General features: G+C 49.1%; 3 protein-coding genes across 6 annotated transcripts; all 3 read left to right on the forward strand.

Annotated features, from left to right (window-relative positions):
• The first annotated feature begins 1,028 nt into the window (after positions 1-1,028).
• Positions 1,029-28,384, forward strand: LOC133353506 (glycerol kinase-like). Of its 2 annotated transcripts, XM_061569805.1 has the most exons (20): positions 1,029-1,277; positions 6,631-6,704; positions 7,370-7,476; positions 9,006-9,083; positions 10,384-10,463; positions 10,602-10,739; positions 11,644-11,753; positions 14,616-14,682; positions 15,502-15,537; positions 16,600-16,667; positions 17,990-18,032; positions 18,597-18,677; positions 19,502-19,580; positions 20,213-20,309; positions 21,162-21,246; positions 21,610-21,730; positions 22,166-22,309; positions 23,294-23,380; positions 25,182-25,268; positions 27,727-28,384. In XM_061569805.1, exons 1-20 carry the CDS (start codon positions 1,200-1,202, stop codon positions 27,738-27,740), a joined length of 1,674 nt encoding a protein of 557 aa, XP_061425789.1. In that variant the 5' UTR covers positions 1,029-1,199; the 3' UTR covers positions 27,741-28,384. The 2 variants fall into 2 exon arrangements, with proteins under 2 accessions (XP_061425789.1, XP_061425798.1); XM_061569814.1 differs by lacking the exon at positions 25,182-25,268.
• Positions 28,385-32,741: 4,357 nt separating this feature from the next.
• Positions 32,742-37,859, forward strand: SOD2 (superoxide dismutase 2). Its single transcript, XM_061569823.1, has 6 exons — positions 32,742-32,900; positions 34,260-34,486; positions 34,797-34,913; positions 35,195-35,280; positions 35,430-35,523; positions 36,650-37,859. The coding sequence occupies exons 1-6, from the start codon at positions 32,872-32,874 to the stop codon at positions 36,793-36,795; spliced, it is 699 nt and encodes a 232-aa protein (XP_061425807.1). The 5' UTR covers positions 32,742-32,871; the 3' UTR covers positions 36,796-37,859.
• A 7,216-nt stretch (positions 37,860-45,075) lies between these two features.
• On the forward strand, positions 45,076-89,050 carry LOC133353525 (rho GTPase-activating protein 20-like). 3 transcript variants are annotated; one of them, XM_061569834.1, is made up of 15 exons: positions 45,076-45,533; positions 50,099-50,169; positions 55,136-55,387; positions 57,513-57,659; positions 65,718-65,759; positions 67,504-67,588; positions 72,163-72,240; positions 73,314-73,380; positions 76,716-76,937; positions 77,679-77,866; positions 79,332-79,493; positions 81,866-81,975; positions 84,045-84,234; positions 84,555-84,678; positions 85,991-89,050. In XM_061569834.1, the coding sequence occupies exons 1-15, from the start codon at positions 45,462-45,464 to the stop codon at positions 87,529-87,531; spliced, it is 3,351 nt and encodes a 1,116-aa protein (XP_061425818.1). In that variant the 5' UTR covers positions 45,076-45,461; the 3' UTR covers positions 87,532-89,050. The 3 variants fall into 3 exon arrangements, with proteins under 3 accessions (XP_061425818.1, XP_061425827.1, XP_061425836.1); XM_061569843.1 differs by lacking the exon at positions 50,099-50,169 and having other exon boundaries at positions 45,093-45,533; XM_061569852.1 differs by lacking the exons at positions 45,076-45,533; positions 50,099-50,169 and adding an exon at positions 53,215-53,364.
• The last annotated feature ends 19,050 nt before the right edge of the window (positions 89,051-108,100 follow it).

Consider the following 108,100-nt stretch of genomic DNA (forward strand, 5'->3'; position numbering starts at 1 on the left):
ATTGACGAATGCGTCGCGTTTTTTTGGAACTTATACACCACTGTCAAAGCAGGACTGAAACAAACATGCGCATCTTAAATTTTGATTTAAAGCTTTCGTGACTGCAGGGATTCATATTCTTGGTTTTTTTCGGTCACGTAGAAGGGAAATAATAAAATAAAACATATTTAAAACAATAAAATTCTCACGACGTTTCGACTGCAACACACGCAATCGTCATCAGGTGTGAAATCCACAGCAAAAACATTTTCCTACAGCAAGAAAATTTTATTGCTGTGGATTTCACACCTGATGATCATTGCTTGTGTTGCAGTCGAAACGTCGTGCGAATGTTATTGCTTGATATTTTTATTATTTTATTATTTCCCTTCTACGTGACTTTACCGAAAGAACCAAGAATGAGCATGTTAATTCAACGTTCTTTGGAGAAATAAATAAAAACACTGGCTAGATATGTCTTTATTGCAGAGCTGTTTATTACGGCTGTAATCATTCACTGGTCGCCTCATCGCGATTCAGTTCATCAGCAGCAGCGGCCAGTTTCAATCCTCTCGCGTCGTGTCGCTCATTGCGGTTCTTTGACCAAAGTGCACCGAGCATGGCACAAGCGGCGAACGGCGTTTGCCGTTGACCATACTTCACCACGCTGGTCATTACGAGTTGAAGCAGGTGGGTGAGTGCGGGGGGGGGGCAGGATCTGACATTAACCGTGGCCTGCGATCGGACCCAACGGGTCATCGGGTTCATATCGCAACCATTGCACCACCGCTCCCCGCCCCACCGTCGTCACAAATATTCACAACACGGGCAATTTCCGCCCCGGTGCCTTTCAAACACGTGGCGACGTTTTTCCCGCGAGTTTTCCCACCAATCACATCGCTACGTTCGGGCGACGCCCCCAAGCGAGCCAATCACCGCCCGCCGCTCTCAACCCCCACCTTCAACTCTAGCCACGCCCACCACCGAGGGGGGCGCACGCGCTCGGTGACGTCACGCCTCATTGCCCCCTCCCCCTCCTTCTCCACGTGGCCACTGTCTAGTGCTGATGTCACCCCGCGCCCTGCGCTATTAAGCGGCTGCCTGAGACCCGGGCGACCTCCACTTTGCTCGCTCTTCGCCGCCGGTGTCGAGGGGGTTGCTGGGTGGTCGCCGAGCGGGCAGCTTACGGGAACTGCCTACAGCTCCGCAGATTGATTACAATGGCAGCGACGGACAGACTGCAGCTGGGTCCGCTGGTGGGAGCCGTGGATCAAGGAACGAGTTCGACTCGATTTCTGGTAATTGCGATTGTTTTGTTGCAGGCCACGTTGGCCTGCTGATGAGACGGCAGAAGTGACGACCACCAAGCCGCAAGCTCCCCCAGCTACCGGTTATTATCACGAAGTGTTGTTTTATGAAAGCATTGCACCAAGGGGTTTTGCTGATATGACGGAAGGGTGATGGAGCCCTCTGGTCGCCACGTGTTGTGTGCGCGCGATGTGCACACACATTGATGTGGACACGGCTCGGGGAGGAGGCCCTCGTCCCAGCAGTGGATTGACCCTGCCCGGGTGCGCGGTCGGGGCATGCTGCGAGGGTGGCGGCCTCCGTTGTGCTTCCGATTAAAACGCGGCCTAATGACCTTAGCACTGTACACAGGGCAGCGGCGGCGGCAAGCCGCACGTTACGCGCGTCGTGGGATCGGGCGTGGGGCAATGGATTGACGGCCAAACCGGTTGCTCTATCCTGCTAATGTTGGGGGTGTGTATGTGTGTGGGGGGAGCGGTGGCGTAGTGGTTGGCGCGCTGCGTGGGCAAACCCGGTGGGATCGATACGGTTCCCGCTCACGGCCAACATCTGAATCGGTGCCGGGGCTCTGGGAGGTTGTTAGCTCCGCCTTGGTTGAGTGCCCGGTGCGGCGCCGTGTGTAAAACATCCGCACTGGGGAGACAAAGGCGGCTGGGCGTCGTGTTGGCCACCAAAACCCCGTCCGTGCGCCGTTGCCGGCCTACATAAGCACTTGCCCCAATGGTCTGTTAGAGGCTACACGGGGGATCTTTGTCTTTGTGTGCGTATGCATGTGTGGTATGTCTCGGTTCATGTGTCCGCCAATGCGTTATTCCGTTGGTACCGCGTCGACTGGACAGCGACGGATGATGGTTGTCCACACGTGGGCTAGAGAGGGCATTTCATTGACACAACCCCAGAGAGAGAGAGGGTGGTGGTGGTGGAGCGGTGGCGCAGCGGTTAGGGCGCTGGGCTCTGAACCCACGCCGCCTGCTCCCGCATTGATTTCCAGGACACATCCTGACTTGAGTGGCCGAGTTGACGATCTGTACCGGGTCCAGAGCAACGCATGCCTTGCCAGAGCAACGCATTCCTTCCTGCGGTGAAGCATGGTCTGATCTATAACCCCGCCTTCCCCGCTACCAAGACGGCGTGGGGAGACGTTCATCCAGCAGTGGATTGACAAAGATTCGTAAAAGAAAGCAAGCAAAACAGGGGCATGGTAGTCGCGAGTGGAGAGGAGCGATTGCGCACGACGCAGTTGCTGTCAGATGAGCGCAGTAATTGAGCTCGCTTATTAACGTGAATTCAGAATCGGATCAATGTCTTGATTTTTCCTGGAGAAATCCGATGAGCTATGAAGCTCTTTCACGGATGTCCACGTAGGGGCGGGTAAAGACCGTTACCACAACAAAGCCATACAAACGAACGAGTGCAAAGTATAAGAAGTGTAATACAATCACTAAAATACATTTCCCCGAGCCTCTACCGTGTGTGCATGTCAATTGAATTGAAGACGCGTGATTTTCTTATTTTGAACAGAACCATCAATCTGATCGGCAAATCTCTTGTGCCCAGTCAGTAGCGTGGGAAAACAAATGTAGTAAAAGCCAGGCCAAGGTGACTGTGTGCTCGTGTATGACGAACGTGCCACGCGTGTGTGTCCAACACGATTCGTTTGCACATCCACGCATGTCAACCCACACGGGTTCTACCTCGTAATATTGTACAGGGAACGTGAGTTTGCAGGTCCAGACGGTGCACGGCCGTTTCAATAGGGGCACAAAACATGTGTTTAGTCTGTGTGTGTTTCTTCTGCCTTGTGATGGGACTTTGTAGGACTAACGTTGAGGTTTATAAGGGGCACGGGGTGACCAGTAAGGTCTGAATTGGTCTGTAATAATCAAGGGCACTGATAAGGGGTTTAGAGGTATGCACACTTATTTATCTCCCTCCCCCGTGTCAATGTTGCTGATCGTTAACCACTGCAGCACGAACACAAATGTATGTTGCGTGAATTTGTGTGGCTGTCGTTAACTTATTGGGACTTTGATGAGCCAACGACGCATTGGCATGATTTGTTTGTTGAAAAATACTGCCAGCCAGTTGCCAATCACCTGTGTATGCAACAGCGAGTATATTGCACAAACTTTGTATTGTACATGCAAGTAGTGCGTTGCACAATTTGTATTGTGCATGCAAATACTGCATTGCTCACTTTATTGCGCGTGCAAGTATTGCATTGCGCATCATTTGTGCGACTCTGTATTCATCCAAATAGATGTAGAAGTTTGCCAAGCGCAGCCTGTGCAGTGGAATTGTCGCGTGTGGTTTATTTTTTGCTCCTGTGTCGTGCACAGTGAAGTCTGTTCACCACCTCTGACGTACAATTAGCAGCAACAAACACGCGCACAAAGAACAACCCTGGGATGGCACAATTGTGTCATTGGAATGGATTGACAAGAGTTATTTTCTTCCTTCTACAGTCCAGACTGGTCCCATTTATTAGCCATCATCCCACTGTTCTATAATGAGCTCATCTCATGCACTAACTGATTGGTGATAGAGACGGGCACGAGGCATTGATTCAGGCCGAGATGAAGTCACTGGACTCATGGCAATAGATTTGAGAGCGTACCACTCATCATGCAGCAGGGGATTGCCCATGGCTGATGATGATGATGACATGGACAGCCTGGACCCTTGTCTATTCTGCATTGTTTTGTGTTGTTTCGACCGCGTTTTTGGACTCCACACAACAATAATTATAAAGGGCTTTATAAAAAAGTTGTTGTGTAATACTGTGCATAAAAAAAGACGACTCATCTCAAACTTGTTGAGCGAGGCTTTGAAAGTGCTCATTCGATTAGGCAACTGCAGACTTTGCCACAGCAATTTAGGCAGGGTCGGCTTACCCATTACATGTTAAAGATGTGTGTAATGTTTTACCCACGCTGTGCAAACAGTGTATTTTGTTCGAACTTTCCCCTTAATCTTGACGTTAATGTGTCATCCCAAAAGCACGTGTGCTTGTGTAACATAAATGACTTATTCCTGACTGTGTCCAGTTTATTTTTGTAAGCATTCACAATACGAACATTCAGTTAATAACGCCGAGCTAAATAGAACAATATATAATAGATGACGTTTTAGGCAATGCCCCTTCATATCAGAGACCGAGAGAGGCCAGTGAGGTAGAATTAATCATAGTTGGAGACTGCACAGTACAGTGGGGCCATGATAACATTGTGATTTTAAGAGTTTTTTTCGGAAAAAAATTAATATTCCATCGTTGTGCTCCCCCCCCCCCACATGGTATATTGTAGTGCAGTCCTTCCCGCTATCATTTACTCGTCTCTCCAGCCTCTACCTCGCTGCTAGGAAGAAAGGGGGCACCCTATACTTATTCTTTTATGGGCAGTGTTCTCGATAAATGCGTGGAGCTTTTGTTATTTGTGCCGGTGCGCACGCATGCCAACGGATCATCGGCACATTTTCACGGATTATACCACTCGCACCGTTCGTGTTTGCAAGAAGTACTTAATAGAGGAAAAAAACACACACAAGCCTCAGTAGATGATTGTGAAATCCCTTTGCAGGTTGTACAGGCCATGTTTACAGTAACACAAAGGGACCTTGATGAAGGCAGTTTTCACTTGCAGAAAAATGCTGCCATGGGTATAATGATTAGCAAACGCCGCACTTGCAACAGAGATTTCCACTGGTTCGATCTCCTGGCGCGGCAGTTGAAGCAATGGTAACAAAATGCTTTAATGCCCCAGCCTCTTGTCGTCCACCCAGCTGCACAAGTCGGGTGTGGGGGGATAAAGTGCGGGTACTGCCACTGCTTCCAACACGTCTGGTCAGCGCGGAGGAGTAGGCAGAAACTGGCTTTTTAAAGGGGGCTCGCAAGATTCGCTCTGTGTTGGAGGCCCTTCCTTCACCGGAGGTGCGAGCGAGCAGTCTCGGGGCTGCGCCGTTACGGGAGCCGCACAGCCAAGGTGTAAAAATAAGCAAAGTGCCGTGGTAAAACAAAAACAATTCCTGTCGTGTTTTTGTCTTGGTTGTACCTGTTACTTTCTGACCTTCCCCGATCTGTGGACAACCTTTGAAAAAAAGAGCTTTAAAGCTCCTCGAATTCCTCCAGTATAAATAAAGATTCCGATTGTGGATACGAGGTAGAGCTTTATCGTTCGGCGCGCGTCTGCGCGTCTGCCAAGTCCATAGCCGAGGTCACATTTAGAATTGGAGCATCTACACCGAGTGGGCATGCTCTGTGGAAAGCGAGGGTCACGTGAATGTCGCGGGGTCGTTGCGAACATCGACATCGTCCATCCTTTTGCAAGCTCGCTTCTTCAGAACTACTTTTTGTATTTAGTTTGTCCTTCCTCCGCACCTCCGATTTTAGCACGGTTGGCTACGTACTGCGGTGCGAAAGAAGTTAAACGTACGTACGCACTTGCCAGCTCGTCCCATTTATTATTATGAACTGACTTTGGCCGGATTGTTGTTTGACCCCTGCAAGGGTTCACCCTGTTTGGACTTTGTCCTCGCCGTTTGGGTTCATGCCAGATGTGTCAAATGCTGTGTGTAAACGTAGTGTTGTTAAGAGCAGCAGACTGTTGTTTGTAATGCTGCGCAGGGCAGGGCAGGCGAAGGTTGTGAAATTGGCTCGCGTGTTCATTTGCACGCGCGCACACTGATATAGATGATGGATTTATTTGCATAGTTATTCCCCAGAGGCAGAAGCATTCCTGGAATAATTAGGTCACGGAATAATAATTAACATTTACATTTGCCTTTTATAGTGGGCAAAAGTTGTTTCTCAGATTGAAAGCATAAAAGCACTCCCAAACATTTAATGTGCCCCACCTCCTTACTGACCGATACTGGCCATGTGGTCAATTAACCCCCCCACCCCTCCGAACGGCGTGGGCATGGCCTCATCCAGCAGTGCGTTGTTTTAGCTCGAGTGGAAAACATCGATGTTTTTGTCTGGTTTGTTGGGTTTTATGTTTCAATGCCAATATATATCCAATTTCCCTCCATGAAGAATACTTGCAACATCCTCTGTCAAAAGACGCTTTGTCTATACATACACACACACACACTATCTTGGTTATTGAAGGCAGTAATGGATGGATTAACATTTGGAATTTCATCCAGAGGCTGCATTAGCAAGACCGTGCAACTTGCAGCCAGAAGGGTTTCAAATATCAATCCACGCTGGGAGTCTACTTGACCCATCAACTCCATCGAGTAACATTTTTGTACCATTTAGTCAGTCCATCGCCGAGGTCCCAATTTGAACTGGAGGATCCACTTTGAATGTCGATGCACTCGTGTTCTCTCCGGTCTCTGCAGGTTTTCAATGCGAAGACTGCTGAGCTTTTGAGCCACCACCAAGTGGAGATAACGCAGATCTTCCCGAAAGAGGGGTGAGTGAGCAACGCATAGGCCGTGCACGCGAGCTGTTTGTCCCCCTCCCTCTATACCCCTTGTGTGTATATGTAGTGTAACGTTGGGGGTAATCATCGGCTTGCCAAGGATAATGTCAGCATTAAATAGGATCGTGCATGGTTTTTTTGCCTAAAGCCCTTTTTGAATGTGTATCTTTGCAAGTACGAAACCGAAGCTCCTCGCAGAGAATACAAACAATTGCCCGTGGGATGAAGCCGCTGTTTCTTTTGATACGTGGACCACATGGCCAGAAACGCGTTTACATCTTGCGTGGGGGTTTTGTTTTTTGCGATGCCCTCTTAACAACTCCCGTGTGCTTTCGGGTTTGGCACTGTACGTAGCCAACCATTCCAACGTTGGGCGATCCGAGTTCGATTCCCGCTCACGACCAACACCGGTGACGATTATCTGAAATCAGTCCTGGGTCTCGCCTAGGTTGACTCCGCTTCAAATGAGCACCCGGTGCGGTGTGTAAACATCGCTACTGGGGATGCAAAAGTGGCCGGGCGTGGTGCTGGCCACCAACCCCCTCGTGTGCCGTGCCGGCCTTCATAGGTGTTGCTCGCTAGCAGCACTTGCCCCAACAGTCTGTGTAAGGCTACACGGGGGGGGATCTTTGTCTTTGTGCGCCCGTGCGTGACAGGTGGGTGGAGCAGGACCCTCACCAGCTCCTCTCCTCGGTCCACGAGTGCATCGAGCAGACGTGCAGAAAGCTGGGACAGCTCGACATCGACATCTCCCTGCTCAAAGGTTCGCCTCCGTGATGCGGCGGGGGGACCCATTCGTGATGAGTCGGGTTTGAATGCCGCCCGTCATACGTTAGAGACTGCCCCCCCCCCCCGCTGGGCCTGGTGTTGCCAGGATGCTCACCTTGATAATCGCGTGGGGTCAACTCAGCCCCAGCCAGAATCAGAACCCCAGGGTCTTTATTTGGACTGGAGGAGGAATCCGATGAGCTGCTGTGAAGCTCTTTTTCACAGATGTCTCCAATAGGGGCACGGAGTCAGAACGTGAGAACAAACGGTGCAAAAACACAATAGAAGTGCCAAGTGTAGGAAAGGTACACAAATCACTTTTAAAAAATACGGGCAAAGCCCACTGAGGTATTAACTTATTGTTTTTAGAAGCCACCTGGCCACAAATTATAGCAGCTTATCACGTGAAAATGTATCGTAGCCAAATAATCTAAATGCACGTGGCAGAGCTCTTAGCCCTCTCCACTCTGCCTTCTATTTTCCCAACCCTTGCGGGCAAGCTCAGCCAACGCTGTCACATCCCGACAATGAACTCTGTAAATAAGAACGCGTGTGTCCTGTACCGCGGGGCCCGTGTGTGTGTGTGTGTTGTCGTTTGGACGTACAACGCGTCAGAAATGTGAATGAATAAAAGTTTTGGCTTAGGTGTCTACGCGTCCCATCCATGTCATCGCTGTTTCAATAACCGTAAATCCCAATTGTGATCGTTCCCCCCATTTTTCTCTTGGACAGCTGTTCACGGATCTGGGCCGGTTGACGTTGCGGTTAGATTACAAAACCCGCGATTAGAAAGTTACGAGTTCATTTTACGCCCGTCGCCCATCGGGGATTGATATAAATGAGAAACAGCTCTGTGGTACTGTGTTATAGAGAGACTGACTGGCGCCTTTAGTAGAAACTTTTGAAATTCCACTGCTGTTTTGGAGGCACCAATGGAGATATGAGTGCCGTCAAATGCTCGTTTGTGCACAGCACATGCAAACAACTTGCTTGGTGTTTTAGGGCAATTCTACAGCAATGCAAATCTGAAATTGATTAAAAGCCATTCGTTAAAATGCTGGCCCCCTTTTTAAAAGTTCTGGCCCCATTACTGTGCGTGCAGCAGAGGTCATTTTGAAGGGGATTTCACAGTGGGTGCCGTATTCTTCGCTTTGGTGTGCCGTTCTTCAACACGAAAGGTCAACAAGTGCTGTGCGGGAGATCCCCGAGCGGCTTTCCCGTCTGCTGACAAACGGTTGCCGATAGCACGACCGGCTTGACGTTTTGGGTGAAAAAGAAATAAAACCCGGGCGTAATCGCTCGAGCCAAAGAGTGTGACGTTGTCATGTCGCAGAACGCGTTTGTCGCCGACGCCGATACCACAACGAGGATAGAATCGGGGGGCGGTGAGGGGGGTGGAAATCCAGGAATTAAATCGGTTACACAAGCACAGTTGAGTGTGGAATAAAAAACGATAACGTTGCTTCGGAGAGGTGTTGGCAACGCTTTGGGGGTTGTGAAACTCCGTGTTTGTGAATTGTGCAGCGATCGGGATCTGCAACCAGCGGGAGACGACCATCGTGTGGGACCGCCTCTCGGGAGAGCCGCTGCACAACGCCATCGGTACGGCCGCTGCACCCCTCCCCCACACGCGTCCCCCACCGCTCCTCCGGCATCGTATTTAGAACAAGTTCAAATAAAATATTTTTTATAATACACTCTATTCGGTGTCTGAACAAGTTCACATACGACTCTTAACCGGCCAAACTCGAGAATTCAACTCGGAACAAATTTGAAGGCGTGTTTTAAATCGTCTGAAGATCAAATGTAATTTGACTCTATAACAGTAATAGAAGACTGACAATCGTGTGTGCCTGAAGCCAAATGGGTCACACAATTTAATAAAATATACTGCTCCGCAATTGGAACAATCAGTTTACTTTCACTCTGATACATTCTAATATTCCAACTTCATATAAAGCTCTCACAACCCAGCCAACTCCTCCGTCACCATCTCCATCGTAGCCCATCGTAACACGTGGCGTAACACGTGGCGTAACACCTGGCGCACTATTCCATCATGGAGGTCGACGGACCTTTATACGTGGTCTATTCACTGCTGGATGAAGGCCTCCCCAAGCCGTCACCATCTCTCACGCTCCTGCAGTGTAGCCACCTGTGTTGCGCACGAGTTGATTTCGTGGGTCCATCTCCGCGGCGGACGTGTTCTCTTGGGCTCGTTTCCATCCTATCGCTGCCACTCGATGGTTTTATTTTGGCCACCGGCCATCGTCCCCGCTAGCGATGGGCCCGCTTACTTTCCCCCCGTCAATTTGTCTCAAGCTCGCGTCTGTCACGGGGGGGGGGGGGGGGTTTGTTTGACCGTACATCGCCCGACTATTCGCTGTGGCGTAGTGAACGACAGGCCAAAGGGCCAGGTTCGGATCTCACTCACCCACTGATGTTACCCTCGGCCCTGCACGTGAACTCGGGTCATGGGATTTTGCAGAACATTGTGCGAACCGGTGCGCCACCACCGAGGTTGGTACAGACTCGTAGCCCTTACGATGTCGGTACATATTTTTATATTTTTTACCCAATCTACTGATTTGTTAAGATACAATTCTGCATGCCGGTCAGTCTGGCAGAACAACTCCTATGGGCTATCGGGAGGGGATCATGAATTCCTCGCATTCCCGTTTTGCATTTACCTGCATTTGTCTTGCAATTGGAAGCATTAAGCCTCGGTGAAACCTGGACAAAATATATTAATGGCCACATCATGCCTGTTAGGTTTAGGAGAAATCTGTTTATCTGTGCCTCAGGTTATAGAGAGTTCGGCCTTGTTTATTTTGTGTTGCCGCTGCCTAATCTGCCAGCGGCCTTGTGTTAATTGTCCCTTTACGATCCGTCGCACGCACAGTATGGCTGGACCTTCGCACTCAGACCACAGTGGAGAGGCTCATCAAATGCACGCCCGGCCAAAACAAAAACTTTTACAAGGTGAGGGCGCACGCACGCACGCACTCGCGCACATACACACACGTGTGCTGGACTTCTTTGCGCACTGTACGTCGTCAGCCGTGCTAATGGAGAGGTTCGCACGTGCCCCCACGCCCCCACGCCTCCTGTGTCGTGCAGAAAAAAACAGGCCTCCCGATCAGCACCTACTTCAGCGCGGTGAAGATGCGCTGGCTGCTCGACAACTCGGATGCCGTGAAGCTGGCCGTAGCGGAGGGGCGAGCACTTTTCGGCACCGTTGATTCGTGGCTCATTTGGGTACGTCGATGCGGTGCGGAGGTTTGCGCTTCGAGCACGGTGCAAATCATCCATCGTTATATACTGCGCACACACATACGTATGTCTGGTGAACTTCTTTCGTACAGTATGTAGCTAGCTGTGCTCACCGGAGGTGCGGGGAAGGACAACAAACTAAATACAAAAAGCACTTATAAATACATAAATGTTTAATCTAGATTTAAGAGTGCATAACTTCAGTTGCTTGCTCGTATAGGAAAGAAGAACGTTCCAGATGGCCGCAGAAGTGCATCTGAAAGCGCGCGATGCAGCGACAGCCATTCTTCGATGGCTAATCCTATAAGCTGCTGCGAGGATGCCTAGGGTTCGCGTGATATGCATTGCATGTTTATTCCCCACGAGATGTCACCGTGTATTCAAGTCTGATGGTTGGCTACCTGGGCACGGTGGTGACGAGATGTTAACTACCTCGACTGGTATGCAGGAGGTCGTGGGTTCTATACCGACCCTGAAGCATGTAAATTTGTAGTTTGCATGGCTCTCTCCCAATGGTCGCGTGACATTTTCTCCGGTTTTTCCCCTCCACATTTAGAATTAAAATTACGTGTATTTGACTGCTATTTCCACGTGATGATAAGCTATCATTGGTGGCCAGGTCACTTCTGATGAAGAGCTATACAGCTCCGGTGGGCCTTACCTGGTAAAATAAAAAAAAAGTTTAGTTCACAATTTAGAGTACAGATGCGGTTCACCACCAGCAGATTGGGGACCCGCGTCGCAAGCGAGTGTGAGACGCGACTAACCGCCGAGTACGCAGCCCACACGGCGCGGTGGGCCCCGTATCCCCGCGGCGCCTTGTGGCCGTGTCTCTGTCGACGGCGAGCGACGCCCCGACCTGCCGCTGACCTCTCTTCAACTTGGGCAGAATCTGACGGGAGGCAAGCACGGCGGGGTGCACTGCACCGACGTGACCAACGCCAGCCGCACGATGCTCTTCAACATCCACACGCAGGAGTGGGACCCCGAGCTGTGCAGGTGAGCTGCTGCTCTTGGAGCCGCTTTCTGCTTGTGCCCGTGGTGCTGCTGGTGCTAGTGGTGCCGCTAGGCCTGGTGCCGCTACTTGTGCTGCTGGTGCTAGTGCTGCCGCTACTTGTGCTGTTGGTCCTAGTGCTGCCGCTAGGCCTAGTGCTGCTACTTGTGCTGTTGGTGCTCGTGGTGCCGCTAGGCCGAGTGCCGCTACTTGTGCTGTTGGTTCTAGTGCCGCCGCTAGGCCTAGTTCTGCGACTTGTGCTGCTACTTGTGCTACTGGTGCTACTGTTGGTGTTGCAAGTGCTGTTGGTCATGCTGCTGCTCGTGCTCCTACTGATAGTGCTGCTGCTTGTACTAGTGCTGCTTGTACTAGTGCTGCTTGTACTAGTGCTGCTTGTGCTGGTGCTGCTGCTAGTGCTGATGCTGTTCGTGATATTGATACTGATGCAAGTGCTGGTGCTGCTGCTAGTGTTCATGCTCGTGCTGATGCTGTTCGTGATATTGATAGTGCAGGTGCTGCTCGTGCTGCTGCTCCTAGTGCTGCCGACATCAGTCTTTAGAGTCTTAATAAACTGTAAGTTTGTACCTCAGCAAAGCGTAGGTCTCTTCTTCCCTTTCAGCCTCTTTACGAAGGCCGCTGGGTCCACAAACATCTGGCAGCAGCAGCAGCAACAGCTGCCAATTGTCGCTTCCCGTCTGTTGCGGATGTTTAATAATAATAATGATCATCGTAATAATTAAATGTTATATCGCATCATTCGTGCAAAACTTCATTCAGCAACCCTGTACAAGACCATAGAACAAAACTAATGTATTGTCCCTCGCAATGAAACAAACATAGCAAGGTCGATTTAATTGAAGGCCGTAGTAGGCAACCCGGTTTGTAAATGGGACTTGACTGGAGGAAGGGACTTAATTTGACGAATACGGAGGAGGAGTGTGGTCCACACCATCGTTCCATGTCATTGCTCTCCGTCAGTGCCTCCTCCATCTCGGCTCCATCAATCCACTCATTCCTCTCCTTCACAGTGCCTCCTATCTCAGCTCCGTCAATCCACTTATTTCTCGGCGTCCATAACCTCTAACTTTCCACTCGCGTTGCCATTGCTTTTGCTGCATTGCTGTTTGGCGGCGTTCTTCTGACGGCGCCTCCTTTCCTGTACTTGACATCGGTAAAAAAAGGAGCTTTATAGCTAATCGGATTCCCCCAGTATAGATACATACTCTTAATCTGATAACCATACCAGGGCGGTCCATTTTTCTCAGTTTTTTTTCTCGTCGTGTTCATTCTTCCAACTTCTTTACAAGGTCTACCTAGGCATGTGTAGGTAACCATCCACAAAATAAAACAAAACAAATGTGGGTTTGTGTCCTCCTCCAAATGATGTGGCGGGTTGTTTTGTACGTTGGGCGCGCGTCGTGACTGCGACTCGCCGTTAGTTTAGACGTGAAGGGATGTGCGGGGGAGCCCCGCTGGGCAGTTAGCCAGGGGTACTTAAGAGCCTACATCTTGAATCCCTCCCTCACTTGATGCAGCTAATCTGGCTGTGACGGTCCCACCTGATGACGGAGACTTGTGTTGCCTCCGATACGTCGTGATTTTCAGTTGTTTTATTTTATTATTTTTTATTTCATTTTTTTGCCTACGTGACTTTACCGAAAGAACTAAGAGTAGGATGACAATCTTCTCGTCAGCCCCGTGCACCCCAGTGCCCTGCTCCTCACACACTCACCTTTGTTCACCCTTCACCCACGCACTTGTGTGCAGTGGAAGGGATGTAGGTCATAGGCTGAATGGATGATGATGATGATGATGATGATTCTGTTAATGCTTTAACTTTTTAATTGTTATATTTTTTTTTACTGCCAAACTCTTTTTTTTCTTTTTTACGTGAGAAACGAAGAAGTCAAAGTGCATCCCTTAAGTGAAATGCGCGTTGTGCAGATTTCCATTTCGCAGCGGTATCAATAAAATCCACGTTTCTGAGACGAAGTCCATTCTCGTTATGTCCCACTGTTGGTCCCACAAAGTCGTAGCGAGCTCTTCGTACAGATCACGATTCGTAGGCCACGACAAGGGCCATTGACCGAAACGTCGTCTCTTATATTTTCATTTTAAGGCCAGAGCATAATCGGTGGGTATTGAAATTGACGGGTGTTAAAATCTTGTTCTCGATGGTCCTCCCAACCCCACCATCCTTCTGGGTGCAGAAATGCCACTTGGTGAGTCATCCACAGCAGTTGTTCGGTGTGGAGAGATTTGGCGGATGCGGAATTTCCACCCCTGGCGCAAATCTGTCGGTGGACGTGTGACTGTGTGTGTGTGCGAGGGGAGAGGTGGTGTAGCGGTTAGCGCACTGCGCTACAAACCTGGCGACCCGAGTTCGATTCCCGCTCACGGTCGCACACCAGTGATGATTATCTGAACCGGTTCTGGGCCTCCCCTAGGTCGACTCGGCCTAAAATAAGTACCTGGTGCAGTGTGTAAACATCGGTACTGGAGAGGTGAAGGCGGTCGGGCGTAGTGCTGGTCACCCACCCCCTCGTGTACCGTTCCGGCCTTCGTAGGTGTTCGCTAACAGCACTTGGCCCAACAGTCTGTTAAGGCTATACGGGGGAGCTTCGTCTTTTTTCTGTCACAGCACTCATCTCGGCAAGCAAGATGTTTTCACTCGAGTCGCGTACAACTGCAGCCTGTTTACAAATCCACTTCCGGAGGATGGAGGTTGCTGCTCTCTTCTCTATTGAGTTGCGTATACACGATGGTGTGTTGGACATCACCGGCTGCTATCGATCTGGCCAGTGTGCGTGTGTGTGTCGCTTCACTGGCTGGGTGTCTTCCTCTCCGCCCCTCCGTCCGTGTCACAGGTTCTTTGAAATTCCCAGCGACATCCTGCCCAAGGTTCGCAGCTCCTCCGAAATCTACGGCCTCCTGGTACGAACGCTGCCACCGGTCTCGGTCTCCCTTTCCTCCCCTTGCCCCCTCCTCAACGGAGCGCTTTTGTTTTGCGACCCTTTAATGGCTTTTGAGGGCGATAAACGCAGTTATTTTTTTTTACGTTTACAACTTTTGGTTACGGCGCTGGTGTGAAGTCTTTAAAGGTCGTCGGGTTAACTGGTTCTGAAGCCCCCATTTTCTTGGCCCAATAATATTTCTGGCACCGTGTCAAAACATTCACTGTGTGCGTGTGTGCGCGCCAGCAAATGGGAAAACGCTATTAAATTTTCATGGATATATACACAAACACAGTAATGCATATTACTTTGTTTTGCGTGTCAGCGTTATGTGGTGTGGCCCAGTGTTTTCAAAGGTGCCTTGCACTGTGAACAAACTCGGCCATGAGTGGCGACGTTTCACCAAACCAATGAAGCTTGCTCAGTAAAACCGTCGCGACCAATTGCGATTTGAGTTATTGGCTGAAGTTAGCAAAACACGGGGGGAGCTTTTCGGATAGTTTTGAAAATGCAGCTACGTTGATGAGAGGTGATGCCGGTTCGTGATGATGATGCCGATGATGATGATGATCTCTTGGATAAGCTTTTTTTTGTCCATTTATTTCCCTCTGCGGCACGCATGCACAAATTTGGCTCTAGAAACTCGATCCGACCACAGTAAGTTTGCATTTGTAAAAGTGCTGTTGCTCCGTGATTTGTGTTTCACAATCATATTTGTGCACCGCATCCGTTGGCTTTTGCTGGACGCCAAATCGATTGTTAAATCGTTCCCTAATGCGGCGGTTAATCTGTGTTCCAGAAATCTGGTCCTCTCAGCGGACTGCCCATATCTGGGGTGAGTATCCTGCACTGGAACGGCGTTGTGTAAGCCTCGTGATCTCGTCCAACGTCCTTCGGCGCGACACAATTGCGTGGCGGTGCCGCGTCGGCAGTAGGTGCCGATGCGGCATCGTTCGTAGCATGGTTTGCGACGTACGGCGTGGAACAAGTTCGACTTGCGTATGTAGAAATAGCAAAAAAGACTCCACACGCTCATTGGGAACACTGCCTTAATATATCCACGTGTATACAATCGGCAACGTTTCAGGCAATGGTCTTTAGATTATTTTTTGTTAAGGCAGTGTTGTTGACGAGCGTGAGACCTCTTCAGCTTAAATGCGAACACTGGTGGCTCAGAGTTGAAGAGTGTTGAGCTGGCAATGCTGAGAATCCTTGGTTTTAATTCAAGCAGTCACCACAAGTATTTACATTTCCTGTATTTTTGTTGTTATAACTTTCTGACCTCGTGCCCCTACTGGACATCTGTGAAATAAGAGCTTCACAGTTCATCGGATTCCTCCACGATAAATAAAGATTTAGATTGATTAAATTATGTGATTCTGATTTAAACTGAGTTCTCATGTGCAAACAGTTGGTGGTCTCAACCCGGTCTCCAATGGCTGCATTTCTCAGAGGTAGCCAACAGTCGAGCTCTGAGAATGAAACATTTTAGTTTAACGAACATTACTCTGAGAGGGCGGGCTGAGCGAGCAAGTGCTGCAGCCTTGGCGAGTGAATCTGAGATCACTTGGCGAGTGAATCTGAGATCACTTGAAAGGAACTCGGAAGTAGTTCTGCGATTTCCGCTTCCGCCAGCTGTTTTCTGACGAGGGCGGTTGGCGGAGTTTGGCTGCTCCGTGAGCGTTCCGATTGGACTCTCCGTCTTGTCGCAGCCAGACAAAGATTCCCCATGTAGCCCTTGAACAGACTGTTGGAGCAAGTTCTGTAAGCGAGCACCTATTGAAGGCCGGCACGGCACAGGAGCGGGGTGGGTGGCCACCACCACGCCCGGTGGCCTTCGTTTTAAATTGGGCAATTGAATATTTTTCTGCGTTTTTTTTTTTTTTTGCGTGGGCAGTGCCTGGGTGACCAATCCGCAGCGCTGGTTGGACAGATGTGCCTGAGCGATGGACAAGCCAAAAACACGTGAGCGAGTGTGTGTGCGTGCGTGCGCTGCTCCGTCGCGGACGACGCGCGTGCGGCGAGCGCTCGTCCGTCAGAGGTCTCCGCGGTCGCCTCCTGAATTGCCCCTCCCTTGGGGCGCGGGGGGGGGACTGAAGCGGATGAGCCATGATGGTCAGTGATTGTGGAAAACTACTCTCACTTAGACTGCTGCCCCATTAGATCATATTGTTGCGAATAAATATTTTTAAAACCAAACTTATATACTGATTAAACAGAAGCAGAAATGTACTTCTGTATATGTGCGGTTAGCCATGGTTGGCCACGTATGGTGTAAAATAATTTCTACCTATGTACAATATGTAGGAGCGATGGTGCAGCGGTTCATGCCCTGTCCTACAAACCCAGGTGACATGAGTTTGATTCCCACTCACAGCCACCAACACCAGTGACGATTATCTGAACTGGTCCTGGGCCTCCCCTAGGTCGACTCGGCCTCAAATGAGTACCTGGTGCGGTGTGTAAAACATCGCCACTGTGGAGACAGGCGGCCGGGCGTGTTGCTGGCCACCCACCCCCTCGTGTGCCGTGCTGACCTTCAATAGGTGCTCGCTTACAGAACTTGCCCCAACAGTCTGTTAAAGGCTACATGGGGAATCGTTTTCTAAATATATATTAAACGGGCGATTAATCTTTTTGGTTCTTTCGGTAAAGTCACGTAAAGGGAAATAATAAAATAATAAAAATAAAACATTATTAAATATAATTCTCACGACGTTTCGGCCACAACGCAAGCAGCCGTCCTCGGGTGAAGAACAGGTCTGTCGGAAAGACAGCTGCTTGCGTTGTGGCCGAACGTCGTGAGAATTGGATTTTATTGTGTTTTATTTGTGTTCTTTTATTATTTCCCTTCTACGTGACTTTAGCGAAAGAACCAAGAAGATGAATCTCTGCAGTCACGAAAGCTTTAAAACGGGCTATTAATTTTTCAAATTTGCAATGCCTTTGTGCTCTTTTTCCTTTTGACATTCTCTGGTCTAATACCGTTGAGACAAGGCCATTAAGGAGGCTGTCTCTGTTGTAGGCCAATCACATCAATCAATTTGGTGGAAGGGGTTAAGCCTATTCTCTTTGAACACGTTCAAATACGATTCTTGCAGCCAAACTCGAGAATTAAACTCGGTACAAATTCAAAGGCGTGTTTCACAGTGCCTGGAGATTATCACGAGCCCACTCGTGTTTATCTCAATGCATCTTCAGTGTCGCTGTGATAAAAGGAAGAATGTTATGAATGATGAGGGCATTCTACTGATGTACGTAATGGATGATTGTTGTTTTGCCTTTAGGTACGGAACGGGCTGTTTCCTTTTGCATAACACGGGGACAAAGGTGAGATGCGCACACTCTGCTTTGGGCTTTTATTTTTGTTTTAAAATTCCGCCGGCAGCGACGTCGCCTAAAGCGTGCCGTGAATGAAAGAGAATGGAGGGATACTCTTAGGTTTTTTCGGTAAAGTCACGTAGGTAAAAAACTTTAAAAAACTTTACCGAAAAAACCTAAGCGTATGAATCCTTCTAATCTAGAAAGAATGGAGGGAGGACGATATATAGAGAAGAGCTATAAGAGATGGGCATCTAATCAGAAGAGCAGAGAGATGTACAGTAAAGTGATATAGCACATGCCTGAGACTACCCTTGATTGTTTCGTACACCTTAAACTAAAATAAATGAACCTTTATTAAAATCTATGATTGGCCACGTTTAAATGTAAGTTTGCTCGTTGCTGCGAGCCAAATGAAACGACACTCCGCTTAAAAAATCCTATGCAGACCTTATGATTGAGGCAAGGAAACACAACTGCAAAGGACTGAAAAAGGAACGTATCAGCCTTGCGTTATTGCGACAATGTCACTGCGGAAAGCTCACCGCGTTGTCTGCGATTCCCCTTGGCCAGCCGGTGCTCTCGGAACACGGCCTGTTGACGACCGTGGCCTACAAGCTGGGGCGGGACAAGCCCACGTACTACGCTCTGGAGGTAACGCACGCAGTTCCACCCCCCCTCGCACGGCTCTCTGTCATCTGGCGGCCCCCGACGCACCCCGGCGTGCCGTCAAACCCCGACGCTTTCAAAATGTGTGGCGGCCCTCGCACAGATGATGTCTTGTCGTCGAAAGTGGCCCCCCCCCCCCCCCCTCTGAAATAAGTGAAGAACACTGCTTTCGAGCATTTGGCTGCCATCTATTTTCCACGTGCTAAGCCACGTGGTTGGGCTGTCATTTGTGGTGGCCAGGTCGCTTCTGAGCTGTATATAGCTTGATGGCCCTTACTTGGTCATGAAAAAATCCGCACTTTCTCCCTCGGCAACCTCAGTTTTTCCGTGTCCTCAGGAATAGAAAAATAAACAGGAAACTTATCAGGGGGAAGAAGGATTGCGCGCAGTTACAGAGAGGGGATAACTGCTGTAAAGGCATCGTCTTCTGAGTCGAAGTAAAAGCTACAAATATACCAAGGCAATGGGCGTCAGCCGTCAGAATTATATTTTTTATGAAATAGAGATTTGAAAAGAAAGTGTATTTGTGCTAAACACCGACATTCGTGACGATTCGGCGGCCAAGACGGATTACCGCCGCAGTCCGGTCGAGAAGCAGGGAGCTCTCCGCCCGTACCATGGCTGCAATTGCCACGAGTGGCGTGTTTTGTTATTACGCAACTGACAAACTAAATCGATACCTTTTGAATTTATTTCCGGAAGACTTGAAGATTTCCCAGGAACGGCTCGCCAGGATAAGGTGGCGGCAACCCTGTGTGAGACTGTGATGCACAGTGCCTTGACGCGCGCGTGCGTTTATTTCCACCCAGGGATCGGTGGCGATCGCAGGAGCGATGGTCTCGTGGCTGCGAGACAACCTGGGCATCATACAGACCGCCGCAGACATCGGTGAGGGACTGAACCCTGAACCTTTGACCTCTGACCTGCCGTAACTGTAAAAGAAAGGATTTATGGGGGGCGGGGTTAAAAATAGAAATAATATAATCTCGTCAAGGTTGTGGTTGATGTCCCAAGCACAAGGCTTGGCCATTGGAAAGGTCGGGAGGTCAAATATTTATTGGAGGATTGGATCGGCCAATCCAACCCTCCTGAGGCCAGTAAAATGAAACCCAATAAACTTAAATGATGAAAGAGATAATGAGCAGTTGTCCCATGAAATGAACACCAATAAAAAAAAAAGATATATAACGGTTACCGATCGTAGTGCAAATTTTTATGTACGTATATAAAATTTGTCGTGTCTCTGTTTGTTATGCCTGTCCCTGTCATAGGAATGTGGAATTTCCACTGTTGTCTCATAGCCACCTTTGGAGACGAGTGTCGCCCCGCGTGCTCGTAATGAGGCAGTTTGACTTGATTTCAACTTTTGATCGACTGATAAACGAGCACAGTTTGTACGCAACAACAACAACAACTTGAAAACCATTGGCGCTTAACCAAGGCGATGATGCGCTGTGTGCGTGGTTTGGCGACGGCTCTCACCGCGCCCTGCCGCTCCTCTTGTCTCTCGCCCCAAACAGAGAAGATGGCGCAGCTCGCGGGGACGTCGTACGGATGCTATTTTGTTCCGGCGTTCTCTGGGCTGTACGCGCCCTACTGGGAACCCAGCGCTCGCGGGTGAGCGCTGCTCACGTCACTCTGCACCCCCCACCCCGGCCTCGCCCCCACTCGCCCCCCCTCGCCCCCCAGTCCACCACGCCCCACCGATTCGGTGAACGTACCACGATTTAGCGCGCTAATTTATTCAAGATGTAGCTTTTTGTAAGATTGTTTTTAACTCGGCTGTTTTTTTCTTCGGTTTCGTTGGTCCCATTTTGGTCGCTCAGTTGGCCATGTAAAATTCAACATTAGTAATGTGTCATTTGCATCCATTAACCATAGTTATACACCCACCTCTGGCTCGGTACCTCTTAACAGATAGGAGTAGCGACAGGAGAGTCGTCACGATCCATGGGCAGATAGCCCCTAGTAGGTGTCTACTGCACATTGTATCTACTGCACATTTCGTCATTTGTTTCCACTTTCCTCTGTTGCACCTATATGGCTCAAGTAGTGGTCACATCGCTCCGGCACCAATCTCTTACGATGTCGTCAGCAAGCCATTCTCTTTTAGGTCTTCCTCTCTTTCCGGTTCCTTCCTTTTTTCCCCGAACAACAACAACAACAACACACTTTAAATTTCGCTGTTGTCCATCCTATTTCACATGTGTCCAAATAGTGCCAGTTTCCTTCTCATCACTGCCTGCGTCATCATCATCGTTGGTCACTCGTCATAATTTACAGTCCTTTGTCAATCCACTGACCATGCTTCCGCAATGCTGGTCGCCGCGTGACCCCGTCGTGACCCCGTCGTGACCCCGTCGTGACCCCGTCGTGACCCCGTCGTGACCCCGTCGTGACCCCGTCGTGACCCAGTCGTGACCCCGTCGTGACCCCGTCATGGATCCCTTGCTGCCATTGTCTTCGCAGAATCATCTGCGGCCTCACGCAGTTCACGAACAAGTCCCACATCGCCTTCGCCGCCCTCGAGGCCATCTGCTTCCAGACGCGAGAGGTGAGAGAGCGCAGCGACAGTCGATGAAACATAGTCGAGTGTAAATAATGTCGTGAGGAATAGTCCTACCCACGGATCGTTTCTCCAGCGAGGTCTGTGCGGTTCAACAACGAGGACTGCATATGTAGTTGTGTGTATGTTGAACTTGTTTTGCACCGTACATCGCCAACCGTGCTCATAATCTGAGGTGTGGGAGAAGGACAATAAATTAATCTCAGTGAGCTCCTAAAGAAATGAGTTTTCAATCGAGATGTAAGAAAATATTCAACATACGTACGTACAGACAACACGGCCGCTCGTGCCGTACGGTCGCGACGCCGTCTCACCACCCCCCGCCCTCTTGCCCCCCCCCCCCCCCCGCAGCTCATAGACGCCATGAACCAGGACAGCGGCTACGTTCTGACGGCGCTGCAGGTGGACGGTGGGATGACGGTGAACCGTGTGCTCATGCAGCTGCAGGCCGACATCCTGAGCATCCCTGTCGGTGCGGTTACGCAACTCCACCCCCTCCCCACAACCCCACAACCCCTCGACTCAACATGCATAGAGAGCCACTTTCCCGAGCCCCATTGTCTCACGGCGGCGTGCGGACATCCCGCTCGCTGCACGGCCGGCGCAAGTGCCGCCGGTGTCGTCGCTAATTTAGGACTTCCGAGGAGAAATGCCTGTTGGAGGGCGCTTTCCAGAACGCAGACGTGCACGTAATTTTTTGTTATTGTTATTTTTCTTATCATTATCATCTTGTGGTTATGTACGTTGACCTTCCTTCGCACCGTACGTAGCCAACTGCAATAATCGGACATGCGGGGGAAGGACAACAAACTAAACACGATGAACAGTTCTAAAGAAATTAGTTTTCAATCTGGATTTCAAAGTGCATAGCTCCAGTGGCGTCCTCCTATTATCATCACCGGTGCAGTTCGCCCGACGATGCCGGAGACGACGGCGCTGGGCGCGGCGATGGCGGCCGGCTCAGCGGAGGGCGTGGGGGTGTGGAGCCTGGAGGCCGATGACCTCACGGCCGTCACTGTGGAGCGCTTCGAGCCGCAGATCAACACCGAGGGTGAGCGTGTGAGCGAGCGTGTGAGCGAGCGTGTGAGCGAGCGTGTGAGCGAGCGTGTGAGCGAGCGTGTGAGCGAGCGTGTGAGCGAGCGTGTGAGCGAGCGTGTGAGCGAGCGTGTGAGCGAGCGCGTCTAGGGGGGAGCGGTGGTGTAGCGAGTTGGCACGCTGCGCTACGAACCCGGCGACCCGAGTGCGATCTCCGCTCGCGGCCAACATCAAATATTTGAAGTGGTCCTGGGCCCTCCCCTAGGTCGACTCGGCCTGAAATGAGCACCTGGTGCGTTGTGTAAACATCGCCACTGGGGAGACAAAGTTCTTCAGGCGTGGTGCTGGCCACCCACACCCTCGTCAGCTGTGCGGGCCTTAAAAGGCTCTTGCAAACAGTACTTGCCCCAACAGTCTGTTAACGGCTATATTGGAGATCTTTGCCTCTCTGTGCGGGCGGAGCGGTAGTGTAGTGGTTGGTGGCCGATGCTACTAATTCGGCAACCCGAGTTTCATTCCTGTTAATGGCCAACGTCGGTGATAATAACTGAACTGGTCTTGGACCTCCCCTAGTTTGACTCGGCCTTAAATAAATACCTGGTGTGGTGTGCAAACATCAGCACTGGGGAGACAAAGAAACCCCATGTCACTTTGTTGATTCATGTCTGTTATTTAAAAGTAGGTGAGGGCACATTGAGATGCCAGGTTTCTTTTGCCAAGGGTGCCAAGTCAAAGTGTGTTCCCAAAAAAGTAGAAATTTTCTTTACAAAACCCATTGGCCCCGCGGCCTTCTGGGCCGCGGGGTTTCAGTACAGGAAAATTCTGGACCCAGGACCGGTTTCTACATTAATTGTCTCATCAGCGGAGTCAGGTTTCGCTTGAATTAATGCTTTGCCGAACTGCCGGATTTTAAAGGCCAAGGACGCTGTCTTCACAACATGGATCCGCTGGCGTGAATGTGTTTGTGATATGTAGTCATGAGCTTTTGCACCTCTCGCAGAGAGCCAAGTGCGATACATGCGCTGGAAGAAAGCGGTGCAGTGCTCCATGGGTTGGGAGATCGGGGATCCTCCGATGAACAGCAACGGTGAGGCTGACATCCCTGCCCTTCTCGAGCCGCGACGCGTGTCTCTCCGTCCGTGTGTGTGTGTAACGCCTACGCACTGAGCACACGAGTGTTTCTGGAGGGGGGGGGGGCGGTGTGTGGAGGGGTGGCCCGGATACAGCACAACATATGGGATAGGAACAAAAAATGTATTTATTGATTTAGCGACGTAGAAAGGGCGTGTGAACGTGTAGAATGCGTCGTCCGTTTTCATCGTTGGTTAAAGGAATCGGTCGCGAGTGAGGAGCGGCTTGGCCAAGACCAGCACGCCGCGCACAGGGCGCCGATGATCGTGGAACAACACCACGTTTTTTATTCCTTAATGTTCACACGTACGGTTAATCTGCCCACGATAGCAGAGAGTTGACTCTACAAGTTTACGCGTTTGTGAATGCAGGTATATATGCAGTGTATAGGCGTGTGCCCGAATGCGATATCAGAGTCTTGGGTTAAACTGATTGCCTAAAATTGGAGTTTGCTCGGTCATTTAAAGTCGCAGTGTTGAGCTGCTGCCACTAAGGCCCAGGATTCGAATCCAGGTGATGGGAACTTTTGATTTGAACCGGGTTTCCAAGTATGAAGAGTTGATGGTCTTGCCCTGGTCACTAATGCCTAAACAAAACAACAGACTTGGTGGTTCACTTACATTTGCAAAAATTACAGCTCTGAACAAAATTTAAATTTCATATTGGCTGTCATGTGATGTACACCTATCCACAAGGGAAAATAGAAAAAACAATTGTTTTTGTGTTTTGTATAAGAGGTCACACTTGGCAGTGCTCTCAGAACTAGTTGTACGTGATTACCTTCCCAGGCGGCGCACCGGTTTTCTGTGAGCACATCTGGTCTCATCACATGGCACCATTACCACAATGCGGAGTGAAATTGGAGACGACGCTAATTTTATTGAGAGAGTGGCGTAGCACTGTTGACATTGTACTCGCCGCAGAGAACCGTAGTGACACGACCGCACTCTATGATAGGCTGGCGCCAGACTGTGCCACACGCCCTCCGGGGGAGGCTCGGTACCGATAAAGTTACGTACACGTATGTCATCGGGACAGAATCGGAATCGGGTTAATCAGGCGGATGTTAACCAATGAGCATCGGAATCGCTACTAACCTCGCGTAAAGGCGTATTGCACCTGTGGGTGGCAGGCGATGGCCAACTACTCCGCATGTGCTTTCCCGCTCTGATTGAACGCGATTGGCTGAAGCACCGTGGCCAGCCGAGTCCCCTCCCCCGAGGCCTTGTCAAGGTTGGCGACCTTCGCCGGCGTTGGCGGCCGTGCTTGCGGCCGTGCTTGCGGCGGCTCTCTTCGATGCGTTGCCCGGTTCTAACCGCGCGTGTAGTTCGGCACGGCGCGTTTCGCTGCACGTGCAGGGAAGCCGGGAGGCTACTTGAATAAAAGCACGCGGCAAACGGGAGCGACGAGCGGGCACATCGCGCCCACCGACATCCGGGCGTGACCCGAGAGCACGTTGGAGAGCTCCGGCCGTAAACGTTGCCGTCGCGCTGACCCTGCAAATACGGCCGGGGGGGGCGGGGTGGGAACCTCAAATCTCAATCTGGCGGATTTCACCGAATCCCACGCGCGCCTGCGAAGGGGCCACCTCCCGTGCGGCGCACGACGGGACGGCGCTAGCGTGCCGTCGATGAGCTTGATTTTGCTAACACGTCGATTTCCTGACGTTGATCCGCGCAATTTCCCCCCCCCCTCCTCCCCCTCCCTCTCTCTGTCGTACCAACCCCTGCTCCCAATACGCCGGCTCGGCCACACAGAAGAGCTTAACATGTTTACGAGCATCCCCCTGGGGTCTTATATTCTGGGCAGTATGATAATGCTTATTGGAGCACGCTACATCTCAGGTTAGTTTTCTCCCGGGCTTGCCGCAGCGTGCTGCTTCGAACGGAGGGAGGGGGGGGGGTGTCTTCATTAACCCAATCCCCTTTGCATGAGCCACCCCTAACCTTGCTCGTCTTGTGTTGCGTGATGATGCCGAGGTCTGCATTCTCTTGCACCCAGAAGGAAGGATGTGTGCATTGACCCCACCTGGGAGTGTGAAGATGTGCGGGGCCTACCTGATAAATAAATACGACCAAACAAAGACTTGACGCCCGTACAGTGGGAAAATTGTTCTAATCTAGAGAATACGGTTATTAGATTTCTAACGTATTAGTAGAAAAATAATCTACATTATTCTGCAGTGAGATAGTGCATTACAGTATCTCACTGAAGGGATGCAGTGTCAGGTCCCTGCGTGGACGTGAGGAGTCCTTTATAGTGCTCTAGTGGTAGATATTTTAGTAACTGTTTGAAAATGTAAATTCCTTTACCCAAGAAAGCCTCACTTTCTTGGGAGGGTCCTGCGTTCGGTCGATTGCCCGGCCCCTTCGTATTTTCCCAATTGGAACGATTTGCGGGAGATATTAACTTTTTTATTATTGCCGTGCATTGTGGGTGCGCTTTGGGCACAGTACAACTCGTGCCCTGTCCACGACGGCATGGCGGGGTGGAACAGACTGCAGCGGCGAAAGGGCAGCAGCCCGTGTGATAAATAGAGCAGGCCAATGGTGGATTTAGCACAATAAACACTTCCTATAAAACATTTCCTTCCCCTTCGTTCAATATATGTGCACGCACCTCTATATGTCTGTGTGATATGAGCATTGTATGCGGACATGCACGCACGCGTACAATATGCACATGCGCAAATGGACATACAGGACGTCCGTACGGTTATCATCCGCTGTTAAAGATTTACGGTTGGGCTGCAGTTTGAACTGCATGTTTGATTGGTAGGGTGTGCCAAAAAACTGAATTAAAAAAATTTTCAGCGATTTATTTTAGTTGAATTTTAACAGCGCGGCAATAGAAGCGTTTGAATTAATTTTGCCAGAGTTGTCGGAGGACACGTAGGACTCTGGCATCTCGATGCGTGTCGCCAACCCCCTGGAGGGCACGTGGAGGTTTAACGTGATCGCACGACCGAGCGTGTGTAGTGTAATAGTGGGCAGCTGCGCTAAGAAGCCCAGCGGCGTGGCGAGTGATATCAGAACCCGGCCTGGGTTTTTTCTATGTCAGCTCGGCCATAAATGAGCAGTACCGACGGCAGTGAGTAAACATCGCTACATGGGCGTGGTGCTGGCCACGCACCACCCAATCGAGCCACGTGCCGGCCTCCATAGGCGCTCGCTAACTGCACTTGTCCCAACAGTCTACAGAGCAGCTATGAGGGCGGTATTGATCTCGTTTTATTGATCAATCCGAAAGTGATTAAAACCGGCGTATATGCAGCACAACATTGATTGTCCCCGAAACAACTACAGGCCGCAAATTGCAGTGAATTGCCAGCTCGGTTCCTCATTGAAGATGTCGCTTATGAAAACCGTCCCAGAGTGGTGTCTCATTAATATTCTTTCATTGTGGATGATACATGTATGGATGATGACCCTGTCTGCGATGTTTGTATAAATACAAATAAGGAAACGGTCGCCCGCTGGCTTGGCCTCCGGCTGCTATCGCTTGCTGCGAGCGTGCGTTCTCTCCCGCTCTTGCCTCTAACCCCTACGCCCCTTACCACTGCTGCGTCCGCTTGGCCAGCAAACTTGCAACGTTGACTCAACGGTGCACGTTTGCTGGGTAACATGCCTTGTACTGGGTACAAAGTGTCGCCCTCTCTTCCAAAGCCTTGTCTGGGTATGTGTCACGCACGGGGGAAATGATTTACACACACAACGCAACACACAACAACACCCCCTTACGACTGTCGTCTTCACTCCTCTGTCTCTGCTGTGTGTTGTCTCCTCTGTTACTCACTTTAGGCAGACACATTTCCTTGTAACCATTGACTGTCCCGGGCCACGGCAAAGAGGAACTTGGGTTTTTGAGTTGCTTAACGTTTTCGCGACACCGTGCGTCATGAGCTGCACACTGGCGTCTTGAATCGACGGTGCTCCACTAAGGGTTACATTTTGAGTAATTGGCCACAATTGCGCCGGTGATGTGAAAAGTGTGGGATTGTGCCGGTGTTCCGATACTTTGTTAAGTAATATATTTAAACCCATATACATCTTGGAAATGTTACTGCCGTTACGAACGGAATGCAGTTCTGAAACACGAGTTCCTCTTGTGCAATTGGTACGCACTTGTATGTTGAAATAATCATTTCCTACACGTGTGGTGATGTCTCTCTGAGCCTTGTCAGAAAATGTAACTTCCTAAAACACTAAGCGCCATGACACAAGATGGCTCCGCCGTGACGGCAACGGCTGAATCGTGTGCGTGTGTGTGTGTGCGTGTGTGTGTTTGTGTGTGTTTGTACAGGCTTACGCAACTGAGGAAAGAAGATTGTGAAGTCTAATGGCTGGTAACGACAAGAAAATTTGAATTAATAAAGATATAACCAATTATATTGATCATGTTAGCAATCCTGGAGTCTTGAAAATGCTACTTTAAGTACTGTACTGTACACCTTACTTTCTGAGGTGGCGGTGTTGCAGTCACAGTATCGATCACATTTCACCAACTGTCAAATACTACCGATGCACTCCTATCATGTGGAACTGAACTGCATTGTTTTAATTGAAAATTCAGTCTCGGGAGACGAATGCATGTTGAACGTCTTTCTCACCGTACGTAGCCAACCGTGCTAATCGGAGTTGCGGGGAAAGGACAACAAACTAAACACAACAATGTGTAAACTTGCATTGTGGGCCTCGGAGCGAAATTGGAATTGGCCGTGAAAGTGTCAAATGTTTTCACAAAAAATTCAGTATTTTTTTGACACGTCATTTAAAAACTAGCTCATTGACACGGTTTGTCTTGCTTAAAAAAAGTTATTTTATTTTAGCTCTTGTTATGTAAACGTTGTGTAAAGTCTACAATTACTTTGGCAGCCCATTAATTTATACCGAAGTTGTGACCCTCCATCATCGCTGTCGATCTGAGGCGAAGACTGCTTGTGGACATGACAGCATCGCTGTCGATCTGAGGCGAAGACTGCTTGTGGACATGACAGCATCGCTGAAAAAATCCGTAATTTCTCTCATTCCACAAAGTTGTCCGAGAATCGGTTTTCTGCCAAAGTTGCGCAATTGCCACGGTTTAGGCACGGTGCCCACACACTTTATATTGCAAATGGAGTCCGCTTTGAACTTTTAAATCGGCACGCTTGCTTTTCACTGTGACTCCAACATTTCCTTGCTGCGAGCGGTAATTTTTTTTCACAGACCTTTGCACAACCCGTTACACACGGGTGTGATTAAATGGATGGACGTCTGTTCTGAAATGGAAGGTAGATGAGACTGTTGTGTGATTTGAAATATGTTTGCCGAGGTCAGGGGTCGGCAACTTGCGGCGCCGTAGCCGCATGCGGTGGCTCTTGAATGACTGCTGCTTCGTGACATTATTCACTCGTTTTGAGGCTCTTGAAATATTTGCGTTTTTTTTACCGAATTCTTAAAATAAAATGGCTCCTGTTATGTCGATTGCCGACCCCCTACCCTCGGTGATTGATGTAAATATAGACGGGCGTGGCTTTGACGCCGGGTGTTCCAGCCATCGTTGCCCTTTTGCGCCATCCAGATAATCGCGTTCCAAACAAGTGTCTCTAGAACAAATATATAAAGGGGGTAAAAGTGTGGTGCTGTTTTCTGTGGCGGCGAAATAAGCACATCTCTTGAAAGCGGACTGAAGTATTCCTTAAGAGGGGTGCCATCGAAATGTATGGATAATTAATTGTTGCCATTCGTTGTACCACCTTGGTCTGCATCAATTGTACTACAGTTCCTTAATCCACCACCGCAAATGTTACGCTTATGCGCCAAGCCTTGTGCAGCTCGGTACAGCGGTGTGCGGTCGTGTATGTACGTTGAACTTCTTTCGTACCGTGCGTGTCAGCTAATCACAGTCCTGTTTTTGTCATAGCTCAATGATCTGGCAATGTCTCTAATCCAGTGTTTTTGCACAATGCACATTGCGTCTTGCTGCCAGTAACCGTGTGTTGCTCCTGCTTAAGGAGTCTCGATTTACCACGATGCGAGGGTATTGTACGTATGTTGGAGAAGGGTGCCTATTTGACTTGCATTCACTGGACTCCAGATCAGGGCTTCTATTCTCATGGAATATTTTCCATGGGGAGGGAAGTGATGGTGGTGGGGGCAAGCCCCGACTTAAATTTAGCCCTGGTTCAGATGCAAGGTTGCGTGCACCGGTTGCTTGTGTTTTTGTTCACTCCCAATATGCGCCCCGATGGCTAAGCTGGGGTTTCTCGCTGATTCCATATCCGGTGTGGCCGAAGCAACCCAGTGCAATTCACGCTCGAGGTGTATTTCCCTATTCTTTCAATTAAATTATTCATCGTATTGGCCACACCTGACAGCGGTAAGCTACAACACCTGCAAGTGGAGTCTGCGCTTGAACGTCGTTTAGGAAAAGGTACAGCCCTGCAATTGTTTATCACGCCACTGCTGGCATAAGGGCCCTCCACTCGAGTTTACTGGGGCCCTTTGAAGAGGTGGAATTACCCACACTTCACCCCACTGTGTGCAGCTTGCCGATCGACTGTGGTATAACCATCGATCGACTGCTGGATGGATAGAGGCGGTAGGGGTGGAATTTAATAAACTCGTGTAGCTTCCAGTGCCGTGCTGGTATATCGAACCGATGGAGTCTGGATTTGCAAGACCATTGTACTAACTATTGCAACAACGGCAACATCCCTCTTGAGTTATGGTACACACTGCCGGTGGCTGAAAGGGGATGATAGATACCATTGGGATGTTTCGGTCTGAAATCCATTTAAATGTGACTAGATTCTGTTGTGCCGTCTCGTGAGTAAGTATGAGGCAGGTGATATGATATTCCCGCGATTGATCCCTGTCCCATGTCACTGTCAACAGCGACACAACCAGTAATTTAAACTTTGGAGCTCCCAAGTGCTGCGTTTGTGTATCCCATAAGCAAACAATGTGCCGATTCGTAGATTTTATTCGATGATTGTGCTCTTGATACATGCAATCTATATACCGATATTGCATGTATGGTAATGTATGCAATATAGTCGTACACGTTGGACAATTAAAACAAGGAAATAATACGTGCGACATGGTAACAATGAGATTTAAAAAAGTTTGTTTTCTTTCGTCACGACCACATCACGACTTGAATCACCGGGGATTGTGGTGGATGTGTTGCGTTCGTTAATTAACAAATGTGTACGGTGTTTAAAACTGGTGGCATGTATCGTGTATGGCATTGAGTCCACAGATGTCAGAGTACTCTTCCAGAATTAAAGTCCCACTGTATGGTTGTGACAGCATTATTTCCAATTAAGCATCAAGGCAGCGATGCTTCAGTGCAGTGCCAAATTTTATTATTTCACAAACGTATCTCTCTATGAAAACGCACGTCCGATATTGATATTAGTATTGAAAATTATTTAAAATTAACTCGCTTCAGATTGCTGTAAAGGTAAATATACACGTTTTTAGAAGCGCTCTTGATTCAATTAGATATTGATGTGTGTGTGTGTGTGCCATAATTGTACATATAAAAGAAATGGCACTGAAGAATCACTTGAATAGCATCAGCGTGATATGTCAATGATGCTGAAGGATTAATGAATGCTGTATTTGTAGGGTATTTTGTAGGGAAACTTAGAAATATGTGATGCTAATGTAAGTGTTAATAAATGATGCAATTAAATGAAATTATTTGTCTTTGTGGTACATTTATACACTTACTTACCGTTCCCCCCAATTGATGTCTACGATAGTTCTGAATGGACATTAGTCTGGAAAAGCACTTCACAGAACTACTTCTGATATTTCTTAAAATGGCCTCGTGATTATCACGAGGCTCCACGATTTCCCTACCGACCTTGCAACCATCATGTGACGGTCAGACCAATGTGTTTAGTTATAATTATCAGAGCCGGAATTGCACCAAATTGCTAAAATAATTGGTGTGATTATTTCTATGCAATCATCATGGCTGACCAGAATGACCCGGCGAAAACTCGGTGCACTTGAGAACCAACCCAGCTTTGTGGGCAGCTGTCCTCGGTCTCAAAACACCCAAGAAAGCCTCCGAGTCTCAAGACTTTTTTCAGGATCCGTGTTCTTCATTGCAAGGCCCCGCGGGCCGCTGGTAGCCACTGGTGGCCTTTAGTGTGGCCCCTGACGTGCGGGCCCCCGACAATCCATAAATGTGGAGACCCTCCCCTCCCCCCATCATCGCGCTGATGTCAACCCCAATGGTTTCAAATGTGTGGCGGCCCTCACAATGATGATGTCTTCTCGGCGAAAGTGGCACCCCTCTGAATATTTGTGAGCAAAAAAACACTTCAGGGAGGATCATGCTATGAAAGGCGTGGTGGCCATTACTGTGACTATCTGTGACTAATTTTGCTACGTGGGTGAAAACAGGCGTGCTCAAAGAAAACGCCAGATATATCCAGTAATAATGGTGCGTGTGGTCCCAAGTAGGGTGCAGCAGTGGCTTGCACGCTTCAACTTGGAACTTGGCCACCTGAAGTTCGATTCTGGGCAAGGCTCGCGTCCGTGGCGAGTGAAGAGTGAAGTGTTCTGGGCCCTCGTTTGTCACCAAGCTGCACTCGGCAGCCTGGTGAGGTGTGGACAAACAACTTGGCGTGGAGAGAGGCCTTCATCCAGCAGTGGATTTACAGGGCCGTGTAAACTATTCATGACCATACTCTTAGGTTTTTTCGGTAAAGTCACGTAGGTGAAAATAATAGTAAAATAAAATAATAATAAATTAAAATAACTAAATTCAATCACGACGTTTCGGAAGCAACACAAGCCCTCCGTCATCAGGTGTAACTGCTCCAGTAATTTATTTATATAAAAAAACACGTGTCTTGAATAGATCTCTTCACACGCTGCAGTAATTTTACTGGAGCAGTTACACCTGATGACGGAGCCTTGTGTTGCTTCCGAAACGTCGTGATTTAATTTAGTTATTTTCATTTATTATTATTTTTTACCTACGTGACTTGACCGAAAAAAACTAAGAGTATGAATCCTTGCAGTCACAAAAGCTTCAAATCTAGAACCAGAATAGAACCAAATGTGAAGGATCCAAATCTCCACTCCACCCCCCAGACGAGCGTCAACTTGGAACATTCCTAAAACGTGCGTAACTCCACCAGAGCCAATTATTAAAACTTATTTACTCGTCAAACGTTAGTCGAGGTACAACTTGCTGGCAAATTTCACGAATAGCGATTAGTTATTGAGAACAAATCGCACGCTTTCAATTGTAATGTAGATGTTATAATATTGTTGCAAGAGTATAAATAAATTACCTTCCCCCCCATCCAGCGTGCAGCGTTGGACTCGTCTAACTCAAGGGCGTTTGACGCTGCGTGTTTGTGTTTGCGTAGCAGCGTTAATTTTCGCTTAAAACTTAAACATTTGTGCAGGTTTCGCGTCGTAAATCCCGAGGAACATGTTCGTGAGGGTTCTGTCCGTGTGCAGGTTGGTCATTTCCTTGCAAAGTCGCTCGGTTTTGGCGTCGTCACAGGAGAAAGTTATCTTGCTGCGCGCTGTGGTGGTGATAGTCACAGGCCGCTATTGGGACTAATGGCACAAACACAAACTTTTAGAGTACATTGAGCGCGATTAGGTTTTTAATTTCTCGTCGTTAGGAAAGACAGTGCCTTGTTTGCGTGTGTTTTAAAATTGCGATTCATGGCGTTTAGACCTTTAAATCAAAATGACATTGTAATGTAGGCGATGGCTAAGAGATCAAATCCAGCGCTCTGATGCTAAGCAGATGTTGCGCCAGTATACAGTAGTTGTCATTGGGTGGTACATAGTTGAACAGCGGAAAGGCAAGTGCATCAACATCGGTTGTTGTAGTGTGCGTGCTGTGCTCCCACGTCAATGATTGCCTTCATTGGACCAGCGAGGTGAAGTATGGTTGACTGCCACGGCTCGCCCCAACGTAGTCAAGATGTGGATTGACGACAGCATTGTACGTGGGCAGTGGCGCTAGTTGCCTAAGTGCCGTGTGTGTGTGTCATGTGTGTGTGCCATGTGTCTGTGAAGGGTATGTGTTGTTGGTGCACTGGTTATTATTGATATCATTCTCCTGTCCTAGCCGCTTGCGCGGGCTCTCCGCACTGCGCTGCCAGAAATCGGAATGATGATTTGTCTCATGACGGCCACATGGGTCTTCGGCACTTCACATGGCCTCAAAGCTGCACCTGGCCTCGTGCAAATGCCATGGGGATGTCGCCTGAACTCTTCATGAAATGGCGGCTCTTGTTTGTGTGCGGTCGGCGAGGAGTGGATAGCCGGCGCAGTGCTTGGATTGGTATTGCAAGTTGAAATGGAATTGGTATTGCAAGTTGATAGGGAATTGGTATTGCAAGTTGATAGGGAATTGGTATTGCAAGTTGAAGTGGAATTGGTATTGCAATTTGAAGTGGAATTGGTATTGCAAGTTGAAGTGGAATTGGTATTGCAAGTTGAAGTGGAATTGGTATTGCAAGTTGAAGTGGAATTGGTATTGCAAGTTGAAGTGGAATTGGTATTGCAAGTTGAAGTGGAATTGGTATTGCAAGTTGAAGTGGAATTGCACACGGGTGGTGGTGGTGGTGGCCTTTAGCCACCGTTGTTGTTGCCAGCAACCTGTCCATGCCAAGCAGCAGGGTTACCCATTGGAGAGACATTTTAATTAGAATAAAGCTATTCATTTAATTTTAATAATTCGGTTATTTTCTCGTATTATGAAAACCATAGTGAGTGATAACAGTGGTGTAAAATACTTTGAGCTGTGATGTTGCACCACCACCAGCGCATTCACTGAAATGCCACTCATTGCGAATGCAGGTCAGAGGGCCTTAGGGTTGCCCTCAGGCCTGCGCTTCTGGCCCCGGTGGCCACCCACAAGAGCCGAGCTGCCCTGCACACGCTGCCGGATCTCCCCTATGACTACGGGGCGCTGGAGCCCCACATCAACGCCAACATAATGCAGCTGCATCACAGCAAGCATCACGCCACGTACGTCAACAACCTCAACGTGGCCGAACAGAAGCTAGCAGAGGCCGCGGCAAAAGGTATCCGCAGCTTGTTGCACGTCCGATTGTAGCAAACCGTATTACCTCTAAAATATTGACTACAGTGGTGAAGGTGTAGTCCTGCAATTGCTAGCTCACTCCACTGTTGGTGGAAGGTTCTCCACTCAAGAGGTAATTTTGACCCACTTTTCTACCCTGGCTATATGTCTAAGAAGTGGTAGGACTTCCCACACTTTACCTCGCCCCATGTGACCTGCTGATTGTCTAATTGTTGCATATTGGGATGCTTGGTTGGTTGGTTGTGTTGGGTTGCTCTGAAAACAGACATTTTGTGGGTCTCTGGCTCCAGGTGATGTCACTGCAGAGATTGCACTCCAGCCTGCCATCAAGTTCAATGGTGGTGGCCACATTAACCACTCCATCTTCTGGACCAACCTCTCGCCCAATGGTGGTGGAGCACCCACTGGTATGGTACTTGTTTCAGTTACTTCATTTTATCTTCGTTGAAAAGAATAATCTTTATCCACATCGCAACTAACTGGTGCTTTAGTCATACATTGAGCAGACACGTAGTCTTGTCTGCTATATTGCAGCATTGTTGATCTCCAGAAAGCATTTTGAAAGTAAAGTTATGTGCAGATGGTCCATGCTGTGTTTAAGGTAGGTAATTTAAAGGGTAATTTTGAAATTATGACGAGACGCTCACATCTGCGAGCCTACTCTTGTAATAACCTGCTTTTTTCTCAGGTGATTTGCAGAAGGCAATTGAGGCGGATTTTGGGTCATTCACGAAACTTCAGGAGAAGATGAGCGCGGCGTCTGTCGCAGTGCAGGTGGGCCAGGGAGTCGCTGCACGAGCATCTACGCAAAACCATAAACTAAAACCCACAATCATCTTTGCATCATAACATTAAGTGAGCATAGTAGGTGGCTCTCAACGTAGGTTTTTAGGGAGCAGCTTGATTTCCTTCGTCTCGCGCAGGGCTCTGGATGGGGCTGGCTGGGCTACGATAAGGAAACCGGGAGGCTTCGAATCGCTGCGTGTGCCAACCAAGACCCTCTGCAGGCCACAACAGGTATTGATGTGCTTGTTCACGCTGAAGATTGGCAGGAAGCGCATTGTCAACTATGAATTGATACTGGTAGGAACCTCCTGGTTACACCAGCCCACAGGGTATTATTGTGTCCGTCTGTCCGTCGTGCATCCAAAAAATGGGAGGGGCTGGGTGGAGAGGGGAGGGTGGGGAGGGGCTGGGTGGGGAGGGGCTGGGTGGGGAGGGGCTGGGTGGGGAGGGGCTGGGTGGGGAGGGGCTGGGTGGGGAGGGGCTGGGTGGGGAGGGGCTGGGTGGGGAGGGGCTGGGTGGGGAGGGGCTGGGTGGGGAGGGGCTGGGTGGGGAGGGGCTGGGTGGGGAGGGGCTGGGTGGGGAGGGGCTGGGTGGGGAGGGGCTGGGTGGGGAGGGGCTGGGTGGGGAGGGGCTGGGTGGGGAGGGGCTGGGTGGGGAGGGGCTGGGTGGGGAGGGGCTGGGTGGGGAGGGGCTGGGTGGGGAGGGGCAGGTCACCCCGTGGTGCCCTTATACAACTCAACGTTTAACCTACTCACGCCGGCTTGTGCCCGCCCTCACAGTCGGGCATATTTGCGGAATACACCACGCCGCCGTTGACCCTGGCCATTGACCGAGCAACCCAACGTTCCTACCAGCTCCCTCCGCACGAATGTGTTTAGTGCCTCCCCATTTCGTCTCCAGCTCTTGGACTTACAATCCAAGAAATCATCTGGCTCCAGCCCACGAACTGAACTCATCACTCCGTCTTGGCATTGAACTTGTAATCATGAGTTGCAAATTGGTATTCAAGCAAAATGAATATCTTAATTAATTTTGGTTTTTCCACTAGATTTTGATTATTCTACCTTCAGGGATAGCACATTCAGGTTGAACACATGGGACGAACACTCTATGCAGGTAATATAAAAGGCGCCTTTCGCGTGTGGATTGACAGACCTACTCAAATGACCAATATATTAGCTCTCTGACGATAGCTTCCAAGGGAGTCCTTTGATACGGTGGTGCACTGCTTGCTCGAAGGATTCCAAATGTCAATTTCTTTGTTTCATGACATTGCACTGGGCAGTCGAAGAATATAATCAGGGCAAAAACATGTACCTTTTTGAAAACTATTCCTCGTTTCATCTTTCTTGTGCAGGTTTAATCCCACTGCTGGGCATTGATGTGTGGGAGCATGCCTACTACCTGCAGTATAAGAATGTACGGCCCGACTACCTCAAGGCCATCTGGAACGTGGTCAACTGGACAAATGTGGCCGAGAGGCTGGCCGCAGCTAAAAAATGAGCACAGCACAACTGTGGCTGCACCCTTTCCTTACCCCTCGGCTGCAAAGTAGGATGGTAGCAAGGCCAGAATTCATCTCAAAAGCTGTGGTGCAATCGTGTTGCCCACGCATTGAGATATGGATTTTCCAAATGGTGTCGTTTTGGCATTAGATAATTAATCAGTCCGTTCTTTGGCTTACAACCAAATATTATTAGCTCATGTTTAGGGCATCTTGGCTTGTTTGACTGAAAGTTATCTGTAAGTACAGAAAATCTTGGATTTGGCTGTCGATTTCATTGGACTTATGAATTACACATGTATCCTTATGTGTTGTGCTCATTGTGATTTGGAATTTTGATGTATAATGGGATTCTTGCTTTGCTACTCATTCTGACTAGATCCCTTGAGCCACATGCAAACAGATGTCGTAGCCAGATAGAGTGGCATGCATATTAATTATTTATCTGACAGATTTGTTGTTCGTATTTGATTTTTGGGTTGGGCCACAATGCTGGCCACATTTGTCATTAACACCCTCCACCACCCGTCACAGCCAAACAAAGGAGGATCCCCTAATGACACATGGTTTGGCCAGATCGTTGTGCCATCACCCAATATATCAATTGTGAGTCATAATAAAAGATATAATAGTGTGCATAGTTTGCGCACTCTAAAACAGCTTGGACATTGAAATAAAGTATCTGAACATGCTCATGTAAACGAATGTAGCACTTGGCTGAACTGAAAAGGCACTTATATTTAGCGCGTTAAAGAGGTGGTTGCATAATGCACCGAAAGATATAGTTCTTGTTCTCATCTGTAGTTGATCGAATCGCCATTGGCAAACCACCAATGTTGGCATTTACAACTTAATTTGTGAAGGGTAGGGTGTCAATTTTTGAATTGTGATATGAAAGTGTGCCAGTGTTGGATGTTGGTGGGGAACTATAGCATTTCCTCTCTCGCCCTGCATTGTGCCATTCGGGGTTGGTCTGCTGTTTTGCTTTGTCGAAGAGTGTTTTATTTTCACAAAGAGGTTTTGTTGGGTTGATTTACAATAAAATCAAATCCGTTACAAATTATTTTGCTTTCACACGGTGTACTTTTGATACAAATATATTAAAACAAACATTTCCTTGTTTTAAATGTAAGTTCGTTCTGACAACAGAAACACTGTTGTGAAATGGGAAACGGCCAAGAAAATCCTTGGCAGAGATCTTCAACCGACGTAGTAAGGCGGCTGGAAATGTCGAAGTTGTTTTATGCAGTATCAGGGAAACCCCATTGTCAAATGCTTATGGTAAGTGCATTGAATGGAATCACTGATTTCAACATTAGGAGGAAGTCATAACTGGCTTCACATCACTCGTGTTTAGTGCGAGTGCTTTTTATACAGCATATGCTCTGCAAGTCAACCTGTAGCGCCACATAAAAAATATGATTTAGTCTTAATACTTTGGGCCTTTCGCACGTGTTAAGCAGCTTTTATTTAATTGTGTAAACGATGGATCAGTTTTTCCCTCTAGGGCTCATCAGCAGAGTCTGGCATGCAAAATACACACTGATGGTTTATCCGATTTCGATTTAAAGCTTTCGTGACTGCAGGGATTCATCTTCTTGGTTCTTTCGGTAAAGTCACGTAGAAGGGAAGTAATACAATTATAAAACATAAAACAATTCTCACGACGTTTCGGCCACAACGCAAGCAGCCGTCCTCGGGTGAAAACCAGGTCTGTCGAGGCGACAGACGTCCTCAGGTGAAAACCAGGTCTGTCGAGGCGACAGACGCTGTCGCCTCGACAGACCTGGTTTTCACCTGAGGACGGCTGCTTGCGTTGTGGCCGAAACGTGAGAATTGTTTTATTATGTTTTATTTTTATTATTTTATTACTTCCCTTCTACGTGACTTTACCGAAAGAACCAAGAAGAGGTTTATCCGATGTTAATTGTCATATACACCATGGTCCATCTGCATGATAATATAACGTGTGTAAAACCACCAGCGCACTGCAGTTGATTGTTCTGGGTAATAACCTTCATTTCCATGTGCACATCAAAAATAATATACAGCAGGCAATCAGCCTGTCGGCCTTCCAGACTGGTCTAAACAAATGGTGCTGGTTGACAAATCGGCACGCCCACGAGGACACGAGACCAGAGGGGTATTTTTTTTATTATCAAGTTACAGATGCAGAAGAAGACTTTCGATCTGCTTCGCTGCAGTGGTCGGGGGTAAGCTTTTATACAAGCTCCACTTTATTGAAACACGATTGCAGTGTTATCGAGAGTTATAGTTTTAAATGTGAATGTGCAATTCCTTAAGTTGCCAAACTGTATCAACGCACGCATGCCCACCGACTTGTGGACTGCAAGATTGATAAAGGCTTGCACAACGGCCTGACTGCTCATCATCGCTGTGTCACTCGGTTCACCGCAGAAGGTTTGCACAACACGTCCCCTCCTGGCGGGCCTGAACACACTGCTGATGTTGTTTGTGATCGACTTTGATGCCAAAGACAACGCTCAGTCCTCTTGACGATACACCATTGATGGTGCGTGTTGGCGTTAAGGTCGGAATGGTAAAAGTGGCAACGTGGGTGTCGTGCATGAAGTGACACTGAAACATTCGGCCGCAGACGAATTTTCGGAGTGGTCAAACGTGGCACGCTCATGGCTGGTGGCGAGGTATAACCTGCAGTCTTGCGATGCATGCAGAAGGGTTTGACATGAGCTTCCTTGTGTAATGCCAATAGAGCCTGCATGCGGTGTGAGTGGACTAGTGGCCACGAGAGGTAATGACGGGAGTCAGCCTGCAGTGCGAATGCACTAGTGGCCACGGGAGGTAATGTCAGGGGAGTCAGCTGTGAGTGCGAAGGGACTGGTGGCTACGGGAATGTTCGAGAAGGGAGCGTGGTCAGGCGACGGATAGGGACGGTGGAGTCTGTCGGTGGAACGAACGTCCAGAGTCAGGGAGAAGGTTCGAGAAGGGGGGCGTGGCCTGGTGTTGGTATAAAATGGGGAGACGCGCGGGAGACTCGGGGCTGTCGCAGTGGGGGTCTCCGCCTGATGTGAAGTGAACGTGACTGCAATAAAATGCCATCTCAAGAGAAGTGTGTCAAGTCGTCATTACATCTTGTATACAGTGTTCATTTCAGTCAGCATTTTTATTTGAGTATTTTTTGTTTAGCCAATACATACGACTCTGGATTTAATGTTGGCATTCTTAGTCTACCCGACTAAAGCAGTGAAACACCTCGTCCACGCTGAGTTATTGTTGGCGTGGGGGGCACGCAATCCCGCAGCCCCCAAAATATAAGTGAACAGTAATTATTTTATACGCAAATAGCTCATTCCTATCGTCTTCCTCGGTGCACTGACGAATCACAGCAAATGCTGTAAATAAATGAACACATTCATCAATAACATGTCCGCCCAAAAATAAAAAAACCCACGAGATTTCAATGATAAATGTTCATGTCCTCGCCTATTATATATTATTCCCTTTAGGAGGGCAGTGTTAGTGTGGTGCTGAGTTGTTTTGTTAGTTATCGTTGTGCATCACTGTATGTATTATGTATGTTGAACTTCGTTCGCACCGTACGTAGCCAACCTTGCCAACGCGGCGTCACCAACTTAATGTTGTGTTCCAAGTTCGGGCATTGACTGTTGCCACACTGAGCTGTAGATGGCAGCATTGTTAAACTCGGTTATTTAAAAGTATGGAGAGTCGTTGGCTTTCGTTTTATGGCCACTGCGTTCAAGCGTGTGCCAAGTACTAGACTCGATGCATGATATTCTTGGTTCTTTGGGTAAAATCATCACATAGAAGGGAAATAATTAAATAATAATCCAACATCATAAAATACAATTCTCACGACGTTTCGGCCACAACGCAAGCAGCCGTCCTCAGGTGAAGAACAGGCCTGTTGGAAAGACAACGTCTGAATGACGCTGTCTTTCCGACAGCCCCAACGCAAGCAGCCGTCCTCAGGTGAAGAACAGGCCTGTTGGAAAGACAACGTCTGAATGACGCTGTCTTTCCGACAGCCCTGTTCTTCACCTGAGGACGGCTGCTTGCGTTGTAGCCGAAACGTCGTGAGAATGTATTTTATTATGTTTTATTATTATTTTATTATTTCCCTTCTACGTGATGACTTTACCGAAAGAACCAAGAAGATGAATCCCTGCAGTCACGAAAGCTTTAAATAGAAAAATTCGATGCATGATATTCCCGTTTTTAAGGATTCATCTTTAATTGATCCTTCTATCAAAGCCTTCAGGCTGGACACACGCTATGAAGTCGATCAGTTTGCTTAGCCCAATGCTGGATAAATAAAGGGCTTAATTTGGAATGCATTTTGTGAAATAAGCGATCAGAGCCAGAGAAATGTGGCGTTCAGTTGGAAGCTAACTTCATGACTTGATTCATTAATTTCTGATGACCAAATAAGCAGAAATACACCCCGTCTGGTCAAATCTCGAGAGCTAAGCAGTGCTGAGTCTGGTTAGAGCTTGAATGGGGTCAGTAGCAGATGGCCGTGCGACAAAATCCATGTTTGTACTCTACTTTACTTACACGTCTGTGATCTCCGCCTTCACCGACTTACACTGACCAGGGTAGTGAAGTATTGACAAACAACCCTTACCATCCAGCATTAGATTTCTACCTGGGAGTCCTACGCTACAGTAGCTACATTCTATGCCTTGGTTTCATTTGAGGTTGCGTCACCGGTTGAAACCCAGATTTTCAGTCGTGTTGCCCTGAGGCTCTGACATGGCCAGTGGGAGTCCTCTTAACCATCTTGGTCACAGCATTACACCGCTAGACATTGACTACATCGCCTGGTGTACAGGAGGTCGTGGTTTCGATCCCAGCCCTGACGCCTGCTGTGTATTTGGAGTTTGCGTGTTTTCTCTCCTCGTGGTTAGCGTGGATTTTTCTCCGGGTCCTTCGCTTTTCCCTCCACATGTTTAATCAACATCACGCGGTTAGATTATTCGGCTGCTGTCAATTTCCGCACGATACGCCACTTTGTTCGGCTATCATTTGTAGCTAGGTCGCATTTGAAAAACAGCAATATGGCTCAGTGGGCATTACCTGGTCAAAAGTTGCCAGTGCTTTCGCAACCGGGGGGTGAGTCGCGCAACAGTTCCAGGTGCGCTGCGATATTTTCGGAATCGCGGAGAGGAAATAACCTGAAGACTCCATAATACAGGGTCTTTTTGGCGTTAGATCGCGATCTAACCCCCCCCCCCCCAAAAAAAAAAATCTGTGTTATGAATGATATTGGTCGCGAAAGCCTACGTGTTGAACTAAGCTGAAGCCTCTCCACACCGCACTAACCGTCAGCCCCCGGCGCTCACAAGTTATTCGGTCGGGAAAGCGGCGATTGGGCAAACAAACGGAGAGACGTGCAGAGGCACAGACAGAGACAACAAAAAGACAAAGATCCACCCGATAGTCTTAACAGACTGTTGGGGCAAGTGCTGTTGGCGAGCAACTATGAAGTCCGGCACGGCGCGCGAGGGGGTGAGTGGCCAGCACCACGCCCGGCCGCCTTTGTCTCCCCAGTGGCGATGTTTACACACCGCACCAGTCACTCATTTGAGGCTGAGTAGACCTAGGGGATGCCCCGAACCGGTTCAGATAATCGTCACCGGTGTTGGCCCTGAGCGGGAATCTAACTCGGGTGGCCAGGTTCGTATCACAATGCGCTAACAGCCACACAATCGCTCCCCACACACAGCGGCATGCAAAGACACACACACAGACACGGACAAACACAGAGACACACGTACACAGTGACATAGAGAGACAGACACGAATACACACAGACGCACTCACGGACACGGAGACACACACGGAGACGAATATACTTACACGCAGACTGAGAGGTACAGAGACACATGGAGACACATGGAGACACTCAGGCACGAACACGATTACACATTTGGACAAATTCTTGTCACGAATTTTGGCAGCGCGCCAATTTAGTTCCCTGTTGTCCATAAGATGAGCATCAGCAAGGGGTCGTGGATTCTCTCTCGGCCACAACGCAATCCCACCCGCTCACTCACCCACAGCGAGGTTAGGGTTCGGTGTGGCCGCGCAGATGGAGCAAGGTCGAAAGTGATCCGTGGATTGAAAGAGGTTAAGGAAGCACTTGCCCTCTGATCCACTTCTTCAAGTGGAAAGTCACCAAAAGAATCATCAAAAGTGTGGCTGGATATTGAGTAGACGGACTTTTGGAAAGTCGTAAGCAAATCTTCTGGGTTCTTTCGGTAAAGTCACGTAGAAGGGAAGTAATAAAATAATAAAAATAAAGGATAATAAAATAATTCAGTGAGAATTATTTTATAATGTTTTATTTTTATTATTTTTTAAATTATTTTATTACTTCCCTTCTAATAAAATAATAAAAATAAAACATAATAAAATTATTCACTGAGAATTATTTTATTATGTTTTTTTTTACTTCCCTTCTACGTGACTTTACCGAAAGAACCAAGACGATGAATCCCTGCGGTCACGAAAGCTTTCAATCGAAATCGTAAGCAAATGTCACAATGCAAGTCAGCGAGTAATTGCGCATATTAGTCAGAGACATGTGGGGAGTGGTCGTGTAGTGGTTTAGCGCGCTGCGCGACAAACCCGGGCCACCCTCGTACGGTGCTGAAAATCTGAAGCCGTCCTGGCCCTCCCCTCGGTAGATTCAGCCTCAAATAAATAGTGCTGTGTTTAAAGCTGAGCGCTGGGGAGTCAAAGTCGGCTGGGTGTGTGCCGTCTCGGCCTTCACAGGTGCTCACAAACAGCACTTGACTCAGCAGTCGTGTTAAGGCTATAGAGGGGATATGCCAGCACATGCTCCTCAATGCACATGCAAACGCTCTCCCAAATCTGCATCATTTTCTCCTGCAGTGAAGTTCGCCGGAATGAATCGAAAATATCGTGTTTTATACGTTGGAAACACTGATTTGTGAGGGTCACCGCGATATCGTTTTGACGATACGATATCAGATGTCACGATATGATGATTATCGCAAAACTGCATCGCTTTCCCACGACTTTATAATTGTATTTCTCAGTTTTATTGCGCCCTTTTGTGCTTTTGTTATTCTACTTCAAGGGCCGAATATGGATTGCTTTAAACGTTATTCAACTGCCTTTCACTCAACATAAACCTCCCATAAGCATTGTTAATCATTAACATCAATAACTCTTATCACGCCCATCATCCTGTCAGTTGCACGAAGGTAATTATAATCAAATACATTGACGTACTAAACTGATGAAAGTCATACAATGCCCTTGCTTATTACTCCAGCACAATATTTTACAACGCATTAATTTCACGGATCTATCAGAATATGTGCAACTTTATTTTCAGAGTAATTACATTAACGTAAATATTTTTTTCAGGAAATTAAACATTAAAATAGAGGAACGAGCAACGCTGACATTAGTAACAATATTAAGCGAAACAGATGATTAGATTATTTATTGATGGCCCTCATATCCTAGGATAATACATCATTTGTACGGCATACATTACGTATTTCTGCGACAACACGAGTTCCAATTCGGGGAGCAGTGCTCTTGAGTCGGAAGCGGTCAACCACACTGCCATCTCTGGCCAGATCGCCTTCATGAATGTAAAAAATAAAGATTCCAGCCACGGCAGTGCGATTGTGGACATGCAACCCAAACCGAGGACCATTTAGTAAACCCACTGTAGCCTATGCTCCTTCAAGATTACACAAACTCTCTTCTTAAGCCATCTCGTGGCTAGCAGACCACGCCATTTCTGTCGAGCTCCTAAACATGTTGTCATACGCAAGAATAAGAAGACTCTCTGGACAATGTTAGTCTGTGTGCAACGTAGGTCTATGGGCCACATGGTCACATAGAGGAATTAGCAACACAAAACTACAGGAGAAATAAACTCCTGAAAGCCCTCTCGTCGTGGCGAGCAGACCTCGAACTTGGCATCTGACCCCCCCCCCCCGCCGGACTTACTACGCCTGCCAATTCGCAAGCATAGAAACCTCTGGGCGTGGATAACGTTTATAGCAGCCAGCTGGTAGCATGAGCAGCTGGTGGCTGGGTATGTAGGTAGGCAGGCAGGCGGGAGGATGTTGTTGTTGTTTCACTCGTCCAGTCGTTTCTCTCCCATTGGGGAGGGGTGTGGGTTGCGACTCTGCTTGTGGTTGGGGACTTTATGGGCGTGAGGGTCTGCGAGCGAGAGGAGGCAAGGCACAGAGAGAGAGTGGCGATATCTGCAGTGGGCAGCAGGGTGGACCGCACAATGTGCGGGGCGAGATAAAAGTCGGCGGGCTTCCACGCGGACTGGCGGGGTGCTGCTCGGCTCGAGGCGTTCCAGAGTTGCCAGCGAAGGGGTCGTGCGTTGTTCGCGCGACGTTTCCCGGATTCGTTGTGCTTGGTTCAAGTGTGTCACAGTGCCCCCGGGGATGTGATTGTGCGTCGTTAGTCATCGTTTTTGTGTGTCCCAAGCGATTTGGTGCGGTGTGGTCAACGCTGTGCCGTGTGTGCGTTTCCACCACCACCACAGTTTTGTCATCCGTGTGGATGTTTAAGCATAGTACAGTACTGGAGTAATAGTCGTACAGAAATGCCCCAGAGTGTACGTGTGGATACTTTGTAAACAAAAGACGTTGATGTCCATATGGAGGTGCTGGTGCCTCTGGATATGCATACGTTAAGCAGATCTACACATGGACACAAGATTACAAGCAAGGTGAGAGTGTTCATTATTACTGATATTATGCATCGCTTATACAATGTTCTTGGGTCTTTCGGTAAAGTCGCGGAGATAGATTCAACGAAAATAACAAAATATAACAAAAAATCTACGGCGCTTGCGATCGAAACGTAGTTTTTTGTTATTTTTTGTTCTTTTCTTAGAACCTATCTACGTGACTTTACCGAAAGACCCAAGAATTTGAATTCTTGCAGTCACGAAAGCTTTAAGTTAACACTTTCCAATGTCCGCAACTTATCATATTTAACGCTTATTCAAAATTCCAGAAAGGCATGTTGTACAAATGCAGCATTTACCGACTACCACTTAATGGACCACGGCTGGTGATAATGATGATGGGTAATCATTGCTGCCAAATGGCATCTTGCTTACTGTATTATGACTTTAAATCGGGTCAGATTTTGTGAGTTTCTTGACAGCGTCCATTGCCAATCCACTACTGAATTGTTACTTGGAACCTGATGTTGTTTAAGCATAACGCCAGCCTCGACTATATCGCCATGTGGCGTAACAATGCCACCACATTATCGTTGTCTATATTATCTACGTTGTTAAATCGCTAGGGAACAAAATTGTTTGGAGTGGGACCATAGCCGACGAGCCAAACAAATTTGTGCTTTATAGGCAAAAAAGTTTGCACGGCGGTAACTTCACGTACACACACACAAGTGTCACGCGAAGCGTGTTTATGTAATCGTCGCGTGAATATTCTGTCACTCCCGAATGCGGCTGAACAAATTTAGTTTTGTGTGTTCGTCTGCCAAGTTCTAACTGTGATGTACGTTCTAGGAAGAGAAGCGTAGTAGCGACGCGACCTATACCCATCACGACAAGCGTGTTCTTGCTGTGTGAGCTCTTATCCACGGGATGCCTTTTCCAGATAACGACAACAAACAGCTCGCTGGCAAGGGTCGTGACATAAAAAAAAAATTCCGTTTGTGTGAAAGTAGAAAACCAAGAACCCCGATGGTTAATGGGCTTAGGAGACATAATTATAGAGCACATATCAACACAAGCAGCGTAGTTGTCATCTGCATCATCGAATGCCAGATGAGATCGGGTTACCCATATTGACAACTTGAGTGGTTTCCAATTAAGTGGGCGAGCTTGGAGCGCTGTCACAAGCTAACAACGCCACTTAACCCGGTACAACTGTAGACTACACGTGTGTGCCATTGTGGCCTGCGTAGGTGCTCGCTAACAGCACTTGCCGCAACAGTGTGTTAAGGCTATACGGGGGATCTTTGTCCTTGTCATTGTCAGGTGGTTAGCGCACTGCGCTACAAACCCGGCGACCCGTTGTACATATCAACAAGTGTGCACCAATACATTACATTATAATGATCAAACAGCTCGGTCGGTAGAGTGAGTGGCTGTTACCCCCCCCCTCGCATTGGCAGAGTTGACCTGGCTCCATCATCACCACCACCATCACCACCCCTTCAGGGTTGCCACGTTGAGTAACCGCACGGTGAGACACTGAGAAGGCGCCTGCAGTGAAGGATGCTGCAGAGCGACGTCTCGCGACGTGGAGCCACAGCCACACGTGGAACACACAGTAAACACGTCGACCGTATACCATATACCTGTCAACACCTTATCAGTGGCCTACCTTATTACAGACCAAGTCAGACCTTATTGCTCACCCCGTGCCTCTTATAAATCTCAAGGTTCATCCTGCAAAGCCCCATCACAAACAAATAAACCTGAAAACTCACTTTCCCCGTACAAAAAAACACGGGCTACACCGCGTGGGTTGACAGCTCTATGTGTGTGTGTGTAAACTCGCCGTGGGCTTTCGCGTGTTCGGCCTCCATGCGCGTTCGGCACGAGCACACGCGCGCCTGGAGAGAGGACGCCACCATCGCGGAGATGAAGCGATGGGGTCGGCTGCGGGAGCGAGACGGACGGTCGTGTCCCGAGACCGCGAAGCTCGTCCAAGAGGCAGGGGGGGGGCACCACCCGGGAGATGGAGCTGTGAAATCGGGATCATGTTCGCGAGTTTAGTTTTGTTGTCCTGTGCTGAGTGCGTTGGTCCTTCCCCCGCACCTCCGGTCAGCACGGTTGGCTACGTGCGGTGCGAAAGAAGTTCAACGTGCACCAGGTGTTGGGTGGGTGGATCGTTACATTGCGGAAATGTATTTAAAGATGTGTCGACCGCATGGGGGAGGCCTTCATCCAGCAGTGGATTGATCATGGCTGCTGGTGGCGATGGTGGATGGGCACCCCTGTATTTATGAACACGTTGTATACGATCAATTGTAATGTTAACTCGCCGATAATTATATAATCTGGCTGTCCGCCTGATGGTGCTAGTTGTAAATACTGGCGAAACGTCGTACTCGGATTGTAGATGTGGATTTGCTCTCCAACACACCGGTGTGCTGTACTAATAACGAATTGGCATGTTCTGTGAACGTGACAAACCTTACAAATTGGCTATGTCGGGTGGTGGCGGGTTTAACGACACATTTATATTTACGCGATCTAACCCCAACAAAAACTATATGATGGAATATAATTTCCCTTTATTTTAATTATGAATTATTGTGCAAGGCATGCATTTGCATTGACGTCATTAAGTGTTGCACTAAATAAGCTGTCGTATGGAAAACCATCTGCGTTGATACAATTTGTGGGACTGCAGTTTCTATGTTATTTTATTATTTGCCCATTCCACATCTGATCACGTGACCGGGAACGCATCCGACCTCGTCAGATCTCCGAAGGCTAAATCCTGGATAGTGCTGGGATGGGTGATGACCATGTACAACGGGGCATCATAGCTTTTGAGACTATATTGTGAGCAGCATAAATGAGTGCGGCAAAATGCCATTGTTGTCATGTACGGTACATTTATGCTCTTCATGTCTATGCTGCCCGGTTTTGCCAACCCGCCAGTAACCAGCGTGGTGAAGTATAGTCACACCATCATGGCGTGGGGGAGGCCTTCATCCAGCAGTGGATTAACAACAGGACTGTACATGGAGAGTACTGTTAATTCAAGTGTTCTCTTAGTATTGTGTCAAGAGACATTAATGTTGGCTGCAAGCAACAATCTGTCACCCCATGTCAGGGTTACGGGCCTGAGAAGGTGATGTTACAGAACTACTTCTGAGGGCACGTCAAAGGCACTTTTTAATCCACGACCTTTTAAACACTCGCCTTTTGCCCGTCCAAGGACGAGTGTGTTTCAGTAAATCTGAAACTTGCAAGCGAAAAGCAGAGCGCGACGTGATATATTCATTGCATCAATTCGCGTGCAATTTGTAAGGCCGCGGTGACACAGACTTATTTCATTTAAAGGTATAAATCCCTTGTTCATCATGACGTCCTATTTACTTTGATGTCTCAACAGCGCTACGGAGACCACATGATGACGTGAGGGTTCGGCCTTTGTAGTGAGGGTTGTGAGTTGACGCCGAGGAGGGGGGAGGAGGGAGCGCCTCGCCACCCCCCCATGTGGAGTGACGTCACCCGCTAATTAATATTAATGGCGGGGGGTGTCCATTTGGAAGACGTCACCTGCTCATGATTATTAATGAGGGGTGCTACATGTGGAGTGACGTCACCTGGTCACCTGCTCATGATTATTAATGAGGGGGGGGGGTCCATGTGGAGGACGTAACCTGTTCATGATTATTAATGAGGGGGGCTGGTCGACGTGGAGTGACGTCACGCGCGGGACACACAGACATTCTTGGCTCATAGTAGTAAATTCCTTGCAAATATTGATTGCCCCGTGAAGATGAGTGCTAACAAACCAGTGAGTAGTTCATATTCTTAGGTTTTTTCGGTTAAGTCACGTAAGTAAAACATCAAAATAAAAATAAAATAATTTTTTTTTTATTATTTTGATGTTTTACTTACGTGACTTAACCGAAAAAACCTAAGAATATGAATCTTTGCAGTCACGAAAGCTTCAAATCTAGAATCAGTGAGTAGTTTTCTGTCGGTCACTATCTACACCGGAAAATGCCCCATAATTCATTCCCAGTGATATGCCATACAGAACCATTTGCTACACACTACTATGCACGTGTGCATATTAAAGGTGCAGCCCTTCAACTGCTTTCCCGCGCCTCTGCTGAAGGAAAGGCCCCCACTTAGAGAGGCAGCTCTAGAGAGCCCCTGTAGACTCTCTAGGGTGCCTTGGTCTTCTCTTCCATGCTGCCCAGACAACTTGGAGGATATCGGAGTAACCGCACTTTACCCTACCAAAGGCAACCTGCCAATGGACTAACTGTGGTGGTACTCGAACCGGCGACCTGACGATTTCAAGTCCAGTGCACTGACCACTGCACCGCAGCAGCATCCCAAGAATACAGGACATGCTCCTCAAGCCTCCTCTCTGAACATTTGCACTTGTCATAATGCTACCGGCGGCTTGTACGTACGTACATTGAGCTTCTTTCGCAGCATGCGTAGCCAGCCGTGCGAATCGCAGGTGCGGGGGGAGAAGGATGACAAACTGCGTTGGCTCCTGTGGTGTTGGTGGTGATGCGCTGCCGTGCCGGTGTTGTCTGCGTTTGTTTCACAAGACGAGGAAGATGCTGCTGCAGCGCCGGAAATCGGCACCCGCGCTCAACGACAAGCGCTGCGCTGGCTTCAGGCAAGCCTCTCCACGCCGTCACGCACAGCACACAGCGACCCGGCTGGCCACCCCCAATTTAGTTTCGATAATTTGCTAAGTCTCCATCTCGTCTGGGGACGATTAGTCTTATTGAGCCGATTGATTGGGCGGAAAGATGAATAATGTATTACTTTTTTTTCATTCAAGAAAAAATGCGTGGCCACTAGCTTGGCAGTGGTGCAGAAGCGCAGGTCGCAAACGCTTAACACTGTCGTCACTAACTCTGCCCTAAATAGGAAAATATATTTAATTAACAATATATATATAATTGGTGCTGTTTTTATTCTTGGTTCTTTCGGTAAAGTCACGTAGAATGGAAATAATAAAATAATAAAAATAAAACATAATAAAATTATTCTCACGACGTTTCGGCCACAACGCAAGCAGCCGTCCTCAGGTGAAGAACAGGCCTGTCGGGAAGACAGAGTCTGTCTTCCCGACAGACCTGTTAAATTTTTATTATTTTATTATTTCCATTGTACATGACTTTACCGAAAGAACCAAGAAGATGAATCCCTGCAGTCACGAAAGCTTTAAATCGAAAAATTGTGCTGTTTTGTTTCTTTAAATGACACGTGTCATGGTTGATTACTCGGGGAACACTTTAAAAATGGCGGCTTCCCTTGGAAGCCACGCTCGGCGTGGCGTGTGTCCGATGATGCCAGTGACGTGATCAAACCCCCACCCATCACCTCCCGTCCAGCGGCACACATGGGAACGGACGGACGTGAGAATTTTTGTTCCCAAATATTTTCGTGTTATCCGAATCAATAATCAGTAGAGTAATCGATTAGGTAAATAATCTGGAGCACCCAACTCTGCTTTCCGTTGACAGCCAACTTGGGTTCAGTTAAGTGCACTTGAGTTGACTCGACTCGAGTGGCCTTTTCGTGGTGGTTACTTGAGTTCGTAGTCGGGTTCGTAGGCTCGCGGAAATATACGGTATGAGAACGCGCAAAACTACCGCAAGAACATGTTTAATTGTAACCGCCTTTCCGTTCGTTATCTCCACGTAATGGTGAAACAACTGAATGTCTTGTCGGCCATTGGGCCTTTAGGACTTAGGTTAAACAGCAGCATGTGTTTGAGCAAGAACTTCCTGCTGGGACTCCCGATGATAAAGCGCCCTTAAAGTGCATAATTTGTATGGGTTGGCATTGTCGACGAGTGCTGGTAGAAACGGGAGGTTATGAGTTGAAGTCTCGGTCAAGGTCAACCCAGCCCAGTATCTCATCCCTGTGGTCAGTAAATGAGTCATATGAATAGACTGGCCACTGCCATAGGTACGTGGAGTTCACACAATCATGGCCACAAATCAAATCAGTCGGCATTCTTTCATACAAATAGCTCGTGAAGATCATTTGGAACAGAATAATGAACAAGGCTAACCGACCAGTTGAACAAGCCAGATCCATACTATTAATCAAATGCAGGAAAAGACCAAATCAATGTAAATCAAATAACATTATTCATAGCCACTGCAGACTATAACATGGCATTTTACTCTGTAGAAAATGATGGAGTCGTCCAAGCTCTCAAAACCAAGGCTTAAATAAGTAAATAAAGTGTTGGGAAGTTATGAAACAAAAAACATTTTGTCTCAAGCCAATTGCATATCAGGGGGGAAGTCAGGCAAGGAGATACGCTGCTGCCTCAAAGTTCTTCACGGCAACATTATAAGATGTTTTGTGAAGAATTAATTTAGAGCTACGAGGGCAAAAACAAACGTGGAGCATTATAAACCATCTCATTTGCTGATAACAAAAAATCGTCAATCTGGCAACCTTTTGGGAAAACATATCTGGGGATTGATTGAAGAACTCGGTTATGAAGGCCGTCCAGTTGGGCTCAAGATGGAACCGCTTCATGGAACAAATGAAGGTCATTGTTGGAGCACACCTCGTGGCTGAGCCTTCAAGGCATTCCCGGATCAAATTAGCGAAGTAAAGGGGCGGGATGGGAACACAACACTCGTTTATTATTTTATATTTTACCATGGAAGGGCCACTGAGCGATAGAGCTCTTTTTCAGAAGCGAACCGGTCACAGATTATAGCTCTACGAAGTTGCTTATCACGTGGAAATTTATAGCTGCCAAATTCTCTAAACGCGTGTTTCTAAATGTGGAGGGAAAACTGGAGGACCCGGATACAAATCCACCCGATGGGGGGTGGGGGGCGAGAACGACGCAAACTCCAAATACACAGCAGGCATCTGGGTTGAGATGGAACCCATGACCTCCCGTATACCAGGCGAGGTCGTTAACTTCTCGCCACCTTGGCGACATGTTAACAGGTTGGGCAGTTTCTTAAAAAAAAAACTTGAATGGTAACCATGAATGTGTATGGCTGAAGCAGAGTTACTTTTAAACTGGCTTCTTAATTGACCAACACGCGACGTTTCCTTCTTCCTCAAAGAACAGCCTCGACCGGGTTTTGGGTAAGAGTGAGTTGATAGGGTTGCAATTAATCATATTATTGTCAGCGCAGCAGCAGCTCGGTTCAAATATGAGGCCATTTCAGCTTAATTAGGATGGTGGCAGCGGTTAAGTTGAAACACGTAGAGAAATAATTAGAATTGTTGCGCTTGATTGGCGGATTGGATGAACAAAAACCTCTTATTGCAGCCTAATTATCCGCTTGCCTAGAATTAATAAAGTACTGCAGGCAGAGCCATTAGTCAAGTTAATGGTATATTTAAACCACGACAAGCATTTTCATCACTAGTATCAAGACGACTACATCGCCTTGTGCGTTTTTACACAGGGTTATTAAAGGGTGATTTAAAGGCGGGCGAGTGGCTTATAATTCTTCAAATGTGTCTTTTGTTGCACAGTTTGCGCCTTGATGTGTGGCGAGCTCGTTATCCTTTTTTTTTAGTTTTTATAAATCCTGTGGCTCTTGGGGGCGGTTAGAAGGCGGTTTTACAGAGAGGCGTTGTACCCTGCCGATAACCGGCCTCGCACAAGGAAGTCACGTTCCTGCAGGCCCCGACAGAAACGCAATCGTGAACGTTTGCCCGTCGCTCCCACATCTGCGCGTGCCTGCCGTCGTTTTGAGACGTTCCCGGAGCCGTTTGCCGACATGTGTGGCTCCTCGCGCTAAACGTTGCTTTTCCCTCACTGGATTTCTTCTCGATCAATCGATCGATCGAGAGTTGCCTTCGTTACGATGAGGTACGTCTGAAAGATTGTGGGGGGGGGGGGGGGGGTTATTCCTCGCTCATTATCGTGCTTTTTTTAAGGCACAGGGCTGTTTGTTAAATGGATTTGATCAAAACATTATGTAAAAAGCAAAGGTGCAGCCCTGCAATTGCTCGTCACTGCTGGCCGAAGGGCCCCTCTACAGGGTTTTCTGGCCTAATCCACACTACCCAGATGTAGGAGTTACCCACACTATCCCATCTAACTTGTCCTGCCAAAGCACAATGGGCTGAAGTGGCCAAGACAAATGAGTGGTGTGTCGTTTTCATTACTCCCGAGGAAGCACAGCTATTTAACACTGCAGTCAGCCAATACAAATGTTGCATATTGGAAACACAGGTGTCTGTGTCAGTGTGGCTTTCCTTGCATTACCCACATACACAGAGTCTTTGCTAACCTGGCGCCTTTCCCAACCAAACCTTGTTACTCAACGCGATCATAACAAATAAAATGATGCAATATTTAAAAGGAAATATTGACACTTGTTTAAACAAATGTCAACATTTTTTTGAATGCCAAATTAAATGAACACAAAGCAGATATATGTGTATATGTCATAGTTTTTTTAATAAAGCTAAACTCTGTAGCGGTTGCGCAGTCGTTTAAAAATATTGTTGTGCAAGACTTTAATATACCTTGTCTGAGTGTACACATGGATATATAATGTGTTAGTTTGCCAGTGGATTAGCACAATAGATTGTGGGAAATTACAATGAAATCCCACGCTTTTCCGTCTGCCGCTGAGTAAAATAAGATGTTGATGTTTTGACTGATTCCTTGCTGAGAAAAAAAAAGATCTTCCTTTCTGCTGCTTTGTGACAAAATCCTGTTTTCATTTTACTTCACCTCTTACTTATTCCATACGCGTTATATGTAGACATGAAATATTCATGCAATTCTCATTTCTTTAGCATAATACTTCTGGGTTTAAATTATCACCGAATATTTTGCGGGTTCCTGGTCGACTGGAGGAGGCTGCATAGTACGAGCAGCCTCAGCCGCCTCTGGGTAGTATACTGGATGTGGTGTGCAGGGTGCTGAACGTGTTTTTCTCTCTCAGGCAACCAACCCAGGCAGGCCCAGCTGAAATTAAACCCCGATCACACTTGCAAAGCATTTTGCGTAAATCTGTACATTTGAAACGGCTACACTAAAATAAAATAAACAACATTTGTTTGCGATGCACCCTTAACGTTACAAACATCTCAGGATTTAAAATTACACCCAAAGCGTGACAGGGAGTGGGAGCGGGAGAGCAAGGTAGCAATGAGCGGAGTCCAAAGGCACCGTTGACGAGGTAGGTTCTGTGGAGAGGCTTGAAAGCAGAGAGAGAGAGGGGGACCACATGGAGTTAACTAAGGAGGGTGCTGCGGTGATGAGAAGTTAACTACCTCGCCTGGTATACAGGAGGTCATGGCTTCGATCGCAACCCAGACGCCTGTATATTTGTAGTTTGCGTGTCTCTCTCCCCCCGGTCGCTTGGATCTTTCTCCGGGTCCTCCGGGTTTTCCCTCCACATTTAGAATCAACGTCACCACGTGTTTAGAGTATTTGGCTGCTACACAATTCCATGTGATAAGCCACTTAATTGAGCTATAATTTGTGGTCAGATCGCTTCTAAGAAGTAGTTATACAGCTCCGTGGGCCTTACTTGGTAAATAAAAAGGTAATTCCAGAGGGTGGCCACGAGCATCATGATTTGCTAATCTTAACTTCTTTGACCTTCTGATTAATTCGCTTGCAGCGACGGCGTCCTGTCGCCGAGCTCGCCGCTCCAGTTGGGCCCGTGGAGGCTTGGGGAGGCCGGGACCACGGCCTCGCCTAGCAGCCCTCTCCCCAACAGCGTGAAACCGCGCTGGACGGACCTCCTGGCGCCGGTGCAGCCAGGGGTGGACGGAGTGCAGCTAGTCAGTCACGTGACGCTGCACGTGGGCCTGCAGTCCCAGGAGCGGTGCCTTATCCTCTTCCCCAGCACCTTGATCGTCGCAAAATACAAGTAAGCCAAGCTGATTTCGATTTAAAGCTTTCGTGATTGCAGAGATTCATCTTCTTGGTTCTTTCGGTAAAGTCACGTAGAAGGGAAGTAATAAAATAATAAAAATAAAACATAATAAAATAATTCTCACGACGTTTTGGCCACAACGCAAGCAGCCGTCCTCAGGTGACAGACCTGGTTTTCACCTGAGGACGGCTGCTTGCGTTGTGGCCGAAACGTCGTGAGAATAATTTTATTATGTTTTATCTTTATTATTTTATTACTTCCCTTCTACGTGACTTTACCGAAAGAACCAAGAAGATAAGCCAATCTGGTCATTTCGGATTATGGTGAATGTGTTTGTTGTTGTAGCCTCTAGAAGCATCCAGCAGCATCCCGCCTCGTGTGATGTTACACCGAGGCAGCCCAACAACCGCTTATTTATACTGGCGTGATGTAGTTCTGTTAATTTAATCGTGTTATATCTAATTCGCATCCGCGTTATAAAAAATGTGTTCCCCAATAAATCCATCGCGTTGTGTTAAATTTGCATCATGAAAACGTGGCGTCATAGGGGAAGTGACTGTATGTATGTTGAACTTCTTTCGCAACGTATGTAGCCAACCATGCTAATCTGAGGTGCGTGGGAAGGACTACAAACTAAATGCAAAAAATCACTTGTAAGGAAACGAGTTGTCAATCCGAGTTAATTTTAAAGTGCATAGCTCCCTGTGGCTTCCTTTATATCGGAAGGAAGAGCGTTCCAGACGGCCGCAGAAGCGCACCTCAAAGCGCCGCGTGACGCGGTGCCCGCCATCTTGCTGCTCCATTGTTCGTCTTGACCAATCATTTGACCCTCGTAGCTATCACGTGTCCCACCGAAGCTCGCTTACATTTGAACGATGACGTGTTCGTTCCTGTGCTGTCTCTCAATGCAATTCGAAGCTTGCAATCTCGCCATTGAATTTGGCTTCTGAGCACCATCCTTTTCAAGTGGGATGGTATAGTGGCAAGGCCTTTTCAAGTGGGATGATATAGTGGCAAGGTCAGTTAATTCGAAAATATTACATTATTCTGAATAATTAATACTCTGATCATGTCCATCAGGGAGTCGGTGAAGTCCTTTGCGAAATGCTGATCATGCAGTAGAGATGATTAGGCTGCACGAAAAAACTGGCTGTGTAAGGAACGCAAGTCACCGCATCGACCTTTCGTAACGATGACGATGATTAAATAAAATTGGGGCATTAATCATTGGCTCATGTTAAGAGCATTGTTGCAGGCTAAGATGTTCAGGAATTGTGCTCAGCACTGTACCACCGGGACGACAAAACAAATGATAGTGTGACCCTGAAATCTCTGCCAACTCTGCCAATTTAAATCCTTTTATAATGGCGTACCAGTTTCTCAATGCTAAAATTAGAAGAAAAAATAAATTTTATTATTTTTATATATACTGCGTATATAAAGCACTCTGATTATCCTTGAAAATCGGTGTGCACGAAAAGGGTTTAAAAATCTGCAGCTTTTTGCTTCAATTGTGTTGGTTCACAGCAAAAGGTTAAAGCCGCAGCCATGCAACTGCTTGCTCGTTACACTGCTGGCAGAAGGGCATCCACCAGAGGGAGCTCTTGAGAGCCCCTGCCAGCACCCTGCTAATCGCACCTCCGATTAGCACGGTTGGCTCCATACGGTGCGAAAGAAGTTCTACGTACATACATACTGAAGGAGGGTGTTTTTCCATAGTCTTCCACACTGGTCCAACATCTTTCACCCCACCACACGACTCACTCTGGCGATCGACTCACTCCGGTGGACACATTTATACTGCTCGGTGGACAGAGGCGGGGGATTTAAAACAAAAAAATTCCTGCTGGGGGATCCAACCGGCCAACCTCTGGATTGCGATTCCATTGCGGGAGACCACTACACCTCCACGGCTGTCGTAACTCGCTGATCCACCCATACTGGACGTCTGTGTAAAAAAAGAGCTTCTTGGCTCATCGGATTCCTCCGGCCTAAATAATCATCTCTGATCCTGAGGTCACGGTAATGGCGCTAACAAGGGTTTCCAAAAACAAACAACAACAACAACAACAACAACTGGATCCCGTGCGTTGCCGGTGTTGGGGGACGATCTCTGCAGGTCGGGCGGTGTGAAGCCCAAGACTGCCGTGCGTCTCTGCGAGATGTGGACGGCCTCCTGCCTGGGCGACGTGTGCGAGGCCACCGTGCCGCCGCTCTGCTCCTTCGTCATGGGGTGGCCCACCACCAACCACGTCGTCACCTTCAGGTTTGGCGACGCTTGCGGAGAAACCCGCCGCGTCCCTGGGGATCTCATCCGGGACGCGCGTTGAGCTGTCGGCTCCCTCACATCGTCTTGGTTGTTTTTTTTTCAAGGTTTTTATTATCTGGTTTTTACGGCTTTTTTTAGGGCTTCTAAGAAATATAACGTGAACGCCATTGTGTACTGCTACTGCTGCGTTCACATACACAACAACACAAACACCCTCAAATACCCATCCCCTGCGGCAGCCCCATCACACATGAGAGCACCCTCTGTGGCCCAACGCGTCAAAAAGAATGGAACGCCCCCCCCCCACCGTCCCCCCCCACCATCCCCCCCCACCATCCCCCCCCACCATCCCCCCCCCCACCATCCCCCCCCCCCCCACCATCCCCCCCCACCTTCTTGCCACCTCCCGTCAACTGAGCGTGGCGAAATTCCAGCCAAATTATAGCAGAAACTAAGGCCCACTCCCTCCCCGTCCTTCCATCTCCCCGCCCACATTTACACTCAATCACGAGCACCGCGCACACAGTGAGCGGCGGCTTCACTCTCTCTGATGTTTGCTACTCCAATAGGCCCCCCCCCCCCACCTACGCCTCTGCCATCCCCCCCCCCTACTCGGGCAGGCCCTCCCTTGGCCCGTAGCACGAGTCGAGCACTAGGCCAGAATTGTCAAACCGGGGTAAATTTCCGCTCGTGAAACTGGGACTGCCAAAGCCGGGATATACCTTGCCACGCTTTAGCTCACACCGCGTGAGACCAGAAGTCTAGTTGACGGATGACTCTGGGTTTCTTAGCGGCTACAGTGGGTTGTCCTGTTGACTTACCCCTGTCCATAGGAATGTGGAGTTTTCACTGCCCGGCTCGGGGTTGTAAACAGGAGATGAGATGCCCTGCCTGTGTTCACTTGATTAGGATATCACTTCGTATTTTCACTCTCGAATACGTAGTTCCAGTTTTCAGCGTTTGATTGTGAATAGCTAAGGAGAAGTTTGGTTAACCGCAGTCACCCCTCGCAGTGAGGTGACGCACTGAGAGAGCCAAATTACGAAGAATCGCGTGTGAATGTTCACGTCTGTAGTAATAAAAACAACACACTCACAAAGTGGTGGGAAAAAACTGTCAGGGGCCGTCAACGTTTGCCGGACACTTCGTGGCTCTGTTCACCAAGTTTACCGAACACAGGCCCCATATGCCAAGCGGCCGGCAACACCAAACAGCACTCTCCAAGACGATTTATTGAATAACGGATGATCATTTGCTTACATTTGAGCCAGGTTTATTAAAAGAATTTGAGGAATAAGAGGCGCTGGGGTGGGAGTGGATCGGTGTGCGGAAAGCAGGAGAGGTGTTGCTGCCGACAGCGGGCATGGTGGTTCGAGGCAGTCGGTCTGGTAGACCGTGTTCTCAACTCGGGTGGAAGAATCGATGAGCGAAGCTGATGGGAACAGGAACCATGATCGTAGTGATAGCAGAGTGATGAGGAGGCGAATGACCGCCCGGTTGAGTGGGTGACCGCAGGGAATTGGAGTGAACAGTCTCGTTTCTGTATATGCATTGCATGTGACCAAATCATCACCTCCGATTAGCGCGGCTGGCTATGTACTGTGCGAAAGAAGTTCAACATACATACATCCATACTCCAGGACGCGTTCCATCTTGGTGACACGTTAATATCAAATTGGAGTGTAACAACGCGGACGCCCAGACAAACACATCATTCAAGACCCAAACATCTCACCTCCTGGCTTTCACTTCGTTCCTCAGAGTCGCCGGTGGTGGAACCATCAAGGGCATCAGAACATCAACAGCCCACTGCGCACATCTCATTCACGAATAGAACATTAAAGATACGAGCTGCAGTAATTTAATTGTGGCCATGCAATCAAAACTATGGACCGCAGAGTAAACCACTGTAGTCTGTGCTCCTTTACAATCAGAATATTTATTTTATACCGGAGGAATCCAATAAGCTATGAAGCTTTTTTCACAGATGTCCAGTAGGGGCATGGGGTAAGAACGTTGTTACAACAACAAACAACACAAACACACGATGTTAGTGCAAAGTACAAGAAAGGTAAACAAATCACCCAAACACATTCAACGGAGGAGGAAGAGCAAAACTACACATTCTCTTGATGCAGGCCTCTCGTGGCTGGCAGATCTCGACATTGGCATTGAGCTCTTGAACATATTGCCATTGTACGCAGGAACAGAATCGTAATATCTAATTCAATCTCAAAGCAAGTCTCCTTCTCCACAAGCTGTTCTTTAGCGCTTGGGATATTCCCTACCCCACTGCGCCGCTCAGTGCAGATCCGCTGTTAAACCATGGAAATACTTCGCCTTGGGTCAGTTTGCGGTTAATTAAATTGTGTTCTCGCCATCTGTGACGAATCGCATCCTGCAGTGGGCACACTGTGGTATGGAGAACGTTGATATCTTCGTTACGGATCAAAAAGTTGTTTTGACAAACTCTCACGCTATTTTTCGCTGAAGCTAAACCATCTTTTTCTTAATTTATTGGTCAGGAACAAAATAAAAAAGCAAGCCATAACAAGCATTCGTCTTTGACGGATAAGTTAGCCTGACCTTTTTACGTATGATATTTGAGTCTGCGGTAAATATTTTGGATGCGTTCTCACTTGTATGGCACACGCCCTCCAGCGTAAAATGCGCTTGCCAAGTGGACCGGGTGTGCTCATAACGTATCACTTATCACGGTTTACTTTCACGTTTCTCTCTCGGAGCGCCGATCCACCAGAAATCCATGTCATGCGACTTAATTACACTGCCGCGTTTCTCTCAACCGTGAAGGGGATGGCGTTGGCACGTCTCTGCCCTTGTAAACGTGTCCGTCTGTCACAGCGGGCGGTTGCTCTCTGCCCAGGAGGGTGTCGGGATTGGCGATGCGGTCATGGAGAAAATAAATGTTGGAAAGAAGCAGTGATAGAGACGCACGCTTGAAATGACATTGAGAAAGAGAGAGAAAGAGACAGAGGGGCACTCGGAGATGAGAGACCATACGCCGGTTGCCTTTGTTTATTCAGAATCAGAATCTTTATTTAGACTCCGGGAGGAAATCCGATGAGCCATGAAGTTCTTTTTCACAGATGTCCAGTGTGGGACAGGTCAGCGAGTTACAACAACAATCAATACAACAAAAACGATAGAAGTGAAAAATAGAGAGAAAGTTTAGATCACTAAATATAAATACATAATAAATAAATTGATGTTTGCCACGCTTTGGCAAAGCAGCAAAAACAACAAAAAAACATTTGCAGACCACACCAAGATACCGCCACATAGCAGTAGCAGTCCCTCAATCAAGTGGCACATTCACATTGCACTGTCCATATTACACAGGTCGGGATCAAAGTTATCAATCACTTGCGCAAATGTGACGCCGTTCAAAGCTTGGGCAGGGCACACATCGCGAGAAGGGATTGATGGCAGGCGCTTTACGCGGGAGAACGCGCCCGAGAGAATGCGGCGCTGCGAGGATGCAGCGATGGAACGAGGTCCTGTGCAGGCGTTGCATCGCAGGATTCGTGAGAGATGGTGGCAGCCTTGGGGGCGAGCCTTCATCCAGCAGTGGATTGACCATGGCCAACGAGAATAATGTGTGCGCAACTACAGGCACCGAGTGGCTTTCTCTTGTTTTTGCCGTCAACATTTGTCCACCTGCGTTGGCACTGCTGGCTTTTAGCGCCCGTTCATGTATGTATGTTGAACTTCTTTCGCACCGTACGTAGCCAACCGTGCTCATCGTTGAGAGGACCGCCATATATCAATGGAAGTAGCCGCAGTGTAGCGGTGACAATTTTGAAGAGATTTTGGAAAGGCAGGCTCTCAGTTTGGTAAACTTTTTTTTTTTTGGCGATAGCCGGTGCAAAGTATACAGCGTCACATGGCCCACATTTCGTTTTCATGGCCCTTAGTTGAGTAAACAGCGTTGCCTTCTGGGTCACAATCAGAATGTCTGCGGAAAATTATCGGTCGTGTGGGGCGTTTTTTTTTTTCTCGGGACCTACTCGGGGTCCGAGAGTCTGCGGCTTGTGACGTCAAAACTTTACCGAAATCTGATCCAAACAAAGCGAGGCGAGGCGGGGTGGGTTGGGCTGTCGTAAAAAAGAATCGCACGTCAAAGAGAAATATCCGGCGGGCCTGTAAACAGAGCCCCGGGGGAATGGAAGGGTTCAGCTGTAAAGAAGATGAACTTGCAGAGAAGGATCAGCGCTGGGGGTGGCGGCAGCGGCGGCGGCGCTAAGCGAGTAAAAGCAGCTCGATGGACTGCGGGCTTCACGAAAATAGATTGAAGGTGAATTAAATACCAGGGTCGTATTCAAACATTCGCATCAACGTACTCAACACATGCATCGATAGTGCTGCTTTAAAAGGAATACTAAACATATCATAGATGTCACTTCAGGCATTGGCCCCCCAGCAGAGAAATATTATTGGCTAGTTTGCCTAATTTATATATGTGGTATATGTGTACTTTTTTCACTTTTAGTTGTTAGCGCATGTGCTGAGTTGTGCTTCTTTTTTGGGTGTTATGCGCCACTGCCAATGCATTGTTTGTCCCATACCAGTAACGAGGTAATCAACTTGAAAAGAAAACGAATCGCCCTCATCTCGAATCTTGTCCTGCGTCTATCTCCTCTCACCTCACCTCATCGCCACCTCTTGCCGATAGCTCTTCTGTCTTCTCACTAAGATTTTATGATTTTTAAGGGGAGTGGGGCTGGGGGGGGGCTAGCCCCCCAAAAATAATCTCTGCCTTAGGGCCCCCGATGGGCAACGCGCAAACACCGCGTATGTCAGCTGCTGCCCGCCCCAAACGGTGTTTTTGCGAAATCCTCCTCCTCCTGACTCGTTTTTTTTTCTCTTCCCTCCAAAAGCAGTGCTACTTTAGAAATGTGGACGTGAAACGGGGCTTCCTAAGTAAACAGCAGCAGCTGACTTTTTTTGTTATTTTTGATGAGAGCCCATGGAACAAATTGAGCCCACCCCCCCCACCTCCATCGCCACCGCCGTCTCCATAATAGGAAGAGAAAGTGAACCGACTCCAAGAGCAACATCGCCGGGCTCCGGCATTCCGCAGGCGTCCACGGATCCAGCGGCGTTGCGACTGTCGTCTGGTTTCCTGCGATAACGGCGGGACTAAAAAAAAGTCCCCCTGGGAAAGGGTGGGGGGGGGGTGGGGGTGCGAGGCAGGGGGGCACAGGGGGGGGGGGGCACGAGGTGGAAGAAGAGTCGGGGGGGGGTAGCAGCAGAGAAAGGGCTTCAGGGTTCAACAGGACAGGTTTCTGCAGCTGCCTGAATTTCCCTTGAGAAGTGCGATTGCAAGTATGGCCATGGTGCTCTCTCGCTCGCTCGCACGCTCTCGCTCGCACTCTCTCACTCGCTCTCTCAATCTCTCGCACGCACTCTCTCACTCACACACTCTCGCTCTCATTCGCTCGCACTCTCTCACTTTCTCTCACGTGCTCTCTCTCATTCGCTCACTCGCACTCTCTCGCTCGCACGCTAGCTCATTCGCTCGCTCTCTCTGTCTCTCGCTCTCTCTCTCTCGCCTTCTCTCTCTCTCTCACGCTCGCACGCTCTCTCTCATTCGCTCGCTCTCTCTCGCCTTCTCTCTCTCTCACGCTCTCATGATGACGGTGCTGTCGGTCCGAATTGCAATTCCAATGGGCGGAAGGATTCCGTGGCCCGTGGGAACAGTTTGTGGAATGAAGCGAACCAGGCTCGGAGCGAGGCACGCAATCTGCCGCGTCAGCGACAAGCGCACATCCTGGCCACCCTGGCAACCAATTCAGTCATCGTTAATAATAATAAATCGTTATTAACAATAATAGAGGCACTGGGAAATTGAACGCGAGCGTTATGCAATCGCACGGCAATGTTTTTGTTGTTGGTGATGAAGCAATGCTCATAAATTAAATCAATTGAAGCGAATCAATCTCTGCATAAGATTGAATTCCATTCCCTGGGGCCAGTCCAAAAGAAGCATTGCGGTTATTTATGTTTTAGAGGTTTCATTATTTACTCATGTTGTGCATGCTGACGTGGTGCGGTGGTGAGCGCGCTGGACTTGGACTCGATGTTGTTTGTTCGATTTCCTGGCGCGGCAGTTGAAAGAGCAGTAGTAGCGGTGGCTAGGAGATGTCAACTCCCTCGGCTGGTATGCAGGAGGTCGTGGGTTCGATCTTGATCCAGACAATGACGCCTGTACATTTGGAGTTTGCGTGTCTCTCTCACCGTGGTCGTGTGGATTTTTTTCCGGGTCCTTCGTTTTTTCCTTCCACATTTGGAAATATGCGTTTGGAGCATTTGACTGCTAAAAATTTCCACGTGATAAGCCACTTTGTTGAGCTATCATTTGTGATAGCCATGCCACTTCTGAAAAAGAGCGATATAGCTCAATGGGCTGTTACCTGGTAAAATAATAAACACAAAGTTTCATATTCTTGGTTATTTTATTTTGGTAAAGTCACGTAGAAGGGAAATAATAAAATAAAACATAATAAAATACAATTCTCACGACGTTTCGGCCACAACGCAAGCAGCTGTCCTCAGGTGAAGAACAGGGCTGTCGGAAAGACAGCGTTTAAATCGAAAAAGTTTCATAGTTTTGTGTTTTAAAGGTAATTAACGCATTCACCGCAGCGAGTCGATCGGTAGGTCGCGCATGTGGTGGGGTAAAGCGTGGGTGCTCCCCACTTTCTCCACGATGTGTGTCCCTGCGTGGAAGAGTAGGCCACAGATACCCTCCAGAGCGGCTCTCGTGAGCTCCCTCCCTCTCGAGTCGATCACGTTTTGTCAGCAGTCGCTGGCATCGCTCTACCTTTCATGTTAAAGTGATTCCGTCACATTTTAACAAACAGGGAATACAGGTTATGTCCCTAATCAAAGGTTTCTCATGATTTGCCTAATCAAGGTTTCTTATTTTGTATATACGTATGTGGGGAGCGGTAGTGTAGCGGTTAGTGCGCTGCGCTACGAACCTGGCGACCCGGCTTCGATTCCCGCTCACGGCTAACACCAGTGACGATTATCTGAACCGGTCCTGGGCCTCCCCTAGGTCGACTAACCCTTAAATGAGTACCTGGTGCGGTGTGTAAACATCACCACTGGGGAGACAAAGGCGGTCGGGCGTGGTGCTGGCCACCCACCCCCTCGTGTACCGTTCCGGCCTTCATAGGTGCTCACTAACAGCACTTGCCCCTTCAGTCTGTTAAGGCTATATGGGGGATCTTTATCTTTATATACGTATGCGCGCGGGCATGTTTACCTTCTGGCACATGTTTGTTGCTGATGCATGCGAATGGTCTTCTTGCACCGATCACCTATTTATGAATACTCCAGTAAGTTTGTACGTGCCTATGCATATTTGCATCTGTGCTCGTGGATGCATGTGTAAATTGACCAAGGATTTTGGTTCACAAGAATATTCGCAGACAAATGTCATTTCCACTCAATATCACGGACACGTGTTTTTTTTTTTTCCGGCGGAAGTGATGATGTGGGAGCTTTCAACGCTTCGGCTGTGACATAGAAACCGGACATTAATCAGCTGTTTTCACAGGTATTGAAGCATTTTGGCGGAGGATATTGTGGTTCATACCATTGCACAGTGCTTTTGCCCTTGGGAAAAGATATGTTGCCAGTGCTGATTCAGTCAACATTTTATTTGTATTCTAGTTTTAGCCTGAGTCGAGTCGAGGACAACCTATTGATTTTTAGCCAAGTCTGCGCTTTAAATTGAGTCATTCTCTTAGTCCGTGTACGAAGCGCTTGACTTAAATGACTCTGAACCAGGCAAACTGAGTTTGATTCCCTGCCAAGGCGAACATCAGTGGTGAGTGTTATCTGAACCGGCACTGATCAACAGGATGACGTATCATCACATGACCCCCGTGACTGAACACGGATTGGGGAGATTTTCTTGCAACAGCAGCAGCAGATTGATAAAGGGCTGCAGTTTATGACGACGGTGATGATGAGGATGACGACGACGGTGATGATGCATGCTCCTCTGTGTCGCCTACCCGATAGGTCTGAAGAGGACAGAGACGTATGGTTCGCCGAGCTCACCAGGTACGGCAGCTCTCACCGTTCATGCCTCATACCCCCCCCCCTCCCCCATCGGCAAGGGGAGCAACCCAGAACTTCATCCGCACGCTTCGGTGCGTGAAGCTCGGGCAAGGCTCGGTCGTCCGCCAGAAGCCCGAGGCTGCGCACGTGATCGACACCACGTGATCGACACCACGTGATCGACACCGCACGCGATCGACACCACGTGATCGACTCCGCACGTGCAAGGATAGATTGTCGTCTGGCCGACTGCGCCACCAAGCCATGTCACCTTTACCTCTGCCCGTGCCCCCCACTTCACGTCGCCAACTGTGTACTCGGCTGCCCCGTTTCTCCGACTCGTGAACGCGGGTGGAAACGTTTCCTTTGCCGTTGCCACTGCCGCGAGCGTGGACCGAACAAACGGAACGGCCGCCACAACGTTTTCCATCTCTCTTCTCCGCGCCGTAGCTGCGCGGTGAGGTAGCCGTGACCCCGCTAATTGGCGAGCTCGTTAGCTCCCCGGCGTGAGTTATGGCCGTGAGAATTTGAGCCGACTCGCTCGCGTCGCGTTGCTTATCGCCGCTCGGTGTTAGTTTCAAACCAAAGCGTGCGTTGCACCGATTTGGTCAACTAAAATTTTATCCGCGAAAACACTTTGGATGCGTACAATATACAACGATCGTTAGATTAGCTTTTATTTTTATTTTACAACTTGCTGTGGGTATTTGGAGTTTTTATTTTTTTAAATGTGGGTTAAACAAAAAAATCTCGCATTGGCCTTTCGCCGTCGGTATCCTGTTTGCCCAGACTAACGTTATCTAATATCCCCCTATACATTTACTGTAGATGAAAAAACAATGACCCTCCCATATATCCGTACGAGACTGGAGGGGCTGAGTGCTGTTCTGGAAGCCCGCTGCTAGGACCACTCCGCCCCTGGAGGTGGTACTCACACCGCTGATTATCACGGTTCGCTATATACAGTGTGAAAGACGTTAAACAAACACGATGGGATTGCTCGGTCAGCACAGTACTCATTTTAGTCTGAAATTGACATGGAGAGAGGTCCAGGACGTGAATCGACGGTGGTCGCTGATGCGTGCGGCTCGAGATGGAACTCTTGATCGCCGGGACCGGAGCGCAGCATGCCAATCATCGTAACGAGTGCGACAGCTCTGTGAGAAAAAGACGAAAGTTTCCCCCCTCTGTCTCTACAGACTGTTGGGGCAAGCGTTGTTATCGATTATATAGACGAGGTACTCATTTAAGGCTGAGTTGACCTTGAGAAGGCCCCTGACCGGTTCAGGTATCCGCCGCTGATTTTAGCCGTGGCCTGGAATCGAACTCGGGATGTTAGCAACCGTGCACTAATCGCTACGCCACCACTCCCCACAACACATATATGCACACGCACACACACGCTTATCAACCGCTCTTACAAGACGTCCGGCTAGCGTTTCGGAGTCGGCCATATACCCTTCAGAGGGGCTCTCTGAAGCTCTGTCGAGTGGAAGTTGCACCGCCAGCATTGGCGTAGGCGAGCAAGCGCACACCTGCACCCTCTACATTTCTATCCACTACTATTTTACTTTTTTTTTTTTCCAGGTAAGGCTCACCGAGCTATAAAGCCCCTTTTTCAGAAGCGACCTGACCACGAGTGATAGCTGAACGAAAGTGGCTCATCACGTGGACATGTGGGCAGGGCAGGTATTGAACACATCCAACCCACGTGTGCTCGCATGCGAACGTCATTTGTTGCCCGCAGGAGAATTGAAGCGGAGAAAGCCAAAGAGGAGCCGAAATCCATCCCGCTGAAGATCCTGGTGCAGGACATCCCGACGCCGGCTTTTGTGAGTCGCCCAGCGTCTCTGTGCGCGATCGCGTGGCACAGCGTAGGATGGCTGCTGCTGCCGCTGCTGCCGCCTTCGCTTCGCTGGACACGCTCTGCCTGGGTATCTGGGGACTCCCTCGAGCTCGAAGACTTCGTGGTTTCGCATAACAGGCTGCGGCCTACACATACGGAAAGATTACGGATAGCTTGTGCACATATAAACTTAACTTACACTAAGGCCCCGTTGAGCTGTTATAGCTCTTTTTCAGAAGCGACCTGGCCACAAATGATGGGTTACCATTACGTGGACATTTACGGCAGCCAAATACTCGTGTTGATTCTAAACGTGGAGGGAATGCAAACGGAGGACCCGGATATAAATCCACGCGACCACAAGCAGAATATGCAAACTCCAAATATCAAGGCGTCAGGGTTGGAATGAAACCCACGACCTCCTGCACAGCAGGCGAGGTAGTTGACATCTCGCCACTGCGGTGCCCCCGGAGGCTCAAGGACCCTCCACGGTAGTGCGGTTGATGCGGCGAACAACTTCGCACGGTGGAACACCGAGCGAGCAACTCTGCACTGTCGCTCATTCCCCAGAAGCGTCGGTGACGATCGCTCACTATGTGCCTCCTGAAGCTCTTGGCTGGATGTCAAAACGTGTTGCGTAAAATGTTGTTATTCCTTCAAACGATGTCATCGCCTAAGTGAAAATATGATGGCACTGGCTGGCAATTCAGTCTTAGTGCTGTGAATAGTTGTTTTTTGTCTTTTACCACATTTACAAAGTTGTTTGGGGAGTGGTGGTGCAGTGGAAATTGCATTGCGCCGTGAACACGACGACCCGACTTTTATTCCCGTCCGTGGCTGACACGAGTGGCGATTAATGTCTGAACCAGTCCTGGGTGCCCCCCCCCCCAACACTTAACCAACCTGCACTGACCAGAGTGGTGAAGTATGTCCAAACAACCCCCATGACCAACAGTGCATGGGGAGACCTTGCATCCAGCGGTGGAATAACAATGGCTGTGGAGAAATATTAAAGGGAAAAAAATAATACACATCAGCTCTGTTGGCACCTTGTCATTTGGAACTCTGGCAGAAAGCAGTGGGAAGTACGGTCTCTGAAAGGTGATGTCACACGACTACTTCCGAATTCCTCGCAATTGCTTTTACTATTGGGGACATCCGTCGCACGGCGATGAAACTTTAAAATTTTTCGTCGAGTGACGTCATAGACGACGGTTTGACTCGAACCGTTTTTTGTGCCGTCCTTGGTGGCCGGGCTGAGACCACCATCAGCTCGTCGTCTTTACCGATCACCGTGATCATATTGCCATCATCCTCCTCCGTCTACGAATCATCAGTGTCATCTTTGTTGTCCATGTGACCATCCCTCCATTGTGGTGTTCAGCGTATTAACGTTAGAAAAGTCATTTCCTGCCCTAATGAGCATTCAGGCGTTGCTCATCTCCGGTTTGCAGCCCTGAGCCCAGTGGTGGAAATCCCACATTCCTATGGCAGGGCCGGGGGGGGGGGGGAGAGTCTACGGGGAAAGTTTATATAACCAAGAACCTCATGGAAAAGTTTCCAACTTACTAACCTGGCATGTTCACGGGGAGCAGAAATCCGGATTCCACTCCGAATGCCGATCCAGGTTTTCCAGCTTTGCTGGCGCGGTGTTCTCACGCAGCAGATTAGCCATCCGAGGCACGTGGCTGCCACCTCCATTGCAGATGTTACATTTGTAACGACTGCTGGCCATCGTTCAGGAGTCTGCAGGTGCCTCACGGCATTCACGGCAGCTCGATGAGAGCCACAGGGCAAGCTGAGCCAGCCAGAGGCACCGTCGGTGTGAACAATGGCAACGTCTCTTGACAAACGCGAACATATTTCCCATTGTGGTTTGAAGATATGAGAAAGGTAAACTGTAAATAAAGCACCCATTTTCTTTGAGCTCGTAAGTACAATTAAGGATAAACTTTTGCATTTCTTATGCCAATGTGAAATTACAGTTGTGATAGATCGCCAGATTTATTTCGGTCGTTTCTTTATTTCGCACCCCCCCCCCCGTCCGTCCGTCCGCCCCCTACCAATGGCTTTTACGGCGCCTTAGTGCTCGAAGGCTGCCATTACCCCGCGGTCTGCGTAAACACCCTCGCGCGATAACACCGCGTCGGCTCGGCGCGGGGGGCCAGTGGCGGCAGGGGGCGGCTCGTCCTCAACCTCGTTTCCCTGCCACCGCTCCCCCCTGCTCTGTTGTGGCCGTGGCCGTGAGTGCGAGACGTTCAAGTCCGCCGTGAAAAACACTGCGGAGCCGGAACCCACTTCCTGCCGGCCACAAAGGGGGGAATGAGCGGCGGTGAATGGACGCTGACTCGCGTCAATTCGCCTTCCCTCCGTTTCCCTCTTTGTTGGCGTTCGTTTGCAAAACCTTCGGCCCCATGGCTGCCGGCGTGGGTCGCGTGGAGTCGCCCACGCCGACACGCCGACCCGCAAGTAGGCAGCGAGATGCCTGCAGGAGGCGGTGCAAAGCCGTCGGTGGCCGCCCTGTTGTCGTAACGGGGAGCTTTTGATTCCTCGTCATGAGAATGGGATGTTACCTTACTTGCGCACGTGTGGGTGTTCTTCTGGAACTCGAGTTTCACGCCATTCCTGAAAATGTACTCGAGGTGGCACAGTTGCATTTTGGATGCTTGGACAATCCAAATTGTAGCGTTGCTGTAATGAGGTATTGGACGGACATCTCGTGAAGAAAATACTTGGCAGCCATTGAGGCCTTCCTGGATGAAGGACAATTGCATATGGGGGGGGGGGGGGAGAGACACAGCGGGGGGGGCAGTGGTGGCACAGCGGTTCGCACACTGCTCTATGAACCCCGGCAGTCTTGGGTTGCGTGCATGGCTGACATCAGTGGCGAGTGATAGCCGAATTGGTCCTGGGGTTCCCCCTTGATCAACCTGGGCTGACCAGCATGGTGAAGTATGGTCAAACAAACCTCGAAAGCATGGCCTAACAAGATGTGATTACCGATACGACATTGGGAGGTCTTCATACAGCAGCGGATTGATGAAGGGGCAGTAAATGATAATACAGAATGTGCCAAACATCCAATAGCAGAAACTCTCTGAAAAATAGTCTTCAGACCCAGTTTTTTCTGGGTGAAGTACTATTTGTATATATGTACTGTTAACCGACAGACCCATGCAGCATACGGATTGCCATCCTCATTGACAGCCATTCTCTACCCGCTGATAGATGGAGGCCACACCAGGTTGCTGCAGTGGCGAGATGTTAACTCCCTCGCCTGGTATGCAGGAGGTTGTAGGTTCGATCCCGACCACGATGCTTGTATATTTGGAGTTTGCATGTCCTCCCCATGGTCACGTGGATTGTCCTCCAGGTCCTCCGGTTTTTCCTCCACATTTAGAAACAAGCGTTTAGAGCATTTGGCTGCTATAAATTTCCACGTGATAAGCCACATTGAGCTGTCATCTGTGGCCAGGTCGCTTCTAGAAAAGAGCTGTGTCGCTCATTGGGCTTTACCTGGTAAATAACATTAACATTATTTAGTTTAAAGCAGTGTTTAGCGCTGAGCGCGTGCAAACCCTCACATTCCCTGCCCATTTACGCTCTGCTTGTTTTCATTCCTGCTCGAAGGTTGTCCCCTTGACCCTCTTTCGGCTGCCGCTTTGTCATTGTAATTTGTCCGTGGTGTTTGGTTGTTGACGGTCCCTCCGTCTGGACAAAACGGGAAACTCCTCGCTACCGCCCCGCATGGCTCATTTACGCCGTCATTAAAGAGGGTGTGAATGTGAGGCACGGCATGACGACCACGTGTTCGGTAGGGGCCGATGCCTGTTGAAATAACACTAAAACTATTTGTTATTCTACCAGGTAAGCCCCACTGAGCTACACAGCTCTTTTTCAGAAGAGACCTGGCTGGAAGTGATAGCTCAACGAAGTGGCTCAGCATCACCTGGAAATGTAAAGCAGCGGCCAAATAGTGTAAACGCGCGTTTATAAATGTGGAGGGGTAACACGGAGGAGCGGATATAAATCTACGCGACCATGGGGAGAGAGACTTGCACACTCCAAATATACAGCAGGCGTCAAGGTCGGGATCGGGATTAAACTCACGACCTCCTGCATACCAGGCGAGGTAGTTGACATCTCGCCACTGTGGCGCCCCCTTACAAGTGTATAGGCGTTAAAATGTACCCTGAAGCTGGACAGACAGACACACATGCAAACAGCTGTACGATAAAATCTTGATTTGAAGCTTTCGTGACTGCAGGAATCCATACTCTGTGGTTCTTTCGGTAAAGTCACGTAGGTAGAAAAAAAGCAGCACGAGAACCGGATTTCTGAATGTGCATTTTGAAACCGTACATTTACTTGGCTTCTGTATTTCTTTTCGCTTTATTGTTGCGCTGGACTTGTGTTTATGTTGTTGCCTGTGTCCTATTTGTGACCCAGGTCACTCTTGCAAATGCGAGACCCATCCTGGTCTCGTGAGTTCTCACCTGGTTCAGCGAAATCAACTTGAAACCTGAAACCTTTGCGATCATCGTCCTCCGTTGTGCGCAGGCTAAGACCCTGTGCGTTGGCAACACGGACACAGCACAGGAGGTGATCGCCATGGCTCTCAAGCAGTTCTCGATCACGGTGAGCGACGCGCACGCATTACGCACTTGGAATGGGCAGACGAACGCCATGGTACGATGGGCTATATTAATGTCCTGTCTTGAAAACTTGCCTCTTTCAACTGGCCTTTACCCACAAGTTCTGAGCGTGAGCCCTGCAGGTTCTGTTCATTTTCTGCTTTCCATGCACGGCACATTGGGATCTGTGGATGAAATGCGCCACTTTACAAATGTAAATTATTATAATCATTGTTACGATTTGGCCAAATCACTTGGAATGCGCCCCTGATCTCGTCAGATTTTGGAAGCTAAGCCGGTTTGAGCCTGGATAGCGCTTTCAAAGGGCGACCACTGTGTATACAGGGTTGGTGTAGGCTGCTGTGGAATTATGCGGAGCGCAGGAGAGGGTAGTGCAGAAACATCCGTTGTCGCACCATACTTCTGTGCTCCCCACCTTCGCCAACTCGCACTGACCCAGAGTGGTGAAGGATGGTCGAATAACCGCTCCGATCCGCACATTTTCCGGGACCTGGAGTCAACTAACACAATCCTGCGGAGGGAGCTGGTAGGAACGTTGGGTTGCTCGGTCAATGGCCAGGGTCAACGGCGGCGTGGTGTATTCCGCAAATATGCCCGACTGTGAGGGCGGGCACAACCCGGCATGAGTAGGTTAAACGTTGAGTTCTATAAGGGCACCACGGGGTGACCAGCCCCTCCCCACCCAGCCCCACCCCTGCCACTCCCCACCGAGCCCCACCCTCCCCACCCAGCCCCTCCCCACCCTCCCCTCCCCACTCAGCCCCTCCCCACCCTCCCCACCCAGCCCCTCCCCACCCCACCCTCTTCACCCAGCCCTACCCCTCCCATTTTTGGATGCACGACGGACGGACACAATAATCTCTTGTGGGCTGGTGGAACCAGGTGGTTCCTACCAGTATAATTACTATTACAGCAGCTGGATTATCTAATATTGCCCTCATGTTGTAATTGCAATCTCATTACGAATGGCACAGTTAGGATGGTAATTGAGCTGTCAGCGTCTGCTGGGGCCTGGATGTGATGGAACGTGCTGACGTGTGTGAATATTCTTTTCAGGGCCAATCCAGCGATTTCAAGCTGTGGGTTTACTCTGGCAAAGATGGGACTCCTTATCCACTCATAGGTAACGTTTGTTCTTTTCTATTTATAGCACCTGTTTAAAATATCGGACAGTATGACATGATTGCGATTGTTTTTATTCTATTTGAAGTTTGTGTACAAGGGTAATTCGAGGTTAAACTCTCCCTATTTGTCCTAGATAATCGTAGGAGGGTGACGTCTTGATCATGTCGGCTGAGCGCTAGTGGCAATTTATTTATTAGCAACCTCTGTGTGAAATGATGCCACAGCTGCTGTGCAAAGCAGTTTGGGTATTTCCGAGATGACATTGTAGCGAAATTGTGATTCTACTAAGAGTACAATTTGGAATAAAAAAAATGAAAATTTTTAAACATTTTTTTTATCATGTTTGCGAAACACTTTAGTATGTAAATTCATATAAATGTAACTTGTTGACAATGTTGTTATCAGCGTTTTTGAGTGTTTACCCCTGGTGCCGTGGCTCACCCTGCAAGGGGGCAGGGGGGACGCCACTGCCACTTGTCGCAGGGGCGGTGGGGGGGGGTTCTTAGTTCGAGCCCATGGGCTGCCCCGGTAAATACTGCCGGGTGCACGAACCAAAAAACACTCGTCATCCTGCTTCACAGTGAATGTGAGCGAATCCCGTGAAGTTATTTGGAAAAGACGAGGCCGCTGCGTGCCAGCTTCACCGTCCATATTTGACAAATTTGCAAATTACCCACAGATCACCTGCTTGGGTAAAAGCCACGTGACAACATATAAACTAAACTACTTTAATACGATTTTTATTTTAGCAGGTAAGGCCCACTGAGCTCTACAGCTCTCTTTCAGAAGCGACCTGGCCGCAAATGATAGCTCAACAAAGTGGCTCGTCACGTGGAGATGTCTTGCAGTCAAATACTCAAAACGCGTTGTTCTAAATGTGGAGGGAAAATCAGGAGGATCCGGAGAAAATCCACGTGACCACGGGGATAACATGGAAAAGCCAAATATACAGTAGGCGTCAGGGTCGGGATTGAACCCACCACCTCCTGTATACCGGGAAAGGTAGTAAACATCTCACCACTGCGGCACCCCTACTGGCAGACTGTCCATCTGTTAAACATTGTGCCTTCGTGATTGCCTCTGCGCCACAGGACTGTTTACATGCTCCTGAACAAGTGGCTTTTACTCTCTGGCATGCGCTAAATTCTCATTCAGAGTTCAGCCCAACATCCCAACGCAGTGTCCCTCAGCAAGAGAGCCTTGAAATCCATTATAATATTTGCTGGATAAATTAGAACCCCGTGGAGTGTTTCTGAATAAATAATGCGTTTGTGTATTCTCAAATTTTCCCAACACTGCACTATAACTGCACTCCCGCTCTCAGGCACGGACAGGATATGTTTTGCATTGTTAATCTTGGAGTCATTTTTCAATTCCGTATTCATTCTCTCCTCCCTGTAGGCATTGAACCACTCGCAGCCTTCTCTTGCAATGGTTTATATTTAGCATTAATCTAACGTTTTATCGCTTCGAAAAAAAAAAACATTGCAAGCTGCTGCAACAGAGCGGCAGTAGAGATGCGCGTGTAATTTAGTCGATGTAACTAAAGTTGGGCAGCATGGGCGATGGCGCAACGTGCCGCGCGCAAGACACCACGGCCACCGCAATCTCCGTCCGCATTCGATCGCAACATTGAACTTCTTTCACACCGTACGTAGCCAACTGTGCTAAATTACTAGATAATAATTATTTTTTTAACCAGGTAAGGCCCATTGAGCTTTTTCTATATCCAGAAGCGAGCTGGCCACAGATGATGATAGCGCGGCGATGACGATGGCGACAACGATGGCACCCTCGTCTTTGTTGCGCAACCCCTGGTGGGGGCCGTGGAGAGACCCGGGGGGGGGGCGGGGGGGGGGGGGCAGGATGTGTGCTCTCACTTCTTGTTCCTCTTTTATTTATTTTTTTGCTTTGCTTTGCTTATCAAAAACAATGCACGCTTGCGTCGTCGTATCGGGGTATGTATGTATATTTTTTAAACGACCAAGAAATGGGGGGGGGGGGGGGGGGTAGAGGGGCAGGGGGGGGAAGGGATGGGGAAGAGTAAAGGGGGCACGTAACAAGTAGACGCACAAACGGAAAAGAAATATAGGGCAAGTGTGATGTGATTAAGGAATCAACATCTGTTACAACACAAAACTCAGAGGCTCCAAGACCCTCTAGACTAACCAAATTTCCTTTTTTTATTCAGTAAGGCACACTGAGCTACACGGATCTTTTTACAGAAACAACGTGGCCACAAGTGATGGCTCGGCGAAGTGGCTTATCACGTGGAAATTTATAGCGGCCAAATACTTGATTCTAACGGTGGAGGTAAAAAATGGACCACGGGGAGAACGTGCAAACTCCAGATATACAGCAGGCGTCAGGGTTGGGATCGAACACACGACCTCCTGCATACCAGGCGAGGTAGTTAACATCTCGCCACCGCGGTGCCTACAAACATTCTATCCGGATGTTTTTCGGGTTGTGCCGTTGTTGCGCGTCATTGTTCGCCGGTGACTTCTGACCATTTCACTCCCAAGTGCTGGCGGCTTCTTTCAGAACCGAATTTAAAAGCCTTGCAGGGGGTGGGGTGGAAGCGAAACGTCGGGACGGCGCGCCGAGCGGTAAAATGCCATGGGTCAAAACTGTAGCGAAAACCTCTATGCAAGTGGTTCTCGAACTGTGGTACACGAAGCCCTGGTGGTCCCCTCATGGGCCCCTGGTGGTCCCCTGGTGGTCCCCTAGTGGGCCCCTGGTGGGCCCCTCGTGGTCCCCTAGTGGGCCCCTCGTGGTCCCCTGGTGGTCCCCTAGTGGTCCCCTGGTGGGCCCCTGGTGGTTCCCTGGTGGGCCCCTGGTGGGCCCCTAGTGGTCCCCTCATGGGCCCCTGGTGGTTCCCTGGTGGGCCCCTGGTGGGCCCCTCGTGGGCCCCTCGTGGTCCCCTGGTGGTCCCCTAGTGGTCCCCTGGTGGGCCCCTTGTGGTCCCCTGGTGGGCACCTGGTGGTCCCCTAGTGGGCCCCTCGTGGGCCCCTGGTGGGCCCCTGGTGGGCACCTGGTGGTCCGCGGGGCTACTACCGGGGCAGGGGGGGCCCACTGAAAAGAAGACAAACACCGTACTATGATCCTCACCAGGGAAATGTACAACTTGAAACAACTAGTCGGACGCGGTGGTCCACAACATTGTTGGAGGTTGAAGAGGCGGTCCGTGTACTCCACGAGTCTGGGAACTGCTGCTCTGCGCGGTCGCGTTCGTTGAGTAGACACAACGCCCACAGACCTCCAGTTCCCCTAAACGCGTTTCCGCGTGCACCTTCCCCCCCCCACCCCCCTCCCCCTGCTGTGCCCCACCAGGGCACGAGCAGCCGTACAGCGTGCGCATGCGGCACGTCCGCGACGCCGTGCAGTGCCTGGGCTCGGACGTCCGCGTGGGCGGCAGCTCCTTCCCCGTGGACGCTCGCTTCCCGGACGAGAGCCTGCCCCCCGACCTCCGCTGCCACTTCGTGCTCCGGGCGACGCAGCGGCGGCCGTCGCAGCCGCCGCCAGCCGCGACCTACGTTCGAGACGAGCCCGTCGGTGAGGGGAACGTGCGACTACTCTTGTGTGTGCGTGCGTGCTTGTGTGCGTGTCGACTTGGCGTTGGTCGAATCGGCCTCAATTGAGTACCTGTGAACATCGCCACCGGTGAGGCAAGGGCGGCCGGGCGTGGTGCTGGCCACCCACTCCCTTGTGTGCCGTGCCGGACTTCATAGGTGCTCGCTAACAGCACTTGCCCCAGCAGTCTGTTAAGGCTATACGGGGAGGATCTTTGTATTTGCGGTGGCATAGAGGTTAGCGCGTTGCACTACGAATCCTGCAACCCGAGTTCTATTCCCGATCACGGCCAACACCAGCGACGATTATCATAGGCACCGACACCCGTTCCATCACTGTCTGGCCAGCATGCCAGAGGAGGCTAAAATTCCCTCGACGGACGGGGGTGAGGGCTCTCTGGAGCTTCGTCTCGTCTAGACCAGGGGTCGGCAACCTACGGCTCCGGAGCCGCATGCGGCTCTTTACGGGCTGCTTCTTGACGATGAGTACGTATGTACCCAGATGCATTGCGGCTCTTGAAATACTGAATTTTGTACCGAATTGGAAAGAAATGGCTCTTCTTGTTATTTTGGTTGCCGACCCCTGGTCTAGACCCTTCCGCTAGCAGTGCAAGTGCAGGGCTGCCCCTTTGGGCCTCGTACGTACGTGGAACCCCTTGCACGCCGTACGTAGCCCAACCGTGCTAAACGGAGGCGCGGTGGCGGCCTGCGTGTGTGCGCGCAGACTCGAGTGGCGGCAAGCTGAGGAGGAAGCGGTCGCTGATGTCGTGGACGCTGCGACGGAGCTCCTCGCGCTCCGACTCGGACGCCCCCCTCTCGCCCCTCTCCCCCGCCGCCCCCTCCGCCGGCGGCGTCTTCGGGGTTCCCTTGTCCCTGCTGTGCCCGGATGGGGCGCCCCCCAGATCAATTATGGTACAGTCCACGTTTCAGTTAAACCAATGCCACGAATGCACGTGCTTGTTAAATAGAGTTGGGAAAAAAATGTCAAAAAAGATGAAAAGAAATCCAGGTAAAATATTTTGTTTGTAATGGCTTTAATGAAAAAATGACACTTCAGGCATCCCACTGTTCAGCTATTGCTCTTCTCGGGAATGTTTTGTCTATCCAATCCACCTGTCCGTCCTGCCTCACATGGGTTCACGAAAAACCCCAAGACGAAACGCTCTCCACATTACTGCAAAGCTCACCAATAATAATAATAATAATGCCCACGTCGGTTTATGTTTTTTTTTCGGACAAGATTAGCAATTAACTACCGTAAAAAAAACTGCATTTCTTTGTAAAGAACTGTCAGGCTGCCGTAGCAACACGGATACAACTCGGGTACATTTATCACTGCAGTGGCAAGGACGCGGCCTTGTCCACGGGAGTGATAAACTTCTCTCTCGGATTCGATTTTAAAATAAAGAGATGGGAATGTAACCCGGACAGATTTCATCTGTTGTAAGAAAATGAAGCAAAGTGGGGACTCAAGATAAATACGAGTAAAACAAGTCGCGTACAAATTTTTTTTTCGTGAAACATTGGGAGGTATCTCTCCAAGATACACGACAACAATGAGGAAACACACCAGACTTTACATTATATACACGTTACGTGAGGTGGAAACATGATGGGGTTATTTGTTAAGGCTGGTGGCATTTGCCCATAACCCTGACCCTCTTACTGTTTCGCCAAGCATTGAAGGAACAAAGCAGTTTAATTTGACCGTGTGAAGTTCTACAACAAAGCGATGACGCGTAGAAACGTGTACACAATAGCACTCGCCCCTTGTGCATTCTGCAAAGAGCATGGGAAGTTTCTAAAGAACTGCATTGTGGTTCTTCTTGTCTGAGGTCACCCTCGAAGAACGCTGAGCAAATGTGACCGACTTACAGGTGGAAGTTAGATGGAGACACAACTGTCGACCGGTTTCGTCCTTTTTAGGACTCATCAGCTCAGTACCGTCACCAGTGCTCGCTGATGCAAAGTCTGCCTCTGGGAACCATATATGTTGCAGCACCCACTTCTACAGACTTGGGTCCATAGCTTGGCTAATGGCAACCAACATAACATGTGTACATGACGAGAAAGCCCATCATAATTGCGTTGCGATGGGTTTTCGTGTCATCTACGGACACGCTCAATCGCGACGACACTGGTCTCTGTGCCGCAGCTAGATGGAGAGTGGCATTGCAGTACTGTGAGAGACGGCTATTGCATGGGGAGGCATTCATCCAGCAGTTGATAGAGCATGACTGATGATAATATGAATGAAGACGGAAAATTAAATTGATCGAACGTTTCGTTTTTTCTTATCCTATGTAGCGCTGCCACGTCACGAGACCCTTTTAACGATGGCTTTAATAATCCCCCCCCCCCCCCACCCGAAACGTAGGCCTTGCTGTCGGCAATATTTCGGGAGGGCCCCTTCACCCGGGGGATTTTCCGGAAGTCTGCGAACATGCGGCACTGCCGGACGCTGAGGGAGAGGCTGGCCTCTGGGGAGCACGTGGATTGGACGCAAGAGACACCGCACGTCGCTGCGGCTGTCTTCACGGTAACTGGGAGAGAGCCAATCAAACACTGGCCTGGAAGGACGCCGAGAGGTCGATGGACTAAAATTTGCAATTACCGGAAGTCGTACCCCACCCCCCCAACCCCCGATTTAGGAACGGGTTCCGTTTCCCCGAGAGCCGTTCGTAAGTCGGAACGGTCCGTTAGTCGCAACAAAACCACGTGCCGTATTTAAACGCACGTGCGGTCGGTGTCGTAAAATGTGTTACGGTTCAACAGACAAAGTGAAGGATTGTTAAACTCATAAATAAGGAGAAATATTTAACAATTGCACGTTTTCCGAACCAAATAGTTCCGCGGTTCGGATCGCAAGTGTGAGTTCACGTTCGCAAGTCGGATGGTTAAAAATAAGTGTCTCATGGTAGCTCGTTCGCAAGTGTGGATATTTGTAAGTTAGGCGTTTGAAATTCGGGGACTGCCTGTAATACATCGGTATACAAAGTAGATGCGTTCCCAGAGCTTTGTTCGTATTTTGAAACCTCGTAGATAGAATAAATTATAGCATTAGTACTATGAGGATGCGTTCCCAGCCTTGGAGACTTACCATGTAATACTGTAACACTTCGTAAATTACCATTCATATTGTAAACAAAGAAAATTAATATGGAAAATAATATAATATACCGTATAGTATTTTATATTGAGATGTTTTTCACAAAGAGTGCAGATTTGATGGTAGTTCCTTCATAGTTGCTTCCAGGTAACAGGGGTTAGTTTAGAAATTAATATTTTTTTATGTCGTATTTGTTAAATTCAATATTATTGAGCCCTGTTGCCTTATTCATATCAGGTGCTTTTGGCTTCATTACACAGGAGGCATAGTTAACCTAGGCGCCTGGCAATAATTAGCTCTGTGATTAATAATTGCACAGCTGCGTAAACAGACGTTGATTCATGAGGGAATGTCGGTATTTTTATGCCTCGTCACCTGTAAACACCTCCGCTGATTCAATTTGGTCACCACATCTCGAGGTAGGCTGCTTATTGCGGTGATATTGTGGAAATCATTTCGGATAAATATCGGCCATAAGAAGTGAGTGTGGGAGACAGAAAGAAGGACACGTGGATTGGAGAACATACACCGGTGACATCTTGCTGACCGTTCAGAAAATATTCATCAGCTTGGGTAGGGCCCGTTGTGGGCTGGGACGATGACCGGTGATGGTCAAGACTCATAATCAACGTTTTTGGGTTTAGATCGCGTTATTTATAAATGTGTCGTAACCCTCCACCACCCGACACGGCCAATCAGTAAAAAAGTGTCACGTTGACAAAAGACAAATTAGTTCACTGCTTTAGCCCACCGGTGTGTTGAAGCGCGAAACCACAACATTTACAATTTGAGTACGACGTTTCGCTGGTAACGACACATTTATAAATAACGCGATCTAAACCCAAAAACGTTGATTATGAATAATATTGGTCGCGAAAGCCTACGTGTTAAACTGGTCAAGACTGACGACAGTGGCATCCAAAGGAGGGAACGTCACAGAGATGGAGCAATAAGATCAGCTTGTGCGTGCAGTTGCTCAGAAGATTTTTACATCCTGGCAACGTGACAGATGGCAGTAGCTTGGAGAGGACTTCCCCCTGCAGTGGCGAAATGTTAACTCCCTCGCCTGGTATGAGCCAGGGAGGGGTTCAGTAGTGGAGCGTGGGTTCGATCCCGACCCTGATGCCTGTATATTTGGAGTTGCATTTTCTCGCCGTAGTCATGTGGATTTTTCTCCCGGTTCTCCGGTTTTTCCCTCCACATTTAGAAACGTGTGTTCAGAGTATTTTGGCTGCAATAAATTTCCACGTGATGAGCCACTTTGTTGTATTTGTTGCCAAGTCCCTTCTGAAAAAGAGCAACATAGCTCAGTGGGCCTTGCCTGGTAAAATATAAATAGATGGTGGCCGACAATGATGATGAAAGGCCACAAATTGCAAACAATGAATAACACTCAGGGTTAAGATAATGTTGCAGGAGGATTATGCTTCGGATGTTTGAACCAAGTTTTTATTCATTCATTTTTGCTTGTGCGAGTGCCTGGAGAAAAGCCATGCACAGGAGGCGATGACGCCACTCAAAACCTGCGCATTAATCGCGAGGTACCTGCTCTACTGCCTCCTACAGGAAGATGCTGTCCGTGGTGGAACGTCCAGCCCTGTGTTGACTCGACGCTGGTTCCCCGTGTCGTGTGTCGCGTGTCGCGTGTCGCGTGTTCGTGTGTCGTGTGCCGTGTGCCGTGTGCCGTGTGTCGTGTGCCGTGTGTCGCGTGTCGTGTGCCGTGTGCCGTGTGCCGTGTGTCGTGTGCCGCGTGTCGCGTGTCGTGTGTCGCGTGTCGCGTGTCGTGTGCGCGACCGCCGCAGGACTTCCTGCGCAATGTGCCCGGGAGTCTCCTCTGCTCGGAGCTGTACCACGGCTGGCTCGATGGCATTTCAGAGGAGCACCCTCAGGAGAGACTGCAGAGCGTACGAAGGTCAATAATGATTACAACGCTGGCCAAGTGGCTCAGGGGTTCAGAGCACTGAGGATGCCACTGCTGAAACCCGGGTTCGAATCCGTGAAGCCGCCTGTCGTTTAACCGGGTTTTTAAGTGTATCGGGTTGACGGACTTTGCCTGGTCACAATTTATTACGGATGATGGCGATATGTTTAGGAGCGAAATGCCACAGTCAGGGTTTGCTGGCCACGATGAGGGGGTTTCAGGAGAGAGTTCCTGTAGTTTTGCTATTCTTCCGTTGAACGAGCGCAGACTGCAGTGGGTTTACAACATGGTTCGTAGTTTGGGTTGCATGGCCACATTCCCACTGCTATTGTTTGTCTTTCATTTTCCATTCATGAAGAAGCGCGCATCGGCCTGTTCTGATGGGGGTTGATGGTTACGCCACCAGAGTGTTCGAGAAGCAATGTCAAAGCCAGGAGGTGCGGTGTTTGGGTCTCGAATGACGTGTTTATTCTGGTCAATGACCGTACAATAAAAACATCCATCAGGTAATCTACAATGTTTGCTTTAACTGCCATGTGACATATCTCCATAATGGGCCATATTTGTGAAAGTGCAGTGCCCCGAGTGTGGACGAGGCAAAGGAATTGACCTCAGAAGTAGTTCTGCGTTATGGCTTTTTTCAGGTTGTTCTTTGACACAGGGCGATGCACCATTGTCTGCAGTCGTTCCAAATGGATGTGTTGCATCTCATGACGTAATGCCGATGAGCGTAATTGGAATGTAATTCGGATAAAGTGGAATTAAATTGGCTACCCCTAAATCCATTATTCAAAGTGTCAATGTCAAAGTGTTTCCACTCGTAAATGAGCAATGGACAGCGTATATCTCCAACATCGGTTCTGAGGCAGTTATACAAATTCCACGTAACTGTGGCAAGGGCCAGTCTCTCTCCGTATGCAATACCCGCTGCTGTATACCCACCAAATGTTGGCTCAACGTGCCGAGACCTCCAAAATGATTTCCTAGCAACATCTGAAGGCGTGTTTATGGAAATGGCAGTTTGCTATCGCTGCGATCTGCTGGCTCACAATACATTTTATAAACAAAACATGAACAGATTAAATACCATTATTTTTTTTCTACTCCAGATCATTTGCTACCCACGACCTGTTTGAGACGTTTTGCCGACCCATTATTCGGCTTGCCCTGCCGGGGTTGCCGCGACACCGTTTTTCACGACGCCCACCGCCGCCGCCGCCCCCCCGCAGTCGGTCTATCAGCAGGTCACGTGCGGTGGGGCAAAGTGTGGGTACTCCCACCTCTTCCAAGACGTCTGGCCAGCGTGGAAGAGTAGGCCAAGTTACACTCCAGAGCGGCTGTCTAGAGCTTCCGCCAGCGTCGCCGTGAGCAGGCAATGCAGGGCTGAAATGGGGTGCCCCTGTGGCCAGATGTTAACTCCCTCGCCTGGTATGCAGGAGGTCGTGGGTTCAATCCCGACCCTGATGCCTGTATATTTGGAGTTTGCACGTTCTCCCTGTGGTCACGTGGTTATTTTATCTGGGTCCTCTGATTTTCCCCTCCACATTTAGAATCAACATCGCGTTCAGAGTATTTCGCTGCTATAAATATCCACGTGATAAGCGACTTCGTTGAGCTATCGGTTGTTGCCAGGGTGCTTCTGAAAAAGAGCTATATAGCTCATTGGACCTTACCTTGAAAAATGAAAATTAGTTTAGTTTCGAGGGTTTTGGAGCCTCTCAGAGTTTCGTTTTGTTACAGATGTAGTATCCTTAATCGTTGACCTTTTATTTCTCCAATTAGCACGGTTGGCTACGTTTAGTTTTATTTTAGTTCACGTTGAGCTGAAATGTGGCCTGTACACTGTCCGATTCGGGGTTGGTGGCTGTGCAGGAGGGGGGTAGAGGGGTGGGGATGTGCTCACGTGGAACCGTAGTACCACGATCGATTAGTTGAGATTCATCTTTTTATTCATCGCTTTCTTCCGCGAAGTATTCGCCACCGTTGTCGTGCAAATCAACCCGGAGTGAGTTCGACCCCTCCCTCCCTACCCCCCCTCCCCCTCACCGCCCCCGGCGCAGGCTGCTGCGCCGCGTGCCGCCGTGCCACCACCTTCTGCTGCGTGCGCTGCTCTGCGTGCTGCACCACGTCGCGGCGCTGGCGCGGCACAACCACATGACGGCGGCGAACCTGGCGCGGTGCGTCGCGCCCAGCCTGCTGTGGCCGAGCCGCGGGGGGGAGCAGCAGCAGCAGCGCAGCGACACGCTGCAGGTAACGACGACGACGGCGGCGGCGGCGGCGGTGGCGACTAGGAACGACGTCGACGACAACATCGACAGCTCTCTCCGCGTGCTCGCATCGTCGCGTTGGCTCCCCCCGTGTTCCCTCCAGACGAGTGGAATTCAAGATCGTGCTGCTTGTCCTCGTAGGCCTTACGGAGGCTGTGGCTCCACGTTGTGTTGAGGAGCTCCTTGTCAAGTGGCTTCACACAAAAACGAGGGACTACTTTTCAGTTTCGTGCCTTCGGTTTTTACTCGCCGCCGTCGCCGCCGCCGTCACCACCGAGCGTGTTCCGTGTGCCGTGTTGCCAGGTGGTGGAGCTGGTGGAGTTCCTGATCTGCCACTGCCAGGAGCTGTTCGGAGAGGACGTGACGACGATCTTCGGTCCTTTGCCCGAGCCGAGCCAAACGGACACCGACAATTCCGACTCATCAGGTTTGGGGAGAGCACGAGTAATTAGACATTTTCAACTATAGAACAGAGTCGGCCATACACCTTTCAGAGGGGCTCTCTGGAGCTCCATGTGTAGTGGAGGTGCTTGCGTCAGCAGTGGCGTTAGGTGAGCAAGCAAACGCTTGCTCCCTCTACACTTCTATCCACTACTATCAGGGAAGGCCACGCTGAGCTACACAGCTCTTTTTCAGAAGCGAACTGGCCACAAATGATAGCTCAACGAAGTGGCTTATCGTCATGTGGAAATTTGTTGCAGTCAAATTCTCTAAACGCGTGATGTTGATTCTAAATGTGGAAGGAAAACCGGAGGAGGACCCGGAGGAAAGTCCACGCCACCACGGAGAGAGAGAGAGAGAGACATGAAAATTCCAAATAGACAGCAGGCGTCAGGGTTGGGATCGAACCACGACTTCCTGTATACCAGGCGAGGTAGTTAACATCTCACCACCATGGCACCAACTGAAGGGACAGTTTCACGTCTTGATGAATGCAAACACACGGCCTTGGCTATTTGCGCCATCATTGCTAAGGGACTGAAAATGAGACGAAATAAAACATTCACCTAACGCCTGAATTGGGCCTTGTTGTTTCTGCAGGGTTCGTAGTCTGGGCATTGACGGCCTATGTCTTGTAATGCACGGGCCTTGAAAACATCAGATCTGGACATTGCATTTCAATGAGTTATAATGAAGTATTCTTAGGTTTTTTCGGTAAAGTCACGTAGGTAAAACATTAAAATTATTTTACTTTTATTAATTTTAATGTTTTACCTACGTGACTTTACCGAAAAAACCTAAGAATATGAATCCTTGCAGTCACGAAAGCTTCAAATCTAGAATTATAATGAAGTGTTAAATGTATACGTGTGTGTGTGTCATTCAGTGGGGAGCGGTAGTGGAGGGGTTAGCGTGCCACTACGAACCCAGCAAAGCGAGTTCGATTCCCACTCAACGATTATTTGAACTGGTCCTGGGCCTCCCCTAGGTCGACTCGGCCTCAAATGGGTACCTGGTGCAGTTTGCAGTTAAAAATCGCCACTGAGGAAACAAAGGCGGCCGGGCGTGGTGCTGGCCACCCACCCCCACGTGTGCCGTGCCGGCTTTCACGGCCGCTGCTCACTAACAGCGCTTGCCCCAACAGTCTGCTACAGGCTACACGGGGGTGGACCTTTGTAACATTCAGTAAGCCCGCCTCTCGTCAGATGTTCCGAACGACGTGAATTAATTGTAAGTGGCACGCTCTCGCTGACGCCACCGGCACGCCGTCTTCTCCGTGTCCCCCGTGTCCTCGCTAGACGCCTCCTCGTCCTTGCGCCAACGCGACTCGTTGTGCGACGGAGCGCCCGCGGGCCTTCACGACGACGGCCGCGGCGACGACGACTCCCAGCTGCTGTCCGAGTGCCTGCGGGCGCTCAGCTTCAGCCGCACGGCGCAGGCCCTCTTCCCCGACATGCTCTGCCACCTCGGCGTCAACCGGCGGCCAAACGCCGGCGGCTCGCGGCTCGACGCCTCCCCGGTCGGCAGCGACGACGGCGGCGATGACGGCGCTCGCGGCCGTAGCCACGACAACCCTGACGGCGGCGACAGCCCCGAGAAGAGCGGGCGCCGGCGCGTCGTCGGCAACGACCGCAACGGCAACGTGGAGTACGGCGACGACGACGACGACGTGTTTCGCGCCAACGGCATTGGGGGTCGTCCCCCGGCGAGCGCGGACACCCCCGCGAGCCGGGCGGCCAGGAGCCGCGTGCCGTTGTCCAGGCCGGCGTCGCTGAGGCTGAACTTCCCCTCCTACGGGCCGGGCTCGTCCTCCAACCTGTCGATGGGCGGAATGTCGACGTCCTCGCAGAGCTCGGCGGAGAGCCTCCTCTGCCTCTCGACGTCTCCCGACTCGCCGTCCGCGCCCAAGCTCGCCGACGGCCGGACCCGGGGTCGCGACGCCGCCGCCGTCACCGAGCCGCTGAAGCGCTCGCTGTCCGCCAGCGGCCCCGGGCTCAACCTGTCGTTCGACTCCGCGTCGACGTTCTACCGAACCGAGAAGGCGGCCGCGTGGCCCGTGACGAGCGAAATGCGGAGGCGGCTGTTGAAGTCGTCGCAGAGCCTGAGCCCGGGGCCGCACGAGCCCACGCAGTCGGCCATCTTTTACCGGAACCGCTGCACCGCGCCCCCCTCCTCCTCCTGCTCCGTCGATTCGCTGCACTCCGACCACCCCGCCGCCGACCGCCCCCGCCCAGGAGCGAGCGTCGCCGGAGAGAGACGGCACGCGTGGTCCGCGGGGGCCTTGAACTCTCCCGAGCGGCGGAGGACGCCCGGGCAGGATGGCTCGATGCAGGGCGTGGTGGAGTCGCTGCTCAGCCCGCTGGTGAACCGCTCCTGGTTCCGCACGGGCTCTTACACGTTCAAGAGGATGCCGAGCGGAGACGGGCGGCGGGGCACGGTGGTGCCGCGACGGGGGGAGGAGTCGCCGCTCTTCAGGGGCGACTGCGGGATCCTGGAGGCCGGAGCGGCCGGTCGCAGCGCCGGGACGCGCCCCCTCCCCTCGCCCTCGGATTCTCCCCGCAGGGGGGCCGCCCGTGGATTTGCCCCAGAAGGGTTGTTCTTTAGTGGACAGCGCTCGCCTGACGAGGGCGGTGGTGGCGGTGGTGGCGGTGATGTCGGTGATGGTTGCAGTGGTGGCGGTGGTGGCGGTGGTGGCGGCCGTGGCTGCTGTGCTCGGTGTCAGGACGGCGGATTGCCGGCCTGCCGCGGGTCGCCAGCGTGCGCCGGTTGTGGCCAAACGTGGACGGACGGCCCGGGCGACGGTGCAGTGGAGAGCCACGATTTGGAACGCAGAGCTTAACCCCCCCGCCGCAGGTGCATTGAACATGCGGTGCATTCCTAGGCGTGTATACAACACGCGTGCTCTCACACGTGTGTTCTCACACGTGTGTGTGTATACATACACACGTGTGTGTGTATACATACACACGTGTGTGTGTATACATACACACGTGTGTGTGTATACATACACACGTGTGTGTGTATACATACACACGTGTGTGTGTATACATACACACGTGTGTGTGTATACATACACACGTGTGTGTGTATACATACACACGTGTGTGTGTATACATACACACGTGTGTGTGTATACATACACACGTGTGTTCTCACACGTGTGTATGTATACACACGTGTGTATGTGTATACATACACACGTCCAGTGAAAGGTGAAGGCACAGCCCTGCAGTGTCTTGCTGAGGCCACCGCTGGCTCAAAGGCCTCCGCTTGAGGGAGCTCTGACGAGCCGTCTGGAAGGTAGTTTGGGCTGATCTATCGCTCTGACCAGACTTCTCAGTGGGGGCGAGAGTACCCACACTTTACGCCACCTGCGGACCGACTGTGACGTACCTGTTTCATGCCGCAGAACGACACACGGTGATGTGTATGTCTCGCGTGGTTTTTCAAGAGTGACACGGCGCTGGGTGCACGGCTAGCTTGTGCACTCACGCTTGTGCCTTCCAAGCCAAATCAGATCGTTGGCGCGCTTGGCATCGGCGCATTCCTTAGAGCGCAGTGCTCACGCGAGCGCAATCTATTTCGCAGATGTGTGGCGTCTGCGGTAGTTTAAAAGGGACGGAGCGATGTTGCTAAGTGACTTTACCAAATTAGGTAACTTGTGAGGTTTTTTTGTCTCACAAATCTGGCAAATGTGGGCTGTGGCACCAGCATACATGGTCTACGCGCATGTACCTCTGAGTGAAAATCGCTCGCTTGGGGCCAATGTTCCGCTGTCTTTGCAAGATCCTAGCCCTTTTAATTTAACAATTTGGCGGCATTGTACATTTTTGTCAGGATTTTATGAACCATTGTATTTTCATTTCAAGCTTAGCCTGAATCCAGTATCGTTGTTCTAAGTGTTTGTAATTATTTTTCTTTATAAAAAAAAAAGAGCAAATATCTTCACAACGTCGTGCGAGACTCGAGCATCGCACCTCCTGGCTTTGACATTTCTCCTCGAAGACTCTGGTGGCACGAATTGACCGCATCACAACGTCAACAGGCCGATGCACACAACTCCTTCGTGAATGGAAGATTAAAGACAAGCCACAGCAGTGCGGCTGTGGCCACGCAACCCAAACTGTGGACCATGTCAGCCCAATGTCGTCTGCGCTCCTCCAATGTAGGAAGAGCAGCAGAACGACACAAACTCTCTCCTGAAGCCTTCTCACTGCTGGCAGACCTCAACATTGGCATTTATCTCCTGAACATATTGCCAAATGCAAGAAGAAAATAACGACAATTTATCGGAGGCACGTAACAACAGTCTTTAAAACTTGGCAAATGTCATGTCAAGTTAATTAACGTCTTGGAATTTAAAAAAGGCATTTACCATATTTCAGTTATTTTGTAATTGCCACAGCTGCGCTTGACGATTTAAATGTAACACACTTCGGATGGTATTAAAAAGAAAATAACTTAAGTAACTAAAAAAGAACGTGAACTGACTGTGTGAATCCACTGCTGGATGAAAGCCATCCCCTGCTGGGTGGATGAAGGAGATTGTTTGAAGGGGGAATGCCTGGGACCAGTGGTTATGATATCACTTGCCACTCACTTGACCCACGGCCACAAATAAAATTTCTGGTCACCAGGTTTGGAGCGCAGCGCACAAAACCACCGCACCACAAAATTGCAACTGCAAGATTTGTATAACTTTTTTAATCATGATTTGCTTTGAATAGTTTTAAATATGGTACTGTACATTTGCGTGTTTTACAAAAATTTAAAATTGTAATCTATGCGGTTTTGAAAAAAGCACGCTTGGCTTGAATGTTTAAGTATCTTTTTTTACTTAGTCATGGTTGGCTGGTCCAAGAACATTTATATTCACGATATTTACATTTAAATGCTTGTGTTAATGTTCATATTTCGAGAACATGTAATTTGCATAAATATATTTTCTTACGTAACTGTAAGTCATATTTGTTCTACTTTAAAGCCAATAAATCCTTGTTTGAACTTTTGAAATTAGAATGTATTTTAAATGTGAATTTGCATTGCGCGCCATTCCACCACTACGAAGATCCGGGCCGGCGTTTGCAGCACGCTCTCGTATTCGGTAAATCCTGGAATGGATACTGTTCTTTACAGAGTGGAGTTGTGCTTGCCAGACACGTGTGCGTCTTTCCTCGGGTTTGAAGTTGCTGTGTAGTGCTCTGCGTTGTCAGAGGAGGGAGCCATAGCATTGTCAGCCTGTGTACGTTCGCACAGGTCACACCAACGCCCGACCGTAACCAGTCAAGTTGAAGGCATGAAGACTGAAAGTAGTCCCTCGATTAAAAAACACGTGTTTTAGGAGACGGTTTCAATCAGATAAAGTCGCCATCATCAGTCATGGATGAAGGCCTGCCGCTTTTCCCTTGCGAAATGGAGTCATTGTCATGTCATGCCCATCAATAGGAACTACTTGCTATTTCCCCCACTGCTGCTGTTACAACTCTGTGTAGTCATGTTGCTTATTGTTCACCCGGGTGTCTTGAAGCATCTCCGTTGCTCTGTTTGGACATTCCGAGTGCCGTTTCTTCCTCTCATCTCTTTCATTGCCCTCTTTACCCTTGCGACGGTAATAACCTCTGCCGTGTTTTACCATCTTCGTGCATGCGATGATCTGTGCCTTGTAAATATCGCAAACTTGTGTCCGTTTGCCATGGTTCCACCTGGGCTTGAACTCGGGTGGCTGCTGGTTTTAAATATTTGAGTTTGAAATGGGTATTTATTTTTTCATATTTAAGTTTAAATCCCGGGTAGTTTCCTGGTTTCAAACTCAGGATCTCATCGGAACTTGTCAAGCCACCCGGCCGACCCTGACGTGGATTGTTTCAAACAAGGGAGTGTTCCGCCTCTTGTTGTCGATGGCTGTCAACACACGCGATTTAAATGCGTGCCTTTTAAAGCCACCGGTTTACCGTCAATGTCGCCATGTCTGGGGACACGTTGTGAACCCCATCGCCCTCGTAAACAGGGTGGAACCGCCACCTAAAGTTGACTGTTTAGGGCCGAGTTGCTTAACAAGTGTTTACAAAAAAAACAATATTGAATGTAGGTGTTTACACAAAGAGGTAAATTGTGTTTTACGTCTTGGGGTGGAGCGGTGACGCCGTGGTTATTTTCACATCATCGCTGTCAAGATGAACGTGGCAACCCCACCAAGGCAGTGCCGGATTATCCTCGTAGCACAAGTAGCGACATGTGTAGTAGCTACATGCTTTCAATCTATCAATTCCGGTTCAGTGATTCTGCACTTGCTCTTACTATAGTACTATACCGCCTTCAACTTTGATGAACGACTGGGTGTTTAATGTTAGCGATTTGTCATATTATATGGCTGTATAGCAAATGAAAAACCACAATTACTATGCAAGTGAAAAATTGTGTTTTAATATTTGTGTTTTTTTAATTTAGGGCCCCATTAACACATTGTCCTGCGAAGGGAGCTGGTAGGAACGTTGGGTTGCTCGGTCAATGGCCAGGGTCAACGGCGGCGTGGTGTATTCCGCAAATATGCCCGACTGTGAGGGCGGGCACAAGCCGGCGTGAGTAGGTTAAACGTTGAGTTTTATAAGGGCACCACCCAGCCCCACCCCTCCCACCCCCCACCCAGCCCCACCCTCCCCACTCAGCCCACCCAGCCCCTCCCCACCCTCCCCACCCAGCCCCTCCCTGCACGACCGACGGACGGACACAATCATCCCCTGTGGACTGGTGTAACCAGGAGGTTCCTACCCGTATAACAAACTCGCCTATAGCCCGTCCAAGCACGGGTGGACAGTGCAGTTAATCTGAAATATTCAATCGACAATAGTGACTCGCTCATGATTATGAATGAGGTGCTGCCCCATGTGGTTTGACGTCACCCGCTCATGATTATTAATGAGGGGTGGGGCATGTGGAGTGACGTCACGCGCGGGACACATTCTTGGCTTATTACCGACTACACCCAGAAATGTCTCTTCGTCCTGCGCGTGACGTCACTCCACATGAGCCCCCCCCTCCCCTCATTAATAATCATGGTATGGTGACGTCACTCCACATGCCGCACCCCTCCCCAATAACCATTAGCGGGTGACGTCACTCCACATGGGGCAACACCACCCCCCCCCCCTCATTAATAATCATGAGCTGAACAATTTTTCTATTGAATATTTCAGATTGACTGCAATCTCCACCCGAACGCTCGTGTTAGTAATGCTCTAGGCCCCGCACGAGATGAATCCGGTGCTGCACCAAGTGGCGAGTGATGTCTGGACTGGTCTTACCTCCATCCCCCCTTCTTTTCGCCCCCCCCCCCCACTCGCAAGCTCATCATTGCTTCCAAAATGCACGCTGTTGACAACGCACAAAGGACGTGTAACTGTAAAAACGTTTAACTATTGTTTATTTTACCAGGTAAGGCCCACTGAGCTATTGCTCTTTGTCAGAAGCGGCGACCTGGCTATCGCAAATGATAGCTCAACGAAGTGGCTTATCACGTGGACATTTCAAGCAGCCGAATACTCTAAACGCGTGGCGTTTATTCTAAATGTGGAGGGAAATACCGGGAGGTCCCGGAGAAAAATCCACGGGGAAAACATACAAACTCCAAATTTACAGCAGCAGGCATCAAAGGTCGGGATCGAACCCACGACCTCCTGCATACCAGGCGAGGGAGTAAACATCTTGCACGCGATCAAGGACGTCCACTAATTGTGAAGGGGAAAACCTCCGTTGATCGCAGAGATTGAGCGATGAGATCGACTCTCACTGGAGCGAGATGAAATTAATAATCGTAACTGAAATGTATACAGCGTCTTTTTAAAACACACCGTGGACATTTCCAAGGTGCTGTCCCAGGCAATACGACAGCACGCACATCACGTTCAGATTCAAGAGGTGAAACGATTCAAAACGAAAACAGGAGCTGGGCAGATGGACCAGTGGCACAACTCCCCTGTGGCACAAGCCCTCTCAACCACCAGATTGTAAATGTTGTGGGTTTACTCCCAAACACACCGGTGGTGCTGTACTCGTAACGAATTTGCATGTTTTGTTCACGCGACAAACCTTACTAATTGGCGGTGCCGGGTGGTGGCGGGTTTAACGACACATTTATTTTTAAGCGACCTAACCCTAAACAACTTCTTATCAACCACAATAGCTCGAAACGAAACTTTTCTTTAACCAGGTAAAGCCACCCAATTATTAGAAGCTCACTGCGCTGTGACCCTGGCGACCCGAGTTCGATACCTGGCCCACGTCTCGCATCAGGTGGGGAGTGAAACCTGTACCGGTGCTGGCAGGGCCCTGCCATCGAATTCCCTCTCCACCGGCCGCCACTTGCCGGCCAGGTGATGTAATGATCAAACAAACATCGCTCATCCAGCAGTGAATTCACAAAGGGGCTGAAAATAGTCAACTTATATTATGAATATGCCACTGGTAGAAACAACAATTCATTCAAGAGGACACAATTTTTTGATAAATTGTGTTTATGCCCGAATAAGTTGTCTACTCTCCCAAGTTGCGGACAACAATCCTGGGCCTGGGCTCCAGTCAACTACTTTTATATGGGTGCAGTGATTAGCAGAAAAAAAGTCTGAATTTCTGTGGGGCGAGCTGAACTGCACTCTGGCGAACAATCCTATTAGGCCGGTCACGATAAAGCCACCCCCCACCCCGTGACCGAAGAAACCCCAGGGTTCGCGATTCAATTCATGAGTCAATTACTTTGTGAACAGCGTGGTGCATAGTATCCTTACGTTTACGCACTGCAGGATCGCAATGACACAGTGGACCTTCGTGAAGTGGTGGATAGATGGTGGATGATGAAGATGACAGGTTTATTCTGTTTGTGAGTAGGATGCCTTGTGTGGCGATACTCTCAACTCTTCCAAAATGCATGAGCCAGCATGGAAGAGTAGGCCAAATCTCCTCTGGAAGGGCTCTCCAGAGCTCCCTCTGCTCGTGGAGAGGCCCTGATGGCAACAGTGGGGTGAGCGAGTAATTTAAGGGCTGCACCATATACATTTGTATTTGTCCTATCAATTTCGAAAGCAATGTATCTATGCATGAACGGAACTTCCTCCAATAAGAAGGTGAAATGGAAATCCGGCCGTGCTATTTATTCAGCGTTGAAATTATTCACCTACGAGTAGAGTGAGTGCACTTGCACTCAGTCGAGTGACGGTGTAGGTGAATATCTTTCACTTCTAACCAACCTGGGCAGAATTGCAGGCAAATTATTCACACCACGCCTTGAAATCCAAACTGGTGTCCCTCGATTTGACGAACGTTCGGTTGAAGAAATTTCGCGTTCACGCAGTTTAACGAAATCGAGTTTCCGCGTGAACGAAATTTCCCCACGGGAAGCTGCGGCGCCAATCCCTCCACGGCAGCGTCACGGTGTCCCTGTGGTGCAACAGGGAACAACATCTCCACATCGCCTTGCCAGTCAACCCAACATGCAGCCGATCGTTTGGTGACTTCCCTGAAAAAAGCTTCAAACTATTTTTGTTTTAAACCTTAAAATGGATATAGGTGTACAGGAATATGTATATGCTTATAGGAGAATAGTTGGAATGTAAGTCCGAAACACATTCCTAACGTTTAGTGTCACATGAATAGGACATTTCGTTTTCCACGTGTTTTTTTTATGAACGCATGCCTTTCGTAAATCGGGATATGCCTGTATACTCTACATGCTCTAAAATATCTTAATTGCCATATATTTTTTAATTGACACATTAATTATGTGAACGGCTATGTTGCTATGTTTCTCATCGAAAACTTACGCAACTGACCGATCTAGCAGTTGTGCTTTAATATTACACGTTCAAATTTCATCCTTTGTGTCAATCCACTGCTGGATGATGGCCTCCCCACGCCGGATCGGTCATGGGGGTTGTTTGACCCTACTTCACCACGCTTGTCCGTGTGGGTTGATGATGGGAGGTGAGAAGGCCGAGACCAATTCAGATATCACCTGCCACTGATGCTAGCCGTGGCCAGGAATTGAATTCAGGTACCAGGGGTTCGTAACAGCGTCCTAACGCGGTCCCATTAGTATACTATTAGGCTTGTAAAAGCAAAACAGATACTGTGCAAAAACGGAATTAAGTTTCTATCCAAATCTAGAATTACGTCTGTGCCACATGAACTCCAATGGATAGGAATCAATTGCCATTTCAAGGGGGAAAACATAGTTTTGGTTATGTTGAAACGTATACTACAACCATTTGATGGAAACATTTTAGAACTCCAAGGTACAGCGAAATATTGCTGCCGGAGGGAACTTTGCATTTTCAAAGTGCATACGAGATGGCATGTGGTCACATGTCGAAACGTCCCAGTGCTAACCAGGTGGGTGCCCTTTGATATACAAATTGTTCTTCCAAAAGGCATGTGGGGGTCTTCCAAGCACAATCAATAGATTGATTTCTTTATTCAAAAAGCAAGTTGCGGCTCTCTTTGGATAGAACATCTCATTTTGCAAGAGAGATACCTGAATCTTTTATATAGACTCGATCGATTGTGTATTTTATTCACAGAGAGGCATGTGTGTGCTTTGCAATCGAGATAAAAGGGGGTGGGGGTGGGGAGAATAAATATATATAAAAACCTTTCAAATCAAGGAAACTCGGATGACCCGGCAGTATGAACTCACTCTCACCTGGTCTAACCCGCTCGAGGCAGTCATTGCCCGTGTCACGTTTGCACGATCGTCTCCCGATTGTGCTGTCGGCATCGCGCCGCGAGACGCGGAATTCATCGCGATCTCTCGCCGAGAGGTGCTCGCTGGCACGGTAAGGGAACGGCCCGTGGAAGTGGACATCAAAGAGCCACCTTTCAGATATCTTCACGTCACCGGCTGGTCTCTCGCTGCCCTTCATATGAGTAAGGATTGTCACGTGACAAGTCAACCCGATATTCAACGTACCACAATTAATGTTCGATGCTTATATGTTTGATACAGTCGTTGGTGACCTGGCCGAGACCAACAGCTCGCTGACACTTGAGAACCCGGCTTAATCACGGGCGGCTGAAGCCTGGAATCGAACACCAGTTTATCAGCGGTGCTGGCTGAGCGTCTCCCACCTCTCACAGCCGCACAGCCACATTGCGGGAGACATTCATCCACGTTTCTCTCGCCGATTGAGAGACAACGCGGTTGTTCACCGTCGCCGTCTCGCCCCAGTGAATGCGATCTGTCGAAATTAATCTGGGACCTTCAGTGGCACATCAGCAGCAAGGGGAGGTAGGGGGCGTCATCTCACGACGTGATAGGTTTTTTTTCTTCACTCACTCGTTTAGCTCGCAGTGCAAAAGAAGCAAATTGTCTAGACGAGAAATTCGAAAACATAAATATAGATTTTTTATGGGGTATTTTTTTATTATCTCTGTTATTTGTGCGGGTTGTACCGTGGTGTCGTTCGGCATGATGTCACGAGTATCATTTCACATGTCTGATTAGCGCTGGGATGTTGAACGGTGACCACATCACGGCACCTTATATAAACTAAACAAAAATAACTATTTAAATGTTTACCAAGTAGGGCCCACTGAACTATACAGCTCTTTTCATAAGCCACCTGGCCACAAATGATAGCTCAACGAAGTGGCTTATCATCGTGTGGAAATTTATAGCAACCAAATACTCTAAATGTGCAGGGGGAAAAAACGGAGGACCCGGAGAAAATTCCACGCGCCCACAGGGAGAGAGATGGACACGCAAACTCCAAATATACAGCAGCTGGTGTCAGGGTTGGGAGCGAACCCACAACTTCCCGCATACCAGGCGAGGCCAGCATGGCGTCCCTATATGCCCCTTGAAGAAACAATTTCCCTCCAGCAGGATTGTTTTTCAGTTCCCTGGAGTTATAATTTGTTTCGGGTTTTTTCTAAACGGTTGTGGCATACTTTTCAAAAGAACAAAAAACATTTTTTTTTAAGAATGCCGTCATGCCACTGGATCCCTAACCATTGCGGTTAATGTGCCACAGATGCAATTATATATTTGCATAGAAACGTAAAACCGTTTTCGCATCGTAATTGTTTGTTTTGCTTATTGCGTGATAATGCAACATGCACACACACGCACACAAAAACACGTGGTAAATAAAACCTTCTCACGGTCGATTCGTTCGCACGTTCCAACGGATGCAGACCTTTCACGGCACCACTTTGCCGACGCGGAGGTGAGGATGTTAGCAGCTTAGGACCGACACATCACCGACACACAAAACACGCACCGCGGAATAGCGCAGTGGGCCACGTACGGTGGGAAATAAATTCAACATGCGTACAGCGCAAATGTCCCACACACTGCCGCGTGCCTCGAGCCGTCGAATCGACGCCTAGATCCTAAAACGTTCGAGTGACTGAGGTATCCGGACGGACGCCAAAACTGGGGGCGTTGATTGGTTGACCATGTGGATAAGTCGAGGAACGGGCAGCGAGGGGTCCGCTGGAGTCGGTGTCAGGGGCGAGCGCTGAGCGCGAGTGCCACGTGCGGGAAGAGGAATGGACGCGGGGGTTTTGTGTTGAGGTGAAATTGAGAAGTAAAGTGCGCGCAACACACAGAAGATACGGAGAGCGACTCAGCATCATTTAGTACAATACCAAGGCGGGAAATTTTGTAGAATTAATTCAATAAAGAGGGAGGGGGTGAACAGTAGGGACCCAGGAACGGCAACCCTCTTTTCCCCATAAGGTCTATAATTCTCTTTGTTTTTTTTCGGTAAAGTCACGTGACTTTACCGAAAAAAAAATATAAATCCTTGCAGTCACGAAAGCTTCAAATCTAGGTCTATCATTATTTGTCGAACGCGGTTTCGCCAAACGCGGCGTTTTACAGGAACGTAACCCCCCGCGCGATCGGCGAGGTTTCATATCCAGGACCTCAAAGGTCGCTGAGTGCAACATTAACTGTGCCACGTGATCCCTGGAGCTGATTCTGCATTTAGAACAATCATGGCGCGCACACAATCAAACAACAAAGATCCCCCATATAGCTTGAACAGACTACTGGGGCAAGTGCTGTTCGCGAGCACCTATGAAGGCTGGCACGCGACACGAGGGGGTGGGTGGCCAACACCACACCCGTCCGCCTTTGTCTCCCGATGTTTACACACCGCACCAGGTACTTATTTGAGGCTGAGTCGACCTAGGGGAGGCCCATGACTGGTTCAGATAATCGTCACTGGTGTTGGCCGTGAGTGGGAATTGAACCCTGTTCGCCGGGTTCATAGCGCAGCGTAGCGCTCACCGCTACACCGCCGCTCCCCCACACACATACAACCACACACACACAGACAACCACACACACACGCTAAATGTTAAATGACACCGTCCATATTCACCACGCCAACATCTGTCGGGCAACGCGCGAGGCGTCTCGACGACACGGCGAGCTGTGGCCGCGAGGACTGCGTTGTGCGTGGGGAGGGTCCTCCTGTCGGGTCCAACCACGCCCGCGCATCATCGTCTTCCATCTGCCTACGGAGGGCCCCGCGGGATCGACACGATATGCGGGTTTGTGTCACCTTCCTGCAGATGCTGGAAATTCCTTGAGCTTTCGTTAAAACGCCGGAGCCCCTTTGGGGAGCTGAGGTCATCGTTAAGTTCCCTGCCTGCTATGTGACCGGCCGCACCCCCCGTCCCACCTCTGCGCAAAGCGGTACCGGAGCGACGGCGTGTCGAGAGAATCGCGCAGCCCGGAGCGGAGCGTGCCCGTGGGTCCCGCTGTGACCTACGAGCCGGTCACGGAGCGACTCTGCACGTCTGCTCCTTCGACTGCTGCTGCTGCTCCTTCGACTGCTGCTGCTGCTCCTTCGACTGCTGCTGCTGCTGCGAGGGCATCTGCTCGAGCGGTGTCTCTCAAACTTTTGAGTTTGGGATGCCGGCCGCTCGGCCGATGCAAAAGATTTCCCCGGACCACCCAGCCAGCCCCACACCCCTGGTGACAAAACGCATTCAACTTCTCTCTCTAAATACCACTCATGCTAAATTATTCATATAGCCAAACACGGATATTTTTAAACACAGAGATACTTTTTTTGTTAGGGGTGGCATGTAGATCTTATGGTTAGGGTAGTTTAATCAGGGTAGTTTACGCCGTTTGAGACTAGGCTCGAAAGAAGTCTGTCTCTGGTGTGGACCAATCAGTTTAAAAAACAATGCATATACTGTCAGAGTATGTTTTTTGTTTGCATTCTGGCCACATGCATTGTGGTTAATGCAGACATGATTCCTTGTAAAAGGTTTCAGTTTGGTGTTTTAACATCTTAACACCTGTTTTGTTGCCAGAAAAAATTGGAAAACCTCATAGTTTACCTAACTTCATTTTTTTTATATCATAAATTTATATTAAATAATGTCCGAAACAATGGGGGGTTTTAACACGTAGGCTTTCGCGACCAATATTATTCATAATAAACGTTTTTGGGTTAGATCGCGTTATTTATAAATGTGTCGTAACCCTCCACCACCCGACACGGCCAATCAGCAAAGAAAGTGGTACGTTGACAAAAGACAAATACAGTAAAGCCTTGGATTGCGAGCATAATTCGTTCCGGAAACATGTTTGTAATCCAAAGCACTCGTATATCAAAGCACTCGTACATCAAAGCACCCGTATATCAGTTGTAATCACGTGACGCTCGGCAGACAAAGCGTATACACGTACTACTCGTATTGCAAGACCTCGCTCGTTTATCAAATTAATATTTATTTAAAACATTTGCTCGTCTTACAAAACACTCGCAAACCAAGTTACTCGCAATCCAAGGTTTTACTGTAGTTCACTACTCTCGCCCACCAGGTGTGTTGAAGAGTGAAACCACTGTTGTCTTTTGTCAACGTGCCACTTTTTTGCTGATTGGTCGTGTCGGGTGGTGTAGGGTTACGACACATTTATAAATAACGCGATCTAACCCAAAAACGTTTATTATGAAAGGGGGTATAATAATAATATAATCGTTGCCGCTGTTGTCGAGATCAAACTGCGTTCGCATCACAGCCCCGCGGCCCACCTGGAGGAGGCGTCCACGTGGCCCGCCACCTGCCCACTCTGTCGGCCACGGGCGTTGTGTGAACATTCTTCACGCGGCCCAGCGCAGGAGACCCCTCTGGGTTTGCTCTTCCACGAAGCTCATGGTCCACGCTAAACCGCATCCACTGCACAAACCGTGACGGTAGATGCGGATACCTGATGATGCACAAATGGAAAATTAAAAACTCTCCAGGAGCAGTCTGCGACTTTAAACATCCAGACGAGACCGTAACAACTTATAATGACGCAATGCTCCGATCAACAAAGACAAAGAAGATACTCTTAGGCATTTTCGGTAAAGTCACGTAAGTAAAAAATAAATAATAAAAGATAAATAATAAAAATAATAGAAGAAATAATAGAAATAAAATAAAATAATTTCTATTATTTATATTAGAATTAATAGAAATAAAATAATTTATATTATTTCTATGATTTTTCTTTCATTATTTCTTTTTTACCAACGTGACTTTACCGAAAAAACCTAAGAGTATGAATCCTTGCAGTCACGAAAGCTTCAAATCTAGAACAAAGGAGACATCAAAGCGATTATGATACACTCCGCTACTGCTCCTGACGCTGTGGTTATCTGGGGCTTGACCACCCGAATGTGAATCACTGTAGTGGCTGCTCTGCGTGTACGTCAGCAGCCGTACGACAGAAGGAGACGCTCGCCAGTGTGGGCTAGTGCGGGGATTGTTCCACAACTGCTCTGTGACACCACCCATGTTTGACCGTGGCTGGGAATCAAACCTGGGCCAGACGCGTGTTCCTGGCGCGATGCGCTAAACACTGTGCCACCACTCCACCGCCTTCCAAATTAGCAAATCGAGATGGAATTTCGGTCATGGATGGGGAAGGGGGGGGATTGTGTCAGCCAATCATCCCTCAAGGGTCGATAAAACGCATACCATCGTGGGGAGTCAACGGCGGTCATCCTATACATAGACTTGGCTCCTATTAATAGACAAGAATGTGGAACGCTCACGAACGGCTCAGAGACGCCAGTGACTGAGTGCCTCCCTCTTGGCTGCCTTTCAACCGGGGAGCCACTCTGCCACTTTCATGAACTTTTCAACACCAATCGATCTGCAGCGATCAACTCTCTAATTAGCCGGTTCACCTAATCAGCTGTCGCTATACCAACGAAACTCGGCATGATACAATACGCACATCGCGCTATCTATATAAATATAAAGACCTTAATCTGTGTGTACGTCTCTACAACCTCGGAGATACTTGCCGACAAGGTAGCAAGCTGAAATTGTGCACATAGGTAGCTGTTAGGACACAAACAACGGTAGGGGAAACACATACTAATTGACTGATTACTAACGTAGTATACAATCACAATAACCCTCCCCTCCGCCACCTCTGATTTCTGCACCTGATTGGGTTTAGTGATTGGGTTCACTAATTAAATAATACACATTACAATTAATTACTAATCTACAACTGATTACTAATCATACCAATTAACCGATTAATAATCTATTATATAATTACAATACCCCCCCCCTCTCCACCTCTTATCTCTGCGCCTGATTGGGTTAAACGATGACGTCACCCTGCTGCTGCTCTATTTAAGACCGGGAGCAAGTGGAGGGCTTCACTATTCTGGCAAATCGCCCGATGATGCTGGATGTAATTACCAGCGAAACGTCGTACTCAAAAATTGCAAATGTTGTGGATTCACTCTTCAAAACACCGGTGGGCTAAACTAGTGAACTATTTGTCTTTTGTCAACGTGACACTTTTTTACTGATTGGCCGTGTCGGGTGGTGGAGGGCTACGACACATTTATAAATAACGCGATTTAAACTAAAAACCTTTATTATGAATAATATTGGTCGCGAAATCTCTATTTTGTGCCCCATAAACAGGTTTGTGCGTGGTGTCATTCAGAAATCGTTCCAAATATAAGATTGCGTGTTTTGTTTCGTTTTATAGAGCCTTAAACAGCAAATAAAGTGACAAACATTGTTCTATCTTTTTTGAACAAAAAAATACGCATTTTATGATATTCAAATCTAAATAATTCGAAAACGGTAAAAAGATAGGAGCCTCCCCTCACAGATTATTAAATTGATAACTTTTTGTTCTTTATAATAAAAAAAGAACGGAATCTTTAAATTGAGCGGTTTCCAATGGGTACGTCGTTAAATATAACAAGTTGAATCAAGTCGTCAAAAATGTGTTTTTTCGTGTAAAAATACACATTTTTGGAGTAGTTGTCAGTGTTTGATTGCAGATAAAAATAGTAAAGAAAAATCACAAGGTTGCTTATTACATTAAAACGTTTTCGTGTCGAAGACAGGCTTCGTGAACTCGTATATTATTTTATATATGATAATAAATATATAATATAATATCGTTCTTCCCACACGCAAGGCTGACCACCGTGACTCGGGGTGCAGGTGGGCTGGGATCGGTGAGGTCACCATCACCTTGCCACGTGGTGAGGTCACCTTGCCACGTGGTGACGTCACCACCACCTTGCCACGTGGTGAGGTCACCTTGCCACGTGGTGAGGTCACCTTGCCACGTGGTGAGGTCACCTTGCCACGTGGTGACGTCACCACCACCTTGCCACGTGGTGAGGTCACCTTGCCACGTGGTGAGGTCACCTTGCCACGTGGTGACGTCACCACCACCTTGCCACGCGGTGAGGTCCCCATCACCTTGCCACGTGGTGAGTCTCCCGAAAGTTTGGAGGCCGGTTTCGGTCCCCAGGACGCGACGTTTCATTCGTTGGCTTACGTCGGGGAGGGGGGGGCAGGTTTAACGTTGCTTGAACGTTCCTTGAACGTTGGCCCGATATCAACCCAATGTTGGAACCGACAACGCTTGGCGCGTTCACTTGAATCGTCGCTGCTGCAGGGTGCTCTGTTCGTTTCGCGCGCGTCGTGGCGACGAGACGCGTGCAGGTGAGACTCATCCGGCCCGCTCGAGTTCCCGCCCGGCTCGGCCGAGATGAGCGTGAGACCGCGCCGACTTTGTCCCGGTGGGAGGACGGCGATAGGACACTTCTGGTGACATCCACAGCTCGCCCTTGCTACCAAGGTGTGTGCGGATATTCAGTTTCTACCGGCATAAAACACACACACACACACTTTATTGCAATACATATAAATCGATTGTTCGATTTAACCGATTGTTTGTTTCAGCCCTACTCAACAGATGGCAATCAATTCATCTTGAACACATTCCTGCGGAGGGAGCTGGTAGGAACGTTGGGTTGCTCGGTCAATGTTCAGGGTCAACGGTGGCGTGGTGTATTCCGCAAATATGGCCGACTGTGAGGGCGGGCACAAGCCGGCGTGAGTAGGTGAAACGTTGAGTTTTATAAGGGCACCACGGAGTGACCAGCCCCACCCAGCCCCACCCCTCCCACCCCTCACCCAGCCCTCCCCACCCTCCCCTCCCCACCCAGCCCCTCCCCACCCTCCCTCTCCACCCAGCCCCACCCTTCCCATTTTTGGATGCACGACGGACGGACGGACACAATAATCCCCTGTGGGCTGGTGAAACCAGGAGGTTCCTACCGGTATTAAGTTCATGAAATAAATCACGCGGGGTTGTTTCTGCTCTTTGCTGCTGCTACAGCGACCTCCGCCTGTGGGTGGCGCTGTAGCCCCAATTGTCTAACACCGTGCACGGGGCGATCCATTCGTAGACACCCCACTAAAATAATAATTACCATGCAGATCTTGCAGACAATGTGACTTTTCACGACAAATATCTCACGCGTCTACCACAATTCCCAATACAACCGATTCATCGTTTGACGCTCAGCTCACGCGGCTTTATCGATAGTAAATCACAATGTCCAATCATCCGTTGACAAGGAAGCCAAGGGGGGGGGGGGGGGGTCGTTGACATCAGTGGGACGTCTATAAATGGATCACCCTATATATGTCACTGCGTACATATTACTCATTTACATATTCCTCGGCAACTCGTGCCTTCTAGGAAAAGATAATATGGCCATGACTTTGTGTTCTGATGAAGGTCCCATCGCCCGATATAGACGATTACCGAGTTATGAATTTGTTCTAAAAGGGCTTAATTATGATAGGAATGAGCCTTTAATTTGCACGTGTTTTTCAACCAGCTAGACTGAGAATCAAACCTAACATGTCTCGACTGCAGGTCCAGCTTGATTGTGGCCACGCACGTACGCATGTTGAACTTCTTTCACACCGTACGTTTGCCCAGCGCGCTAATCGGAGTTGCGACACCACGGTAGCCCTGGCTGCAGGCACGAGAATTGGCTGCAGGAATAACCCGCATTTGTAGACAGATGCCGCGAGTGCGAAAGAGTGGAAGCATCGCAGAAGGTTCGTGGCATGGTCGTCGCAAGATCTCGCAGCTTTCTGCATCGACTGGGACCGCAGCTGCGCTAAGCAGCCTGGGTATTTTCAAGAGGGCAGCACGCGTGATGTCATGTGCTGTGTTTGCGGGGGGGGGGGGGGGGGCAGCAGCGTTGTGTAAACACAGTGTCATTGGTGAAGAAGAATCTCACTGCAGAGCCGACGACTGTGGGGACCGCTGTCAACCACGTCCCAACAACAACAACATCCACGTCCCAACAACAACAATCACGTCCCAACAACAACAACATCCATGTCCCAACAACAACAACAACCACTTCCCAACAACAACAACTACGTCCCAACAACAACTACGTCCCAACAACAACAACATCCACGTCCCAACAACAACAACATCCACGTCCCAACAACAACCACGTCCCAACAACATCCACGTCCCAACAACATCCACATCCCAACAACAACCGTGCCCCAACAGCAACCACCAGGTCCCAACAAAAAACAACGTCCCAACAACAACAACAACCATGTCCCAACAACAACAACAACATCCATATCCCAACAACAACCACGTCCCAACAACAAGAACCCTGACACAACCACGCGTACTGTGGTGGAACAAGCGGGCTGCTCCACTCCGCTATCACCACGGATGCCGTCGAATGGCTCACAACACCAAACACACAATTGTGGCCTTGCTGTTGCCTTTTGTTCAAACCTCGTGTAAAGAGAAGAATTGGTGAAGGATAAATGTCAAATCAGCTGAAATTACAGAAGGTTAGGGTTGGGTTGTCAGGCAGGGTTAGGGGGCTGTATGTTTGTAGGATTGAGTGGAATGTGTGTGTCTCTTGTGAACGTGTTTTGCGCAGATTTACAGCGGGGTAGTGGTAAAAATGCGATGATGTTTAAAAAAAACCGTCCTGAAATGGCTGCGTACGCGGCGCTAAATGACCTCAATAATTCTCTTGCCTTGTTGGCATTGAGGCGTCGCAACACCGATGGAACGCGTGTGCATGGGAATACTCATCCGCGACAACGCAACACAACTGGAGGGGCGAGTTTTGTAGGCTTCACTTTATTTTCACAATTTCTTCGACTAAAACTGCAGCTTCACCTCGAGACAACCTCTCTCGTGATTTGTATGCGTGATTGGATTTTTAAGAGTGGGGCGCCCGAGTGCGTTTTCCATGACCGAGAGTCTCACACGATCCTCCCCCGTGGTGCACGATAAAAACAAGCAAATAAATGCATCGAGAGCCCCCGGACTTAGATGTCGAGTGTACAGGCGGTGTAACTGCACGAGGGGTTGCCACCTGTCCCGGATTGACTCCCCAAGTTCTCTCGTCGTCGTCTTCTTCTTCCCGTGTGTGCCAGTCTCTTGCACTGCAGAGGGTGGCAACCCCAACCCCATGGGCCGCAGGGCTCCAAGGCACCTGGCTCTGATGATGAGGGGTAGAATTTAGACAGAGGGGCCACCAATTCGTTCCCTTTTGCCCGATGCTAACCACGCTATGCTACTGACGACAAGCAAACGCAATTCGTAATACTACTATTATTATAAGAGTCGCTGCTTCGCTGTTTAATGACGCAACCTTGAGAAATTATTTCGTAAGCGCTTGTCCCTGGGTGTAAAGGTACGAGTCTTAAAGTCTATCGGTGTGCGCGTATTAGACGCTTGATTATTAATACAACGCGTACCGAGTGACTTATGTGCAGTAATTGGCAAAACGTGCGCCACTAAAGAACGCCTACAGGACACGAGCCTGCGGTTACCAACGTATGCTAATGGCTCAAATGAGTTATAACACATCCGTGACATTTCCACTATTGGCGGTAATCATTCTTTATTATGATGAATTAATTTCCCTGGGACATGCCGTAAAAAGCCACTCAGTGCAAAGTCTGTTCAACGAGCATTGGTGACAAATAAATGTTTTCTCTCGCACGTCCGCAGACCACAGTCCTCCGTCAGCAACACCTTGTAAGGGGTTTCAGCTCATTACTGCAGGTAACAAAAAACAACTTTATTTATAGGTTTTATGTCTTGGAATTCTAAAGCACAGGTGTGCAGGCATGTTGAAAGGCGCGTGCCGTCGTCCTCGTGGCACGCTTTTTTCGCGTCTCTATCGTATTTATTGCCGATAGTTAAATCGACAATTTACACCACCGCACAATGGCCCGGGCTGATGTAGTAAGGCAATGCGTCCTTAATGACCAAAGCAGGCAGATGTGGCCATTCGAGGCGTTTTTATTGAGCAATTCGTGGGATTTTTGACCCAGGCTACGAGGTCAACCCACCTGGCGGGCACATTAAGCAGCTCCCACGGGATGACGGGTCTCCTCCTCCTCCACAGCAGACGGGACCTCTGTTCAATCACATCTCGTGTCGCACACCCACAGCGCCCTTCTGTGCGAGTGTGGGCGAGAGGGCCTCTGCTCTCCGAGACGGGACGAGTGCAGACAGCTGATCATTGCTGAGCAAAGTGAGCAATTGACAAGGGACAGCAAACGAGGCTCTATCCCCCCGTGCTGTCGCCGATCTCGAGTACATTCCTCTGTTTCCAGAGGCAATTACGGCTCTGCCTTGCTGCTGGCTTTGAGTCTCCCGGTCAGAGTGTCGTAAATTAACTCCTCAATTTAACAATGACTATTATGTGGTGTTACGGGCAGCGTGTGCGTGGAATGCGATGATTATTTACGTAGGAAATAGAAGCGGCCGACAGTTTTTGTTTTATTATCAGCATTGCAATGTTCCGCAGCTCGCAAAAAAAAAAACAACCCAAATGAGAAGCGGGAATGGGAACGTGAAGAATAATTTACGGTCCTTATTTGTGAATCCCTTTCTGGATGAAGGTCTTCTCGATCCGTCTCGGTTATGGGGGTGGGGAGCGGTTTGACCATACTTCACCACGCTCTTGAGTGGTATAAATGGCGTGGGGGGGGAAGCAGAATATCACTCGCCACTGATAATAGCCGTGGCCAGGAATCGAACTCGGGCTGAATGCACAGCGCCCTAACCGAATCCGATTACCGTACTTTCAGACGCGCTTTCTGCGGCCGTCTGGAACGCCCTGCCTTCCGATATTAGCAAGCCACTCGGAGCTATGCACTTTCAAATGATCTCGATTAAAAACGAATTTATTTTAGAACTGCGTTTTTGTGTCTAGTTTGTACCCCCCCCCACCCCTCCGATCATCGCCGTTGGCTGCGGCACGGTGCGAAAGAAGTTCAACATACATGCATGCATGCGTACTGATGACTTCATTAGGTAAACAAACAAAAAAATCCCCATTGGAAGAACACGTGCAATTAGGAGCTTGCCAAAAGGCCACCGCGGCGCTGCGGTCATAGGCGGCACAGATCCAAACATTGCTCACACAGCAGAGAGAGAGAGGCAGATCTCATTATTCCGTAGCTGCTGCAGAGTTAAAATTAACGATGACATCTCTACGGATCGAGCGAGCCCAGGGAGACGACACACACACATCGCGCGGCCAAAAGTCGACACACACACACATCAGTACATCAGTAGTCCGAGGCCCTTTTAAAATCGCGGTCCTGATGATGCCAGCCCAAACACACGCGGCTTGGACATATACACACACACAGAAACACGCAATTTACACCTGCAAGCGGCGCACGTTGGGGACGCGTTTAAAAGTTTAGGCGTTCAAAACCACGGCGTGCCCCTTGCTTCCACGTATCTCGAGAGGGCTTTTGAGTCGTTACTCGCCCGCCCGCCTGCCCTGCCTGCCCTGCCTGCATGCCTCCTCCACCACACCTACCTCGCCAGGCGCGCGCGATGTATTTATATAGCCGGGCTATTTTTAGACGGCTGCCAGCCATTGGCGGGTCCCGAAAGCCGTGGGATTGGCGCTGCTACCTTTGGTGTGACGCCGAGGCCCTCCCGGGCGATGATTCATTGTCCCGCGAGGCACAGAGCCGCCGACGTCGCATACGACGCGGGCAGGCGGGGGGTGGGTGGTGGTGGTGCAACGCGGCCG

The sequence above is a fragment of the Lethenteron reissneri genome, chromosome 6 (assembly GCF_015708825.2).
Source record: "Lethenteron reissneri isolate LAM-NWPU_2019-01 chromosome 6, ASM1570882v1, whole genome shotgun sequence".
NCBI classification, from domain to species: domain Eukaryota; kingdom Metazoa; phylum Chordata; class Hyperoartia; order Petromyzontiformes; family Petromyzontidae; genus Lethenteron; species Lethenteron reissneri.

Bases quoted from the DNA above. Each gene is read 5' to 3' on its own strand.
- LOC133353506 (XM_061569805.1), top strand. From the start codon at position 1,200: ATGGCAGCGACGGACAGACTGCAGCTGGGTCCGCTGGTGGGAGCCGTG. The intron at 7,477-9,005 runs GTTCGCCTCCGT...TGAATTGTGCAG, and splicing joins CGACATCTCCCTGCTCAAAG to CGATCGGGATCTGCAACCAG. The intron at 9,084-10,383 runs GTACGGCCGCTG...TCGCACGCACAG, and splicing joins GCCGCTGCACAACGCCATCG to TATGGCTGGACCTTCGCACT.
- SOD2 (XM_061569823.1), top strand. From the start codon at position 32,872: ATGTTCGTGAGGGTTCTGTCCGTGTGCAG. The intron at 34,487-34,796 runs GTATCCGCAGCT...CTCTGGCTCCAG, and splicing joins AGCAGAGGCCGCGGCAAAAG to GTGATGTCACTGCAGAGATT. The intron at 35,524-36,649 runs GTATTGATGTGC...TTTCTTGTGCAG, and splicing joins CCCTCTGCAGGCCACAACAG to GTTTAATCCCACTGCTGGGC.
- LOC133353525 (XM_061569834.1), top strand. From the start codon at position 45,462: ATGGAGGTGCTGGTGCCTCTGGATATGCATACGTTAAGCAGATCTACA. The intron at 84,235-84,554 runs GTAACGACGACG...CCGTGTTGCCAG, and splicing joins AGCGCAGCGACACGCTGCAG to GTGGTGGAGCTGGTGGAGTT. The intron at 84,679-85,990 runs GTTTGGGGAGAG...TGTCCTCGCTAG, and splicing joins CGACAATTCCGACTCATCAG to ACGCCTCCTCGTCCTTGCGC.